The sequence below is a fragment of the Ranitomeya imitator genome, chromosome 1 (genome assembly GCF_032444005.1).
Source record: "Ranitomeya imitator isolate aRanImi1 chromosome 1, aRanImi1.pri, whole genome shotgun sequence".
In the NCBI taxonomy this organism is placed as follows: Eukaryota; Metazoa; Chordata; class Amphibia; order Anura; family Dendrobatidae; genus Ranitomeya; species Ranitomeya imitator.
The window spans coordinates 1,099,799,571-1,099,943,749 of record NC_091282.1 but is presented as its reverse complement, the minus strand read 5'-3'; the positions used below and the strand labels follow the sequence as shown (position 1 = coordinate 1,099,943,749).

General features: G+C 45.4%; 2 protein-coding genes across 2 annotated transcripts; both read left to right on the top strand.

The window, feature by feature from the left end:
* Positions 1–68,354: 68,354 nt before the first annotated feature.
* DCTD (dCMP deaminase) lies at positions 68,355–123,611 on the top strand. The gene is made up of 6 exons (XM_069744272.1): positions 68,355–68,464; positions 97,161–97,272; positions 99,309–99,444; positions 106,234–106,350; positions 122,107–122,203; positions 123,043–123,611. The coding sequence occupies exons 1-6, from the start codon at positions 68,457–68,459 to the stop codon at positions 123,122–123,124; spliced, it is 552 nt and encodes a 183-aa protein (XP_069600373.1). The 5' UTR covers positions 68,355–68,456; the 3' UTR covers positions 123,125–123,611.
* A 4,729-nt stretch (positions 123,612–128,340) lies between these two features.
* LOC138656922 (uncharacterized) lies at positions 128,341–131,246 on the top strand. Its single transcript, XM_069744271.1, has 2 exons — positions 128,341–128,484; positions 128,686–131,246. Exons 1-2 carry the CDS (start codon positions 128,341–128,343, stop codon positions 129,877–129,879), a joined length of 1,338 nt encoding a protein of 445 aa, XP_069600372.1. The 3' UTR covers positions 129,880–131,246.
* Positions 131,247–144,179: the final 12,933 nt, after the last annotated feature.

Sequence of the window (144,179 nt, the reverse complement as noted above, 5' to 3'; positions counted from 1 at the left end):
GGAAGGCTGTTTTAAATAAGCATTGCGCGTCCGAGGGTGATTATATTCTTATTCGGTATCTACTCACCCTTGGACGCGCCATGCTTCTTGATTTGTAATTAATGTTTATTTGCAATGTGCTTTTGACTTACTCAATTAATTTTTTAATTATTGATTTTATTAAATTAATAGTTTAACATCTTATTGGAAATAATTTAAAGGAGACGCGACAGGACAACACTCGGTGGATGCCATATCTGTGTTAACAACTCCAAAAAACTTTCAGTTAACTTCTTGCAGGAGAAAGAAATTGTAGCTGTTGGACCTTTGTAGTACAGTTCCAGATATTTGTTGTGTGTTTGTTTTGATTGTTAAAATGTCTGCATTTGAGATCTCAACACGATCTTATTTTTTATAATCAAATTAATTTTTAAAATATTTTATTAGGTTGGTTCAAGGGGTACACGGGCCGCAGTAGACAGGTCAGAGGAGGCCTAGTGGAAGGAGGGACCGCAGATGCGCCACTGTTTCACCCATACACAATTAGTAGGCCTAATGCAGCGTAGTTTCCAACAGCTACTAAACGAGAGCCGGAAGATCGAAGCTCAGGAAAGGCAACCTGGGGAACACCTTGGAGTGTAACACAACCTCTCTCTACACCACGGAAGGGCTGATTCTTAGGAAGGAAGGCTGTTTTAAATAAGCATTGCGCGTCCGAGGGTGATTATATTCTTATTCGGTATCTACTCACCCTTGGACGCGCCATGCTTCTTGATTTGTAATTAATGTTTATTTGCAATGTGCTTTTGACTTACTCAATTAATTTTTTAATTATTGATTTTATTAAATTAATAGTTTAACATCTTATTGGAAATAATTTAAAGGAGACGCGACAGGACAACACTCGGTGGATGCCATATCTGTGTTAACAACTCCAAAAAACTTTCAGTTAACTTCTTGCAGGAGAAAGAAATTGTAGCTGTTGGACCTTTGTAGTACAGTTCCAGATATTTGTTGTGTGTTTGTTTTGATTGTTAAAATGTCTGCATTTGAGATCTCAACACGATCTTATTTTTTATAATCAAATTAATTTTTAAAATATTTTATTAGGTTGGTTCAAGGGGTACACGGGCCGCAGTAGACAGGTCAGAGGAGGCCTAGTGGAAGGAGGGACCGCAGATGCGCCACTGTTTCACCCATACACAATTAGTAGGCCTAATGCAGCGTAGTTTCCAACAGCTACTAAACGAGAGCCGGAAGATCGAAGCTCAGGAAAGGCAACCTGGGGAACACCTTGGAGTGTAACACAACCTCTCTCTACACCACGGAAGGGCTGATTCTTAGGAAGGAAGGCTGTTTTAAATAAGCATTGCGCGTCCGAGGGTGATTATATTCTTATTCGGTATCTACTCACCCTTGGACGCGCCATGCTTCTTGATTTGTAATTAATGTTTATTTGCAATGTGCTTTTGACTTACTCAATTAATTTTTTAATTATTGATTTTATTAAATTAATAGTTTAACATCTTATTGGAAATAATTTAAAGGAGACGCGACAGGACAACACTCGGTGGATGCCATATCTGTGTTAACAACTCCAAAAAACTTTCAGTTAACTTCTTGCAGGAGAAAGAAATTGTAGCTGTTGGACCTTTGTAGTACAGTTCCAGATATTTGTTGTGTGTTTGTTTTGACTGTTAAAATGTCTGCATTTGAAATCTCAACACGATCTTATTTTTTATAATCAAATTAATTTTTAAAATATTTTATTAGGTTGGTTCAAGGGGTACACGGGCAGCAATAGACAGGTCAGTGGAGGCCTAGTGGAAGGAGTGACGGCAGACAGGCATCAAAGGCCTAACATTGGGCTGGCTGTAGGCAAGTTAAAATTGGTTCCAGGGGAACACGGCCATCAGTGGCCTGGTCAGTGTAGTTGTAGTTGAAAGAACGGGACGCAGACAGGCTTCGAAGGCCTAACATAATAACATAGGGCTGGCTGTAGGCAAGTTAAAATTGGTTCCAGGGGAACACGGCCATCAGTGGCCTGGTCAGTGTAGTTGTAGTTGAAAGAACGGGACGCAGACAGGCTTCGAAGGCCTAACATAACAAACTTGGTCTGGCTGTAGGCACTTTTAAATTTGTTCCAGGGGTACATGGGCAGCAGTGTATGGTCAGTGGAAGTCTAGTGGAAGGAGTGACCGCAGACAGGCTTCCAAGGCCTAACATAACAAACTTGGGCTGGCTGTAGGCACTTTTAAATTGGTTCCAGGGGTACATGGGCAGCAGTGGTCTGGTCAGTGGAAGTCTAGTGGAAGGAGTGACCGCAGACAGGCTTCCAAGGCCTAACATAACAAACTTGGGCTGGCTGTAGGCACTTTTAAATTGGTTCCAGGGGTACATGGGCAGCAGTGGTCTGGTCAGTGGAAGTCTAGTGGAAGGAGTGACCGCAGACAGGCTTCCAAGGCCTAACATAACAAACTTGGGCTGGCTGTAGGCACTTTTAAATTGGTTCCAGGGGTACACGGGCAGCAGTGGTCTGGTCAGTGGAAGTCTAGTGGAAGGAGTGACCGCAGACAGGCTTCCAAGGCCTAACATAACAAACTTGGGCTGGCTGTAGGCACTTTTAAATTGGTTCCAGGGGTACATGGGCAGCAGTGGTCTGGTCAGTGGAAGTCTAGTGGAAGGAGTGACCGCAGACAGGCTTCCAAGGCCTAACATAACAAACTTGGGCTGGCTGTAGGCACTTTTAAATTGGTTCCAGGGGTACATGGGCAGCAGTGGTCTGGTCAGTGGAAGTCTAGTGGAAGGAGTGACCGCAGACAGGCTTCCAAGGCCTAACATAACAAAATTGGGCTGACTGTAGGCACTTTTAAATTGGTTCCAGGGTAACACGGCCAGCAGTGGCCTGGTCAGTGTAGTAGTTGTAGAAAGAAGGGACCGCAGACAGGCTTCGAAGGCCTAACATAACAAACTTGGGCTGGCTGTAGGCACTTTTAAATTTGTTCCAGGGGTACATGGGCAGCAGTGTATGGTCAGTGGAAGTCTAGTGGAAGGAGTGACCGCAGACAGGCTTCCAAGGCCTAACATAACAAACTTGGGCTGGCTGTAGGCACTTTTAAATTGGTTCCAGGGGTACATGGGCAGCAGTGGTCTGGTCAGTGGAAGTCTAGTGGAAGGAGTGACCGCAGACAGGCTTCCAAGGCCTAACATAACAAACTTGGGCTGGCTGTAGGCACTTTTAAATTGGTTCCAGGGGTACACGGGCAGCAGTGGTCTGGTCAGTGGAAGTCTAGTGGAAGGAGTGACCGCAGACAGGCTTCGAAGGCCTAACATAACAAACTTGGGCTGGCTGTAGGCACTTTTAAATTTGTTCCAGGGGTACATGGGCAGCAGTGTATGGTCAGTGGAAGTCTAGTGGAAGGAGTGACCGCAGACAGGCTTCCAAGGCCTAACATAACAAACTTGGGCTGGCTGTAGGCACTTTTAAATTGGTTCCAGGGGTACATGGGCAGCAGTGGTCTGGTCAGTGGAAGTCTAGTGGAAGGAGTGACCGCAGACAGGCTTCCAAGGCCTAACATAACAAACTTGGGCTGGCTGTAGGCACTTTTAAATTGGTTCCAGGGGTACACGGGCAGCAGTGGTCTGGTCAGTGGAAGTCTAGTGGAAGGAGTGACCGCAGACAGGCTTCCAAGGCCTAACATAACAAAATTGGGCTGACTGTAGGCACTTTTAAATTGGTTCCAGGGTAACACGGCCAGCAGTGGCCTGGTCAGTGTAGTAGTTGTAGAAAGAAGGGACCGCAGACAGGCTTCGAAGGCCTAACATAACAAAAATGTCAAAACAATGGTATTGTCAGTGCCAGGCATTGAAGGATGTCAGCGCCTAGACTACACATTGGTGAAGCTGTGAGAGATAATTTTGCTAGTGGTAGAGCACTGTTTGAGCTGGGGGGGGGGAACTGTCTTGTGGCCGGCGGTACAGGCACAGGGCCCCTCATATTACAACGGTGTGTCTGACGTTGGGTGCGCACCACCACCGCCAGAGACACTTTATTGTACTATGAGGGACCCAGTGGCAGTGCCGTCGACCAAAAGCGGCCACACCCACCTCTTCAGACAAACAGCACTCTCAAGGGTCCAAGCGCAAAGTGTCGATAGCACGGCCCCGTGTGGGGAGTTTGGCCATTTCGTGAGGTGGAAACATGTCGTATGCTGGACAATCAGGTGAAGAAAATTACGAGATTGGAAAAGTCATTCAGAATAGTCCACAGGCAAGACCTTTTCATAGGAAAGCTAGGTGTCAGCCGGGCAGGGTGGGGCAAAAGATTTTGAAATCCAGTTGTGGTTCATTTTAATGAAGGTTAGATCATCTACATTTTGGGTAGCCAGACGAGTCCTTTTTTCGGTTAGTATTGAACCTGCAGCACTGAATACTCTTTCTGATAGGACACTAGCTGCCGGGCAAGCAAGCTCCTGCAATGCATATTCTGCCAATTCTGGCCAGGTGTCTAATTTGGATGCCCAGTAATCAAATGGGAATGACGGTTGAGGGAGAACGTCGATAAGGGATGAAAAATAGTTTGTAACCATACTGGACAAATGTTGTCTCCTGTCACTTTGAATTGATGCTGCAGTACCTGTCCTGTCTGCGGTCATAGAAAAATCACTCCACAACCTGGTCAGAAAACCCCTCTGGCCAACGCCACTTCTGATTTCTGCCCCTCTAACACCTCTGGTCTGCTGGCCCCTGGAGCTCGTGTGAGAACGATCACGGGCGCTGTGTGCAGGGAATGCCAGAAGCAAACGGTCAACAAGAGTTGATTGTTTTGTTGCTAATATTAGTTCCAAGTTCTCATGTGGCATAATATTTTGCAATTTGCCTTTATAGCGAGGATCAAGGAGGCAGGCCAACCAGTAATCGTCATCGTTCATCATTTTTGTAATGCGTGTGTCCCTTTTGAGGATACGCAAGGCATAATCCGCCATGTGGGCCAAAGTTCCCGTTGTCAAATCTGCGGTTGTGCTTGGTTGAGGGGCAGTTGCAGGCAAATCTACGTCACTTGTGTCCCTCAAAAAACCAGAACCCGGCCTTGCCACGCCACCAATTTCCCGTGCCCCCGGGAAAGCTTCCTCATTAAAAATATACTCATCCCCATCATCCTCCTCATCCTCCACCTCCTCTTCGCCCGGTACCTCGTCATGTACACTGCCCTGACCAGACAATCGCTGACTGTCATCAAGGCTTTCCTCTTCCTCTGGTGCAGACGCCTGATCCTTTATGTGCGTCAAACTTTGCATCAGCAGACGCATTAGGGGGATGCTCATGCTTATTATGGCGTTGTCTGCACTAACCAGCCGTGTGCATTCCTCAAAACACTGAAGGACTTGACACATGTCTTGAATCTTCGACCACTGCACACCTGACAACTCCATGTCTGCCATCCTACTGCCTGCCCGTGTATGTGTATCCTCCCACAAAAACATAACAGCCCGCCTCTGTTCGCACAGTCTCTGAAGCATGTGCAGTGTTGAGTTCCACCTTGTTGCAACGTCTATGATTAGGCGATGCTGGGGAAGGTTCAAAGAACGCTGATAGGTCTGCATACGGCTGGAGTGTACAGGCGAACGGCGGATATGTGCGCAAAGTCCACGCACTTTGAGGAGCAGGTCGGATAACCCCGGATAACTTTTCAGGAAGCACTGCACCACCAGGTTTAAGGTGTGAGCCAGGCAAGGAATGTGTTTCAGTTGGGAAAGGGAGATGGCAGCCATGAAATTCCTTCCGTTATCACTCACTACCTTGCCTGCCTCAAGATCTACAGTGCCCAGCCACGACTGCGTTTCTTGCTGCAAGAACTCGGACAGAACTTCCGCGGTGTGTCTATTGTCGCCCAAACACTTCATAGCCAATACAGCCTGCTGACGTATGCCAGTAGCTGCCCCATAATGGGAGACCTGGTGTGCAACTGTGGCAGGTGCGGATGGAGTGTTTGTGCGACTGCGGTCTGTGGACGAGCTCTTGCTTCTGCAGGAGGACGAGGAGGAGGAGGAGGAGGAGGGGGTGCGAACGGCTACAGACAACTGTTTACTAGACCGTGGGCTAGGCAGAACTGTCCCAAACTTGCTGTCCCCTGTGGACCCTGAATCCACCACATTTACCCAGTGTGCCGTGATGGACACGTAACGTCCCTGGCCATGCCTACTGGTCCATGCATCTGTTGTCAGGTGCACCTTTGTGCTCACAGATTGCCTGAGTGCATGGACGATGCGCTCTTTAACATGCTGGTGGAGGGCTGGGATGGCTTTTCTGGAAAAAAAGTGTCGACTGGGTAGCTCGTAGCGTGGTACAGCGTAGTCCATCAGGTCTTTGAAAGCTTCGCTTTCAACTAACCGGTAGGGCATCATCTCTAACGAGATTAGTCTAGCTATGTGGGCGTTCAAACCCTGTGTACGCGGATGCGAGGCTAAGTATTTCCTTTTTCTAACCATAGTCTCATGTAGGGTGAGCTGGACTGGAGAGCTGGAGATCGTGGAACTAGCGGGGGTGCCGGTGGACATGGCAGACTGAGAGACGGTGGGAGATGGTATTGTTGCCGCCGGTGCCCTAGATGCAGTGTTTCCTACTACGAAACTCGTGATTCCCTGACCCTGACTGCTTTGGCCTGGCAAAGATACCTGCACAGATACAGCAGGTGGTGCGCTAAATGGTGGTCCTACACTGCCGGAAGGGATGTTGCGTTGATGACTAGCTTCATTGGCCGAGGGTGCAACAACCTTAAGGGACGTTTGGTAGTTAGTCCAAGCTTTCAAATGCATGGTGGTTAAATGTCTATGCATGCAACTAGTATTGAGACTTTTCAGATTCTGACCTCTGCTTAAGGAAGTAGAACATTTTTGACAGATGACTTTGCGCTGATCAATTGGATGTTGTTTAAAAAAATGCCAGACTGCACTCTTTCTAGCATCGGATACCTTTTCAGGCATTGCAGACTGAGCTTTAACCGGATGGCCACGCTGTCCTCCACCAGGTTTTGGCTTTGCCACGCGTTTTGGGCAAGATACGGGCCCGGCAGATGGAACCTGTGGCGATGTTGATGCCTGCTGCGGCCCCTCCTCCTCCTCTGCTTCAGAACTGCTGCCGCCTGCACCCTGTTCCCCCAATGGCTGCCAATCGGGGTCAAGAACTGGGTCATCTAATAACTCTTCTTGTACCTCCTGCGCAACTTCGTCTGTGTCACCGTGTCGTTCGGTGGTATAGCGTTCGTGATGGGGCAACATAGTCTCATCAGGGTCTGATTCTTGATCACCACCCTGCGAGGGCAATGTTGTGGTCTGAGTCAAAGGACCAGCATAGTAGTCTGGCTGTGGCTGTGCGTCAGTGCACTCCATGTCAGATTCAATTTGTAATGGGCATGGACTGTTAACTGCTTCACTTTCTAAGCCAGGGACGGTATGTGTAAAGAGCTCCATGGAGTAACCCGTTGTGTCGCCTGCTGCATTCTTCTCTGTTGTTGTTTTTGCTGAAGAGGACAAGGAAGTGACTTGTCCCTGACCGTGAACATCCACTAACGACGCGCTGCTTTTACTTTTACCAGTTTCACGAGAGGAGGCAAAAGAGCTAGAGGCTGAGTCAGCAAGATAAGCCAAAACTTGTTCTTGCTGCTCCGGCTTTAAAAGCGGTTTTCCTAATCCCAGAAAAGGGAGCGTTCGAGGCCTTGTGTAGCTGGACGACGAACCTGGCTCCACAGCTCCAGACTTAGGTGCAATATTTTTTTCCCCACGACCACCTGATGCTCCACCACTACCACTACCCTCATTACCAGCTGACAATGAACGCCCCCGGCCACGACCTCTTCCACTAGACTTCCTCATTGTTTTAAAAACGTAACCAAACTAACGTTATTTGTTGCAGTCACACAACTTACACGGTGAGCTATAACTTCAGTATGATTTAGCTACCCCTTTACAGGTTGGTGAGACCACAGCGAAAATCAGGGCCAATGTTACACACTCTTTTTTTGGTGGCTGCAAATTAGAGAGATGCCCCACACGCAGGACTGTCACTGAAGCACAAATGTTAATATTAATGTCACACTATTATTTTTTTTTTATTTTTATTTTTTTCAGGAACACTTTAGAAACCGCAAAAAAAAAAAAAAATAGATTTTTGCAGGGAGAATTTAGAAAACAAATGTAACAAACTATATGCTTTCTATGGGCCACTGAGTGAGAGATGACGCACACAGGAATCAGGAGTGGCACACAAGCCCAGAGGCCAATATTTTTCTACCAATGATTGATGGAGTTATTTTCTCTGGTAGATTTTTGAACCCAAATCAAGGAAAAAAAATATAGGCTTTCTATGGACCACAATTGGAGAGAGAGAGAGAGAGAGAGAGAGAGAGAGAGAGAGAGAGATGGCACACCCAGGAGTCAAGACTGGCACACAAGCAGAAAGGCCAATATTAATCTCCCAATTTTTTTTGGGGTTTGTTTTTTTTTTTTTTTTTTCAGGGAGACTTTAGAAAAAAAAATAAAAAAAATATGATTTTATCAGGAAGAATTTAGAAACCAAATAAAATAAAATGATTTTTTCAGGGAGAATTTATAAAACAAATAAAAACAAAAATAGGCGTTCTATGGCCCACTGACTGAGAGATGACGCACACAGGAGTCAGGAGTGGCACACAAGCCCAGAGGCCAATATTTTTCTACCAATGATTGATGTAGTTATTTTCTCTGGTAGATTTTTGAACCCAAATCAAGGAAAAAAAATATAGGCTTTCTATGGACCACAATTGGAGAGAGAGAGAGAGAGAGAGAGAGAGACAGATGGCACACCCAGGAGTCAAGACTGGCACACAAGCAGAAAGGCCAATATTAATCTCCCACTGTTTTTTTTGGTTGTTTTTTTTTTTTTTTTTTCAGGGAGACTTTAGAAAAAAAAATAATAAAAAAAATATGATTTTATCAGGAAGAATTTAGAAACCAAATAAAATAAAATGATTTTTTCAGGGAGAATTTATAAAACAAATAAAAACAAAAATAGGCGTTCTATGGCCCACTGACTGAGAGATGACGCACACAGGAGTCAGGAGTGGCACACAAGCCCAGAGGCCAATATTTTTCTACCAATGATTGATGTAGTTATTTTCTCTGGTAGATTTTTGAACCCAAATCAAGGAAAAAAAATATAGGCTTTCTATGGACCACAATTGGAGAGAGAGAGAGAGAGAGAGAGAGAGAGACAGATGGCACACCCAGGAGTCAAGACTGGCACACAAGCAGAAAGGCCAATATTAATCTCCCACTGTTTTTTTTGGTTGTTTTTTTTTTTTTTTTTTCAGGGAGACTTTAGAAAAAAAAATAATAAAAAAAATATGATTTTATCAGGAAGAATTTAGAAACCAAATAAAATAAAATGATTTTTTCAGGGAGAATTTAGAAAACAAATAAAACCAAAAATAGGCGTTCTATGGCCCACTGACTGAGAGAGAGAGAGAGATGGAACGCTTAGTACTGGCACACAAGCCCAAAGGGCAATATTAATCTCCCTTTTTTTTTCAGGGAGAATTTCTAAAACCCAAAAAAAAAAAAAAATAGGCTTTCTATGGCCCACTATTTGTGAGAGAGATGGGACGCTCAGGACTGGCACAGATGGCACGCTCAGGACTGGCACAGAAGCCCAGAGGCCAATATTAATCTCCCTTTTTTTCTGGGAGAATTTATAAAACCAAAAAAATATTTAAATAGGCTTTCTATGGCCCACTATTTGTGAGAGAGATGGCACGCTCAGGACTGGCACAGATGGCACGCTCACAACTGGCACACAAGCCCAGAGGCCAATATTAATCTCCCTTTTTTCAGGGAAAATTTATAAAACCAAAAAAAAAATTAAATAGGCTTTCTATGGCCCACTATTTGTGAGAGAGATGGCACGCTCAGGACTGGCACAGATGGCACGCTCACAACTGGCACACAAGCCCAGAGGCCAATATTAATCTCCCTTTTTTCAGGGAAAATTTATAAAACCAAAAAAAAAATTAAATAGGCTTTCTATGGCCCACTATTTGTGAGAGAGATGGCACGCTCAGGACTGGCACAGATGGCACGCTCACAACTGGCACACAACCCCAGAGGCCAATATTAATCTCCCTTTTTATCAGGGAGAATTTATAAAACCCCAAAAAAAAATTAAATAGGCTTTCTATGGCCCACTATTTGTGAGAGAGATGGCACGCTCAGGGCTGGCACAGATGGCACGCTCACAACTGTCACACAAGCCCAGAGGCCAATATTAATCTCCCTTTTTTCAGGGAAAATTTATAAAACCAAAAAAAAAATTAAATAGGCTTTCTATGGCCCACTATTTGTGAGAGAGATGGCACGCTCAGGACTGGCACAGATGGCACGCTCACAACTGGCACACAAGCCCAGAGGCCAATATTAATCTCCCTTTTTTCAGGGAAAATTTATAAAACCAAAAAAAAAATTAAATAGGCTTTCTATGGCCCACTATTTGTGAGAGAGATGGCACGCTCAGGACTGGCACAGATGGCACGCTTACAACTGGCACACAACCCCAGAAGCCAATATTAATCTCCCTTTTTTTCAGGGAGAATTTATAAAACCAAAAAAAAAAATTAAATAGGCTTTCTATGGCCCACTATTTGTGAGAGAGATGGCACGCTCAGGGCTGGCACAGATGGCACGCTCACAACTGGCACACAAGCCCAGAGGCCAATATTAATCTCCCTTTTTTCAGGGAAAATTTATAAAACCAAAAAAAAAATTAAATAGGCTTTCTATGGCCCACTATTTGTGAGAGAGATGGCACGCTCACAACTGGCACACAAGCCCAGAGGCCAATATTAATCTCCCTTTTTTCAGGGAGAATTTATAAAACCCAAAAAAAAATAAAATAGGCTTTCTATGGCCCACTATTTGTGAGAGAGATGGCACACTCAGGACTGGCACACAAGCCCAAAGGCCAATATTAATCTCCCACTGTATTTTTATCAGGGAGAATTTATACACCCCACAAAAAAAAATACAGAAAAATGAAAAGGCTTTCTATGGCCCACTATGTGAGAGAGATGGCACACACAGGGATGGCACTCTAGCAGAAATGCCAAATTGCCAATCTTAATCTCCCACCAAAAAAAAAAAAAAAAAAAAAACAGGGAATGTCCTACAATTACTATCTCCCTGCCTGCAGTAATCTCAGCCAGGTATGGCAGGCAGCTACTATCTCCCTGCCTGCAGTAATCTCAGCCAGGTATGGCAGGCAGCAATAAGGAGTGGACTGATGCACAAATGAAATAAAAAGTGTGGACAAACAAAAAAGATAGCTGTGCAGAAAGGAAGGAACAAGAGGATTTGTGCTTTGAAAAAAGCAGTTGGTTTGCACAGCGGCGTACACACAGCAATGCAGCTATCAGGGAGCCTTCTAGGGCAGCCCAATGAGCTACAGCGCTGAGGGGAAAAAAAAAACAAAAAACTTCCACTGTCCCTGCACACCGAGGGTGGTGTTGGACAGTGCAAATCGCTGCAGCACAAGCGGTTTTGTGGTTAATGGACCCTGCCTAACGCTATCCCTGCTTCTGACAAAGCGGCAGCAACCTCTCCCTAAGCTCAGATCAGCAGCAGTAAGATGGCGGTCGGCGGGAACGCCTCTTTATAGCCCCTGTGACGTCGCAGACAGCAAGCCAATCACTGCAATGCCCTTCTCTAAGATGGTGGGGACCAGGACCTATGTCATCATGCTGCCCACACTCTGCGTTTACCTTCATTGGCTGAGAAATGGCGCTTTTCGCGTCATTGAAACGCGACTTTGGCGCGAAAGTCGCGTACCGCATGGCCGACCCCGCACAGGGGTCGGATCGGGTTTCATGAAACCCCGACTTAGCCAAAAGTCGGCGACTTTTGAAAATGTTCGACCCGTTTCGCTCAACCCTAGAGCCAGCATTGAGAGGGAGAATTCAGGCTGAAAATATGAACTTGTGCAGTACTGAAACTGCCATGGATTGTTTGTTATCAAGTAAAGTTAAACTGTTAAAGTAGAATAGTGTCTGTTCCTGAGTGTGTGATATTATCTGGAGACTATGAAATCAGCAGGATCTGGAAACGTAAACCTGAGTTTTATGCAATACTCCCACACCCCACATCAGAGAGAACATTATATTTTCTTTGTGGGGTGCCAGGGTGTGGGAAAACAACAGCCCCTCGTCATGACTACCACCCTGGCCACCTCACATTTCAGGAGACGAAGAACGGTGTTGAGGCGGCAGGCTGGTGTCCAGGTCTCTCACCGCATGTAAGTTACATGATTTACATATGCATCTTATATTTATAATATGTAGCTTCGCCCTCTGCATAAGTGTCCAGGCACTTGCACTTTATTTTTCATGGATAACTAGTGCAATAGCAGTTTTTTTACCCTATTAGTTTTAATGGGATAATTGATTATGTATACAGCTGTACTGCAGTAAATTCCCGTGCACTTGCACTTTAGATATATCTATTGGGATTAATTATGCAATGAGCTGAAAATGTTATATTTTATTTCTGATTAGCTGTATTTTGTGCAATATTGGACTTAGTGTGCACAATTTACTTTTGTTATATACAGTGATTGAGTACCTCTCCCATCTTGCTTGGTTAGCTTAAACTCTGATTAATTGTTATTCTATAGTAAAGATATTAATTTTTTCTAAAAAGATACTCTGGATTTGACCTCTGTTTGCATTTTGAAGTCTTTTTTTCTTGTGATATATGTGCTGTATAGTTGGATTTACTCTTCATGATCCATAAAGGGCTTTTTTTGTATTTCTAATATTTAAATTTGTTTATTGATCTGAAACATTTTAGTGTGACAAACATGCAAAAGAATAGGAAATCAGGAAGGGGCAAACACTTTTTCACACCACTGTATATACTCGGTCATTGAGACAGGAAGTGAGGTCATCTGATTGGCAAATACAGTAAGAAGGACTTAATTTGGAGAAGACCATAGTGTCAAACAGATAAATTAAGGCATTGTATGGTGTATTTGCTACATCCGTTATGTTATTTTAACACCGAACTGAAGTTTTAAAAGGGTTTGCTTATTCTGGTTTAAGCTAAAAAATGCTCTCAAAAGCTATGTTCTGAGTCTGGCAGGTAAAAATACGTACACTATGGCTATATTTCAAGGAACACTGCTATTCCTGAATTGGCTTTGTATACTGTGAAAAACTCTTTAAGAGCAAGAAGATCTACAGTTTTACGGGACCAGTTAAAAGAGTTGTCGACTGCCATCCGCCTTGATTACATATACGTATGGAAGCAGAGACGTAACAACCTGATGTGAGGCCCGGGAATGTGAGTGCAGACTCTGCTGGAATGGCGCCATAGTCGGGAGATGAGTACAAGCTTTTTTATTTTAGCAGGGGAAAACATTCAGATTGAGAACAGGATGTCCTAGTGGTCGACAACCCTTTTAATGAAATCTATTTATGTTAGTAAGTTCTCTATCATATTTTAGCCTCCTTCCAAAGAGCAGAAAAGTTTTTAGTACGTGTCAAAGACATTGGGAAACCTATAGTAAAATGGAAAATGTTTATTGAACCAAATACTAACAACAGTTTCTCCATTTCTATACATTGTGAAAACAGAGGTGAGTGGCAGGCCTTCCTGTATGATGAAAGCTTATGATGATTTATGTTATTATGAATAGAAGCAGGTGGCATTGTTACTACGGTATTTCATTTTATTGGCTGCAGGCAAAATATTTTGCAAGAAAAACTACAAAAACATACATTTATAGATAAATGATTGGATATACAAATGTTATTTACTCCAGCTCTGATAATGATACATTGCATGTTTCTTCATTATGGCAAACACATATGACCCCCGGTGCTTAACTGTACACAGTAATAGTTACAGCCTCATTAGAACTACAGCAGATGGCCTATTAAGTAATTGCTGACATTTTCATCCATTTTGGCTTACGGAGTAAAACTGTCACCTTTACCCATATTGTAAAATATCAAAGGAGTTATCTACATTTCATTGAAATCTACCATCATCTAGATATTTCTTTGTTCTATGTGGCACTTTTGATATTGCCCCTAGTTTTTATGTTTGATGGTATGAAAACAGTGAGACAAATACCACTGAGAATTCCAATTACAACCGCAAGTAAACATGTTTTTTTTTATAGAAAATTTTAAAACATTTCCGTTTCATTAGTGTTCTTGAAGAAGACCTCTTATCTCCGAAATGAAATCACACCTTCATGTGTATTTATAGGGTTTGTTTGTAAAAGGAGCTGACGCTGGCACCAAACTAAAGAAGACGATGGAGTCTGCAAACATTGGGACATATTTAGCAAAACTGTCTAATTAATATAACCTAGAACAAAAACATAATGCATAGGCACACTGCTGTAAAAAATATAGGGTACTTAGTTTACATTTCTTTGTATCAAATAAGCGTAAAAGCCATCCCACTGCAACAAGGTATACCCAAAAATGTAGTACTTCCTAACTACACTACACAGTCTTAAAATACCTTCCGTTCATCATGGTTTGCAACACTCAGGCAACACTGAGGCAACACTGTGAGGCAACATTGCAAAGATGGATCAAATTGAGCGCGTTGCTGCACGTAGAGAAGCGAATCACATATGGATGCGTAACCTGCGTCTTAATGAAACAGAAGATGAACGAAATTGTCAAACAACTTCTGATGCAGCCTGACAGAGGGCAGCCAGAGCAAGAGAAACGAATGAAGTAACTGAATCACGTAGAGCATCTAATGCTGTACGACAATGAGCAACACACAGTGCACAAAGTGATACACATATTTCACAAAAAAGAAAACAAGATAGAATATGTGTCCAAAATGCAAGAGCCACTCGATGACGGCAAGTTACATTTGCCGCTAGAGGACTTCCCAATCAAATTGATGAGACACGTATTGAAGAGCACTATGCTGGCAAACTGACATTTTGATGTAAGTTCTGCCAATCTAAAATTTCAAAGACGAAATGGCGCAGGACAAAACATTCCCTTTTTGCTGCAAGAGAGGGCGCATCCAATTATGTCCCATTCGTATGGATGATCAATTAGTCAAGTTGATGAAAGGAGAGCATCAGCACTCCAAAAACTTTATGACTAATATAAGGCAATACAATAACTCGCTTACTTTGGCATCAATGGGAGCACAAGAAGTGCCACCTCCTGGGCATGGTTCATATTGTTTTCGAATTCATGGACAAATTTACCACAGAATTGCCCCATTGCATCCTGCTGTGGGTAGTACTCCCAAGTTTGCCCAGATTTATATCTTGGACATTGAAGAAGCATTAAGTAGAAGAAGTCAAGCAAATAAAAAGTGCCTCCCAGCATTGCTATCATCTCTTGCAGAGAAAATGAAAGCAATTAACTCACTCGCAAGATCCTTCACAATGATGAGGGAATTTGAAATAGAGGAAGAGAGGATTGCTGAATTAGAAAATCGCGATCCTGGGTGAGTTTGGGCATTATATACCATCTGGAGATAATTTTATACGAATTTTCCTGAATCCGCACACATGTAGATGGACCATGCGAGTTTCTATATATATATTTAGTTTGTGTTTCAGAGAAGGAGGTACCTATGTCTTTTTCCCATCTAGCCAAATAAGCACGTTTCAATGGTGTATCAATACTAATTAATGATTGATGGCATTGCAATATAAATACCAACTGTTGGAAATGTGAAGTAGCGGATGGTTCCTACATACACATGTGGTGGTCCTGCTCGCAACTTACTCCAATTTGGAGTGAGATTAACTCTATTATATATAAGGTTTTGGGAAAACAGACAACTCTGAAACCGGAAAATGTCCTTTTAAATCTTCCTCTTTGGCCAAATGAAAAGAACGTCTCCAAAATGGCTCAATTCATCATAGCGGCTGGGAAATCTTTAATTCCGTCATATTGGAATACTAAGAACATACCCACCTCCAGCCAGTTTTACTCCAAAATTGAGCAATTGTTCCACATAGAAGAATTAGCTGCAAGAGTGAATCATACCACTCATAAGTTCTATAACACTTGGAATTCATGGATCCAATTCAGAACCCAAAATACTTTTTACTTTGCAATAGCATAATAAACCATTCAATCCTCAAGATGTCATCCTAATCCTCCCCCCCACCTCCTCCCCCCCTATCTTACCTCTATCTCTCTCTGTTCCCCCTTATACCTTCTCATCTCTCTAAATCTATAAAGTTACTCCCGTATTAACAATTTTGAACGAGTTGTTAGACTCATTTTCTTTAAAAGTATATGGACTTATTAGTGTCAGTTGGCCTGAGTTTATATCGCTAACTTGTCACATGTTCTTTTGCACTTTGATATGCTCATTTGTAGTTCTTGATGTTCCACTTGTCTGTAATTATTAAAACTTCAATAAAAAGAAAATTGAAAGAAAGAAAGAAAATCGCGATCCACTCGAAATAACAATGTCAATTATAAATGACTACAATGATGACCAGAGGCGCTGCAATGCACCAAAGTGCAATGAAGTAGCTATAATTTATCAAAATGCAATGGGTGAACAACCATTTAATAGTGACATCAGAATTCACCTCAAAAGTGAAAACCAAACTGTTCAAATCGGTTTTCTTCACAGAAAGTGTGATGCAATGACATATCCACTTCTATTCCCATATGGGGACAGTGGATGGACAATAAATTTGACAACTACAATTGCCCTAAGTGTGCAAGGAATTGGTGAAATTCATCTACCATCCATACCAATGTCAAGAATGACAAGAAAAAAATCGCCCTGTTGCAGTACTATGCATACAGGCTTACCATTCGTGACAAATTCAATCCCCTTTCAAATGCTGGGAAGTTGATGCAACAATTTATCGTTGACAGTTACATCAAAATTGAATCCGACAGGATCGAATATATAAAACAAAAAAAATCAAAAGGCATTACGTGCCGACAGCTATGCTGGTGTTATGGATCACATCCATAATGCTGCACTACACCAAGGGCTAAAAGCTGGGACACCAGTAATTTTACAGTCCACTTTCACTGGAAGCCAATTAATGATGAGATATGTGCTTCAATAAAAAGTGTTAAATATGTTTTCAAATATGTATACAAAGGACATGACTGTGCCAATATCAAGTTTGATACATTAAACTGGAATGAAGCAGCCATGTACCTAGATTCTCGGTATGTAAGCGCCACTGAGGGCATGTGGAGAATCAGAAAAAATAAAATGCATGATGCTTCACATACCATTAAGACTTGCTGTTCACCTTGAAAACATGCAGCAAGTGTTTTTCCAAGATGGTAATGTGGATATGGTTATTTTGAACTCAAAAGCCTCTACTCTGCAGGCTTATTTTGAGCTAAACAGAGTTGACGATTCCGCCTGTCAGTATTTATACAGTGAAATCCCTGAACACTATGTCTGGGATAGAAAAGCTGTACCAGAAGGATGTAAAAAACGATGGGCTCAATTTGAGAAAACAATTGACCGAATGTATACAATCTTTTTAACAGATGGTGAGCTGTATTACCTCAGACTCCTTTTACTTCACGCAAGAGGAGCAAAGTCTTATGCTGACTTAAGGACTGTCAATGGAGTCATACATGACACGTATAAAAATGCGTACATTGATTTTCATCTTTTGGATGACGATTCACAATGGGAAGACAGTATAATGGATGCAATCACTTTCCAAATGCCCTACCAACTTTGCAAATTATTTGCTATAATTTGTGTATACTGTATGGGGAACCAGCTAAACCATTGGCATTATGGCAAAAATATGAAACCAAAGTTATGGAGAATTACACCAGGCGGTATACTCAAGAAATTACTGAGCAACTGGCTGTTTGTGATATTAATGGAGTGCTCTTAAGCAATAAAAAGTCCTGTGCTGACTACAGATTGCCACCTCCAGTAAATGTACCAGATGAAATACTGGACCAACTGAATTATGCTGCAATAAAGCAGGAGGCTGAGCAATTGAAAGCTAATCTTAATGAAGCTCAGAAATCCGCTTTCGATGCAATTATGCAAGCAGTCAATGCTGCATCACAGCCAGACGACACTAGCTTACACTGTTTTTTTTCTGGATGGCCCAGGAGGCAGTGGGAAGACATTTTTGTACAACTGCTTGCACAAGACACTACAAGCAGAAAAAAAGTCTATTTGCTCAGTAGCCTCCACTGGACTGGCGACTACATTACTACAAAATGGTAGTACCTACCATTCCAAGTTTGGCCTTGGACTTACAACAAACGAGATCTCAGTGTCAAAAATTAAGCCAACCTCACTTCAAGCAAAGGAGCTTAGGGAGTCATCGGTCGTTATTTGGGACAAAGTAACAATGACTTCCTGTTTTAATATGAACGCTGTGGATAATTTGTTCCAAGACATATGTGGAAAAAAAAGACCATTTGGTGGAAAAATTTTCATAAACGGTGGTGACTTTCATCAAACCCTACCAATAGTGGAAGGTGGAAAAAGAGCCCAAATTATACCGTCCACCATTAAATACTCAAAATCCTGGAATCAGTTTTCACGGTTCCAGTTATAACAGAATATGAGAACGTCTCATGAAGAAGTTGAGTACAACTCATGGTTCCTGAAACTTGGCAATGGAGAGTTGTCAAATGTATATGGTCTACCAGAAGACACAATTGAAATCTCGAATTCTTTTATTGAAGAGGGTGATTTAATTACGGCTATTTTTGGCGACTCAATTGAGATTATCGATGCAACGGTAGAAGCAATTGCCAATAAAGCAATTCTTATGCAATTGAATGATAACGTTCATGCCTTCAACAACAAAATTCTTAGTCAAGCTCAAAGTGAACACTAAACATATCGCTCCGTGGACACAATTGCGGAAGAGGATGGTGTGGTTCTCACAAATTATCCTGTAGAGTTTCTTAACTCTTTGAATCCCACTGGGATGCCTCCTCATGAACTAAAGCTTAACGGCGGCCGCTAAGGGTACTTAAACTGTTATGACCTAGTGGTCAGGACAACAATGGACCTAGTGGTTAAGAGCACACGGAATGACCTGATAGTTTCTGATAATAAGGACGAGCTCTGGGACGTGGGAACTCTGCTGACCGCAATCCCTAATCCTATCAAACACACTAGAAATAGCCGTGGATTGCGCCTAACGCTCCCTATGCAACTCGGCACAGCCTAAGAAACTAGCTAGCCCTGAAGATAGAAAAATAAAGCCTACCTTGCCTCAGAGAAATTCCCCAAAGGAAAAGGCAGCCCCCCACATATAATGACTGTGAGTAAAGATGAAAATACAAATATAGAGATGAAATAGATTTAGCAAAGTGAGGCCTGACTTACTGAACAGACCGAGGATAGGAAAGGTTACTTTGCGGTCAGCACAAAAACCTACAAAAAGACCACGCAGAGGGCGCAAAAAGACCCTCCGCACCGACTCACGGTGCGGAGGCGCTCCCTCTGCGTCCCAGAGCTTCCAGCAAGCAAGACAACAATAAAAATAGCAAGCTGGACAGAAAAATAGCAAACCAAAGAAATACAAGCTGGAACTTAGCTTCTGCTGGGAAGACAGGTCACAAGAACGATCCAGGAGAGAACTAGACCAATACTGGAACATTGACAGGTGGCATGGAACAAAGATCTAAGTGGAGTTAAATAGAGCAGCAGCTAACGAATTAACCTTGTCACCTGTAGAAGGAAACTCAGAAACTCCCACCAGAGGAAGTCCATGGACAGAACCAGCCGAAGTACCATTCACGACCACAGGAGGGAGCCCGACAACAGAATTCACAACATTAAACCACAGCGCCGTTAATTAACGGCGCTGTGGAAAAAGTGAATAGCGCCCCCCAGAGTCGGACTTTCTCCGGGGTCTCGACTGCCGGGGGTAGCCGAGACCCCAGAGAACATGATTCGGGGGGTTTTGTACCGACCCCGCATTTGCGATCGCCGGTAATTAACCGTTTACCGGCGATCACAAAAAAAACCCAAAATGCGATTTCTTTTTCATTTCTCTGTCCTCCGATGTGATCGCACATCAGAGGACAGAGAAAAGGGGTCCCCGATCGCCCCCCGATACTCACCTGTCTCCCCCGGTGCTCCTCGTGGCTCCCGATGGGCGCTGCCATCTTCAAAATGGCGGGCGCATGCGCCGGCCCCGGGAGACTCTTTGGGGTCTCGGCTACCGGGGGTACCGACCCCGGTTTTGCGATTGCCGGTAATTAACTGTTTACCGGCGACCGCAAAAAAAAAAAAAAAAGCAAAGTGTAATTCTCTGTCCTCTGATGTGATCGCACATCAGAGGACAGAGAAATAGGGGGATTCGGGGACCCTATCATACTCACCGGTGTCCCTGGGTCCTCCTGCTGCTCCTCCTGACCGCCGGGGAAAAGGAAATGGCGGGCGCATGCGCAGTGCGCCCGCCATCTGTCTCCATCTGCCGGCCGGCAGGAGAAGAGCAGTTGGGGCTAAAATTAGGGTTAGGGCTAGGGTTAGGGATAGGGTTAGGGATAGGGCTAGGGTTAGGGTTAGGGCTAGGGCTAGGATTAGGGCTAGGGCTAAATTTAGGGTTAGGGTTGGGGCTAAATTTAGGGTTAGGGTTGGGGCTAAATTTAGGGTTAGGGTTGGCGCTAAATTTAGGGTTAGGCTTCTTTCACACTTACGTCGGTACGGGGCTGTCACAATGCATCGGCCCGACATACCGACGCACGTTGTGAAAATTGTGCACAACGTGGGCAGCGGATGTAGTTTTTCAACGCATCCGCTGCCCAATCTATGTCCTGGGGAGGAGGGGGCGGAGTTATGGCCACGCATGTGCGGTCAGAAATGGTGGATGCGACGTACAAAAAAACGTTACATTGAACGTTTTTTTGTGCTGACGGTCCGCCAAAACACTGATCCAGTGCACGACGGACGCGACGTGTGGCCATCCGTCACGATCCGTCGGCAATACAAGTCTATGGGCAAAAAATGCATCCTGCGGGTACATTTGCAGGATCCGTTTCTTGTCCAAAACGACGGATTGCGACGGATGCCAAACGACGCAAGTGTGAAAGTAGCCTTAGGGCTAGGATTAGAGTTGGGGCTAAAGTTAGGGCTAGGGTTGGGGCTAAAGTTAGGGTTAGAGTTGGGATTAGGGTTAGGGTTTGGATTAGGGTTAGGGTTGGCATTAGGGTTACGCTTGGGATTAGGGTTAGGTTTGGGATTAGGGTTAAGGTTAGGGTTGTGATTAGGGGTGTATTGGGATTAGGGTTAGGTTTGAGGTTAGGGTTGAGATTAGGATTAGGGGTGTGTTGGATTTAGGGTTTTGATTAGGGTTATGGTTAGGGTTGACATTAGGGTTGTTTTGGGGTAAGGGTTGTGATTATCGTTAGGGTTAGTGATTAGGATTATGGATTGGGTTGGGATTAGGGTTAGGGGTGTGTTGGGGTTAGGGTTGGAGCTAGAATTTGGGGGTTTCCACTGTTTAGGTACATCAGGGGGTCTCCAAACACGACAGCCAATTTTGCGCTCAAAAAGTCAAATGGTGCTCCCTCCCTTCTGAGCTCTGCCGTGTGCCCAAACAGTGGGTTACCCCCACATATGGGGCATCAGCGTACTCGGGATAAATTGGACAAAAACTTCTGGGGTCCAATTTCTCCTGTTACCTTTGTGAAAATAAAAACTTGGGGGCTACAAAATCTTTTTTGTGGAAAAATTTTTATTTTTTATTTTTATGACTCTGCATTATAAACTTCTGTGAAGCCCTTGGGCATTCAAGGTTCTCACCACACATCTATATAAGTTCCTTGGGGGGTCTAGTTTCCAAAACGGGGTCACTTGTGGGGGGTTACTACTGCTTAGGTACATCAGGGGCTCTGCAAACGCAACATAACGCCCACAGGCCATTCTATCTAAGTCTGCATTCCAAAACGGCGCTCCTTCCCTTCCGAGCTCTGCCGTGCGCCCAAACAGTGGTTTACCCCCACATATGGGGCATCAGCGTACTCAGGATAAATTGAACAACAACTTTAGTGGTCCGATTTCTCCTGTTACCCTTGTGAAAATAAAAACTTGGGGGCTACAATATCTTTTTTGTGGAAAAAAAAATATTTTTTATTTTCACGACTCTGCATTCTAAACTTCTGTGAAGCACTTGGGCATTCAAAGTTCTCACCATACATCTAGATAAGTTCCTTGGGGGGTCTAGTTTCCAAAATGGGGTCATTTGTGGGGGGTTACTACTGTTTAGGTACATCAGGTTCTCTGCAATCGCAACATAACGCCCACAGACCATTCTATCAAAGTATGCATTCCAAAACGGCGCTCCTTCCCTTCCGAGCTCTGCCGTGCGACCAAACAGTGGTTTACCCCCACATATTGCGCATCAGCGTACTCGGGATAAATTGGACAACAACTATTGCAGTCCAATTTCTCCTGTTACCCTTGTGAAAATAAAGACTTGGGGGCTACAATATCTTTTTTGTGGAAAAAAAAATATTTTTTATTTTCACGACTCTGCATTCTAAACTTCTGTGAAGCACTTGGGCATTCAAATTTCTCACCACACATCTAGATAAGTTCCTTGGGGGGTCTAGTTTCCAAAATGGGGTCACTTGTGGAGGGTTTCTACTGGTTAGGTACATCAGGGGCTCTGCAAACGCAACATAACGCCCACAGACCATTCTATCAAAGTCTGCATTCCAAAACGGAGCTCCTTCCTTCCGAGCTCTGCCGTGCGCCCAAACAGTGGTTTACCCCCACATATGGGGTACCAGCATACTCGGGACAAATTGGACAACAACTTTTGGGGTCCAATTTCTCTTGTTACCCTTGTGAAAATAAAAACTTGGGGGCTACAATATCTTTTTTGTGGAAAATTTTTTTTTTTTATTTTCACGACTCTGCATTCTAAACTTCTGTGAAGCACTTGGGCATTCAAAGTTCTCACCACACATCTAGATAAGTTCCATGGGGGGTCTAGTTTCCAAAATGGGGTCACTTATGGGGGATTTCTACTGTTTAGGCACATCAGGGGCTGTCCAAACGCGACATGGCGTCCGATCTCAATTCCAGACAATTCTACATTGAAAAAGTAAAACGGCACTCCTTCTCTTCCAAGCTCTGCGGTGCGCCCAAACAGTGGTTTACCCCCACATATTGGGTATCAACGTACTCAGGAGAAATCGCACAACAACTTTTGTGGTCTAATTTCTCCTGTTACCCTTGTGAAAATTAAAATTTGGGGGCAAAAATATCATTTTTGTAGAAAAAATGCGATTTATTTTTTCACGGCTCTACGTTATAAACGTCTGTGAAGCACATGGGGGTTCAAAGTGCTCACCAGTCACCACACATCTAGATAAGTTCCTTAAGGGGTCTAGTTTCCAAAATGGTTTTACATTTCAAAAACCTGACCTGCACATCCAAACATAGACTAAGTGTGAACAGGTGCTGAACCTAGAGTCGCCAACTCGTATATAGTTAAATAAATAAGGCAGCACACTGCAGCGCTAGAACATGCAAACTTGAAATACGAAATTTGAACTGCATTACTGCACTAGAAATATGAAAAATGAGAGCGTTTAGCGCATAAAAATGGCAAATTTTATGTGTACCTGGTAGCCACTTTACGGCATCTCTCTTATACCAGGTCCTACGCTTGCCTTACCTCGCTGAGAATAAACGTCTCCATCTGAATGGGTACATGTGAAACCTCTTCCTAGACTAAAATTCTCTCTCTCTATGGAGGGGTATTGGACCTGCTGTAATTAAAACACCTGTGGCTAGAAGGCGGAGTGCACGATCAGAAGGCTAGAGAATACATTTCAAAAACCTGACCTGCACATCCAAACATAGACTAAGTGTGAACAGGTGCTGAACCTAGAGTCGCCAACTCGTATATAGTTAAATAAATAAGGCAGCACACTGCAGCGCTAGAACATACAAACTTGAAATACGAAATTTGAACTGCATTACTGCACTAGAAATATGAAAAATGAGAGCGTTTAGCGCATAAAAATGGCCAATTTTATGTGTACCTGGTAGCCACTTTACGGCATCTCTCTTATACCAGGTCCTATGCTTGCCTTACCTCGCTGAGAATAAATGTCTCCATCTGAATGGGTACATGTGAAACCTCTTCCTAGACTAAAATTCTCTCTCTCTATGGAGGGGTATTGGACCTGCTGTAATTAAAACACCTGTGGCTAGAAGGCGGAGTGCACGATCAGAAGGCTAGAGAATACATTTCAAAAACCTGACCTGCACATCCAAACATAGACTAAGTGTGAACAGGTGCTGAACCTAGAGTCGCCAACTCGTATATAGTTAAATAAATAAGGCAGCACACTGCAGCGCTAGAACATACAAACTTGAAATACGAAATTTGAACTGCATTACTGCACTAGAAATATGAAAAATGAGAGCGTTTAGCGCATAAAAATGGCCAATTTTATGTGTACCTGGTAGCCACTTTACGGCATCTCTCTCATACCAGGTCCTACGCTTGCCTTACCTCACTGAGAATAAACGTCTCCATCTGAATGGGTACATGTGAAACCTCTTCCTAGTCTAAAATTCTCTCTCTCTATGGAGGGGTATTGGACCTGCTGTAACTAAAACATGGGGGGTCTAGTTTCCAAAATGGTGTCACTTGTGGGGGGTTTCCACTGTTTAGGCACATCAGGGGCTCTCCAAACGCGACATGGCGTCCAATCTCAATTCCAGCCAGTTTTACATTGAAAAAGTAAAACGGCACTCCTTCTCTTCTAAGCTCTGCGGTGCGCCCAAACAGTAGTTTACCCCCACATATTGGGTATCGACGTACTCAGGAGAAATTGCACAACAACTTTTGTGGTCTAATTTCTCCTGTTACCCTTGTGAAAATAAAAATTTGGGGGCAAAAAGATCATTTTTGTAGAAAAAATGCGATTTTTGATTTTCACGGCTCTACGTTATAAACTTCTGTGAAGCACATGGGGGTTCAAAGTGCTCACCACACATCTATATAAGTTCCTTAAGGGGTCTAGTTTCCAAAATGGTGTCACTTGTGGGGGGTTTCCACTGTTTAGGCACACCAGGGGCTCTGCAAACGCGACATGGCGTCCGATCTCAATTCCAGACAATTCTACATTGAAAAAGTAAAACGGCACTCCTTCCCTTCCAAGCTCTGCGGTGCGCCCAAACAGTGGTTTACCCTTACATATGGGGTATCAACGTATTCAGGAGAAATCGCACAACAACTTTTGTGGTCTAATTTCTCCTGTTACCCTTGTGAAACTAAGAATTTGTGGGTGAAAAGATCATTTTTGTGTAAACAAAAGCGATTTTTTATTTTCACGGCTCTACGTTATAAACTTCCGTGAAGCACTTGGGGGTTCGAAGTGCTCACCACACATCTAGATAAGTTCCTTAAGGGAACAGGAACACATGGGCTACTTGCACAGTGAACAAGTCTGTATGATCATGTTCACACACCACCAAGAAACCTGAAGACACAAAAGAGAATAGTAAAACCAAAAACACTCAGTTTGAAAAAATGTTGCAGTAATCCGCAAGTGCTAGTAAAAGATGTAAAAAACAGGGTATTTGGTTGATACGTTTTTTGCAAAAAATGTATACTAAGCTGCTCTACCAATCTTCACGGTATACCCTTATCAGAGCAGTCCTAACTAATGTATGCAATCCCTATCTGATGTATTTAAAAACCTGATCATCTGTATATAACCTGTGTGAACAGGGTTCAGAGAGGAAAAATCCATGTGTGCATACAGGGTAGAACAGCTTTTGTGCAGATAGCCCAAGAGGAGTGGTGGAACTCCCCAGTCTTGTAGACACAAGAGAACAATTATGGAAACAGGAACACATGGGCTACTTGCACAGTGAACAAGTCTGTATGATCATGTTCACACACCACCAAGAAACCTGAAGACACAAAAGAGAATAGTAAAACCAAAAACACTCAGTTTGAAAAAATGTTGCAGTAATCCGCAAGTGCTAGTAAAAGATGTAAAAAACAGGGTATTTGGTTGATACGTTTTTTGCAAAAAATGTATACTAAGCTGCTCTACCAATCTTCACGGTATACCCTTATCAGAGCAGTCCTAACTAATGTATGCAATCCCTATCTGATGTATTTAAAAACCTGATCATCTGTATATAACCTGTGTGAACAGGGTTCAGAGAGGAAAAATCCATGTGTGCATACAGGGTAGAACAGCTTTTGTGCAGATAGCCCAAGAGGAGTGGTGGAACTCCCCAGTCTTGTAGACACAAGAGAACAATTATGGAAACAGGAACACATGGGCTACTTGCACAGTGAACAAGTCTGTATGATCATGTTCACACACCACCAAGAAACCTGAAGACACAAAAGAGAATAGTAAAACCAAAAACACTCAGTTTGAAAAAATGTTGCAGTAATCCGCAAGTGCTAGTAAAAGATGTAAAAAACAGGGTATTTGGTTGATACGTTTTTTGCAAAAAACAAGACTGGGGAGTTCCACCACTCCTCTTGGGCTATCTGCACAAAAGCTGTTCTACCCTGTATGCACACATGGATTTTTCCTCTCTGAACCCTGTTCACACAGGTTATATACAGATGATCAGGTTTTTAAATACATCAGATAGGGATTGCATACATTAGTTAGGACTGCTCTGATAAGGGTATACCGTGAAGATTGGTAGAGCAGCTTAGTATACATTTTTTGCAAAAAACGTATCAACCAAATACCCTGTTTTTTACATCTTTTACTAGCACTTGCGGATTACTGCAACATTTTTTCAAACTGAGTGTTTTTGGTTTTACTATTCTCTTTTGTGTCTTCAGGTTTCTTGGTGGTGTGTGAACATGATCATACAGACTTGTTCACTGTGCAAGTAGCCCATGTGTTCCTGTTTCCATAATTGTTCTCTTGTGTCTACAAGACTGGGGAGTTCCACCACTCCTCTTGGGCTATCTGCACAAAAGCTGTTCTACCCTGTATGCACACATGGATTTTTCCTCTCTGAACCCTGTTCACACAGGTTATATACAGATGATCAGGTTTTTAAATACATCAGATAGGGATTGCATACATTAGTTAGGACTGCTCTGATAAGGGTATACCGTGAAGATTGGTAGAGCAGCTTAGTATACATTTTTTGCAAAAAACGTATCAACCAAATACCCTGTTTTTTACATCTTTTACTAGCACTTGCGGATTACTGCAACATTTTTTCAAACTGAGTGTTTTTGGTTTTACTATTCTCTTTTGTGTCTTCAAGTTCCTTAAGGGGTCTAGTTTCCAAAATGGTGTCACTTGTGGGGAGTTTCCACTGTTTAGGTACATTAGGGGCTCTCTAAACGTGACATGGCGTCCGATCTCAATTCCAGCCAATTCTCCATTGAAAAAGTCAAATGGCGCTCCTTCACTTCCAAGCTCTGCGGTGCACCCAAACAGTGGTTTACCCCCACATATGGGGTATTGGCGTATTCAGGAGAAATTGCATAACAAAATTTATGGTTACATTTCTGTTTTTACACATGTGAAAATAAAAAAATGGTTCTGAATTAAGATGTTTGCAAAAAAAAGTTAAATGTTCATTTTTTCCTTCCACATTGTTTCAGTTCCTGTGAAGCACATAGAGGGTTAATAAACTTCTTGAATGTGGTTTTGAGAACCTTGAGGGGTGTAGTTTTTAGAATGGTGTCACACTTCATTATTTTCTATCATATAGACCCCTCAAAATGACTTCAAATGTGATGTGGTCCCTAAAAAAAAAATGGTGTTGTAAAAATGAGAAATTGCTGGTCAACTTTTAACCCTTATAACTCCCTAACAAAAAAAAATTTTGTTTCCAAAATTATGCTGATGTAAAGTAGGCATGTGGGAAATGTTATTTATTAACTATTTTTCGTGACATATCTCTCTGATTTAAGGGCATAAAAATACACATTTTGAAAATTGCAAAATTTTAAAAATTTTCGCCATATTTCCGTTTTTTTCATAAATATTCGCAAGTATTATCGAAGAAATGTTACCATTAACATGAAGTACAATATGTCACGAAAAAACAATCTCAGAATCAGTGGGATCCGTTAAAGCGTTCCAGAGTTATAACCTCAATGTGACAGTGGTCAGAATTGTAAAAATTGGCTCGGTCATTAAGTACCAAATTGGCTCTGTCACTAAGGGGTTAAGTGAAAAGCTTAAAAGCAAACGTTATTCATGCCATTGCTTTAAATGGAAAAGCAAAAAGTCAGACAGTTCTTACTCCAAGAATTGATCTGATTTCCAAAGATAAAAACTTGCTAGTTACAGTTATTGTGAGCAGTTAAGTTTAAGATGAAACGGCCTCTAAAAGGCCTAAAGTTCAACATGTATTTTAGGCAAAAAATACATATACCGTATTTTTTGGATTATAACACGCACTTTCAACCTCCCAAGTTTGGAAGGAAAATAGGGTTGTGTCTTATAATCTGAATTGTAGCTGCAGTGGAGCTTACCGGCTAAGGTGGAGCGGGGTCGCAGGGTCGCTTCTGGGGGAGGCAGGAGAGAGTTGATGTCTGAAGGCCCCAGGCTGGTATGATGTGTTTCGCGATGACGGAGCTCCACCAACTTTTTGTGACAGCCAAGAGCTCCGCACTTTCCATATTCTTCTATGCGGTGGACTTTGCGAAAATGGCCGTCGTAGATGGCGGATACGCAAATTGAGATCTCAGCACCGAGACCTCTGTTGCCAAGATCTCAATTGCACATGAGCCGCCTCCAGCAGCCATTTTCCCAGAGTCTACCTCATTCGAAAGGAAGGAAGGTGCGAGGCTCTGGGCTGTCACAAAATGTCGGTGGAGCCCCGAACCCCCGAGCACATCATTGTACCAGCCTGGAGCCTTCAGCCATGGCACGACCCCTGCTGCCGCCAAGCACCCCATCCTACCAGCCTAAAACCCATAGCATCTCCTGCCTCATCCAGCAGCAACCCTACAACCTGGGAATCCAATTCACCACCCCTGCCACCCAGGTAACCTACCGCAAACGCGGATTATAAAACGCATCATTTTATTAAAAAAAAACAACACATTTTTTTCCTATTTTCCATCCCAAAATTTGGAGTGCACCTTATAAACTGATGCGTCTTATAATCCGGTATACAGTGGGCCCGAAAAGTATTCACACACCTTTATATTTGTCACTCTTTGTTTTACTGCAGCCATTTGTTAAATACAACAAAGTTCATTTTTTTTCTCATTAACGTACACTCTGCACCCCATCTTGACTGAAAAAAAACAAATGTAGTAATTTTGGAAACTGGATTAAAAAAGAAAAACTGAAATATCACATGGTCATAAGTATTCGGACCCTTTCCTCTGTATTGAGTAGAAGCACCCTTTTGAGCTAGTACAGCCATGAGTCTTCTAGGCAATGATGCAACAAGTTTTTCACACCTGGATTTGGGGATCCTCTGCCATTCTTTCTTGCAGATCCTCTCAAGTTCCATCAGGTTGGATGGTGAACGTTAGTGGACAGCCATTTTCAGGTCTCTACAGAGGTGCTCAATTGGGTTTAGGTCAGGGCTCTGGCTGGGCCAGTCAAGAATGGTCACAGAGTTGTTCTCAAGCCACTCGTTTGTTAATTTAGCTGTGTGCTTAAGGCAACTGTCTTGTTGGAAGGTGAACCTTTGGCCAAGTCTGAGGTCTAGAGCAATCTGGAAGAGGTTTTCATCCAGAATATCTCTGTACTTGGCCGCATTCATGTTTCCTTCAAGGGCAACTAGTCGTCCTGTCCCTGCAGCTGAAGAACACCCCCATAGCATGATGCTGCCACCACCATGTTTCGCTGTTGGGATTGTATTGGGCAGGTGATGAGCAGTGCCTGGTTTTCTCCACACATATCGCTTACAATTGTCACCAAAAAGGTCTATCTTCGTCTCATCAGACCAGACAATCTTATTTCTCATAGTCTGGGAGTCCGTCAGGTGTTTTTTTTTTTTTTTTTTAGCAAACTCTATGTGGGCTTTCATATGTCTTGCACTGAGGAGAGGCTTCCGTCGGGCCACTCTGCCATAAAGGCCCAACTGGTGGAGGGCTGCAGTGATAGCTGACTTTGTGGAACTTTCTCCCATCTCCCTACTGCATCTCTGGAGCCCAGCCACAGTGATCTTGGGGTTCTTCTTTACCTCTCTCACCAAGGCTCTTCTCCCACGATTGCTCAGTTTGGCTGGACGGCCAGGTCTAGGAGGACTTCTCATGCTCCCAAACTTCTTCCATTTAAGGATTATGGAGGCCACTGTGTTCTTAGGAACCTTGAGTACTGCAGAAATTCTGTTATAACCTTGGCCAGATCTGTGCCTTGCCACAATTCTGTCTCTGAGCTCCTTGGCCAGTTCCTTTGACCTCATGATTCTCATTTGGTCTGACATGCACTGTGAGCTGTGAGGTCTTATATAGACAGGTTAAACACAGCTGGACTCCAATGAAGAAGTTGAACCATCTTAAGGAGGATCATAAGGAAATGGACAGCATGTGACTTAAATATGAGTGTCTGAGCAAAGGGTCTGAATACTTATGACTGTGATATTTCAGTTTTTCTTTTTTATTAAATTTGCAAAAATTACTACATTTCTGTTTTTTACCAGTTAAGATGGGGTGCAGAGTGTACATTAATGTGAAAAAAGAACTTTTTTGAATTTACCAAATGGCTGCAATGAAACAAAGAGTGAAAAATTTAAAGGGGTCTGAATAATTCCTGTACCCACAGTATTGTCCTTGGTGGGATTTGAACCCAGGACACCAGCGCTGCAAGGCTTCACTGAGCCACCATGCTGCCCATGCTACCATTGGCGGATTATAATGAGGTCAATCTGGTCTTTAGCCCAGGGCTGCCATCAGGGCATTACTGCCCTAACTGGCGTATGGGGCCCGGTGGGCAGAGGGAGGCCACATCGGGCCCCTTCTCATCTGCTCACCGAGCCCCTACCGGCAGGTTAAACCGGGCCCTTAGCGGCGCTGCGGAAGTTTAACGCTATTGACGTGAGGGTGCGGGCCTGCACCCGCACGTCATTGGTTAACAATCGGAGGCTGGCAGCTGACGTCAGCCACAGTGTGCACGTCACCAGCGTCTAACATCATTGTCAGTCGCCGGCGAGTGCACGCTTCAGCTGCGTGGAGGGAGCTTTGGCACAGGAGCACGGCTAGGTAAGAACTGGACACGGGGGCAGAATGCTGGACACGGGGGCAGAATGCTGGACACGGGGGCAGAATGCTGGACATGGGGGCAAAATGCTGGACATGGGGGCAGAATGCTGGACACGGGTGCAGAATGCTGGACAAGGGGGAAGAATGCTGGACACGGAGGTCAGAATGCTGGACACGGGGGGCAGAATGCTGGACACGGGGGGGCAGAATGCAGGACACGGGGGGCAGAATGCTGGACATGGGGGGGGCAGAATGCTGGACACGGGGCAGAATGCTGGACACGGGGCAGAATGCTGGACACGGGGGCCGAATGCTGGACATGGGGGCAGAATGCTGGACATGGGGGCAGAATGCTGGACACTGGGGACAGAATGCTGGACACGGCGGCAGATTGCTGGACATGGGGACAGAATGCTGTACCTGAGGGACAGGATGCTGGAAACGGGGGCAGAATGCTGGACACGGGGGCAGAATGCTGGACACGGGGGCAGAATGCTGGACACGGGGGACAGAATGCTGGACACGGGGGACAGAATGCTGGACACGGGGGACAGAATGCTGGACACAGGGGTAGAATGCTAGGCACGGGGGACAGAATGCTGGACACTGGGGACAAAATCCTGGACACAGGGGGCAGACTGTGAGACACGGGGCAGAATGCTGGACACAGTGGCAGAATGCTGGACATGGGGGCAGAATGCTGGACACGGGGGCAGAATGCTGGACACGGGGCAGAATGCTGGACACGGGGGACAGAATGCTGGACACGGGGGACAGAATGCTGGACACGGGGGACAGAATGCTGGACACGGGGGACAGAATGCAGGACACAGGGGGCAGAATGCTGGACATGGGGACTGAATGCTGGACATGGGGGGCAGAATGCTGGACACGGGGGCAGAATGCTGGACATTGGGGCAGAATTATTATTATTATTTATTTATATAGCGCCATTAATTCCATGGTGCTGTACATGAGAAAGGGGTTACATATAGAGTTATAGATATCATTTACAGTAAACAAATTTACAGTGACAGACTGGTACAGAGGGGAGAGGAGCCTGTCCTTGCGGACTTACATTCTATGGGATAGTGGGGAAGAGACAGAAGGTAGGGGCGAGGCGGCGGCTCTGGCGATGGTGAGGCGGCGGCTCTGGCAATGTGGCAGGATGGTTATTGCAGGCTGTAGGCTTTCTTGAAGAGATGGGTTTTCAGGTTTCGTCTGAAGGAGCCGAGTGTGTTGGATAGCCGGACGTGTTGAGGCATGGAATTCCAGAGGATGGGGGATATTCGGGAGAAATCTTGGAGGTGGTTGTGTGAGGAACAAATAAGTGTGGAGGAGAGTAGGAGGTCTTGGGAGGATCAGAGATTACGTGAGGGAAGATATTGGGAGATTAGTTCAGAGATATAGGGAGGGGACAGGTTGTGGATGGCTTTGTAGATCAGTGTTAGTAGTTTGAACTGGATTCGTTGGGGAATTGGGAGCCAGTGGAGGGATTTGCAGAGGGGAGAAGTAGGGGAGTAGCGAGGAGAGAGGTGGATTAGCCGGGCAGCAGAGTTGAGGACAGACTGGAGTGGTGCAAGAGAGTTAGCGGGGAGGCCACAGAGGAGGGTGTTGCAGTAGTCGAGGCGGGAGATGATGAGGGCATGCACAAGAGTTTTGGTAGATTGTGGGCTGAGGAAGGAACGGATTCTGGCAATATTTTTGAGTTGGAGGCGACAGGAGGTGGCAAGAGTTTGGATGTGCGGTTTGAAGGACAGGGCAGAGTCGAGAGTTACCCCGAGGCAGCGGATTTCAGGTGCGGGAGAGAGCGTGATGCCGTTTACCATAATAGATAGGTCGGGTAGGGGGGATACGTGAGATGGGGGAAAGATGATGAGTTCGGTTTTGTCTACATTGAGTTTTAGAAAGCGAGAGGTGAAGAAGGAGGATATGGCTGACATACACTTCGGGATTCTGGACAGCAGAGAGGTGACATCTGGGCCAGAGAGATAGATCTGAGTGTCATCCGCATACAGGTGGTACTGGAAGCTGTGGGACTTTATGAGTTGTCCTAGGCCAAGAGTATAGATGGAAAAAAGTAGGGGCCCTAGGACAGAGCCCTGAGGGACTCCAACAGAGAGAGGGTGGGATGAGGAGGTGGTGTGGGAGTGGCAGGGCCGGCTCCAGGTTTTTGAGGGCCCCGGGCGAAAGAGTCTCAGTGGGCCCCCCCTTTAACACATACCCCGATTCATAATCGCATATAAGCACAGCCATGTAGTATATAACACTGCCCACGTAGTATATAGCAGCCCATGTAGTATATAGCAGCCCACGTAGCATATAGCAGCCCATGTAGTATATAGCACAGCCCACGTAGTATATAGCAGCGCAGCCCACGTAGTATATAGCAGCGCAGCCCACGTAGTATATAGCAGCGCAGCCCACGTAGTATATAGCAGCGCAGCCCACGTAGTATATAGCAGCGCAGCCGAGCCTACGTAGTATATAGCAGCGCAGCCCACGTAGTATATAGCAGCGCAGCCCACGTAGTATATAGCAGCGCAGCCCACGTAGTATATAGCAGCGCAGCCCACGTAGTATATAGCAGCGCCACTCACTCAGGCACTGGTAGGACTAGGAGCTCCTCCTGAATCTGCCTCATAACTTCAGCAGCACGGCAGCCAGCCAGGGGCGGAGAGCAGAGCAGAGAACGTGCTCTCTCCGCCCACAAACAATGTCACACTGGCTGCCTTTTCTTAACCCCTATGTGTGCCTGCCTGGCTGCACTCACTGAGTGAGAAGATGCTTGTGTCAGAGCTGGCACATAGGGGTTAAGAGAACGCAGCCAGCAGTGACTTTGTGGGCGGAGAGAGCATGTTATCTCCTGCTCTGCTCTCCCAGCTGTATCTATGACAGCGTGAGTGGGCCCCCCTCTCTCCCCAGGGCCCCGGCAGTTGCTAAATGTGCGGTCGGAAAGGTATGAGGCAATCCAGGACAGGGCAAGGTCTTTGATGCCAAGGGAAGAAATAATCTGTAGGAGTAGGCAGTGATCGACTGTGTCGAAAGCAGAGGACAGGTCAAGAAGGAGGAGGATGGAGAACTGTCTGCTAGCTTTGGCTGTGAGTAAGAATACTGGACATTGGGCAGAATGCGAGACACAGGGGGCAGAATGGAGATACGGGGCATGATTGGAGACACAGGGGGCAGGATGAAAGACATGGGGGCATGACTGGAGACACTGAGGGCATGACTGGAGACACTGAGGGCAAGACTGGAGACACTGAGGGCAGGATTGGAGACACTGGGGGCAGGATTGGAGGCAGATGAGGCAGGATTAGAGACAGATGGGGCAGAATGGAGACACAGGGGCATGATTGAAGACATGGCAGGATTGCAGACATGGGGGCAAAATTGGAGACATAGGGGGCAGAATGGAGATACGGGCATGAATGGAGACATGGGGCAGGATGAAAGACATGGGGGCATGATTGGAGACACTGGAGGCAGGATTGGAGACAGAGCGGGCAGGGTTGGAGACAGATTGTGCAGGACCATGGGGCAGGATGGATACGATGGAGACAGATGGGGCAGGATGGGGAGAACATATGGGGCAGAATGGATACTCATGAGGGCAGGATGGGAGAACATATGGCTGAAGCCAGGAATGAGACACACGGGGGCTAGGATGGGGAATATTATTACCATAGGGGCTAATTAAGGGATATTATTACTGCAGTAATGTATTTATTTTATTTTTTTAGTATACTGTTTTAAATGGGGGCGGTCATGTTACTGTGTAGAGTGATACTATGTTGCCTTTTTTTCTTCATGTGGTGTAATGTAGAAGTTGGGAAAAATTAAGTAATGTGTTCTGCAAGCGGAGCTCGAGATTACTGTATTATTTCCTGCAGAGACAAGCCCTGGCTGGAAGAAGTGATGGTGATCTGTACTAGATGAAAAACAAAGATGAAGGACTTCACCTAGAGATGTCACTGGTGAGTCAGTGTTACCTATACGCTGACACTATACACTGTATACTATATACAGAGGTCCTGTGTATAATGTTACCAGTGATCACTGTATTAACTATATATTATTTGTCCCTTGTATGTGCTATTTGGTCACTTTGTGGTGGTAATATGTGGTCTGGTTATGGTGTTGTGGTATTTGTTCCTTGTATGTGATATTATTCGATCACTGTGGTGGTAATATGTGGCCTGGACATGGTGTAGCGGTATTTGTTCCTTGTATGTGGTATTATTGGTCATTTTAAAAATTGAAAAATAAATAAAAATATACCTAAATTGTATTGCATATTTTAACAAATATTTAATAGGTTACAGTAGAGTAGGGCCCAGCCAAAAGTGTCTACCGTGTTATGGTGGCGGCTAAAAAAATCTGTTGGCCAAAACAAAAGCTGCCGGCTATATGTGTGATCTGGTGATGGGAACTGTTAATGTGTGATTGTGTGTGGTTCAGGTATATAATGACCCCGTCGCATGATCCCATCACATGACCAGGGGGCCCACAGAGTCTGAACAGCCCGAGGCCCTTTCTACCCTTAATCCACCCCTGCATGGTACAAAGATATATTTTTTCTATGTTCTACATAGCATGACAATTTGTACAATCTAAATTTGTGGAACTAACTTTGGGGATGTGTTTTTTTCTGTCACAGCATGACTTGCCTTGTTCTCCAAGCAAGGTCTATAAAGGCCCAGTTGGGTAAGTTTGGTGTGGAAGAACTTGACTGGTTCACACATAGCCCTGAGCTCAACACTATTGAACACCATTGGGAAGAACTAGAATGGAGAATGCATGTCAGGTCCTCTAGTTTAACATCAGTGTTTAATCCCTCAAATATTCTTAATGAATAGCCTATGCATAGTTTATTGTCGTAGCTTACATCATTTGGCTTATTTTACTATTAAATTTCTTGTAAAAAAATTTGTAAAAACGACAAGTAAGTTTGAGGAATAATTACAGAATCACACAGTTGCAGACTTTACCTATGCTGACTGAACCCTTGTGATAATAAAGCGATCTCCTTCAACCCAAATGACATTGTACTTGACATAAAGATCTTAAATAGTACATTTTAGAGAAGCACGGATGACTCACCCCAACACCCTGAGAGTTGAAATGGTCCATGTCACACAGAGGTATCTTGCGTTTAACATGCCTCATTTCTTATGCTTTTTGAAGGTAGCTTAAGTGATTTTCGAGTAGATAAGAAAGATCACTATGGGTATGCTGGCTATATATAAAATAACATTGTGCTGTGATGCTGAGAGTCAAATACGGATCACCAAGGTAATGTACCTAATGGATGATCTAAGGGAAGACTCGAGCAACAAAGCGCTGCTGTGCTATACCATTTGAAAATATTTTCATGCAACCGAAAGCACTTTGTTGGCAGCGCTTACATGTGATGAGAAATAGCTTCCTAGGGTTTGTATAATCTTCTGAGATATACCATGTGGTTATAATGGCTAATAAAGACAGAACCGGAGGTTTTTAAACAATAACACATGGAGAGCATTTACTACCAAGATAATGACTTCAACAGAGTTCTATGCCAGAATCGTGCACAACAAAAAAGAATTCCCAAGGTCACTTTTCATCTTTTCGCCTACACATCAAGAAACCTGTGTAAGGCTGAATTACTGTACACCGAAGGGAAAATAGCAAAGACAAAACACAGTAGTTTTCTTACATATGGGGCCTGACAGTAGGAGCGATTGTTTGCAACTTTCTTCCGAATGGTAAAGTTATCCCTTGGGTTTAGAGAGTTTATTTTGCAGTCAGCAAGGCAAAAAAATGACACAGATAGGCTCTGAAATTTCTCTAGATTTTTTGGTTTAGGATGAATGCAATTTGTAGGGCCTACATTGGATTGGTGGTCAGTACTGTTCGCATGCAACAATTGAGTTCCTGGTTTTTACGCCTTAATGACATATAATTTTACTGCAGACATGAATAGGTCTTATTCTACAGAGCTGCCTATTTACGGCACTGGGATCCAAGAAGTATCGTTTCTCCTTGCGCAGAGTGACATGGTAAGCATGTCGAGGTGAGGAGACTTAAAGCCGCAATGCTCCTCTGGGAAATATGCAAATTGTCTCTTCAGAGAGGAAAAGGACTAGAACTCTAGGTGGCACTAGAGTTCTAGTCCTCTTCCTCTCTGAAGAGACAATTTGCATATTTACAGCACTGACTGAGGAATAAACATGCAGCTCTCCTTTGCTGGCGGTAGCTGAGGGAGTATCAGCTGTATACTATAGATGATACCTTGCTGCAATGGCCATGGATCGTTCTAGCTACGATCAGTCATTTAAGGCCTCTTTCACATTTCCGTCGGTACGGGGCCGTCGCAAACCATCGGCCCGACGTACGTTGTGCAAAATTGTGCACAACGTGGGCAGCGGATGCATTTTCCGACGCATCTGCTGCCCATTCTGAAGTCCGGGGAGGAGGGGGCGGAGTTGCGGCCGCACATGCGCGGTCGGAAATGGCGGATCCGACGGATGAAAAAACGTTCCCTTGAACGTTTTTTTGTCACGGTGGTCCGCCAAAGCACGACGCATCCGTTGCACGACGTATGCGACGTGTGACCATCCGTCGCAATCCGTCGTCAATAAAAGTCTATGGCAAAAAAACGGATCCTGCGGGCACATTTGCAGGATCCGTTTTTTTTACCAAAATGATGGATTGCGACGGATGGCAAAAAATGGAAGTGTGAAAGAGGCCTAACCCTTTTGGTACCGCTGTGAATAGTGACAGCAGTATGCAGATGGTTAACAGAGGAAGGGAGCACTCTGGTTAACCCTACGAACACCCTGAGGTCACAGAATACCGAAGATTGCCATGGCAACCACAGGCCAAATAGTGGGCTCCAGGTCTGCCAGCCACAACAAGCAGACAGGCAAAGTGTCAGTGTTAGGTTCCATCAGATCAGGTGTTATGTTGAATTCTAATTGTATATGTTTTTCTCTTCCTTTTTTTGTTCTTCACTGAACAGGTATTCTTGCTAGGAAGCCTATGAAAAATGTTCTTGGTCAGACCTGGGCAAAGTGTGGCCTAGACAGCCGTGGGGCTGGAAACCAGAGGTCCATGGACCGCACTGTGCCTGCCCACTCACTGTCTCCATCTGCGCTGACTGCATTGGTGGAGTAGGGGCCTCTGGCCACTTCCTCCACCAATCAGGGTGCGAAACAGCTGACGAAATGATGACATTTCATCGCGTCAGCTGTGTACTACAGAGAGTCAGCACAACGGAGACGGGAACAGAAGCAGAGCGCCAGGGAACGGGACCGAGGCGAGTATGTGGTGGTATGTTTGGGTGTGCATGAGGAGGCTATGGCGGTGTCGTGCTGCACATGGGGAGGCTATGGGGATGTCGTGCTGTACATGGGGAGGCTATGTGGGTGACATGCTGCACAAGGGGATGTTATGGGGGTGACATATATATGGGGCTGTGAGGTGCTCATATGATATACAGAAGGGGCTGTACTCTGATTCAAACGGTATATAGGGGTGTCAACATTCTTAATTCTGCTCATTATAAAGTTATACAATTAATATTAATATAAATATCAATAATATAATAATTATATTTCTATATTAATATTGAGTAGAATTAATTTCAGCCTATTGGATCGACCCTCCACAACAGTCACGGTCGCTTATGTGGCCCCTCGTGAAAATGAATTGCTCACCCCTGTTCTATATGGTTTGGTCAGCAACTGGATATGTTGGTTGAAGATGTGAAAAAGAGGTGGTTTTGGATTTATCCTATAGTCTCCAAATATGTCCGCAAATGGCAATTTCATGACTGCTCCTGTGATATTAGGATGGGTGTTGTGGTGAAACGCTACCTGAGTGGGTTGGGGAACACTCGCTTGGCATGGGATTTAAGCACTCAGGCACGGTTTCTCCATGTAAACAGTCTTATTCGGTTTACTAGACATCATAAACCATAACATAAACAGTTCATTATACACATCAACGAAACATATTAACCATCGACAGTCTGTTCCAATGGCAGATCCGTGTCTGCCCGTAACCCATAGTTATCTGGAGTTATTTACAGGAGCTCCGGCTCCACACACTGACTCCTGCCACTGCTGGTTCACAGGGGAAAGCTGCCACACTTGGATCACCGTCCTTGTGACCAGGGCACCTCGGATAGTCCAGACCCACAGTAGGAACTGTAGCTTCCCAAACACAAAACACAATCTCAGGCTCTGTAGATGCAGCCTCTCAATGCGCTTCCAGGAAGTCCAATCACAGGCACTTCCAACACACAGGCCATCAGTCCACGGTCTCACCAGGTGCTTGCAGGACTCCAGTCCATCCCAGGACAATCCAACACCCTGAGCGTTCAGGACTCACACTCTCACCAGGTGCTTGCAAGACTCCAGTCCATCCCAGGACAATCCAACACCCTGAGCATTCAGGTCCGCAGTCTCTCTAGGTGCTTCCAGGAAGACTCCACTCACAGGGAGCCTCCAACACCGACCGTCCAGGACCTTGCACATGGACCAAACAGATCCATACACTTTGACCCATGTGACCAGACCTCAGTCACATTATGTAGTTGTAACCACTCCCCTAGATGGGAGTATGTGTGGTAAGCCTTTCCCACCCAGCTCACCAGCTAACCCTATAAGCTCGCCCTTATAAGTAAACACATGTTGTGAATTCCGCTCTTGGGCTCCCTCCGGTGGTTGTAAGTGGCACTTTTGTGAGTTCTGCTCTTGGGCTCCCTCCGGTGGTTTTAAGTGGTATGGCTGCTCCTTGGATTTAGCAGCCTGCAGCTGCTTCCACTGATTGTCTTTCTACTCGGCTATTTTTGCCTGGCTCTTCCCTTCAGCAAGTGCCACTTGTCAATGGTTCCTGGTTGGATTCACATCTCTCTTGGATTTCCCTGATATCCTGACCAGTTCAGCAAAGATAAGTCCTGTTATGATCTGGTGGTTTAGGAACAACATGAGACAAGCTCTGAAGGAGGTGGTATCTGTACTGACCGCAAACCCTGAACCTAGCAGCGCAACTAAAAATAGCCGTGGGGGGTACCTGACGCTCCCTAGACCCCTCGGCACAGCCTAAGATCTAACTTCCCCTAAAGATGGAAACAGGAAACCTATCTTGCCTCAGAGAAAATCCCCAAAGGAACGATAGCCCCCCACAAATATTGACGGTGAGAGGAGGGGAAAATAACATACGCAGAAATGAAATCAGATTTTAGCATAGGAGGCCAGTCTAGCTTGATAGATAGAACAGGAAAGGATACTGTGCGGTCAGTATAAAAACTACAAAACAATCCACACAGAGTTTACAAAATCTCCACACCTGACTAAAGGTGTGGAGGGTAAATCTGCTTCCCAGAGCTTCCAGCTAACAGAAATAATCCATACTGACAAGCTGGACAAATATAGAATGCACAGAACAATAAGTCCACAACATGTGGACTGAAATGAGCAAAGCCAGAACTTATCTTTGCAGAACTGGTCAGGAAACCAGGAGAATCCAAGCAGAGATGTGAATCCAGCCAGAAAACATTGACAAGTGGCACAGGCTGAAGAAAGAGCCAGACATAAATAGCGGAGCAGAAGAGACGATAAGTGGAGGCAGCTGATGACAGCTAACTCCAAGGAGCAGCCATACCACTAGAAACCACAAGAGGGAGCCCAAGAGCAGAACTCACAAAAATGCCACTTACAACCACCGGAGGGAGCCCAAGAGCGGAATTCACAACAGTACCCCCCCTTGAGGAGTGGTCACCGAACCCTCACCAGAGCCCCCAGGCCGATCAGGACGAGCAAAAGTGAAAAGCACGAACCAAATCGGTAGCATGGACATCGGAGGCAACAACCCAAGAATTATCCTCCTGGCCATAACCCTTCCACTTGACAAGATACTGAAGCCTCCGCCTCGAAAAATGAGAATCCAAAATCTTCTCAACCTCATATTCCAACTCTCCCTCAACCAACACCGGGGCAGGAGGGTCAACCGAGGGAACAACGGGCACCACATATCTCCGCAACAAAGATCTATGGAAAACATCATGAATGGCAAAAGAGGCAGGAAGAGCCAAACGAAACGACACCGGATTAATAATTTCAGAAATTTTATAAGGACCAATAAACCGAGGCTTAAACTTAGGAGAAGAAACCTTCATAGGAACATGACGAGAAGACAACCAAACCAAATCCCCCACACGAAGCCGGGGACCAACACGCCGACGGCGGTTAGCAAAACGTTGAGCCCTTTCCTGAGACAACGTCAAATTGTCCACCACATGAGTCCAAATCTGCTGCAGCCTGTCCACCACAGAATTAACACCAGGACAATCAGAAGGCTCAACCTGCCCAGAAGAAAAACGAGGATGAAAACCAAAATTACAAAAGAAAGGTGAAACCAAAGTAGCCGAACTAGCCCGATTATTAAGGGCAAACTCGGCCAACGGCAAGAAAGACATCCAATCATCCTGATCAGCAGACACAAAGCATCTCAAATAGGTCTCCAAGGTCTGATTAGTTCGCTCAGTTTGGCCATTAGTCTGAGGATGAAACGCCGAAGAAAAAGATAAATCAATGCCCATCCTAGCACAAAAGGCCCGCCAAAATCTAGAGACAAACTGAGAACCTCTGTCAGAAACAATATTCTCCGGAATCCCATGCAAACGAACCACATGCTGAAAAAACAATGGAACCAGATCTGAGGAGGAAGGCAACTTAGGCAAAGGTACCAGATGGACCATTTTAGAGAACCGATCACGAACAACCCAGATAACAGACATCTTCTGGGAAACAGGAAGATCCGAAATAAAATCTATGGAATTATGCGTCCAGGGCCTCTCAGGGAGCGGCAAAGGCAAAAGCAACCCACTAGCGCGGGAACAGCAAGGCTTGGCCCAGGCGCAAGTCCCACAGGACTGCACAAAAGCACGAACATCGCGAGACAAGGAAGGCCACCAAAAGGACCCAGCAACCAAATCTCTGGTACCAAAAATCCCAGGATGACCAGCCAACACTGAACAATGAACCTCAGAAATTACCTTACCTGTCCATCTATCAGGAACAAACAGCTTCCCCACTGGACAGCGGTCAGGCCTATCAGCCTGAAATTCATGAAGCACCCGCCGCAAATCAGGGGAGATAGCAGAAAGAATCACCCCCTCCTTAAGATTGCCAACCGGCTCCAGGACTCCAGGAGAATCAGGTGAAAAACTCCTAGAGAGGGCATCAGCCTTAACATTCTTAGATACCGGAAGATACGAGACCACAAAATGAAAACGGGAGAAAAACAGGGACTATCGAGCCTGTCTAGGATTCAGCCGCTTGGCTGACTCGAGGTAAATCAGATTCTTATGATCGGTCAGGACCACAACACGGTGTTTAGCTCCCTCAAGCCAATGTCGCCACTCCTCAAACGCCCACTTCATAGCCAACAACTCCCGATTGCCGACATCATAATTGCGTTCCGCAGGTGAAAACTTTCTGGAAAAAAAAAGCACACGGTTTCATCAAAGAACCATCAGACTCCCTCTGAGACAAAACGGCCCCTGCCCCAATCTCAGAAGCGTCGACCTCAACCTGAAAAGGAAGAGTAACATCCGGTTGACGCAACACAGGGGCAGAAGTAAATCGGCGTTTAAGCTCCTGAAAGGCCTCAACAGCCTCAGAGGACCAATTCGTCACATCAGTGCCTTTCTTCGTCAAATCAGTAAGGGGCATAACCACACTGGAAAAGTTGGCAATGAAACGGCGATAGAAATTAGCAAAGCCCAAAATTTTTGAAGACCCTTCACAGATGTGGGTTGGATCCAGTCATGAATAGCTTGGACCTTAACAGGATCCATTTCTATAGACGAGGGAAAAAAAATAAAACCCAAAAAAGAGACCTTCTGAACTCCGAATAGGCACTTAGACCCCTTCACAAATAAAGCATTATCACGAAGGATCTGGAACACCATCCTGACCTGCTTCACATGAGACTCCCAATCATTGGAAAAAATCAAAATATCATCCAAATATACGACCATGAATTTATCAAGATAATTGCGGAAAATATCATGCATGAAAGACTGGAACACAGATGGAGCATTAGAGAGCCCAAATGGCATCACAAGGTATTCAAAATGGCCTTCGGGCATATTAAATGCAGTTTTCCATTCGTCACCCTGTTTAATACGAACAAGATTATATGCCCCTCGGAGGTCAATCTTAGTAAACCAACTAGCCCCCTTAATCTGAGCAAACAAATCAGTAAGCAAAGGCAAGGGGTATTGGAATTTGACCGTGATCTTATTAAGAAGACGTTAATCAATACAGGGTCTCAAGAAGCCATCCTTCTTAGCAACAAAAAAGAAACCCGCTCCCAATGGTGACGAAGAGGGCCGAATATGCCCTTTCTCCAAAGATTCCTTAACATAGCTCCGCATGGCGGCATGCTCTGGCACAGACAGATTGAAAAGTCGGCCCTTAGGGAGCTTACAACCAGGAATCAAGTTAATAGCACAATCACAGTCCCTATGTGGAGGAAGGGAACTGGACTTGGGCTCATCAAATACATCCTGGAGAATCCGACAAAAACTCAGGGACCTCAGAAGAGGGGGAAGAGGAAATTGACATCAAAGGAACTTCACTATGTACTCCTCGACAACCCCAACTAGTCACCGACATAGTTTTCCAATCCAGCACCGGATTATGTTCCTGTAACCATGGAAATCCCAGTACAACAACATCATGCAGGTTATGCAACACCAGAAAATGGCAATCTTCCTGATGTGCAGGAGCCACGTACATAGTCATCTGTGTCCAGTACTGAGGTTTATCCTTGGCCTTGGCCCTTAAAGATGTTTTGGTGGACTTCCCTACGCCTGCTGGTTTGAGCGAGTCTATGTCTCTGGCCATTCAGATTGATCGGCGTCTGCGCGAGCGCAAAGCTGTGCACCATATGGCAGTGTCCTCTGAGCAGAGTCCTGAGCCTATGCAATGTGATAGGATTTTGACTAGAACAGAACGGCAGGAATTCAGATGTCAGAATAGGCTGTGTTTTTACTGTGGTGATTCTGCTCATGTTATTTCCGATTGCCCTAAGCGTACTAGGAGGGTCGCTAGATCTGTTACCATCAGTACTGTACAGCCTAAATTTCTTTTATCTGTGACCCTGATTTGCTCATTGTCGTCCTTTTCTGTCATGGCATTTGTGGATTCAGGCGCTGCCCTGAACTTAATGGACTTGGAATTCGCCAGGCGCTGTGGTTTTTCCTTGCAGCCTTTGCAGAGCCCTATTCCTTTGAGGGGCATTGATGCTACACCATTGGCCAAGGATAAACCTCAGTACTGGACGCAGACGACCATGTACATGGCTCCAGCACATCAGGAAGATTGCCGTTTTCTGGTGTTGCATAACCTGCATGATGTTGTGGTACTGGGTTTTCCATGGTTACAGGAACATAATCCGGTGCTGGATTGGAAAACTATGTCTGTGACTAGTTGGGGTTGTCGAGGAGTACATAGTGACGTTCCTTTGATGTCAATTTCCTCTTCCCCCTCTTCTGAGGTCCCTGAGTTTTTGTCGGATTCTCCAGGATGTATTTGATGAGCACAAGTCCAGTTCCCTTCCTCCACATAGGGACTGTGATTGTGCTATTAACTTGATTCCAGGTTGTAAGTTCCCTAAGGGCCGACTTTTCAATCTGTCTGTGCCAGAGCATGCCGACATGCGGAGTTATGTTAAGGAATCTTTGGAGAAGGGGCATATTCGGCCGTCTTTGTCACCATTGGGAGCGGGTTTCTTTTTTGTTGCTAAGAAGGATGGCTCCTTGAGACCCTGTATTGATTATCGTCTTCTTAATAAGATCACGGTCAAATTCCAATACCCCTTTCCTTTGCTTTCTGATTTGTTTGCTCAGATTAAGGGGGCTAGTTGGTTTACTAAGATTGACCTTCGAGGGGCATATAGTCTTGTTCGTATTAAACAGGGTGACGAATGGAAAACTGCATTTAATACACCCGAAGGCCATTTTGAATACCTCGTGATGCCATTCGGGCTCTCTAATACTCCATCTGTGTTCCAATCTTTCATGCATGATATTTTCCGCAATTATCTTGATAAATTCATGGTTGTATATTTGGATGATATTTTGATTTTTTCCGATGATTGGGAGTCTCATGTGAAGCAGGTCAGGATGGTATTCCAGATCCTTCGTGATAATGCTTTATTTGTGAAGGGGTCTAAGTGCCTATTCGGATTTCAGAAGGTCTCTTTTTTGGGTTTTATTTTTTCTCCCTCGTCTATGGAAATGGATCCTGTTAACCCCTTAATCCCATATTACGTACTATCCCGTCGAGGTGCCCTGGGACTTAGTTCCCAGTGACGGGATAGTACGTTATATGCGATTGGCCGCGCTCACGGGGGGAGCGCGGCCGATCGCGGCCAGGTGTCAGCTGCCTATCGCAGCTGACATCCGGCATTATGTGCCAGGAGCGGTCACGGACCGCTCCCGGCACAATAACCCCCGGCACACCGCGATCAAAGATGATCGCGGTGTGCCGGCGGTGCAGGGAAGCATCGTGCAGGGAGGGGGCTCCCTGCGGGCTTCCCTGAGATGATTGGTACACGGTGATGTACTCACCGTGTACCGAGCGTCTTCTCCCTGCAGTCCCCGGATCCAAAATGACCGCGGGGCTGCATCCGGGTCCTGCAGGGAGCACTTCCGGGTCAGGAGCAGGCTGCAGCTGCAGCTCTAATCCTGCCCGGCTGTTTGTCAGATCACCGATCTGACATAGTGCTGTGCACATTGTCAGATCAGTGATCTGTGATGTCCCCCCCTGGGACAAAGTGATAGAGTAAAAAAAAAAAAATTTCCACACATGTTAAAAAAAAAAAAAAAAATTCCTAAATAAAGAAGAAAAAAAAAAAATATTATTCCCATAAATACATTTCTTTATCTAAAAAAACCCCCCAAAAAATAAAAGTACACATATTTAGTATTGCCGCGTCCGTAACGACCCAACCTATAAAACTGTCCCACTAGTTAACCCCTTCAGTGAACACCGTAAGGAAAAAAAAAAAAACGAGCCAAAAAAACAACGCTTTATTATCATACCGCCGAACAAAAAGTGGAATAACACACGATCAAAAAGACGGATATAAATAACCATGGTACAGCTGAAAACGTCATCTTGTCCCGCAAAAAACGAGCCACGATATAGCATCATAACCAAAAAAATAAAAAAGTTATAGTCCTCAGAATAAAGCAATGCCAAAATAATTATTTTTTCTATAAAATAGCTTTTATCGTATAAAAGCGCCAAAACATAAAAAAATGATATAAATGAGATATCGCTGTAATCGTACTGACCCGAAGAATAAAACTGCTTTATCAATTTTACCAAACGTAGAACGGTATAAACGCCTACCCCAAAAGAAATTCATGAATAGCTGGTTTTTGGTCATTCTGCCTCACAAAAAATCGGAATAAAAAGCGATCAAAAACTGTCACATGTCCGAAAATGTTACCAATAAAAATGTCAACTCGTCCCGCAAAAAACAAGACCTCACATGACTCTGTGGGCCAAAATAAGGAAAAATTATAGGTCTCAAACTGTGGAGACGCAAAAACTTTTTTGCTATAAAAAGCGTCTTTTAGTGTGTGACGGCTGCCAATCATAAAAATCCGATATAAAAAACGCTATAAAAGTAAATCAAACCCCCCTTCATCACCCCCTTAGTTAGGCTAGGTTCACATTGCATTAATGGGTTAACGCTAACGGACAGCGTTGCACGGCGAAAATGTCGCAATTATCGCCGTGCAACGGGTCCGTTAGTGCACCCATTGACAGCAATGTGATTTTCGGGTGTAGCGCATCGCTAGAGCGTGCCATTTTCGGCTTGCGCTAGCAAGGTGCCGTTCTTTTGTGGCGCGCCTCGGACGCTGCTTGCTGCGTCCGTGGCGCGCCCGAGGTCCGATCCCCGATCTTCCAGAGCGGGAACGTTAACGCGACCACTAAACGCGACACCTAAAAAGACATTGCGTTAGTGCAATCCGCTAGCGCTAAACGGATTGCCCTAACGCAATGTGAACCTAGCCTTAGGGAAAAATAATAAAATTTTAAAAAATGTATTTATTTCCATTTTCCCATTAGGGTTAGGGCTAGGGTTTGGATTACATTTACGGTTGGGATTAGAATTAGGGGTGTGTCAGGGTTAGGTGTGTGGTTAGGGTTACCGTTGGGATAAGGGTTAGGGGTGCGTTTGGATTAGGGTTTCAGGTAGAATTGGGGAGTTTCCACTGTTCAGGCACATCAGGGGCTCTCCAAACGCGACATGGCGTCTGATCTCAATTCCAGCCAATTCTGCATTGAAAAAGTAAAACAGTGCTCCTCCACTTCCGAGCTCTCCCGTGCGCCCAAACAGGGGTTTACCCCAACATATGGGGTATCAGCGTACTCGAGACAAATTGGACAACAACTTTTTGGGTCCAAGTTCTCTTGTTATCCTTGGGAAAATAAAAATTTAGGGGGCTAAAAATCGTTTTTGTGGGAAAAAAAGGATTTTTTATTTTCACGGCTCTGCGTTATAAACTGTAGTGAAACACTTGGGGGTTCAAAGTTTTCACAACACATCTAGATAAGTTCCTTGGGAGGTCTAGTTTCCAATATGAGGTCACTTGCAGGGGGTTTGTACTGTTTGGGTACATCAGGGGCTCTGCAAATGCAACGTGACGCCTGCAGACCAATCCATCTAAGTCTGCATTCCAAATGGCGCTCCTTCCCTTCCGAGCTCTGCCATGCGCGCAAACAGTGGTTCCCCCCCACATATGGGGTATCAACGTACTCAGGACAAATTGGACAACAACTTTGGGGTCCAATTTATCCTGTTACCCTTGTAAAAATACAAAACGGGGCTAAAAATCATTTTTGTGAAGAAAAAAAAAAGGAATTTTTATTTTCACGGCTCTGCGTTATAAACTGTAGTGAAACACTTGGGGGTTTAAAGTTCTCACAACACATCTAGATAAGTTCCTTGGGAGGTCTAGTTTCCAATATGGGGTCACTTGTGGGGGGTTTGTACTGTTTGGGTACATCAGGGGCTCTGCAAATGCAACGTGACACCTGCAGACCAATCCATCTAAGTCTGCATTCCAAATGGCGCTCCTTCCCTTCCGAGCTCTGCCATGCGCCCAAACAGTGGTTTCCCCCCACATATTGGGTATCAGCATACTCAGGACAAATTGGACAACAACTTTTGGGGTCCAATTTATTCTGTTACCCTTGTGAAAATACAAAACTAGGGGCTAAAAAACAATTTTTGCGAAAAAAAAAAAATTATTTTCACGGCTCTGCGTTATAAACTGTAGTGAAACACTTTGGGGTTCAAAGCTCTCAAAACACATCTAGATAAGTTCATTAGGGGGCCTAGTTTCCAAAATGGTGTCACTTGTGGGGGGTTTTAATGTTTAGGCACATCAGGGGCACTCCAAACCAACATGGCGTCCAATCTTAATTCCAGTCAATTTTGCATTGAAAACTCAAATGGCGCTCCTTCCCTTCCGAGCTCTGCTATGCGCCCAAAAAGTGGTTTACCCCCACATATGGGGTATTGTCGCACTCAGGACAAATTGCACAACAACTTTTTGTGGTCTAATTTCTTCTGTTACCCTTGGGAAAATAAAAAATTAGGGGCGAAAAGATCATTTTTGTGAAAAAATATGATTTTTTGTTTTTACGGCTCTGCATTATAAACTTCTGTGAAGCACTTGTTGGGTCAAAGTGCTCACCACACATCTAGATAAGTTCCTTAAGGGGTCTACTTTCCAAAATGGTGTCACTTGTGGGGGTTTCAATGTTTAGGCACATCAGGGGCTCTCCAAACGCAACATGGCATCCCATCTCAATTCCAGTCAATTTTGCATTGAAAAGTCAAATGGCGCTCCTTGTCTTCCGAGCTCTGACATGCGCCCAAACAGTGGTTTACCCCCACATATGGGGTATCGTCGCACTCAGGACAAATTGCACAACAACTGTTGTGGTCTAATTTCTTCTCTTACCCTTGGTAAAATAAAAAATTGGGGGCGAAAAGATCATTTTTGTGAAAAAATATGATTTTTTATTTTTACGGCTCTGCATTATAAACTTCTGTGAAGCACTTGTTGGGTCAAAGTGCTCACCACACATCTAGATAAGTTCCTTAAGGGGTCTACTTTCCAAAATGGTGTCACTTGTGGAGGTTTCAATGTTTAGGCACATCAGGGGCTCTCCAAACGCAACATGGCATCCCATCTCAATTCCAGTCAATTTTGCATTGAAAAGTCAAATGGCGCTCCTTTCCTTCCGAGCTCTGCCATGCGCCCAAACAGTGGTTTACCCCCACATATGGGGTATCGTTGCACTCAGGACAAATTGCACAACAACTTTTGTGGTCTAATTTCTTCTTTTACCCTTGGGAAAATAAAAAATTGGGGCCGAAAAGATCATTTTTGTAAAAAAATATGATTTTTTATTTTTACGGCTCTGCATTATAAACTTCTGTGAAGCACTTGGTGGGTCAAAGTGGTCACCACACATCTAGATGAGTTCCTTAGGGTGTCTACTTTCCAAAATGGTGTCACTTGTGGGGGGTTTCAATGTTTAGGCACATGAGGGGTGTCACGCCCTACAGACGTGTCTATCAGGTGGACCCACTGGACCGCAAATACAGCGGTTACTGATACCAGGAAGGGAGAACCAGACCAGGAAAGCAGGTTCAAACGCTTTATTGTATAGTAATACAAACACTAGGGGAGACACCCCAAAGGAAGGCCACAGGGCCACAACACCAGAAAGCCTCTAAGGAGACCAAGGCTTGGAGTGACCCCTATACAGGGATTTCCCCTAGACCACCAATAGAGGGTCCGATGAGGCAGACACATGTGTTAAACCGACCTAGGAGGTAGGAAGAAATGAATAAACAAAACAGGGCTGAATGTGGAACTTGGAAGCAGGAAGAAGACTGCAGGGAACCACACAGGATACTGGACTCCGGATGCTGTGGAGACCAGACTCGATCCTAGGGAAAAAGGAACACAGAGTAAGACAGGCAAATTGGACTGATAAGCCTAGCAGGATAAGACCTGGAGCAGCAACTTCAGGATAATAAAAGTTGCCCAGGCGGCGTCCAGGAGTGACTGAGATCCTTATATACCTCCAGCCTCCAGGTGATAGGCCGGGAGGAGGGGCAGTGAGTAGGGAGGGGCTGACCCTTTAAGAAGCCAGAGAGCTCACCTGCCCGCCCCCTATGCACTCCCTAGGAGAGGGAGAGAAAGGAGGAAGTGCAGCAGACATGGGAGCAAGGACCCGGGCAGCATGTCTGCAGGGACGGACCCCGGAGCGCCGGCAGACGACCGGAGCGTGACCCTGCTGGCTAAGGACAGGACCAGAAGAGGTAAGAGCAGGCGGGGAAGAGAAAGAAGGCGCCCCGGACTGCGAGGTGGTGACAGTACCCCCCCTCCAGGCCCCCCGGGCGGTGACTGGCAAAGAACCGCCGTAGGAGAAGAGGAGCATGGACGTTGCCCTCCAGCTCCCAGGACCTCTCCTCAGGACCAAACCCCTTCCAGTCGACCAGGTACCATGTGGCACGCCCTCTCTTCTTCACGTCCAGGATGGCACTGACCTCATACTCATCATTGGCCGAAATCGGAGGACGCTCTCCCGGATCCTGGGAGAAGCGGTTGAGGATCACAGGTTTGAGGAGGGAACGGTGGAAAGAATTATGTATTCGCAAAGAAGGAGGCAGTAGTAGCCGATAGCACACATCGTTGAGTCTCCGGGACACCTCGAACGGTCCGATGTACCGAGGTCCGAGCTTGAAGGAGGGCACCTTAAGGCGGATGTACTTGGCTGATAACCATACCTTGTCTCCCGGTTGAAACATCTGGGCATCAAGTCTTCTCTTGTCGGCATGGTCCTTCATGCGCTGGGATGCTTTCACAAGAGCCTCACAAGTCTTGTTCCAGATCTTGGTGAAGTCGCGAGCCACGGCCTCTGCTGCAGGATTGGGAGTCGCGATGTCCAAGGGAGTCGGGATCCTCGGGTGTTGCCCATATACAATAAAAAATGGAGTGTTACGAGAGGACTCACCAACATGATTATTGTACGAGAACTCCGCCCCAGGCAGTAGGGACGTCCAGTTGTGGTGGTGTGCGTTGACAAAGTGTCGTAGAAAACCTGCCAACACCTGGTTTACCCGTTCCACCTGTCCGTTAGACTGTGGATGATAAGCCGAAGAGAAGTCCAAGGCAATATCGAGTTTCCTGCAGAGAGACCGCCAGAATCGGGACCCGAATTGTACTCCCCTATCGGAAACAATGTTGGAGGGTAACCCATGCAACCGGAGGATATGTTGAACAAACAACTCGGCCAGCTTGGGTGCCGAAGGAAGACCAGGCAGAGAAACGAAGTGACTCATCTTGGAAAATCTGTCCACCACGACCCAGATGACAGTATTCCCGGAGGATGTAGGGAGATCCGTGATGAAGTCCATCGCAATGTGTTGCCATGGTTTTGATGGTATAGGCAAGGGCAAGAGTTGACCGGTGGGAAGCCGTTTGGGGGGTCTTGTTGCGGGCACAGGAAGAACAGGCTGAGACGTAGTCTGACACCTCTTGACGCATCCCAGGCCACCAGTAGTGCCGACCGATCAACTGTAGAGTCTTTGTCAGACCCGCGTGGCCGGCTAGTAAGGAGGAATGTCCCCAGCGAAGGATGCGTTCTCGACTCAGTTTGGGCACCAGCGTCTTACCAGGAGGTACCTGCGACAGTCGAAGCGGAGCAACCATGATCACCTTGGATGGATCGATGATGGGACGAGGTTTCTCCTCCTGATCGTTGGTAAGAAAAGACCGGGAGAGGGCATCAGCCTTGATATTCTTATCTGCGGGTCAAAAATGAAGACGGTAGTCAAACCGAGCAAAGAATAAAGACCAACGGGCCTGACGAGGATTGAGCCTCTGGGCAGACTGGAGATAGGCCAAGTTCTTGTGGTCGGTGTAGATCACCACCGGGTGCACCGCTCCCTCTAGGAGGTAACGCCACTCCTCCAAGGCCATCTTGATGGCAAGCAACTCACGGTCACCAATGGAGTAATTCCGCTCACAGGAGGTAAAGGCCTTCGAAAAGAAGACGCAAGAGAGCATGCGTCCGGAGGCGGCTTTCTGTGTGAGGACGGCCCCGGCACCTGTGGAGGATGCGTCCACCTCCAGAAAGAACTGCTTCTCAGCGACGGGCCTGTGCAGGGCTGGCTGGTGCGGAGGAGAAGGCCCGTTTGAGTGCCTGGAAGGAACACTCGGCCTCAGGAGTCCATCCATTAGCAGGTATTCCCTTGCGTGTGAGTGCTGTGAGAGGCTTGACCAGATCCGAGAAGTGCTGGATAAACTGCCGGTAGTAGTTGGCGAATCCTACGAACCACTGGATGGCTTTGATCCCGACCGGCCGAGGCCAGTTCATGATGGCCGACACCTTGTTAGGATCCATCTACAGCCCAGAGTCAGAGACGATGTATCAAAGGAACGGCAGAGAAGACCGCTCGAAGAGGCATTTCTCATACTTGGCATACAAGCGGTTCTCCCGTAATCGAAGGAGAACTCGTCGGACATCTCTTCTGTGTGTGGGTAGGTCTGGGGAGAAAACCAAGATGTCATCCAGGTATTCCACTACACATACGTACAGCATGTCACGGAAGAAGTCGTTCACGAACTCCTGGAAAACGGCTGGTGCGTTGCACAGTCCGAAGGGCATCACCCGGTACTCGAAGTGACCATCACGGGTGTTGAAGGCGGTTTTCCACTCGTCACCGGCCCGGATGCGGACAAGGTTGTAAGCCCCTCGCAGGTCCAGCTTGGTGAAGATCCGGGCTCCCCGGAGTCGATCGAAGAGTTCTGGAATAAGAGGCAGTGGGTACTTATTCTTTACTGTGATAGTGTTTAATCCGCGGTAGTCAATGCAAGGACGCAAGGACCCGTCCTTCTTTTTCACGAGGAACCCGGCTCCCACAGGGGATGTGGACCTCTGGATGAATCCCCGGGCCAAGCTGTCTGTGACGTATTCTGACATCACCTGAGCCTCAGCAGGGGACAGAGGGTAGATTCGTCCTGTAGGAAAAGAAGCACCTGGAACCAAATCGATGGGACAATCATAAGGCCTGTGCGGGGGCAAGACCTCTGCTTCTCGTTTATCGAAGACATCCGCAAATGCCCAGTAGGCCTCCGGAAGTCCGGGCAAGGACGTAGGTGAGGGAGGCAAACGGATAGGCCAGACAGACAGCAGGCAACGGCTATGGCAGGCCGAACCCCAACGCTGGACCTCCCCTCTTCGCCAGTCTATGACTGGCTCATGCGTACGCAGCCATGGCAGACCGAGCATGAAAGGCGGAGAGAGAGTGGGTAGCACGTAAAAGGCAATCCTCTCAGCATGGAGAGCTCCGATCTGAAGCTCTACCTCACTGGTAATGCCCTCAACGGAATCTAGTAAGGGTCTCCCGTCTATGGTGGTGATGATGCGGGGATGCTGCAGGGGGTGTTTAGGAATGCCGAGGCGGAGAGCCATGTCTCGCTGAATAAAGTTACCTGCAGATCCCGAGTCCAAATACGCCAACTCTGAGAATCGCCTGTCACCGACTTTCACCTGTATGGAAATAGTTAACGGTAGAGAGGTATCACTCTCACCTAGGATGGCCTCTCTTACCTGTCCTAGGTGGAGGAGTTTTCCGGTCTTCTGGGACATTGCCGGCGGAAATGGTTGGAGCCACCACAATAGAGACACAACCTCCGGGCGACTCTCTCCTCACGCTCCCGGGGACTCAGCCGGAGACGATCCACCTCCATGGGTTCGGGTGCTTCAGCAGAAGCGTTACCTGGTAACAGGGGCCTCTGAAAAGAGGGTGCCAATCGAGGTGGTCTTTTCTCCTGGGTTCTCTCCTTGGTGCGTTCTTGTAGGCGGCGATCTATCCGGACGGCAAGGGAGATGTATTCATCCAGGGTACCGGGAAGATCTCGTACGGCGAGCTCGTCCTTCAGGCGACTGGATAACCCTCTCCGGAAGACACCGATCAGGGGCTCGTCAGACCAGCGAAGCTCAGAAGCCAAAGTGCGAAACTGTATGGCGTATTGGCGAACCGACAGAGTACCTTGCTGTAAGTTGAACACCTCCTCCGTGGCAGAAGCCACCCGACCTGGCTCATCAAAGATCTTCCGGAAGGTGTCCAAGAAGGCCCGCAAATCGGATACAATGGGGTCCTCTTTCTCCAGTAGTGGGTTGAACCAGGCCAAGGCCTCGCCCTCCAGGTGTGATGCCAGAAAGGCCATGTTCGCCACATCCGTAGCGTATTGATGAGGGAGAAGCCTGAAATACAGCTGGCATTGGTTGATGAAACCCCTGAACATCTTTGGATCCCCAGAGTACCTGGTGGGTTTGCAGAGGCGAGGGGAAGAGTAGACGCCTCCTACGGCACTGGGATCCAACACGGGTGCGGCAACCGGAGCAGAAGGAGATCACTGCAGATTCGAAAGCCGCTCATCCACAGACGTCATGTAACTCAGCATCTGGGTCTGCATCCGTCCTTGTTGATCCAACTCCTGATGGAGATCTGCAAGATGAGAGGAGAAAGATGCATCCACCCCCTGAGGGGAAGCTAGACGGGCCTCAAGGGTACGCATGAACGCAACTACCTGTTCCTGGCTCTAGCGGAGACTAGCGAGCTCCCTCTGAGCATCGAAACTGGCATCAGCGGGGTCCATGGCCCGGGAGAAAATCTGTCACGCCCTACAGCCGTGTCTATCAGGTGGACCCACTGGACCGCAAATACAGCGGTTACTGATACCAGGAAGGGAGAACCAGACCAGGAAAGCAGGTTCAAACGCTTTATTGTATAGTAATACAAACACTAGGGGAGACACCCCAAAGGAAGGCCACAGGGCCACAACACCAGAAAGCCTCTAAGGAGACCAAGGCTTGGAGTGACCCCTATACAGGGATTTCCCCTAGACCACCAATAGAGGGTCCGATGAGGCAGACACCTGTGTTAAACCGACCTAGGAGGTAGGAAGAAATGAATAAACAAAACAGGGCTCAATGTGGAACTTGGAAGCAGGAAGAAGACTGCAGGGAACCACACAGGATACTGGACTCCGGATGCTGTGGAGACCAGACTCGATCCTAGGGAAAAAGGAACACAGAGTAAGACAGGCAAATTGGACTGATAAGCCTAGCAGGATAAGACCTGGAGCAGCAACTTCAGCATAATAGAAGTTGCCCAGGCGGCGTCCAGGAGTGACTGAGATCCTTATATACCTCCAGCCTCCAGGTGATAGGCCGGGAGGAGGGGCAGTGAGTAGGGAGGGGCTGACCCTTTAGGAAGCCAGAGAGCTCACCTGCCCGCCCCCTATGCACTCCCTAGGAGAGGGAGAGAAAGGAGGAAGTGCAGCAGACATGGGAGCAAGGACCCGGGCAGCATGTCTGCAGGGACGGACCCCGGAGCGCCGGCGGACGACCGAGGCGTGACCCTGCTGGCTAAGGACAGGACCAGAAGAGGTAAGAGCAGGCGGGGAAGAGAAAGAAGGCGCCCTGGACTGTGAGGTGGTGACAAGGGGCTCTCCAAACGCAACATGGCGTCCCATCTCAATTCCTGTCAATTTTGTATTGAAAAGTCAAATGGCGCTCCTTTCCTTCTGAGCTCTGCCATGCGCCCAAACAGTGGTTTACCCCCACATATGGGGTATCAGCGTACTCAGGACAGATTGTACAACAACTTTTGGCATCCATTTTATCCTGTTACCCTTGGTAAAATAAAACAAATTGGAGCTGAAATAAATTTTGCGTGAAAAAAAGTTAAATATTCAATTTTATTTAAACATTCCAAAAATTCCTGTGAAACCCCTGAAGGGTTAATAAACTTCTTGAATGTGGTTTTGAGCACCTTGAGGGGTGGTTTTTAGAATGGTGTCACACTTGGGTATTTTCTATCATATAGACCCCTCAAAATGACTTCAAATGAGATGTGGTCCCTAAAAAAAAAATGGTGTTGTAAAAATGAGAAATTGCTGGTCAACTTTTAACCCTTATAACTCCCTAACAAAAAAAAATTTTGGTTCCAAAATTGTGTTGATGTAAAGTAGACATGTGGGAAATGTTACTTATTAAGTATTTTGCATGACATATCTCTGTGATTAAAGGGCATAAAAATTTAAATTTGGAAAATTGCGAAATTTTCAAACTTTTCGCCAAATTTCCATTTTTTCACAAATAAACGCAAGATATATCGAATAAATTTTACCACTACCATGAAGTACAATATGTCACGAGAAAACAGTGTCAGAATCGCCAAGATCCGTTAAAGCGTTCCAGAGTTATAACCTCATAAAGGGACAGTGGTCAGAATTGTAAAAATTGGCCCGGTCATTAACGTGCAAACCACCCTCGGGGCTTAAGGGGTTAAGGTCCAAGCTATTCATGACTGGATTCAACCCACATCTGTGAAGAGCCTTCAAAAATTTTTGGGCTTTGCTAATTTCTATCGCCGTTTCATTGCCAACTTTTCCAGTGTGGTTAAGCCCCTTACTGATTTGACGAAGAAAGGCGCTGATGTGACGAATTGGTCCTCTGCGGCTGTTGAGGCCTTTCGGGAGCTTAAACGCCGATTTACTTCTGCCCCTGTGATGCGTCAGCCGGATGTTTCTCTTCCTTTTCAGGTTGAGGTTGACGCTTCTGAGATTAGGGCAGGGGCCGTTTTGTCTCAGAGGGATTCTGATGGTTCTTTGATGAAACCGTGTGCTTTTTTTTCCAGAAAGTTTTCGCCTGCGGAACGCAATTATGATGTCGGCAATCGGGAGTTGTTGGCTATGATGTGGGCGTTTGAGGAGTGGCGACATTGGCTTGAGGGAGCTAAGCACCGCGTTGTGGTCTTGACTGATCATAAGAATCTGATTTACCTCGAATCGGCCAAGCGGCTGAATCCTAGACAGTCTCGATGGTCCCTGTTTTTCTCCCGCTTTGATTTTGTGGTCTCGTATCTTCCGGGACTAAGAATGTTAAGGCTGATGCCCTCTAGGAGTTTTTTGCCTGATTCTCCTGGATTCCTTGAGCCGGTTGGCATTCTTAAGGAAGGGGAGATTCTTTCTGCCATCTCCCCTGATTTGCGGCGGGTGCTTTGGGAATTTCAGGCTGATAAGTCTGACCGCTGTCCAGTGGGGAAGCTGTTTGTTCCTGATAGATGGACAAGTAAGGTAATTTCTGAGGCTCATTGTTCAGTGTTGGCTGGTCATCCTGGGATTTTTGGTACCAGAGATTTGGTTGCTAGGTCCTTTTGGTGGCCTTCTTTGTCGCGGGATGTGCGTGCTTTTGTGCAGTCCTGTGGGACTTGCGCCCGGGCCAAGCCTTGCTGTTCCCGCGCTAGTGGGTTGCTTTTGCGTTTGCCGGTCCCTGAGAGGCCCTGAACGCATATTTCCATGGATTTTATTTCGGATCTTCCTGTTTCCTAGAAGATGTCTGTTATCTGGGTTGTTTGTGACCGGTTCTCTAAAATGGTCCATCTGGTACCTTTGCCTAAGTTGCCTTCCTCCTCAGATTTGGTTCCATTGTTTTTTCAGCATGTGGTTCGTTTGCATGGCATTCCGGAGAATATTGTGTCTGACAGAGGTTCTCAGTTTGTCTCTAGGTTTTGGCGGGCCTTTTGTGCTAGGATGGGCATTGATTTGTCTTTTTCTTCGGCGTTTCATCCTCAGACTAATGGCCAAACTGAGCGAACTAATCAGACCTTGGAAACCTATTTGAGATGCTTTGTGTCTGCTGATCAGGATGATTGGGTGGCTTTCTTGCCGTTGGCCGAGTTTGTCCTTAATAATAGGGCTAGTTCGGTTACTTTGGTTTCACCTTTCTTTTGTAATTTTGGTTTTCATCCTCGTTTTTCTTCGGGGCAGGTTGAGCCTTCTGATTGTCCTGGTGTGGATTCTGTTGTGGACAGGCTGCAGCAGATTTGGACTCATGTGGTGGACAATTTGACGTTGTCTCAGGAAAAGGCTCAACGTTTTGCTAACCGCCGTTGGTGTATTGGTCCCCGGCTTCGTGTGGGGGATTTGGTTTGGTTGTTTTCTCGTCATGTTCCTATGAAGGTTTCTTCCCCTAAGTTTAAGCCTTGGTTTATTGGTCCTTATAAGATTTCTGAAATTATCAATCCGGTGTCTTTTCGTTTGGCTCTTCCAGCCTCTTTTGCCATTCATAACGTTTTCCATAGATCTTTGTTGCGGAGATATGTGGTGCCCGTTGTTCCCTCGGTTGATCCTCCTGCCCCGGTGTTGGTTGAGGGAGAGTTGGAATATGAGGTTGAGAAAATTTTGGATTCTGATTTTTCGAGGCGGAGGCTTCAGTATCTTGTCAAGTGGAGGTGGAAGGGTTATGGCCAGGAGGATAATTCTTGGGTTGTTGCCTCCGATGTCCATGCCGCCGATTTGGTTCGTGCTTTTCACTTGGCTCGTCCAGATCGGCCTGGGGGCTCTAGTGAGGGTTCGGTGACCCCTCCTCAAGGGGGGGGGTACTGTTGTGAATTCCGCTCTTGGGCTCACTCCGGTGGTTATAAGTGGCACTTTTGTGAGTTCGGCCCTTGGGCTCCCTCCGGTGGTTTTAAGTGGTATGGCTGCTCCTTGGATTTCGCAGCCTGCAGCTGCTTCCACTGATTGTCTTTCTGCTCGGCTATTTTTGCCTGGCTCTTCCCTTCAGCAAGTGCCACTTGTCAATGGTTCCTGGTTGGATTCACATCTCTCTTGGATTTCCCTGATATCCTGACCAGTTCAGCAAAGATAAGTCCTTTCTTTGCTCCTTTCTGTCCACATGTTGTGGACTTATTCGTTCTGTGCATTCTGTTTTGTCCAGCTTGTCAGTATGGATTAATTCAGTTAAGCTGGAAGCTCTGGGAAGCAGATTTACCCTCCACACCTTTAGTCAGGTGTGGAGATTTTTGTAAACTCTGTGTGTATTTTTGTAGTTTTTAATACTGACCTCACAGTATTCCGTCCTGTCCTAGCTAGACTGGCCTCCTGTGCTAAATCCTGGTTTCATTCTACGGATGTCTTTTCCCTCTCCACTCACAGTCATTACTTGTGGGGGGCTATCTATCCTTTGGGGATTTTCTCTGAGGCAAGATAGTTTTCCTGTTTCTATCTTTAGGGGTAGTTAGTTCTCAGGCTGTGACAAGGTGCCTAGGGAGTGACAGGGGCATCCCACGGCTACTTCTAGTGTTGTGTTGAGCTTAGGGACTGCGGTCAGTACAGGTACCACCTCCTTCAGAGCTCGTCCCATGTTGCTCCTAAACCACCAGTTCATAACAACACAACAAACTCTTGTGGAACTATAAGTCCCAGCATAACCATATCATTTTGGGCTTACGGCGCAGAGCACCTCTGCGACACATATCGGCCATTTACAATCCTGACGGACTTTGTCTCATCACCATAATTATGCCCCCAAGCGCATCCTGAAGTACACACACAGCGCCCCCTGGCTGTAACATGGGTTACCGCACCACAGTGTGAAGAATATTAGAGATATGATTTCATATCAATCATTTGTATCCTATTTGGCCTGGGATTATAAAACCCCCTTCAGCGTGCAGCTGTATGAGAACACATAGCTCAGCAGGGGGGAGTCAAGCCTCAAAAGGCTGTGTTTAACAGATCTCACACAATGAGCCAGCCAGCTCAGAGCAGGACAAAAGGTTGCTTGTAATATACAGTCTTGCTGAAGCTGCCAAAGAACATCATAGAAACATAATTCTATAAGAAGTTATGGAGATTCTATACATCTTAGGCTAGGTTCACATTTGCGGTTGAGTCCGCAGCGTACCATCCGCAACCGCATGTGTTATGGACCTGGTGGTTAAGAGCACCTGGAATGACCTGATGGTTAAACTAACACAGAACAAGCTCTGGGAAGTGGGAGCTCTGCTGACGGCAACCCCTAATCCTATCACACACACTAGAAATAGCCGTGGAGCGTACCTAACTCGGCCTAGACGCCTCTTCACAGCCTAAGAGCTAACTAGCCCTAGAGATAGAAAATAAAGCCTACCTTGCCTCAGAGAAATTCCCCAAAGGAAAAGGCAGCCCCCCACATATATTGACTGTGAGTTAAGATGAAAGTCACAAACACAGGAATGAAACAAGTTTCAGCAAAGGGAGGCCAGACTAACTAAACAGACTGAGGATAGGAAAGGTATCTTTGCGGTCAGCACAAAAAACTACAAAAGACCACGCAAAGTGTGCAAAAAGACCTCTGCACGACTCACGGTGCGGAGGTGCCACTCTGCATCCCAGAGCTTCCAGCTAGCAAGGCAAAATCATGATAGCAAGCTGGACACGAAAACAAAGAACAAATAATAAACTAGCAGGGACTTAGCTTCTGCTGGAGTAGACAGGTCACCCGAAAGATCCAAGAGCGAACTGAACCAGTACAAGAACATTGACAGCTGGCATGGAGTAACGATCTGAGTGGAGTTAAATAGAGCAGCCAGCCAAAGAATAAACTACGTCACCTGTGGAAGGAACCTCAGAAGCAGCAGCTCCACTCACAGCCACCAGAGGGAGTCCATGGACAGAACTCGCCGAAGTACCATTCATGACCACAGGAGGGAGTTCGATAACAGAATTCACAACACGCATGGCAAAACGCATGATAACGTTGTATTTTTTATCCGCATCAACTTATGCATGACGGGAAAAAACGTAACGTTTGCATGCGTTTGCGTTTTTATGCCCGTGCGTTTGATAGGAAAACATTTTTTCAGGAGAATTTCCTTGACACAAGCCACGCCAAATGGGCGTGTCTCATGGGATTTCTGTATATGAACCCTTGTACAGATGAAATCCTCAGATTTTGCTCCTGTATCCTGCTTCAAGATGTATCTTCGTATGGAGAGTTTCTATCGGAATCTGGATTTGTATGTCAACTTGTTTCTTTCCTTTGCATTTGCTTGCGAGCAAGAACAGAAAAGAGAAAAACAGAGAAGACGGCATCAGCACTTTTGGCAGCACCCGATTGTTGAACTCTGCCATAGCCGTGGAGCCTACCACTCCTTTTTCAGTGAGCTCCGTGAAAACCGGAGAAATATTTTGAGTACACAAGGATGTCTCAAGACCGCTTCATGGAGTTGCTGGATCGTGTACAAGGAGCCATCAGCAGGAAGGACACCCAGCTCCATAAAGCCATTCCTGCTGAGGAACATCTGCTGGTGACATTAAGGTACGTAACATATAAACATTAAAGCCTATCATAATTCTTATTGTTCTGCAATGTACTTAATATTTTTTCCCTTTTTTTTTTTGCAAAAAAACTGTCCTAAATATTATTGTTCTAAAAGCCATGTCCTTTTCTTTTTTTTTCTTTTTTTCTTTCTCTGTTTTGCAAAACCACTGTCATAAATATTATTGTTCTGAATTTTTTTTTTCTTTCTCTGTCCGGCAGATTCCTGGCTACCGGAGAGAGCTTATCATCACTTCATTTCCAGTTCCGGATAGCTATTTCCACACTATCTGGGATTGTCGCAGACACCTGCCGGGCTTTGTGGGATATTCTCCGTGAGGAATTTATCCTCCTACCCACCATGGAAATCTGGCAGGAAACTGCTGAAAACATTTTTGAAGTTTGTAATTTCCCCAACTGTTTGGGAGCAGTGGATGGAAAACATATCCGGATTAGCAAACCGGCTGGAACGGGATCCGAGTACTTTAATTATAAAAAATATTTTTCCATAGTGCTCATGGCAATTGCAGCTGCGGACTGTAGTTTTGTCGCCGCGGACATTGGATCATTCGGCCATGGTAATGACTCCCAGACATTTAAAAACTCAGACATGGGCCAACGGTTCTATGGCAATCATTTCATTTTCCCCCTGCCACGACCTCTTCCCAACACTCAAGGCCCGCCAGCGCCATTTGTTGTGGTTGGGGATGAGGCCTTTCAGATGTGTGGAAACCTCCTTAACCCCTTAACAACCGCCGATAATGCCTTTTAACGGCGGCAGTTAAGGGTACTTAAACCACAGCGTCGTTAATTAACGGCGCTGTGGAAAAAGTAAATAGCGCCCCCCAGCGTCCGATTTTCTCCGGGGGTCTCGGCTGCCGGGGGTAGCTGAGACCCCAGAGAACATGATTCGGGAGGTTTTTTACCGACCCCGCTTTTGCGATCGCCGGTAATTAACCGTTTACCGGCAATCGCAAAAAAACACAAAAACGCGATTTCCCTTTTAATTTCTCTGTCCTCCGATGTGATCGCACATCAGAGGACAGAGAAATGGGGTCCCAGATAGCCCCCCAATACTCACCTGTCTCCCCCGGTGCTCCTCGTGGCTCCTGATGGGCGCCGCCATCTTTTTCCGGCAAAAAAATGGCGGGCGCATGCGCAGTGCGCCCGCCGGCATCGGGAGGATCTTTGGGGTCTCGGCTGCCGGGGGTAGCCGAGACCCCAAAGAACATGATCGGGGTCGGTTATACCGACCCCTGTTTTGCAATCGCCGGTAATTAACTGTTTATCGGCGATCGCAAAAAAAAAAAAAGTGTGTAATTCTGTCCTCTGATGTGATCGCACATAAGAGGACAGAAAAACAGGGGGATTCGGGGACCCTATTATACTTATCGGTGTCCCTGGGTCCTCCTGCGTCCTCTCCTGCCCGCCGGCGTCTTCTTTGGGAATCAAAATGGCGGGCGAATGCGCAGTGCGCCCGCCATCTGTCGCCATCTGCCGGCTGGCAGGAGACAGCAGTTGGGGCTAAAATTAGGGTTAGGGCTAAATTTGGGGTTAGGTTTGGGGCTAAATTTAGGGTTAGGCTTCTTTCACACTTGCGTCGGTACAGGGCCGTCGCAATGCGTCGGCCCAACATACCGATGCACGTTGTGAAAATTGTGCACGTGGGCAGCGGATGCAGTTTTTCAACGCATCCGCTGCCCAATCTATGTCCTGGGGAGGAGGGGGTGGAGTTACGGCCACGCATGCGCGGTCGGAAATGGCGGACGCGACGTACAAAAAAAGTTACATTGAATGATTTTTTGTGCCGACGGTCCGCCAAAACACAACTGATCCAGTGCACATCGCGATCCGTCGGCAATACAAGTCTATGGGCAAAAAACGCATCCTGCGGGCATATTTGCAGGATCCGTTTTTTTGTCCAAAACGACGGATTGCGACGGATGCCAAACGACGCAAGTGTGAAAGTAGCCTTAGGGCTAGGGTTAGGGTTGGGGCTAAAGTTAGGGTTGGAGCTAAAGTTAGGGTTGGGGCTAAATTTAGGGTTAGGGCTAGGGTTAGGGCTAAAGTTAGGGCTAGGGTTGCGGCTAAAGTTAGGGTTAGAGTTGGGATTAGGGTTTGGATTAGGGTTGGCATTAGGGCTACGCTTGGGATTAGGGATAGGTTTGGGATTAGGGTTAAGGTTGGGATTAGGGGTGTATTGGGATTAGGGTTAGGTTTGAGGTTAGGGTTGAGATTAGGATTAGGGGTGTGTTGGATTTAGGGTTTTGATTAGGGTTATGGTTAGGGTTGACATTAGGGTTGTTTTGGGGTAAAGGTTGTGATTATCGTTAGGGTTGTGATTAGGATTATGGATTGGGTTGGGATTAGGGTTAGGGGTGTGTTGGGGTTAGGGTTGGAGTTAGAATTGGGGGGTTTCCACTGTTTAGGTACATCAGGGGGTCTCCAAACACGACAGCCAATTTTGCGCTCAAAAAGTCAAATGGCGCTCCCTCCCTTCTGAGCTCTGCCGTGTGCCCAAACAGTGGGTTACCCCCACATATGGGGCATCAGCGTACTCGGGATAAATTGGACAACAACTTTTGGGGTCCAATTTCTCCTGTTACCCTTGTAAAAATAAACACTTGGGGGCTACAAAATCTTTTTTGTGGAAAAAAAAATATTTTTTATTTTCACGACTCTGCATTATAAACTTCTGTTTAGGTACATCAGGGGCTCTGCAAACGCAACATAACGCCCACAGACCATTCTATCTAAGTCTGCATTCCAAAACGTGCTCCTTCCTTTCCGAGCTCTGCCGTGCGCCCAAACAGTGGTTTACCCCCACATATTGGGCATCAGCGTACTCGGGATAAATTGGACAACAACTGTAGTGGTCCAATTTCTCCTGTTACCCTTGTGAAAATAAAAACTTGGGGGCTACAAAATCTTTTTTGTGGAAAAAAATATATTTTTTATTTTCACGACTCTGCATTCTAAACTTCTGTGAAGCACTTGGGCATTCAAAGTTCTCACCACACATCTAGATAAGTTCCATGGGGGGTCTAGTTTCCAAAATGGGGTCACTTGTGGGGGATTTCTACTGTTTAGGCACACCAGGGGCTCTCCAAACGCGACATGGCGTCCGATCTCAATTCCAGCCAATTCTACATTGAAAAAGTAAAACGGCACTCCTTCTCTTCCAAGCTCTGCGGTGCGCCCAAACAGTGGTTTACCCCCACATATGGGGTATCGACGTACTCAGGAGAAATTGCACAACAACTTTTGTGGTCTAATTTCTCCTGTTACTCTTGTAAAAATAAAAATTTGGGGGCAAAAAGATCATTTTTGTAGAAAAAATTTGTTTTTTTATTTTCACGGCTCTACGTTATAAACTTCTGTGAAGCACTTGGGGGTTCAAAGTGCTCACCACACATCTAGATAAGTTCCTTAAGGGGTCTAGTTTCCAAAATGGTGTCACTTGTGCAGGGTTTCCACTATTTAGGCACATCAGGGGCTCTCTAAACGTGACGTGGCGTCCGATCTCAATTCCAGCCAATTCTGCATTGAAAAAGTCAAACGGCGCTCCTTCACTTCCAAGCTCTGCGGTGCGCCCAAAAAGTGGTTTACCCCCACATATGGGGTATTGGCGTGTTCAGGAGAAATTGCATAACACAATTTATGGTTACATTTCTGTTTTTACACATGTGAAAATAAAAAAAAAAGGTTCTGAATTAAAATGTTTGCAAAAAAAGTGAAATGTTCATTTATTCCTTCCACATTGTTTCAGTCCCTGTGAAGCACGTAAAGGGTTAATAAACTTCTTGAATGTGGTTTTGAGCACCTTGAGGGGTGCAGTTTTTAGAATGGTGTCACACTTGGTTATTTTCTATCATATAGACCCCTCAAAATGACTTCAAATGTGATGTGGTCCCTAAAAAAAAATGGTGTTGTAAAAATGAGAAATTGCTGGTCAACTTTTAACCCTTATAACTCCCTAACAAAAAAAAAATTGTTTTCAATATTGTGCTGATGTAAAGTAGACATGTGGGAAATGTTATTTATTAACTATTTTTCGTGACATATCTCTCTGATTTAAGGACATAAAAATACAAAGTTTGAAAATTGCAAAATTTTAAAAATTTTCGCCTTATTTCCGTTTTTTTCATAAATAATCGCAAGTAATATCGAAGAAATGTTAACACTATCGTGAAGTACAATATGTCACAAAAAACAATCTCAGAATCAGCGGGATCCGTTAAAGCGTTCCAGAGTTATAACTTCATAAAGGGACAGTGGTCAGAATTGTAAAAATTGGCTCGGTCATTAAGTACCAAATTGGCTCTGTCACTAAGGGGTTAAACCATATTCCAGTCGGGACTTGACACACAAAAATGATTTTTAATTACAGACTGACCAGGGCATGAAGAAAAGTTCAGTGTGCCTTTGGTCTGCTTGTCTCGAAACGGCGCATTTTAGTTGTTGTAGAGATGTGTCTGCTGCTAGAACTCTGTGTGGCATTGACCTGGTCTCTAATCTGAGCTGCTGTTAACCTGCGATTTCTGAGGCTGGTGACTCGGATAAACTTATCCTCAGAAGCAGAGGTGACTCTTGGTCTTCCTTTCCTGGGGCGGTCCTCATGTGAGCCAGTTTCTTTGTAGCGCTTGATGGTTTTTGCAACTGCACTTGGGGACACTTTCAAAATTTTCCCAATTTTTCGGACTGACTGACCTTCATTTCTAAAAGTAATGATGGCCACTCATTTTTCTTTACTTAGCTGCTTTTTTCTTGCCATAATACAAATTATAACAGTCTATTCAGTAGGACTATCAGCTGTGTATCCACCAGACTTGTGCACAATACAACTGAAGGTCCCAACCCCATTTATATGGCAAGAAATCCCACTTATTAAACCTGACAGGGCACACCTGTGAAGTGAAAACCATTCCCGGTGACTACCTCTTGAAGCTCATCAAGAGAATGCCAAGAGTGCGCAAAGCAGTCATCAAAGCAAAAGGTGGCTACTTTGAAGAACCTAGAATATAAGACATAGTTTCAGTTGTTTCACACTTTTTTGTTAAGTATATAATTCCACATGTGATAATTCATAGTTTTGATGCCTTCAGTGTGAATGTACAACTTTCATACTCATCAAAATACAGAAAAATCTTTAAATGAGAGGGTGTGTCCAAACTTTTGGTCTGTACTGTATATTTATATATATATATATATATATATATATATATACAGTACAAAAGACTAGACGCACGTGATGCTGCGCCATATCACGTGTCACTGAGCTCCCAGCAAGGTCCAATTCATAGATTACATTTTCTTCTAGGACTAATTTCCAGTGTTGGGAGAGCGCACAGGACTGCACAGTATAAAGAGCAGAGCACGGGCCGAATCCGACGCTAGTGTGAAAGTAGCCTTACTCCCGTCTGTGTACCTGCACCCTGTCACTACACGCTGTTACTCCAGCAAAGCATAGTACACAGCAGAGCATAGCACACAGTACTGCACAGTACACAGCACAGTACAGTACACAGCAGAGCACAGTACAGCACAATACACAGCAGAGCACAGTACACAGCAGAGCACAGTACACAGCAGAGCACAGCACACAGCAAAGCATAGTACACAGCAGAACACAGCACACAGTACTGCACAGCACACAGCATAGTACACAGCAGAGCATAGTACAGTACACAGCAGAGCACAGTACAGCACAATACACAGCAGAGCACAGTACACAGCAGAGCACAGCACACAGCAAAGCATAGTACACAGCAGAGCACAGCACACAGTACTGCACAGCACACAGCATAATACACAGCAGAGCATAGTACAGTACACAGCAGAGCACAGTACAGCACAATACACAGCAGAGCACAGTACACAGCAGAGCACAGCACACAGGATTGCACAGTATACAGCACAGCACACAGAAGAGCACAGTATACAGCACAGCACACAGCAGAGCACAGCATAGTACACAGCAGAGCATAGTACACAGCAGAGCACAGCACACAGCAGAGTATAGTACACAGCAGAGCACAGCACACAGCAGAGCATAGTACACAGCAGAGCACAGCACACAGCAAAGCATAGTACACAGCAGAGCACAGCACACAGTACTGCACAGTACACAGCATAGTACAGTACACAGCAGAGCACAGTACAGCACAATACACAGCAGAGCACAGTACACAGCAGAGCACAGCACACAGGATTGCACAGTATACAGCACAGCACACAGAAGAGCACAGTATACAACACAGCAGAGCACAGCATAGTACACAGCAGAGCACAGCACACAGCAGAGCATAGTACACAGCAGAGCACAGCACACAGCAAAGCATAGTACACAGCAGAGCACAGCACACAGTACTGCACAGTACACAGCATAGTACAGTACACAGCAGAGCACAGTACAGCACAATACACAGGAGGGCACAGTACAGCACAATACACAGGAGGGCACAGTACAGCACAATACACAGCAGAGCACAGTACACAGCAGAGCACAGCACACAGTACTGCACAGTACACAGCAGAACACAGCACAGTATAGTGCACAGTAGAGCATAGAATACAGCACAGTATAGTACAGTACACAGCATAGTACACAGTAGAGCATTCTACACAGCACATTGTAGTACACAGCACAGTACAATACACAGCAGAGCACAGTATAGCACACAGCATAGTATTGTCTCTGCGCTACATAATACAGGTTACAGAACCACAGCTGCACGCAAGGTGATCGCCCTGGAGAGCGCGGACAGCCGTATACACACATTCTGCGCAGTGCCACCTGGGTCATTCCTGGAAAAATCCTGACAGTCAGGGCAGAAAAACTCCAGAGCGCATGCGCATAATACTCTAGTGTATACGTCACATCTTGCGCAGAAGCAGCGATCATGGGCGTGGCTAACGACGTAGAGACGCGTGAAGTAGTGCAGCCAATGAGACAGGACAGACCGGGATATAGTTCTGTACGTGTGACGTCATTACTTACACGCGGGAGATCTGAGTCGCGCCGTAACCATGAGCGGGTATGTAGTGTGTGCGGCACTCACTGGTTTGGTTCTCAGCTGGGCGCCGCTCTGTGCTGTGCGCGCTCCTTGTCTCTATTGTCCTGTATGCTACATGATGACAGGTCCACACATGGCGATTTTGGTGCGGTTTCCTGAGGGCAGTACACATCGCCCTGTAGCGTTACACTGGTTTTGTGGGCAGATCAGATATGGAGAAGGCAGTGACGTGATGTGTGGCTGCTGTGTAATCCTAAGCAGTGCAGGCGGCCTGTGCGCCATCACTGTACAAGTGTACAATGTTCCTCAGCTACTGCTGCGCCTGCGCCTTGGCTCTGTCACTACACGCACTCCCGTCTGTACCTGCGCCCCGTCACTACACGGTTAGGCTACTTTCACACTGGTGTTTTTTTTAATACGTCGTTTAGGGGAAAAAACGCATCCTGCAAAGTTGTCTGCAGGATGCGTTTTTGCCCCATAGACTAACATTAGCGACGCATTGACACATGTCACAACCGTTGTGCAACGATTGCGCTGTGTTGTGGCGGACCGCCGGGAGCAAAAAAAAGTTAAATGTAATGTTTTTTGCTGCCGACGGTCCGCCATTTCTGACCGCGCATGCGCGGCCGGAACTCCGCCCCTACCTCCCCGCACCTCACAATGGGGCAGGGATGCGCTGGAAAAATGCATCCGCTGCCCCTGTTGTGCGGCGCATTCACTGCTAGCGTCGGTACGACGCACTGAGACGGGCCAAGTCCGACACTAGTGTGGAAGTAGACTCACTCCCGTCTGTGTACCTGTGCCCCGTCACTACACGGTGCTACTCCCGTCTGTGTACCTGCGCCCCGTCGCTACACGATGTTACTCCCGTCTGTGTACCTGTGCCCTGTTGCTACACGATGTTACTCCCGTCTGTGTACCTGTGCCCCGTCACTACACGATATTACTCCCGTCTGTGTACCTGCGCCCCGTCGCTACACGATGTTACTCCCGTCTGTGTACTTGCGCCCCGTCGCTACACGATGTTACTCCTGTCTGTGTACCTGCGCCCCGTCACTACATGATGCAGTCTCTGTACCTGCGCCCCGTCACTACACGATGTTACTGCCGTCTGTGTACCTGCGCCCCGTCACTACATGATGTCACTGCCGTCTGTGTACCTGCGCCCTGTCACTACACGATGTCACTGCCGTCTGTGTACCTGCGCCCCGTCACTACATGATGCAGTCTCTGTACCTGCGCCCCGTCACTACACGATGTTACTGCCGTCTGTGTACCTGCGCCCCGTCACTACATGATGCAGTCTCTGTACCTGCGCCCCGTCACTACACGATGTCACTGCCGTCTCTGTACCTGCGCCCCGTCACTACACGATGTCACTGCCGTCTGTGTACCTGCGCCCTGTCACTACACGATGTCACTCCTGTCTGTGTACCTGCGCCCCGTCACTACATGATGCAGTCTCTGTACCTGCGCCCCGTCACTACACGATGTTACTGCCGTCTGTGTACCTGCGCCCCGTCACTACATGATGTCACTGCCGTCTGTGTACCTGCGCCCTGTCACTACACGATGTCACTGCCGTCTGTGTACCTGCGCCCCGTCACTACATGATGCAGTCTCTGTACCTGCGCCCCGTCACTACACGATGTTACTGCCGTCTGTGTACCTGCGCCCCATCACTACATGATGCAGTCTCTGTACCTGCGCCCCGTCACTACACGATGTTACTGCCGTCTGTGTACCTGCGCCCCGTCACTACATGATGCAGTCTCTGTACCTGCGCCCCGTCACTACACGATATTACTCCCGTCTGTGTACCTGCGCCCCGTCGCTACACGATGTTACTCCCGTCTGTGTACTTGCGCCCCGTCGCTACACGATGTTACTCCTGTCTGTGTACCTGCGCCCCGTCACTACATGATGCAGTCTCTGTACCTGCGCCCCGTCACTACACGATGTTACTGCCGTCTCTGTACCTGCGCCCCGTCACTACACGATGTCACTGCCGTCTGTGTACCTGCGCCCTGTCACTACACGATGTCACTCCTGTCTGTGTACCTGCGCCCCGTCACTACATGATGCAGTCTCTGTACCTGCGCCCCGTCACTACACGATGTTACTGCCGTCTGTGTACCTGCGCCCCGTCACTACATGATGTCACTGCCGTCTGTGTACCTGCGCCCTGTCACTACACGATGTCACTGCCGTCTGTGTACCTGCGCCCCGTCACTACATGATGCAGTCTCTGTACCTGCGCCCCGTCACTACACGATGTTACTGCCGTCTGTGTACCTGCGCCCCATCACTACATGATGCAGTCTCTGTACCTGCGCCCCGTCACTACACGATGTTACTGCCGTCTGTGTACCTGCGCCCCGTCACTACATGATGCAGTCTCTGTACCTGTGCCCCGTCACTACACGATGTGCTAACTGAGTGTCTTTGATGTGCTCGAATATGTTCCAGTCGTCTTGGCTGCATGTCTCGCAACTGTTAGGCAATTTCTGCATGTGTTGCTGCTGGAACATAATATTCGAGCATGCCGAAGATACTCACCATTAGTGAAGAGAAGAAAAGAGGAGTTGGAACATTTTGGATTTCAGACCTAAATTCTTCCAGGTGCAATTGTATTGTGGCCACAGTGTATCATTAAAGGGAACCCCTCACATTAAAAAAAAAAAAAAACACAACCTGCATATGAGGTAAATTGTGTTGTGAACATTTGTAAGACATTTTATAACTTTTCCAAATTATGAAAGGAATATCCGACCAATGAGGTGTATGTGTATACGTCATGGTGATCGTCACCGGGTGTTCAGCAAACATCACATCTGATGCCGGTCTTGCTGCCAGGAGCGATGCCTGAAACACTCCTGGCAGTTTAACCCCCTAAATGCTGTGATATCAATCACCGCGTTTAAAAGGCAACGAGAACTGGGGGCTGCCTCTCCCCTCCGATCAACGTCATCGTGAGAGCTCAATGGTTAGTTGGCAGTGGGGTCCCAAGATTGTCATGACTACATTTGAATCACCAGGTTACTGCAAGCATATTAGACCATGCACAGAACTATTGCGCAGTACTTAATAAGTGATCGGACTGCTGAAAATGAATCTCTTAGGCCGGCTTCACACTCAGCGTATGAAAATACGGTCTGTATATTACGGCCGTAATACGCTGAAATGTCCCGAAAATAGTGGTCCGTAGCTCCTCCGTAGGCAGGGTGTGTCAGCGTTTTTTGCGCATGGCATCCTCCGTATGTAATCCGTATGGCATCCGTACTGCGTGGTTTTCTCGCAGGCTTGCAAAACCAACATACCGCTATAGAAATGATCCATGTGTCCCAAAAAGAAAAAAAAAAAAATATATATATATATATCTCTCTCTATCAGTAGACACATATATGTATATATATTACTATTTTTTCCAGCGCTAGACAGCTTGAAAGCCGGTAATTCAATTACCGGCTTTTTCTTTCTCCTTCCTAAAACCCGACATTATTTGAGACATGGTTTACATACAGTAAACCATGTCTTCTCTCCATTTTTTTTTGCAGATTCCACACTACTAATGTCAGTAGTGTGTATCTGCAAAATTTGGCCGTTCTAGCTCTTAAAATAAAGGGTTAAATGGCGGAAAAAATTGGCGTGGGCTCCCGCGCAATGAAGGCTGGGAGCTTTCTAGGTAAGTTCCCACGATCTATGAACATCCAGCAGAGGGCGCCTCACCACAAATGAAGCTAAATATAGCTCATTGATCTATATTTAGACTCATTCCCCGGGGTTTTGCAGCGAGGAGTAGCATTGCATTAGCAAAGCTCCTTGCTGCAAAAGGTTTTAACCCCTTCAGAAGGATTTACATCGTTGGACGTTACAGATCTGCGGAGGGTAAGTATATTGTTGGTTTATTATGTTTTTTCTTTCACAGAACGAGGGCCTTCAGTGATTGGATTGGGCGTAGAATAAAATACTCCAACAACCATTGTTTTTATTTCATTAAAATAATTTTAAATAATGTGTTTGTGTTTTATTTAACCCTTTACTACAATTGGATTAATAATGAATAGGTGTCATAATTGACGCCTCTCCATTATTAATTAGGCTTAATGTCACCTTACAATAGCAAGGTGGCATTAACCCTTCATTACCCCATATCCCACCGCTACACGGGAATGGGAAGAGAGTGGCCAAGTGCCAGAAGAGGCGCATCTTCCAGATGTGCCTTTTCTGGGGTGGCTGGGGGCAGATATTTTTAGCCAGGGGGGGGCCAATAACCATGGACCCTCTCCAGGCTATTAATATCTGCCCTCAGTCACTGGCTTTCCTACTCTGGCGGAGAAAATTGCGCGGGAGCCCACGCCAATTTTTTCCGCCATTTAACCCTTTATTTTAAGAGCTAGAACGGCCAAATTTTGCAGATACACACTACTGACATTAGTAGTGTGGAATCTGCAAAAAAAATGGAGAGAAGACATGGTTTACTGTATGTAAACCATGTCTCAAATCATGTCGGGTTTTAGGAAGGAGAAAGAAAAAGCCGGTAATTGAATTACCGGCTTTCAAGCTGTATAGCGCTGGAATAAATATTAATATATATACATATATGTGTCTCACTGACATATATATATATATATATATATATATATATATATATATATATATATATATATATATACCTATTCTATGTGTACACATTTATTCTACCTATTCTACTGTAAGCTGTCAGTGTGATTTTACTGTACACCGCACTGAATTGCCGGCTTTTCTCTCTAACACCGCTGCATATTTCTCGCAAGTCACACTGCTTGTCCGTGTGTAATCCGTATTTTTCACGCTTCCATAGACTTTCATTGGCGTATTTCTTGCGCAGTACGGTGACAAACGCAGCATGCTGCGATTTTGTACGGCCGTAGAAAGCCGTAAAATACGGCAGATAGGAGCAGGGGCATAGAGAATAATTGTGCCGTATTTTTTGCGAGTTTTACGGACGTAGTTTCTGCGCTCTTACGTCCGTAAAACTCGCAAGTGTGAAGCCGGCCTTAGAGGGACGTATAAAGTCAATTTTTTTTTTTTTTTTTTTAAATGGCACTAAATAATTAACAAAAAATATATTGTACCCATAAATCAGTATTTTTAAGTTTAAAAAACATATCGCTGTTTATCACTGGTATCGCTTACTTTGGAACGACCTGACCCATGATACTGTCACACTTGTTAACCCCTTCAGTGATCACCGTAAAAAAATAAAAACAAGGCAAAAAACTATGCTTTTTCATCATACCGCCGAACAAAGGTGGGATAAAACATGATTAAAAAAAGGAATGTAACTACAAATGTTATAGCTGAAAACGTCATCTTGTCCCGCAAATAAACAAGCCACCATACAGCTCCATCAGTGGAAAAATAAAAAGATTATATCTCTCAGAATAAAGTGATGCAAAAATGAATCTTTTTTCCATAAAATAGTTTAAAAGCTGCAAAACAAAAAAGAGAAATGTGGTATCGCTGCAATCTTACCGACCCAAAGAATAAAGCTTCCTTATTGCTTCTACCATGCGATGAACGGCATAAACCCAAATCCCTCCCCCCCCCCCCCCCCCCCAGAACAATTCGTGAATTACTGTTTCTTTTTTTTTTCCCTGCCTCCCAAAAAAAAAAGTGTCACCGAAAATGGTGCCAATAAAAACATCTGCTTGTCTCCCAAACAACAAATCTAACATAACTGTCCGCAAAACTATGGAAAAATTATGCTTTCAAAATATGGCGATCAATGAAAAGCATCTTGGTGTGCAAAAGTAGCCAAACAAAAAAAAAATTATATAAATCTGGTATCTCTGTAATCGTACTCACTCGAAGAATAAAGTCATCTAATCACTTATACCGCATGAGGAACGGCGTAAAAATAAAACCAGTTGTTCACCTGCTGATGTTTTGTTAATTCTGCCTCCCAAAGATCGCAGTATGCCTTGGCTCACATTTATTCTGTGCTGTGCGCTGAGCGCGTACACTGAGGTTTCCGTGTAAATCTCTGAAATACGTGATTCAGATGGAACCACCAGTGGAAGATTCCCTATAATGAGGCAGATGGAGTCACTTTGGTTGTCTGGCCTGTGATCCGGCGGTGTCCGTCTTTAGGAGTGCATAAAAGCATGTTTCACCACAATTTTGTAAACTCTTAAAAGGACACCGCTGGCCAGACGATGTCCAGAGTAACTCTGCTGCCGCATTATACAGTGCCTTGCGAAATTATCCGGCCCCCTGGAAATTTTCAACCTTTTCCCACATATCACGCTTCAAACATAAAGATACCAAATGTAAATTTTTGGTGAAGAATCAACAAGTGGAACACAATTGTGAAGTTGAATGAAATTTATTGGTTATTTTAACTTTTAGTGGAAATTCAAAAACTGAAAAGTGGGGCGTGCAATATTATTTGGACCCTTTAATACTTTGTTGCACCACCTTTTGCTGCGATTACAGCTGCAAGTCACTTGGGGTATGTCTCTGTCACGATATTGTATGAAATATAATATGATGTTGTAGCTTTGCCCTTCAGCCCATGCAGGGGGCTAAACCCCCCCCCCCCTTCTCTCTCTGGCTCTTTGCTTCTTTGTGTCGGAATGTATGGTAGAAGAGGGTTTTATTGCCCTGGCCATAAATTCCAGGCTAGGAGCAACTTACTTGCCCCTCCCATCTGTACTAGCTGAAACTGGTATAGAAGTTCTTTTAAAACATAGGCTCTTTGTTCTAGTATGATAAGATTCTGGGCCAACGACTTGGGCTAAGAGAATAATAAATACATATTGCTAACGTCCATCGGCGCATCTATCCATCATTGTAAGCAGGAGTCTCCAAGTCCAACAGGGACAGAGTACAGATTTCTCAGGAATGGAGTGTCCCTACTAGCCTGAATTTAGTATCTATAGAGGGCAAATCCTAATACAAGATGAATGTTGGGTGTGTTATGATTCTGACATGTTCTGGACCGAATATACACAAATTATAAGAATTGTTGGAGAAAACTAGAAGGCTGAAGATAGAGGAGGGTCTGGGTAAGCCATCCCTGTTGGTGATGTCACGGGCTGCGGTTTATACATTTTTGACCCCCAGCAGTGAGTTTTCACCTGAGGAGCCTGACTGCCAGTCCTAAGGCATTGGGACATATGGGAACTAGCCTGGTCGCCTGCAGTGCTCTGAACACATGTAATTGTTGATTTCTTCTTTAACCCCTGTTATTTTTATAATTACCTTGTACATATTTTCAATTGTCTCATCTTTATATAACATCTTTATATAACTGTTTATAAACACTGCCTGAAACCTTTGATGGAGTATAATATTTAATACTAGATTCGTTCTTCCTGCTCTAAAACGTACCCGAAGTCTTCTGAAGGGAATTGCGCTACTGTTTTGGGTTAGCTTCGGACCCGTTTAATCGAAGCTGGTGGCAGCATACCGTGTGCGGGCCTTTGGGTGTCATTGTAGCGACTGCGGCGTTGATTATTATTGTTCCTGCCTGAGTGGGAGTAGTTTATCGCGTCGCTGCAGCGTGCCTAATAGCCAGTACATAGCAGGCAGCCTTTCTGGCGACTAATTACCCTAGGTGCAGTACCTAATTTGACCTGAGAGTAAGGGGGCGCCAGAGAGCTGCAAGTTTCAAGTGGAACTGTAAGCGGCATATGCATAAATCCCTGCAGTTCGTGGTATATTGAAGAGTAGTGGGATACCTAAAATAAGCCCCTGCTGTAAACTAGGAGGTCAATATCCTTGTGTGTTTTGTCATCACATTGTGGAGTGGAGGGATAACTAAGATAAGCCCCTCTGCACATGTGATAGCCGTCTGTTGGCCTAAAGTCACCCCGACCCGTGACTTTGGGGGTGACGTCACGGTGTGAATCGTGACAGTCTATCAGTTTTGTACATCGAGAGACTGAAATTCTTGCCCATTCTTCCTTGGCAAACAGCTCGAGCTCAGTGAGGTTTGATGGAGATCGTTTGTGAACAGCAGTTTTCAGCTGTTTCCACAGATTCTCGATTGGATTGAGGTCTGGACTCTGACTTGGCCATTCTAACACCTGGATACGTTTATTTGTGAATAGTGATGAGCGAGTATACTCTTGTGTGGTCTCCTGAGTATTTGTGACTGCTTGGGAGGTTTTGATTTTTTTTGTTGTTGACCCATCTGCATGATTTACAGCCTCTAGCCAGCCTGAGTACATGTGGGGGTTGCCTGGTTGCTAGAGAATCCCCACATGTAATCAAGCTGTCAAGTAGCCGCAAATCATGCAGTTGAGTCAACAAAAACTAAATTTCTCTGTCGCCCATGACGGCACCACGGAGAGAGGGGATCCGCCCACCAAGGACAGGAAACCTACAGATAAAAAGGCGGTACCACTCTCCCGCATCAGTTGGTTTCCTGTCCTTGATGGGAGACCTACGGACTTACCAGATCGACGTGGGAATTCCGGGGCCAACCAGTCCGACTCGGGCAGCTGGGGTCCCTCTGCCTCGGCTGGGGTGGTGACCCGAAGCGCCACCGCTGGGGGCTAGTGGGCCTCTAGGGTGTGCAGGGGAGGTGACAAGGAGTGTCGCGGTCACCTCCCCAGGTAAGATGCAGCAGCGGCAACATCCAGGGGGGTCCCTCTGTGGTTGCGGGAGGTGCGGCGCGGCCCTCCCCAGGAAGCGTCAGTCTGCACACTGTACCGCCATCCGGCGTGCAGAGCCGCGCATTAGGGGACTGCATAGGACCGGGGGCTCTGGTCAGCAGCGCCATATCTGCACTCCTGGGCGCCATCTTGAAAGTACGGCGCATGCCCGGGAATGCGCTGGTCTCGCGATGCGGCAGGATCTTCCGCGCAGGTGCCGGCGGTGTATTGCCGCTCGGGCGCCCAGAATTGTTCTGCGCAGGCGCCGCAGAAGCTCGTCTGCGCAGGCGCCGGCGTTTGGCGCTCCTTGCCGCCGCTAGGAGCTACTGCGCAGGCGCCGGAAGAAGAAAAAAAAAAAGAGGCGGGAAATCTTTAAATGGGAGTAGTTACAATCTCCTAGTGGCTCTGCAGTATTATCAGCAGGAGCCTCAGGAGCTACTAGTCGCCGCAGCGCGCATTATTAGGGCAGCGACCGCAGACCAGCAGCAGTATGAGCGACCCGGCATCACCTTTGCCAGAATCACCTCCACCTATAGCAGCAGCAGCAAAAACGGCGACAACAGAAAGGATACCAGGACACCAGCAGCAAAGAACGCCAAAGGTCCCAACACAGTAAGAAGTCCAGTACGGCGTCGGGGAAAAAGCCAGAGGCAGAGAAACCCCAACCGGTATTTATGGGTCCTGGAGGTGGTAAGTGATCTTCGTGAAAGTCAGAGACAGTAAGATTATTATTTGTCTCTTTTAGGGGAGGAAAAGCTTAGGTAAAACCAAGCATAAAATCTGTGCCATCTGTAGAGAAGATCTTCCACCCACCTGGGAGAAGAGACTATGTAATACTTGCATTCAGCAAACAGTATCCGAAAGTCTTCCCGGGTTTGCAGCTGATCTAAAAAAATCTAATTAAGGAGCAAGTGGAAGACACCTTTTAATCACTAAAAAGTGAAAAAAAAATGGAGGAAGACCAGATATAGGTCCCCGTCTCCGGCATAAAAAACTGACAGCGATAGTGCGAGTTCAGTATCCTCCTCCTCCTCCTCCTCCTCTTCATCTTCATCATCCTCTTCTTCCGGGGGGGGGGGGGGGCACAACTGTTTCCCACTAGAAGACACCGATGGTCTCATAAAAGCAGTGAGAAGTACTATGGGGTTAGTAGACTCCCACCCCAAAAAATCGGTGCAGGACATCATGTTTGGGGGTCCAGAACAAAAAAAGAGAAGGGCTTTTCCACTTAATGACGCAATAGCGGCTTTAATTAAAAAAGAATGGAAAAAACCCATGAAAAAGACTTAACTCCAAAAAGGAAATACCCCTTCGAGGATGAATCCTGCTCCTTTTGGGAGAAAGCCCCCAAGTTAGATGTAGCCATAGCTAAGGCTTCAAAGAAATTCGCTCTCCCGTTCGAAGATATGGGGGTCCTAAAAGACCCTATGGACAAGAAGGCGGACGCCTTCCTCAAAGGCTCCTGGGAGGCAGCGGGAGGAGGTCTAAAACCAGCAGTAGCAGCTGCATGTACATCCTGCTCCCTAATGATTTGGTTGAATCAACTAGAGGGTCAATTAAAAGGGAAAACTTCCCGGGACTCAATACTGAACACCTTACCAGTAATGAGGGGGGCTGCGGCTTTTCTGGCTGACACCTCGGCTGACTCCATCAGATTAGCCGCCAGGTCAGCAGTGTTTGCTAATGCGGCCAGGCGCGCCCTCTGGCTTAAGAACTGGCCAGGCGACTTGCAAACAAAAACGAAATTGTGTACCATCCCCTGCGAAGGAGAATTTTTGTTCGGATCTACCTTAGACGACATCCTGGAAAAAGCAGGGGACAGCAAAAAGTCCTTTCCCTCTCTGGGTCTCCCCTCTTATCGGAAGCCCTTTCGGAACAAGAGGTTTTTCCGTAAGAACCCGGGGAGAGGCCAGGGAAAATGGGAGGATAAGAGGAACAAAAATAAGGGATTCATCTTCAACAAAAACCCCAACGATAGCAAGAAACCTTCACAATGAAGGTTCGCTCCAGGTGGGAGGGAGACTATCTCTCTTTCTCCCAGCCTGGGAAAGGATTACCTCCAGTCAATGGATACTGAACATAATAGAATCAGGACTGAGGTTAACGTTCAAAAGATGCCCTCGCCCCTCTTTTACGATGACATCTACAAGGTCTTCAGCAGAAGAGCAATTGGCACTAGAAAACGAAGTCATCGGGTTAGTAAAGAAGGGAGTACTCCTGGAGGTTCCCCCACAAGAAAGAGGGCAAGGGTACTATTCCCCTCTATAACTGAGAAAAAAAACAGACGGTTCCTTCAGGACCATTATAAACCTGAAAAACCTAAACGATTACCTAGAGGTTCAAGCATTCAAGATGGAAACAATAAAGTAATCTATCAAAATGCTGTTTCCTCAATGCTTCATGGTGGTCCTAGACCTGAAGGACGCGTATTATCACGTCCCAATACACAAGGATCACCAGAGATTCCTCAGGATGGCGGTTCACATCGGGGGAGTCCTAAGTAACTTCCAGTTCTCAGCTCTACCGTTTGGTCTAGCCATAGCCCCGAGGGTTTTCACAAAACTGATTGCGGAGGTAATGGCTCACCTCAGGGAAGAAAATACCTTGATTGTACCATATCTGGACGATTTTATGGTGATGGGCTCCTCCCCGCAACATTGCAAGAATCAGCTGGCAATAGTGATACATTCCTTAAAGGAATTGGGTTGGCTAATAAACAGAAAAATCCAGATTAATGCCTTCTCAGGTCCAGGAGTACCTAGGTCTCACCCTAGATTCCAAAAAAAATGGAATGTCGGCTCCCGGGGAACAAAATACAGAAACTAAAAAGTTTAGTATCGAGAATTCAATCTCTCCCCTCCATAACACTCCGCCAGGCCATGTCCCTCTTAGGCCCCATGACTTCTTGCATCCCCGCGGTCCAGTGGGCCCAGCTACATTCAAGAGATCTCCAATGGCAGATATTGTCAGAGCAAATCCATCTAGGGGGGGCATTTAGACGGGCAGTTAACACTATCTTCTCGCACCAATCTCTCTCTAACATGGTGAACATCGCAGGAAAATCTTTCCCAGGGAGTCCCATGGGTAATTCAGATCTCAAAGGTCCTGACTACGGACGCAAGTCCCTCAGGGTGGGGGGCTCATCTGGGCGATCTAGTAGCCCAGGGCATTTGGTCTCCGACACTAGCAAACAAATCTTCCAATATGAAGGAACTTCTTGCGGTCAAATTTGCCCTTCAGGAATTCTTGGGGGTCCTTCACTCTCACCATGTAAGGGTGATGTCGGACAACCGGGTGGTGGTATCATGCCTAAATCACCAAGGGGGCACCCGTTCCAAAAATGTAATGGAAGTGACTAAGTCAATCCTACAAATAGCCGAGAGCAACCTTCTATCCCTAACAAGCCTGCACATAAAGGGAGTAGACAATTATAAAGCAGACTTCCTCAGTCGTTCCAGCCTAAAACAGGGAGAATGGGAACTAAATCAGGCGATATTTACCCAGATCACAGAAAAATGGGGTGTACCCAAAATAGATCTCTTTGCAAGCCACCTAAACAAAAAAGTAGTCTCCTTTTGCTCCCTATCTCCCCTGGGGAACCCGGTAGTAGTGGACGCATTTCTGATGCCTTCCCTCCTCTTATTCTGATTCCGGCAGTGCTGAGGAAGATTTGGGAGGACGGGGCGCTTGTCATCTTAATAGCCCCGTTCTGGCTGAAGAGACCTTGGTTCTCTTGGATGAGGAAAATGTTAATATCCGACCCATGGGTATTACCAGACCTCCAAGATCTACTGTCACAGGGCCCAGTCCATCATCCGCAAGTCAAGAATTTGCACTTGACAGCTTGGCTCTTGAAAGGAAACTATTAGAAAGCAGAGGGTTCTCTCCGGGGTTAATCTCAACTTTGTTACAAAGTAGGAAGCCGGTTACAACGAAACAGTATGGAAAGATATGGAAAAAGTTTCTTTCATCATCAGGTGCGAAAATAGGGAAAGAAATTCCCCTTAATTCCATATTGGAGTTCCTACAAAATGGGTTGGAGATGGGTTTAGCCACTAGTACCCTAAAAGTTCACGTGGCAGCATTGGGAGCCCTATTTAATTTTGATTTAGCTTCAAACAGGTGGGTCTCTAGATTCATCAGAGCAGCTGGGAGATCGAGGCCTCTTCCAGTAAAAGTTGTTCCTCAATGGGACTTAAACTTGGTCCTTAAAGCCCTAACTAGTCCACCCTTTGAACCATTACACGAAACTTCAATAAAAAACCTGTCTCTCAAAACCGCCCTGTTAGTCGCCCTCACATCTTCCCGTAGAGTTAGTGACTTACAGGCTCTTTCAGCTAACCCCCCTTACACACAATTTTTAGAGGATAGGGTCATTTTAAAAATAGACCCAGCATATCTCCCGAAAGTGGCTTCGAAGTTTCACAGGTCTCAAGAGATCTCTCCCCTCCTTCTGTCCCAACCCTAAAAATGAGGAACAAATATTACATACACTAGATGTAAGAAGATGTCTCTTACAATACCTAGAAGTCACTAGAGAGAGTAGGGAGGATCCCTCTCTGTTTGTGTGTTTCCAGGGTCCCCGGAAGGGGAAAAAAGCATCCAAAGCCACCATAGCAAGATGGATCACAGACGCCATCAGCCTTTCATACTCGGCAAGTGGAATGTCCGTTGCCGGGGAGGTCAAGGCTCACTCGACAAGGGCAGTGGCAACTTCTTGGGCGTAGAAGGCCGGAGCTTCTATTGACCAGATATGTAGAGCTGCTACCTGGTCCTCACCATCCACATTCTATAGGCACTATAGATTGGACCTAATCTCCTCTTCGGACCTTACCTTCGGTAAAAGGGTTCTGGAAGCGGTGGTCCCTCCCTGAATGTACTGTCTATGCAAATCTCTCCGTGGTGCCGTCATGGGCGACAGAGAAAAATATAGTTCTTACCGATAACGGTATTTCTCTGAGCCCATGACGGCACCCGTACATTCCCTCCCTTCACTTGTGGGTGCACACATCAACATAGTGCCATAGTCTATTCATAGTTTTTAAAGTCACGCGGTATCTCGTTATGCTAAACAGTTAAAACTAACAAATGTTTTAGTAGTCTCCCATCGTTCTCTATGTAAAACAACTGATGCGGGAGAGTGGTACCGCCTTTTTTATCTGTAGGTTTCCTGTCCTTGGTGGGCGGATCCCCTCTCTCCGTGGTGCTGTCATGGGCTCAGAGAAATACCGTTATCGGTAAGAACTATATTTTTCCAAGCAGTCACAAATACTTGGAGACCACCCGAGCAACGAGTATACCCGCTCATCACTATCTGTGAACCATTCCATTGTAGATTTAGCTTTGTTTGGGATCATTGTCTTGTTGGAAGACTAATCTCCATCCCAGTCTCAGGTCTTTTGCAGAATCCCAACAGGTTTTCTTCAAGAATGGTCCTGCCACCACTATGTTTGACAGTGGAGATGGTGTGTTCAGTGTGATGAGCTGTGTTGCCTTTATGCCAAACATATCATTTGGCATTGTTGCCAAAAAGTTTTGATTTTGGTTTCATCTGACCAGAGCACCTTCTTCCACATGTTTGGTGTGTGGCTTGTTGCAAACTTAAACGACACTTTTTATGGATATCTTTGGGAAATGGCTTTCTTCTTGCCACTCTTCCATAAAGGCCAGATTTGTGCAGTGTATGACTGATTGTTGTCCTATGGATATCACAGAGCAGGTGCATTTATACGGAGACTTGATTATAAACAAGTGGATTATATTTATCATCATTCGGCATTTAGGACAACATTGGATTATTCAGAGATCCACAATGAACTTCTGGAGTGAGTTTGCTGCACTGAAAGTAAAGGGGCCAAATAATATTGCACGCCCCACTTTTCAGTTTTTGACTTTCCACAAAAATTTAAAATAGCGTGTATACTAAAGTATAAGCCGAGATTTTCAGCCCCACAAAAATGGTCTGAAAGTGCCCCTCTTGGCTTATACTCGAGTCATGGTCGGCGGGTGAGTGACGACTGTCAAATACTCACCTGCTCCCGGCGCTCCTGACGAGGTCCCAGCATGTCCCACAGTCTTCGGGCGCCGCAGCTTCTTCCCCTGTTCAGCTGTCACTGGTACCGCTCATTAAAGTAATGAATATGGACTCCACTCCCATAGGGGTGGAGCCGCATATTCATTACTGTAATGAGTGGTACCATGTGACCGCTCACTACAGGAAGAAGCTGCCGCGCCCGGAGACCGTGGGACATGCAGGGACCTCGTCGGGGGCATGTGAGTATTTCATATTCACCTTTCCGCGTTCCACCTACGCTCCGTCTTCCCCGTCCTCTGCACTGACTGTAAAGGTCAGAGGGCGCGATGACGTATTGGTGTGCGCACCGCTCTCTGCCTTAACAGTCAGTGCGGAGAGACTGGATGCTGAGGAGCAGCGACAAGAGGGGAGTATGTAAAAAAAAAAAAAAAAATTTTAATTTTTCTTTTGTGCAGCAGCATTACACGTGGCACAATGTTATATGGAGCATCTATGGGGCCATAATGAACTGTATGGAGCATTATATGGGGCTCCTGATTCAATATGGATATTCAAAAACACTTAGGCTATGTGCACACGTTGTGGATTAGGCTTAGGAATTTCTGGTGTGGATTTTGCCTCTCCTGGCAGAAAACGCACCTGCGGTTCCGCAGCATTTTTTTTGTGCGTTTTTGCTGCGGTTCTCTTGCGGTTTTACCCCTGCGGTTTTCTATAATGGAATGGGTACAAAAACGCTGCAGCTTCACAAAAAATAAGTGACATGCTACTTCTTTTAAACTGCAGCGTTTCCGCAGTGGATTTTCCGCAAAGTGTGCACAACATTTTTTTTTTTTTTCTCATTGATTTACATTGCACTGTAAATCAATTGCGGATCTGCAGCGTTTCTGCACCTCAAAAAAACGCTGTGGATCCGCAGAGAATCTGCAACGTGTACACATACCCTAAACCTACTGATGTCTCAATTAATTTTACTTTTATTGGTATCTATTTTTATTTTTGACATTTACCGGTAGATGCTGCATTTCCCACCCTAGGCTTATACTCTAGTCAATAAGTTTTCCTAGTTTTTTGTTGCAAAATTAGGGGGGTCGGCTTGTACTCGAGTATATACAGTAACCAATAAATTTCGCTCAACTTCACAATTGTGTTCCACTTGCTGTTGATTTTTCACCAAAAATTTACATTTGATATCTTTGTTTGAAGCATGTAATGTTCCAGGGAGCAGAATACTTTTGCAAGACACTGTAGTGACTGGATCCCTTTGGGGTTTCATCTGAATTGCATCATTCAGATATTTAAATGGAAACCCCAACATAAGAGCTCGGCGTAGAGTGCCGGATAACTGTGATCCCAATGTTAAGTAAAATGTGCCCGTTTAAAAGCTTCAACTCAATCCATTAAAAAGAATGTCCCCACTCGGGGTTTGTCAATGAAAATTTAGGAGGCTTCCACGTTACTGGTAGCACAAAGGCTTTGGATAAGCTCATTGCCCTCAAAAGAAATTCAGCAAGTTCTCCGCTTCCCAATCCAAATCCCCCCCCCCCCCCCCCCCCTTTTTTCTGAGCCCCAGTGTGCCTAACCCACATTTAGCACCCACATGTTTGGCACTTCCGTAGCGATGACAGCCCGCCTAACTTACAGGTGCGTGTCTCCAGAAGAAGGAGCCGGGCAGTACGATAGCAGATTTGCAATTTTCACTCGGCAACATCTATTGCTGCTTGTGTCTGGAAAACACTTATGAAGTCAAATCGTCACGACACCTGTAGATAAATTCCCAAAGGGGTGTAATTTCCAAAATGGTGTCACTTGAGTGGGGGATTTTGCTCTTCTAGCAAACTATTCTAGGAAAATCTGTGCTCCAGGAGACAGTGCACCGTCTCTCCTGAGTCTCGCCATGTGGCTAAGCAGTACTGTACAGCCATGAATTCATTGAGAGATGTACTTTGTAAAATGGCATCATTATGGGGGGATTCTGATGTTCTGACACCTCAGGAGCTCTTCCAGTGGGTCATGGCACCCGCACACCATAACAGTCAAATCTGCATTATAATGACGCAGAAAAAGTATTTCCTTATTACATGTAGGGCATTGGTGAAATCAAGAGAAATTGCACAACAAACTGTGGTAAATTTTTTTTTTTCCTATTGGCCTATAAATTAAAACATTTCGGTGGTAAAAATGTAATTATTCTTTCTCCACTGCCAAATGGTATAAAATTCAGTGAGGCACATGTGGTGTCACCATGGTCACTGCACCCCTAGATGAACTCGTTGGGGGTATAGTTTGTAAAATCTCACTTATGGGGTGTTTGAAGAAAAATTGTACAACAAATTTGAGTTAATTTTCTCCTGCTGTTCTTGTGAAGAGAGAAGAAGAAGAAAAAAAAAATTGCCCCATTTTGTTACTTTATTAGCTATTTTGTGAAATATAACTCTAGTTTAACCCCTTTCTGACCTCGGACGGGATAGTACGTCCGAGGTCAGATCCCCTGCTTTGATGCAGGGCTCCGCGGTGAGCCCGCATCAAAGCCGGGACATGTCAGCTGTTTTGAACAGCTGACATGTGCCCGTAATAGGCGCGGGCAGAATCGCGATCTGCCCGCACCTATTAACTAGTTAAATGCCGCTGTCAATCGCAGACAGCGGCATTTAACTACCATTTCAGGCCGGGCGGCCGGAAATGACATCATCGCCGACCCCCGTCACATGATCGGGGGTCGGCGATGCTTCACCCTGTGGTCGGCGCTCACAGCACACCTCCATTTCTGCTACATAGCAGCGATCAGCAGATCGCTGCTATGTAGCAGAGGCGATCGGGTTGTGCCTGCTTCTAGCCATGGAGGCTATTGAAGCATGGCAAAAGTAAAAAAAAAAAATTGCCCCCCTTTCGCCCCAATCAAAATAAATGAATTAAAAAAAATAAAATCTACACATATTTGGTATCGCCGCGCTCAGAATCGCCCGATCTATCAATTAAAAAAAAAGCATTAACCTGATCACTAAATGGCGTAGCGAGAAAAAAATGCGAAACGCCAGAATTACGTTTTTTTGGTCGCCACGACATTGCATTAAAATGCAATAACGGGGGATCATTAGAACGTATCAGCACCAAAATGCTATCATTAAAAACGTCATCTCGGCACGCAAAAAATAAGCCCTCAACCGACCCCAGATCATGAAAAAAGGAGACACTACGGGTATCGAAAAAAAGCGCAATTTTTTTTTTTTTTTTAGCAAAGTTTGGAATTTTATTTTCACCACTTAGGTAAAAAATAACCTAGTCATGTTAGGTGTCTATGAACTCGTAATGACCTGGAGAATCATAATGTCAGGTCAGTTTTAGCATTTAGTGAACCTAGCAAAAAAAGCCAAACAAAAAACAAGTGTGGGATTGCACTTTTTTTGCAATTTCACCGCACTTGGATTTTTCTTCCCGTTTTCTAGTACACGACATGCTAAAACCAATGATGTCGTTCAAAAGTACAACTCGTCCCGCAAAAAATAAGCCCTCACATGACCATATTGACAGAAAAATTAAAAAGTTATGGCTCTGGGAAGGAGGGAAGTGAAAAACGAACACGGAAAAACGAAAAATCCCAAGGTCATGAAGGGGTTAAAGGCATGAGAATTTAAAGTTTGAGATTTGTGATTTTTTTCAAAATTTGCCAAACTTCCGATATTTTCACAAATAACCACAAGTCATATCGAATGAATTTTACCACTATCATGAAGTACCATATGCCAGCAGAAAACCGTCTCCGAATCGGAGATCTGCTGAAGCGTTCCAGAGTTATTACCACATAAAGTGCCACTGGTCCGATATGTAAAATTTGGCCTGGTCATGAAGGTGAAAACGGGCTCTAGCTGAAGGGGTTAAAACGGTAGTGGAATAGGGTTCAGCACTGCATGGATTGTGTACCAAGGCTGGTAATTCCACAAATGTTTTTTTTTTTTTTTACTTGTGTAACACCACTTTAAGCCACTTCCATGGGCAGGATGTTTGGTAGTTCTCACCTCAATATTGCGCAGTGCCACTGCCCGAATCTTGCTGCGAACTGTAGTGAGATGCATGAGGGTCTTTCTCTTTTCCCAAGGGTCGACTAGGGAAACCAGTGTCCATACTCCGTATACACTCACAAAAGATGAGTTTGGAGCAACTAAGTTTTATTTATAAATTGCATAAATGGGGGATATCAAGTAACAATAAAACATAGTATTACACAGTCTACAAGAACAAATGAAATAGAAGGCTTAGCTGTTAACCTGAATGTTAGGGATGACTCTTCCCCCATTAAATGGCAACAAGCACACTCCTAACAAATACTGTTTAAACTATAAATGGCTGCAGCAATGGAAACCCTGTTCAATGTTGCAGCCTTGTTGCTGTGGGTGATGGCGCCTTGGCAGAGTCTGTCGGTGCACGTAATGCCATAGAACTAGCTGTGGAGTGGATCTTGTTATAACTCCAGTGTGTTGAACCACAAGTCCCAGCAATGCTGCCTAAAAATGGCTCTTAAATAATTTTCCCCAGTGGAGCCACAAGTTCCAGCGAGCTACTTGCTCCTTGATGTGGCAGTTTTGCAGTCGCACGGGGTTCCAGCCTGGGGCTTCTGGATGTAAGGCAGCGTTCTTCTCCATGACAGGGAGAAGGTGGGCAACCCGCCCGGTCTGTAGTTGTGGTGCAGCTCCTTGTGAGAGAACAATCAGTCTGCACACTTTGCTCTCCTTCTGGATCACTGACTGTCTCCTCTGTGATGGCTTACAACCCTCATGTTTGGTACTGTCTTCTCCTCCCTTCTTCTCCAGCTTGCTCAGCCAATCAGTTCTGTCCTCTGCTGCTGCTGCTGCTCCTCTTCCAGGCTGCCAAGGCCCTGCAGCGAAGCAATGTCTCTTGCACGGTGTGCTCAGATCAGACTGTTTCTGTACTGCAGCCTCACCAGGATTACACTTAACAAATTCCCTTTAAGTAATTTTTGTTTTTTTGTCTTTTTGTCTTGTGATATTAGTAGCTTTTTTTTTTTTGCGTTAAATTCATTAAATGGCGCACTCAGATCATGAATTTTGCACAAAGAAACCCTTTTTCCTCTATTGAACTCTTTTTGGACCCATAAAAAGCATGCTGGCATCAATAGTCTTATAAATTGAAGTTACACTTAAAGTGGTATTCCCATCACAAAGATCCTATCCCAATATGTAATGGGGTAGTAAGACATATTATCAAATACCTCCTATTAGAAATGTAATTAAATCAACCAAATTTATGACCCCATTATTATCATTGTGTTACACTAACCATATCCTAATCAAAAACGAGTCCATAATTACCATTGAAGAGGAAAAAGACCTATTCACACGATGTACACCAGTAAATCCATATAATGATATTTATTAAATAATTTACATAACAAAACACACAGTTAAATTAAACAGAATACCTCCAATGTAAAGGAACAGAAATAACACGGAATATCATCTAATAAACACTAGTATGAATCATAAGCCTCACTATCAGACCTACCCATCAAGCTTATAACATTAAGCAGGGCGGTATTTGTCAGCTTAAACAATCTGGTAAAACAATTGCTCCCCAGTACTGTGGCACCTAACGTATCTACTACTATGCCTTCATATGTAATTATGAAGTCAATGCTCCATATAAACTGGCACCACAAAGGCTCAAATACCAGTCAGTATAATGAGCATTAGATCACTTACATAGTGTATGATGTCCGTGAATCCGTTCCTTCACCCCGACGTGCGTTTCATCAACACTTCCTCAGGGGGTGTGTTGGGGTAGAGGGACGCCAGACCTTTATACAAATCAACCAATCAATAGCAATGTAGCACTAGCATCAGTGTAGCCATAGGAACCTATAGTGGGCTGACACTATCCGCCGCGTACCGGAAGTGATATCTCCGCACGGTGGACCGCAAACACCCAGGCGCTCAGTTATGAGCACTATGCGTGTCAGCTAAGTCCCTATTGCCGGAGATAGATGAAGTCTGTATGCCGCCGGACCAGTGACAGCGCGCATCCTAGAGACCACATCTGAACAAGGCAGCGGCTCAAAATGACCATGGTAAATATCGCGCCGCATAGCCACATAATGAAAATGACGACTTATGACCCTCCAAAAATCAATTAAAATATACAATAATATCAACCCAATGTGTAGGATGTACTAAATACAATAAATATTTATCAATCTACGGTACAATTTATACAAACAGCCAAAAATACAAAATACTACAAGTGACACCTAAACCAAGTGTAATAGCATTATACGCGATGACATTAATTGCGAGTAATATGCAGCAACATTACTGAAAAAAGTGATAACAGTGCAACTAAAGTGCTGAAATTGTGCATAAATAAAGTGCTACATATTTCATAGATCTGAACACATGATCAAGAACAATATATTAAATAACACACGACTAAGGTGACAGCAAATAAACAAAGTAGGAAAAAAAATTGTAATACAAAATAATAAAAAACGTCTGCAATGATAATTTTTTTTTATATATATTAAATATCTACTATATAAATGTCTAAGTGTCACTTCCGTCTGTCCTGTCTGTCACGGATATTTATTGGTCACGGCCTCTGGTCGTGGCAAAAGGCCCACGACCAATCATCGACTTGGATTCCATGACAATCAGCAACGGCCACAGTCCGGCGGCAATATGGCCGCTCTTTCCTCCCCGCAGTCAGTGCCCGCTCCATACTCCCCTCCAGTCATCCAGTCAGCCCTCACACAGGGTTAATGCCAGCATTATCGGAGCGCGGTGTAACGCACTTAGGTTGCGCAACTATTAACCCTGTGTGACCAACTTTTTGCTATTGATGCTGCGTATGTTCATATGATCTAATGTTACTAATAATAATAATAATAATAATAATAAACAAACAAAAAAAGTTATTCTCACCCTCCGACGTCGCGCTGTCCTCTGCAGTGTAAGCGGCAGGTTCCAGTGCTAAGGATGCTATGCGAGAAGGACCTGCCATGATGTCACGGTCATGTGACCGCGATGTCATCACAGGTCCTGCGCTCATACCAGCCCTGGGACCGGAAGCTGCCGCGTGCACCGCACACAGGTGACAGGACTACAAGGGGCCTTCGGAGGGCGAGTATATGTTTATTTTTTAACCTGTTACATACGTGGCTGGGCAGTATACTACGTGTCTGTGCTTTATACTACGTGGCTCTCTGCTGTATACTACGTGGCTGGGCAATATACTATGTGGACATGCATATTCTAGAATACCCAATGCGTTAGAATCGGGCCACCATCTAGTACATCATAATGTCCCACTACCAATAACTAATACTACGTTGAACATTCACTCGACATGATCAGTGATGTTTTCAGGTATCTTCAAATATCCTGAGCAGGCTTGGATGCTCACACTTGCAGTGTATACTTGGTGCTACATCTTGCTGTACCCTGTCTACACCTGCATTTCTGGAGAAAGTACTGTATTACCAGTTATCGGCTGTATGTCCAGATTTCCAAATAAACAAGTCTGGATTGCACAATCCCTGGTGTGCATCATCTCTTCGGACGCTGAGCAGCATTGGTCCTGTCTGCCTCATATCGAGGAAATACGAAGGTACGATTCTCTCTCAACGCTTATTAATCAACCACACCTCCATTCGCCTCATGTGGGGACAAAACGGTTAGATATTTCTTTTGCAATATCCGGACATTATCAGAATTGTTTTTCCATCCAAGCCTGCTCAGAATATTTGAAGATACCTGAAAACATCACTGATCATGTCGAGTGAATGTTCAACGTAGTATTAGTTGTTATTGGGACATTATGATGTATAATTAATATATAAAAATAATTTTTTTTATCATTGCAGACGTTTGTTTATTTATTCTTTGTATTAATTTTTTTTTTGTTTAACACCGTAGTCTTGTGTTATTTAATATATTTTTCTTGATCATGTGTTCAGATCTATGAAATATGTAGCACTTTATTTATGCACAATTTCAGCACTTTAGTTGCACTGTTATCACTTTTTTCAGTAATGTTGCTGCATATTACTCGCAATTAATGTCATCGCGTATAATGCGATTACACTTGGTTTAGGTGTCACTTGTAGTATTTTTGTCTGTTTGTATAAATTGTACAGTAGATTGATAAATATTTATTGTATTTAGAAAATGAACTTTAACCCCCAAAACACATTTCAACATCATTGCAGTCCTGCCTTAGGGCAGTCTCGAACGTCAAGATAATTCCGGTACCGGATAAATCAGTACCGGATTTATCCGTGTCCGTGTGCCGGTGCGTTTCTGTGGCACATCAGTGTGGCACACGTGCGGCACTCGTGTGCCCACTGGGTACCACACGCACCGTGCAGGAGACAGCGCTAAAGTTTAGCGTTGTCCCCTGCATCTGGTGCTGAAGCTGCGATTCATATCTTCCCTGCAGCAGCGTTTGCTGTAGAGAAGATATGAATAATCGTGTTTAAAATAAAGATCCATGATCCCACCCCCTGTGCGCCCGCCCGCTGTTATTAAAATACTCACCCGGCTCGCTCCCTCGCTGGCGCTGCTTCCTGTCCTGGCCGCACCTTCTACTGTATGAGCGGTCATGTGGGGCCACTCATTTACAGTAATGAATATGCGGCTCCACCCCTATTGGAGGTGGAGCCGTATATTCATGACTGTAGTGGGCGGCCCCACGTGACCGCTCATACAGTAGAAGGTGCGGCCAGGACAGGAAGCAGCGCCAGCGAGGGAGCGAGCCGGGTGAGTATTTTAATAACAGCGGGCGGGCGCACAGGGGGTGGGATCATGGATCTTTATTTTAAACACGATTATTCATATCTTCTCTACAGCAAACACTGCTGCAGGGAAGATATGAATTGCGGCTTCAGCACCAGTGGGGGGACAGCGCTTACAGTAGCGCTGTCTCCTGCACGGCACATGGACTGCACACGGACAACGTCCGTGTGCGGTATGTGTTTTAAACGGACCCATTGACTTTAATGGGTCCGTGTAATCCGTGCGCTCCCACAAACACTGACATGTCTCCGTGTTTGGCACACGGAGACACGGTCCGCAAAAAATCAATGACATCTGCACAGATGCATTGATTTCACTGTGTCTACGTGTGTCAGTGGCTCCGGTATGTGAGGAAACTGTCACCTCACGTACCGGAGACACTGACGTGTGAAACTGGCCTTAAAAAGAGCAGCTAACATCGTTTTAGTGATTGATCCATTAACACAGGTGTGGGTGTTGATGAGGACAGGGCTGGCGATCAGTCATGATTAAGTAAGAATGACATCACTGGACACTTTAAAAGGAGGCTGGTGCTTGGTATCATTGTTTCTCTTCAGTTAACCATGGTTATCTCTAAAGAAACACGTGCAGCCATCATTGCACTGCACAAAAATGGCCTAACAGGGAAGAGTATCGCAGCTACAAAGATTGCACCTCAGTCAACAATCTATCGCATCATCAAGAACTTCAAGGAGAGCGCTTCCATTGTTGTCAAAAAGGCTCCAGGGCGCCCAGGAAAGACCAGCAAGCGCCAGGACCGTATCTTAAAACTGTTTCAGCTGCGGGATCGGACTACCAGCAGTGCCGAGCTTGCTCAGGAATGGCAGCAGGCTGGTGTGAGTGCTTCTGCATGCACTGTGAGGCGGAGACTCTTTGAGCAAGGCCTGGTTTCAAGGAGGGCAGCAAAGAAGCCACTTCTCTCCAGAAAAAACATCAGGGACCGACTGATATTCTGCAAAAGGTACAGGGAGTGGACTGCTGAGGACGGGGGCAAAGTCATTTTCTCTGATGAATCCCCTTTTCGATTGTTTGGGACATCTGGAAAACAGCTTATTCGGAGAAGAGGTGAGCGCTACCAGTCTTGTCTCATGCCAACTGTAAAGCATCCTGAAACCATTCATGTGTGGGGTTGCTTCTCAGCCAAGGGAATCGCTCACTCACAGTCTTGCCTAAAAACACAGCCATGAATAAAGAATGGTACCAGAATGTCCTCCAAGAGCAACCTCTCCCAACCGTCCAAGAGCAGTTTGGTGCCCAACAATGCCTTTTCCAGCATGATGGAGCACCTTGTCATAAAGCAAAGGTGATAACTATATGGCTCATGGAACAAAACATGGAGATTTTGGGTCCATGGCCTGGAAACTCCCCAGATCTTAATCCCATTGAGAACTTGTGGTCAATCATCAATAGACGGGTGGACAAACAAAAACCAACAAATTCTGGCAAAATGCAAGCATTGATTATGCAAGAATGGACTGCTATCAGTCAGGATTTGGTCCAGAAGTTGATTGAGAGCATGTCAGGGAGAATTGCAGAGGTCTTGAAGAAGGGTCAACACTGCAAATATTGACTTGCTGCATTAACTCATTCTAACTGTCAATATAACCTATTGGTACTCATAATATGATTGCAATTATATTTCTGTCTGTGATATAAACATCAGACAAACACTAATAAAAACCAGAGGGCAGCAGATCATGTGAAAATATAATTTTGGTGTCATTCTCAAAAATTTTGGCCATGACTGTACATTTCTCGTATATTGCTGCTGCTTAGCGTCTGGGTCAGGACGAAGCTCCGTGTCTGATGGTCTGGTTGGTGAGCTGGCTACGGCTTTTTAGCCTTTTTTTTTTTTTTTTTTTTCTCGTTTGCTTATAACTGAACGCCTGGGTGTTTGCGGTCCACTGTCCAGAGATGTCACTTCCGGTACGCGGCGAATAGTGTCAGCACACTATAGGTTCCTATGGCTATACTGATGCTAGTGCTACATTGCTATTGATTGATTGGCTGATAATTTGTATAAAGGTCTGGCGTCCCTCTACTCCGACATGCCCCCTGAGGAAGTGTTGACGAAACGCACGTCGGGGTGAAGGAACGGATTCACGGACATCATACACTATGTAAGTGATCTAAGGGTACCGTCACACTATACGATTTACCTACGATCACGACCAGCGATATGACCTGGCCGTGATCGTAGGTAAATCGTAGTGTGGTCGCTGGGGAGCTGTCACACAGACCGCTCTCCAGCGACCAAGATGCCGAGGTCCCTGGGTAACCAGGGTAAACATCGGGTAACTAAGCGCAGGACCGCGCTTAGTTACCCGATGTTTACCCTGGTTACAAGCGTTAAACTAAAAAAAAAAACAAACAGCACATACTTACATTCTGGTGTCCGTCAGGTCCCTTGCAGTCTGCTTCCCGCACTCAGTGACTGCCGGCCGTAAAGTGAAAGTGAAAGCACAGCCGCTGTGCTCTGCTTTCACTTTACGGCCGGCAGTCACAGTGCGGGAAGCAGACGGCAAGGGACCTGACGGACACCAGAATGTAAGTATGTGCTGTTTTTTTTTTTTTTTAGTTTAACGCTTGTAACCAGGGTAAACATCGGGTAACTAAGCGCGGTCCTGCGCTTAGTTACCCGATGTTTACCCTGGTTACAAGCGAACGCATCGCTGGATCGCATCGCTAGATCGCTAGATCGGTGTCACACACACCGATCTAGCGATGACAGCGGGAGATCCAGCGATGAAAGAAAGTTCTAAACGATCTGCTACGACGTACGATTCTCAGCAGGATCCCTGATCGCTGCTGCGTGTCAGACACAGCGATATCGTAACGATATCGCTGGAACGTCACGAATCGTACCGTCGTAGCGATCGAAATGTTATAGTGTGACGGTACCCTAATTCTCATTATATTGACTGGTATTTGAGCCTTTTGTGGTGCCAGTTTATGGGGCATTGACTTCATAATTACATATGAAGGCATAGTAGTAGATATGTTAATTGCTCCCCAGTACTGTGGCACCTGTTTTACCAGATTGTTTAGGCTAGCAAATACCGCCCTGCTTAATGTTATAAGCCTGATGGGTAGGTCTGATAGTGAGGATTATGATTCATACTAGTGTTTATTAGATGATATTCCGTGTTATTTCTGTTCCTTTACATTGGAGGTATTCTCTGTTTAATTTAACTGTGTGTTTTGTTATGTAAATTATTTAATAAATATCATTATATGGATTTACTGGTGTACATCGTGTGAATAGGTCTTTTTCCTCTTCAATGGCAATTATGGACTACTATTAGAAATGTAGTATAGTTTTTCTGATTCGCTATGTCTTTCCTCATGTGCAGGCATTGCAGGACCTTATGTATCCATGGTTATGATCACTGATATAGTGACAACTAGTTGCTAGTGGTCGTAACCATGAATACCTAAGGTCCTACAAGGCCTGCACATGAGGGAAAAGGCATAATGAATCAGAAAAACTGTTGTTATTATTATTGTTGCTGTTTTCAGCCTACAGTATAACCTAATATGATCTAGAGGAAGACAAAAACTCCATAGGGAGGACACTAGAGTGGTCAAAACTTGCAAAAAATGTGTATTAAAAAAAAAAAAAAAAAAAATACACCAATGTGAGGACAGAAGTAGAGGTGCCCCAGATTTTGAAACTTTTTAAATTGATGAATCGGGCTAAAAGATTGGGAATTGCTAAATGCCATCTACAAAGAAACTGCAAAAACAGGCGAGCACATAAAAGATGCAAATCTAGGATATTGAATTGTGTGCAAGCAAAAAAAGCACAAAAATCGTCTAAATTTATGCACCAATGATATAATGAAATGGGGTCATAGTTCTTGAAAGGGCTCAGTCGGGAGGTTGTTCCAAACATCTTGGAGAACTGACCACAGATCTGTGGATGTTGCATGTGCATATCCTTCTGTCTCCATGTAGTCCCTCACTGACGGGCTTTGTGGGGTGTGTAGCGTCACTTCTAGTACTCCCTGGACAGTTCATATTGACATGTGTGCTGTATCTGTGGTAGTTGTTCTGCTGCAGGATAAATTTGGAGCCAATCGGACGCCTCCCCATGATCTGTCCGGTATAAATGGTTACGGATACACCAGACTGTGATCCTACCAAACCCTGACTGTGTCAGTGAACCTAGAAGGATTGCTGCTGGTTTGAAGGTTCAGGTCGGCACAGCAACTTTTGATTTAGATTTCTCTTTAGTTCATTCACTTTGCTACTTTTGAAAGCCTTCTTGCCTTGTGAAAGTTTTGGGGAGATGTGGGAATATTGCTGCACAGTGTATCTTCTAATCTCCCATGCCGTGTAACCTGGCTCCTGCATGGTGCTGTAGATGATAGATTAGGACTTGTGTGGGTGAGATGGCAGCTGTGGGACTGTTGTTTAGGTCAGGGGATCCGCAGACCTGGCATCCGCGCTCAGACCATGAATCTGATGTGTGAAGGATGAGATCTGCCATGAGCAGGACATTTGCCTTGCGGATGGCACAGATCCCGTTTTTCTCATCTCCGCTAGCTGTCGGGTCCATGACTACTTAAGGCTACGTTCACATTTACGTTGTGCGACGCAACGCACAACGTAAATAAAATTGCACCAAAACGCACGCAAAAAGCGCTGCGTTTTGCGACGCATGCGTCGTTTTTTGCCGAAATTTCGGCGCAAAAAAAATGCAACTTGTTGCGTTTTCTTTGCCTGACGCTTGCGGCAAAAGAAACGCATGCGTCACACAACGCAGCACAACGCATGTCCATGCGTCCCCCATGTTAAATATAGGGGCGCATGACGCATGCGTCGCCGCTGCGTTTCCTGACGCTGCGTCGGGAAACGCTAATGTGAACGTAGCCTAATAGAAGTGTGTAAAACAATAGATAAACCCTAATAGTCAATATTTGTGGCTTTGATCGTACTAACCCTGGTGTAAATGACGGAACGTGCCAGCTCTGGCGCCTGCCCGTGTCATGGCCTGGTACCCTCTCCCTGCAGGGCTGCAGTCACCAGTGCTGCATCTCTTCCCAGAATCCCTCCCGGCATAATTATGGAAATCTGTTCATTAGTGCTATTTACAGTAGCTCTGGGATCTGATGGAGTGTCATGGGAGCCGGCCGCTGACCCGGGGAGAATTGACAGCTATCAATATTTGCATTGTTTGCTATGCTGATTTCTGCGGCTCACTGCACTCTCCGCATTTCCATGTTGCTTTCTAGGCAGCCAGTTGATACGATGTGTAAGAAGCGCGAAGATTACTTGGAGTGGTGTGAATATTTTATGGCTGTTGCCTTTTTATCTGCTCAGAGAAGTAAAGATCCAAGTTCCCAAGTAAGTGCCCCGCATCGCTTGACGTTGGTAACGTGGAGGCGCCTTTTCTCCTCGTCACATAGGAGCGCTGCATACGGGAGAACGATTTCTTGGGAATTATGCAATTGGTTTCATCACTGTAAGAAATTACACGTGCAGTTTTGAAAGTTTTGTGATCTGCCTTGAAAAATGGGAGCAGATTAAGGGAATCTGTCAGCAGGTTTTGATTCCAGTGATGTACCACTTACTGGGCTGCTTGCTGCAGTCTTGATAAAATGCCGTTTTTTTTGCTCCTCTGCAGCTCTCTGAATGCTCAGCTTTATATTCCCCCCCCCCCACCCATGCACATGATTGTTAGTTTTCTGCCTATGCACTGTGTACACAGAGCTGTCACAGTGCTGGGGTGAGGTTATACCGAGCAGGAGGACTAACGTGTACATGACAACTAGTGATAATATCCTTCTTCTGGAACATTGATTTTTTTATGGAAACGCATATCCCAGTGTGACACATTGCTGGAATTGGGGTCTCTGCCCCTACATCAAATGGCAAAAACCTGCTGACAGATTCTCTTTAAAGGGATAGTCCCATCTTGTCGGATAGTGTTTGTGGTTTACTGTATCTTAAAATTTCCAGTTACTTTTTAAATCTTTACAGTTTGTTGCCTAGGAGACCGACCACTGCTGATGGCTACTTTATAAGCGCTGCGTTTCAGCTGGCTGGAATTGGGATATAACAGCACATTTTAGCGATCCTTGCCGGTATCGGAACAGGTCTTAAAAGCTGAATACTAAGAGCTTGTAGGCATTTGGCATGTTCTGCTGTCTCGCAGCGGTGGTTGGTCTCCATGGCAAAGAGCTGTAAACAAAGAAAAATATTAATATTTCAAGAACTGTTGACATCTTTAAGTTGTAACTTGCAAAACTGCTTGTATTATCCAACAATACCCATTTATGAACATGTGGCCTTGGAGGAAGGTTGGACACTTTAAAGTAGTTTTATAAATGTACATTGTAGGTTTTTTTTCTATCTAATTGGTCACCTAATATGAACTTGAGGTGTCCAGAGAAGAAATGGTTAATGAGGCGTCTCAGCAGTGATCGTGGCCAAAAAACCAAAGTGTGCACACAGTCTAAAGGGAATGTGTCATCAGAGAATGGCCTATTGTTATCTCCATTCCTCCCCACTGGCCATGTAGCCCAGCATTCGGCCATATTTCCTGTTCTTCTCAGCAGCCACATGTAGGTAAGCTGCTCTAGACTGGCGGTGATGGTATACATTATATCTGCCTATCCTCTGCTCTGGGCAGATGCCATTGTTGGAGGAGGAGGTGAGACATCACCTATCATGTATGGTGGATCCTGCTCATCTGCTCTGTATAGGTGTTACCTGTCTGAATTTGGCCTAAGGACAGGATTATGATGACATCCGTGTATCAGTCGGAGTACGGCCTGGCCACGGGACTCCTGACCTGAACTTGATGGCTGGATATATGGCTGACCAGGTACATTTGTCATTCACAAGAGTCAAATGTACCCAGTCAAAACCGCACTAAAAAAAACAAACACAAAACGCTGCTAACACTCTGCAAAACCTTCTTTTTTAACATTGCTTCTTTACTGCCAAGAGATCAGGTTTTGCCTGCAGAAAAAAAAGCTGCAAAAAATGCAATGTGAACATACGATAGCTTTAAAAGGTAGATGATTTGTAATGACACCCAATGTCACCACTAGGAGGTGCTCTGTGCAAATGTTTCCTTACTGATGAGCGACGCTTGAAAACGATCTGGCTCCCTCTGGTGGCAGCTTCTGGGAATAATGTTGCGACTGTGGAATTGGGGAGTTTGGCTCAAAGGGTCCACACTGCTGCTATGCTGTCTTTAAAACTGCTTTATTCCTAAATGCTGTGATGGGATTTATGTTCTGACTAAATTTTTAGCAGCATTTACAATGAGAAGGTGATTATTGCTATTTGTACCTCAGCTTTAATTGTCCTAGCGATCATTGATATCTACAGTCTAATTTGTAGATACTGATTGCTGTTTTCTTCCATTTTAGGTTGGAGCCTGTATTGTAAACCCAGAGAATAAGATAGTCGGCATTGGGTATAATGGCATGCCCAATGGCTGTCACGATGATGTCCTTCCGTGGGCTAGAACAGCAAGTGATCGGCTGGACACTAAATATCCATATGGTATGTGCACACCAGCACCGGCTTTCAGATATGTGATTCATACAGATGGAAACATTAGAGGTGAAATAATTGTAGTAAATGAAACTTCAGGTGTTCATCAGACATGTGAGTTCTGCTCCAGATTTCCGAGGGTTTTCCATCTATCCCCTGTGTGACGGCTGGGCAGCTATTACAGGAATTATGCAGAACAATGAGACTTTAAGATCTCTTCTTGCAGCTTTGCCATCTGACGTAGCCCCTTCATTACAGGGGGATTTTATATTTTTTTTCCGTTCTTCCTAGAACTGTAACCTTTTTTATTTTCTGTTAACATGAGCCATATTGTCTGATCGCTTGTACTGTATACTGCAATAGCTTTGTATGGTAGAATATAGCGTAAACCAGTCTCCTAGGCTGAGCTCCACAGGGATACCTAAGCTACTGCACTGCCCCCGCACATGGGGTAGAGGACATGGCGAATCTGAAGAACTACGGTACCGTATATTAGATTTCTAATTGGAGATATTTGCTAATGCTGTATTTTTTATACCTACTACATATTGAGATGGGAATAACCCCTTAAGTGGTTGAAAACAGTAATCGGATCACTGCTGTTATAGGCTGGTGTAAGCAATGGAGATGTAGTTTAATGGCTTTAAAGGGTTAATCACACTGAGGGCTCGTGCACCCGACCTTAAAAATTGGACAAGTGCGCAGAGCCGTGGACTCGGTAAGCCAAACCTCAGACTCCTCAATTTCCATGACTCTGACTCTACCAAAATGGGCTCTGACTCTGCAGCCCTGCGTGCTGTCTAAGGCCGGTTTCACACGTCCAGATAATTCCGGTACCGGAAAAATCGGTACCGGAATTATCCGTGTCCGTGTGCCCCTACGTTTCTGTGGCACCCATGTGCCGCCCGTGTGCCCACGTGGGTACCACATGCACCGTGCTGGGTACCACACGTACCAGCATCTGGTGCTGAAGCCGCGATTCATATCTTCCCTGCAGCAGCGTTTGCTGCAGAGAAGATATGAATAATAGTGTTTAAAATAAAGATCTATGTGCCCTATGGGAGGTGGAGCCGCATATTCATTACTGTAAATGAGCGGCCCCACGTGACCGCATACAGGAGAAGATGCGGCCAGAACAGGAAGTAGCGACAGCCAACGAGGGAGCTGGGTGAGTATTTTCAGAACAGTGGGGGGGGGGGGGGGCGCACAGGGGGTGGGTGGGCGCACGGGGGGACGGGTGGCACATAGATCTTTATTTTAAACACTATTATTCATATCTTCTCTGCAGCAAACGCTGCTGCAGGGAAGATATGAATCACGGCTTCAGCACCAGTGGGGGGGACAGCACTTAATGTAGCGCTGTCTCCTGCACGGCACACGGACTGCACACGGACAACGTCCGTGTGCGGTACCTGTTTTACACGGACCCATTGACTTTAATGGGTCCGTGTAATACATGCGTTCCCACGAACACTGATATGTCTCCGTGTTTGGCACACAGAGACACGGTCTGCAAAAAATCAATGACCTCTGCACAGATGCATTGATTTTAATGTGTCTACGTGTGTCAGTGGCTCCGGTACGTGAGGAAACTGTCACCTCACGTACCGGAGCCACTGACGTGTGAAACCGGCCTAACGGATAGCACTCATCCCCATGTCATTCTATAAGGCTGTATGTATGTTATAGAGATAGATGTTTTTCTTCTCCTCTCCACATCCTAGAAATAAAACTGCTTTTCTTAGATGAGAACATCCGTCGTGTGACCCTAGCCCAATAATGAATTTATCCGACTTTAACATGCAGTCCTTTTGAATGAGCATTTGGAATATTTCTGTCCAGACTGCCAGTGTTCTCCAAGCCTTTAATCTGCCATACCGCACTATAAGGCTGGACACCAGTACACCCGATTTAAATGAATGTGCAGATAGAATTTGTCTTATTCTTGTACAGTACATTTTGGAGACTGTAACAGACTGTTCACGAGGGGGAGAAATCCCACATGGGGTGCAGTAGAATACGTTTGCTCAGAATTTGAGCAGTGCTAGTGCACGAGAGTTAGTAAAGGCCCAACATCCTGAACACAGAGCTCACATCCAGCATTTATTATGGGTGGAGAATAACCACATGGGACAAATCTGCAGACTGCATATTGTGGGGGCTGCAACTGTATCAAGATTGCTCAATGTCCCCACCAAATATGTAATTTTTGTTTCTATGTCAAGCCTTTTTCCACCTCTTGGACTCCATTCTGAATCGGTGGTCTGAGCGTCTAGGCCAGTCTGGCAAGCGAAAGCCACAATGGCAATGTGAACATGGCCTCAGTCTTACTACTTGTGTAGATGATCCCTTGAGGTCGCTCGGGGAAAGAATAACTTCTTGCTCTTAATAAGCTGTTATCATTTATTCTGCCTCCAAATTGCTGAAATGGAATTTGTGCTCTAGTAAAAAGCTTGGATGTGGCAATGTAATATTTCACTCGGCACATTCATAAGGCGCCACAGCTGGGGTCTGTGTAGATGGAATGGGGATTGCGACTTTCCCGCTCCAGTATATATATTTTTATTTCTGGAACTCCTTTATATGTTAAATTGCGTTTGTCAGTGGGAATTGGTCACAAAGGCTTTGTGAGCATAATGAAATGTCCTCTGCATAAGCTGATGAGGACCGCCGCGCTTGTATAGCAAAAACAGATGATACCTTTAGGCATTTGCAACTTTAAAGGCAATCTTTCATTAGAATTGTATGCGAGTGGGGAAAATGTGTGGTGGCACAGTCGTCGTGATTACATGATACAATCTGATGTGAAATCTCTCCCGTCTAGAATACAAAGTTTATATACAACGCTCCTTTTTCCTTCCCTGTGTAACCTATGATAAGTTGTGGCTTTGGCTGTAACTGGCTTCGATCTTTGACAGCGGCCAGTGATTGAGAGAATCGAGCAGTGTGCCATGTCAGACTGCCCATCAAAAGAAAAGAAGTAGCGGAAGTGTGAAGTAGCTTTTTTTTTTTTTTTTTTTTTTGGGTGGTGGTGTTCTGTGTACACTGTGCATAGGCAGAAAGCTATCAGTGAGTGGGCTTACAAAGAACCGCTAGATCTGCAACATTGGAAACAGTGATTTTTTATTAGATCTGTGACTAACAAAGTTGCGCTGTAGCATGAGAACATGAAATTTATGGAATCTGAATTGCATGAGTGTTCTATAAAGTAATACATACAGCAGGGAGAGGGCCTATGCCACTGTAAATAAAATATAACTTTTAATGATATCGCTGAAATAACCCCCCAAAAAAACACTTAGAATTAAAATCCATGTGATGACCAACAATTCATATGGCAATGTGATAACTTGCTGATGTTCAAGATAAATCAGTGCTCAAAAATAGAAATGGTCATTGTCATGTCAGCTGTTGGTCATCATATGGCTTTAATTCTATAAGTTTAAGTGATATCATTAAAAGTTCTATTTTATCTAGATTGGCATAGGCTCTCCGTCTCCCTGCTGGATATTTGACTATTGTCCCTAAGAGGTTATATAGGTCTGTTTAAAAATTGCAATACCGTTGCTGATTTTCTGCCCTAGAATGTAGGGAACATTGAGAGTATTTGGTGCATAAATTGGCTAATTCATGTGTACCTGGCAGCTGCGATAAGTCGATTATCTGCGCTGGGAACTTCTCCTAATGTGAATCCTCTCCTCGGCTGAAGCCTACATTTATATGGGTAGATGGGATCCTGCTGTGATTAAAGGTTGTGCTGCAGCTATTGAGCAGCCACGACACATGCAACCACGGGGACTGTAACATATTTGAGCATGCTCAGATAACATCTTATCCCAGCACGTTCACTCATCACTATTGGTTCTATATGGAGATGGCTGCTCTTACTATGCACCTGTACACACGTTTTCTGTTTGGAAGTGACTGTCAGTCTTCTGTTTCATCAAATCTGCAGCCATGAGCTCAGTAAGTGACACATCGCTGCAATCCTTGTCTCTGACACTGTCATGCTGCTCAGACGAGGTAGCAAAAATCTGGTGACAGATCGCCTTTAACCAAATTCAGTTAACTGGCTTCAGTTTCACTAGCCAGACCTGTTCAATCTAAACCTCACTTAAAGGGAACCTGTTAGTAGGATTCTGCTATGTAATAAGTGTGTGGACTATTATCTGCAATTGGAGACATGGCAAATATGGTCTCCGTAGTAGAGCTGCGGGGTGAATTCCACTGCTGACCAAAATGGGGAGAAAAAAAAGAGGTGCATCTCCTATTTAGGGGGGAAATGAAAACCAAACATCTAGACCCTGAAGACTTTGGGGATAAATCGCTACCAGGTTTAGAGGACAATTCCTTTATCACATAAGGGATTAAGGGTTTTGAATAAAATTGTCTTTAATAAGTGGAAGATCTGAATTTTTTTTGTGGAGTTAAATAAAGACTGTTATTAAAATTAAGATCATGAGACATTTTAAATGTGACAAATTTGCAAAAATTCGGGTGAGGGGGTAAATGTTAGTTCAGACCTCTGTAGGGCTTCCTTCATGTTGTCCTTTCAGTGACACCCCAGCCTTCCCCTCCGATCCTTCCACAGAGGGCCTGTTTGCAATCCGCTTTTCAATCTCCAATATCAATACTGAATGGAGTCTTCTGCAGCCACTGTTCTCAGAGTTGTACTAATCTCTGCGCCATGTATTTGGCACTCTAAGACCTCACTCTTCAGCGGTCATTGTCCCGAGTACTGACCACAATATATACAGACTTGGCCACCGGTCTCCTGACCTAAACTTATCAGCCTCCTAGCCTTATAGTAGTCGGTGCATTAAAATCCTTGCCTAACGCCATCTTCCCTGGTTTCACGTGCCGCTCCGGTCATCCTCTGATTGGTGTAACTTCAATTCCGCCTCACCGGATCACACTGGGGTATGTGAGCCGGAAGTTACTTTTACTGTGTAAGCCTATGGAGCTTCTTTCTGAGGCTCGAGTGTGTGGTTTTTTTTTTTTTTTGTTTTTTTTTTTATATATAGAGTATGTTTACATATACAGTATACATATGTTTAATGACCGCCAATACGTCTTTTAACTGACCTGAGATATAAGAGAATAGCCTCCCCATACAGGTGACAATCCTGTAGCTGTCAGCTGTACACTATAGCTGACAACTTGCTGTATCAGCCACGATCAGTGTTGGCACCGTACATATCTGTTTAACCCCTTAGATGCTGCTGTCAATAGTGACTACATCATTATAAACGGTTAACAGAGTGTGGGGGCTTCCTCTTTACCCCAATTGGTGCCCTCAGATCATGATTGTGTCATCCTGATGTTTGTGATGGCAATTCATGACCAAATAGCGGCCTTAGAGTCTGACAGCTGTTGTAACCTGTTCAGAAGTTAGAGGCATTTAGGTGGTAAAAATGCACATTTTCATTTCTGTCATGCCACTCTGCATTAATTCCTGTAAAGCACCTGAAGGGTTAATAAACTACCTGACAGCAGTTTTCAATGTGTCAGGGGGTGCTGTTTTTAAAATGGTATCACGTTTGGGGGTTTCCCAATATATGAGACCCCTAAAGTCAATTCAAACATGGATAGTTCCCTAAAAAAATAAATTTTGTAAATTTCCTTGAAAAAATGAAAAATTGCTGCTACATTTTAAACCTCCTAAAATGCTAACAAAATAAAATAACATTTTACAAATGGTGCTGTTGTAAAGCCGACATGTGGGAAATGTTATTTATTCATGTTTTGCTGTGGTATGACTATCGGGATTAAAGGGATAATCATTCAAACTTTGAAAATTGCAAATTTTTTAACATTTTTCTCACATTTTTGATATTTTCTATAAATAAACACAAAACATATTGACCTAAATTTACCATTATCATAAAGTATAATGTGTCACGAAAAAACAATCTCAAAATCACTGGGATTTGTTGAAGCGTTGCAGAGTTATTACCACATAAATTGGCACTGGTCAGATTTCAAAAATTTGGCTCCGTCACTAAGGGGGTTAAGTTATAACGTGTAGTGACTGGGATGTACCATAACTATGGTAGGTGTCTGGTTTTTGGAAACCTCTCCAAGCCATTGTGTTGGCGCTGTATCCCCTGCACTCGGGAACTCCCAGCCACCCAGAGAACACTTTTATAAGGGGTGAAGTGCTACACCCCCCTACAATGCTGTGGACTCCTGAGTCTCGGGATTGGTAGGTGTCTTTAGAATTCCAATAGCCACCAATCTTTGAACTTGTGACCTAGGAAAAGCTGCCCCTTTTAAGATAAAGCCAATTGATAAAAAATATATTATATTATATATATATATATATATATATATATATATATATATATATATATATATATATATATATATATTATATATAATTTTTTTTTTTTTTCTTTTCTTTTCTTTTTCTCTTGTGTTAACCCTGCCTTGAAGTCTCTGAAGAGCAGTCTTGAGTCAGTCTGTGCAACTGCCGACTACAATTGTGACACTGTATGATAGTCACACTCACGACTCCCCTGTATTCCCTGTGTAGGTGTGTTTACATGACTTTATGGAATTTACATACTTGCAATCGCATGCCAACTAGATTCCTGCGTTTCCCCAAATTTTCCCAAATTTTCTAATATTGAAAAAACCAAGAGTCAGATGGCACATACATGCAGTAACTGACCTTGCATGGAGAATACAGGGGAATCCTGACACTGTGCTTATTACTGTCATGATTCTGGTCTCATAGTGACTGCAAACTTTTGAGCCCAGACAAGTCCTTTTAACTGTTTGCTTTCTTCTTTTAAGTATGTCATGCGGAACTGAATGCCATTATGAACAAAAACTCTGCTGACGTTAAAGGCTGCATCATGTATGTGGCTCTCTTCCCATGTAATGAATGTGCTAAGCTGATCATTCAGGCAGGTAAGTCATGCTATGGGTTCATTTTTACTTTTTTTTTTTTTTTTTTTTCCCCTACTTTTATGCTGTATATGATTGCTTACTTTAAAACAAAGTTGCTGCCTTCCAAGGGCAACACCTTTGCTAAGGCTACTTTCACACTTGCGTCGGTATGGGTCCGTCGCTAAGCGTTGGCGCGACGTACCGACACATGTTGTGAAAATTATGCACAACGTGGGCAGCGGATGCGGTTTTTCGACGCATCTGCTGCCCATTCTAAATTCCGGGGAGGAGGGGGCGGAGTTCCGGCCGCGCATGCGTGGTAGAAAATGGTGGACGCGGCGTACGAAAACGATATACTGAACGTTTTTTCGTGCCGATGGTCCGCCAAAACACGACCCAGCCAGTACACGACGGACGAGACGTGTGGCCATACGTCATGATCCGTCGGCAATACAAGTCTATGGGGAAGAAAACGCATCCTGCGGGCATATTTGCAGGATCCCTTTTTTTCCCCAAAACGACAGATTGTGACGTACGTCACACGACGCAAGTGTGAAAAAAGCCTTAAGGTACCTTCACACATAACGATTTCGTTAACGATATCGTTGCAACGTCACGCTTTTTTGTGACGTAGCAACGATCCCGCTAACGATATCTGTGTGACAACGACCAACGATCAGGCCCCTGCTGGGAGATCGTTGGTCGTGGGGCATGATCAGGACTTTTTTTTTTTTTTTTTGGTCGCTGATCACCCCGCTGTCATCGCTAGATCGGCGTGTGTGACGCCGATCTAGCGATGTGTTCACCTGTAACCAGGGTAAACATCGGGTTACTAAGTGCAGGGACGCGCTTAGTAACCCGATATTTACCCTGGTTACCATTGTAAAAGAAAAAAAAACTACATGCTTACATTCTGATGTCTGTCACGTCCCCCGGTGTCAGCTTCCCTCCCTGCACTGTCAGCGCCGGCCGGCCGTAAAGCAGTGACGTCACCGCTCTGCTTTACTGCCGGCGCTTACACAGTGCAGGGAAGCTGACGCCGGGGGACGTGACAGACATCAGAATGTAAGCATGTAGTTTTTTTTTCTTTTACAATGGTAACCAGGGTAAATATGGGGTTACTAAGCCCGGCCCTGCTCTTAGTAACCCGATGTTTACCCTGGTTACCTGGGGACTTCGGCATCATTGTAGACAGTTTCAACGATGCCGAAGTCTTTCCCCTGATCGTTGGTCGCTGGAGAGAGCTGTCTGTGTGACAGCTCCCCAGCGACCACACAACGACTTACCAACGATCACGGCCAGGTCGTATCGCTGGTCGTGATCGTTGGTAAGTCGTTTAGTGTAACGGTACCTTTAGGCTATGTGCGCACATTGCAGATTAGGCATAGGAATTTCTGGTGCGGATTCTGCCTCTCCTGGCAGAAAACGCACCTGCGGATTTGTCACGTTTTGCTGCGGATTTGCTGTGTTTTTTACCCCTGCGGTTTTCTATAACGGGTGTCAAACTGCATTCCTCGAGGGCTGCAAACCATGCGTGTTTTCAAGATTCCCTTAGCATTGCACAAGGTGCTGGAATCATTATGTGTGTAGGTGATTAAATTATCACCTGTGCAGTACAAGGAAATCCTGAAAACATAACCTGTTTGCAGCCCTCGAGGAATGCAGTTTGACACCCCTGTTCTATAATGTAATGGGTACAAAAACGCTGCAGATTCACAAAAAAGTGACATGCTACTTCTTTTAAACCGCGGCGTTTCCGCAGCGGATTTTCCAGTGTGCACAGCATTTTTTATTTCTCATTGATTTACATTGTACTGTAAATCAATTGTGGATTGCATGGCAAAAAATGCTGCGGATCAATCCGCAACGTGTGCACATACCCTAAGGGCCGTGGAAATCCTCTATTTATGTGGAAATTAAGCGTATTTACTGGGATTGTATGTGAATAAAATGTAGTTCTTGTATACAGAAAAGTTATAATATTTACTAATATACACTGAGTTTATAGATTAAAACAAATGAGTCTTGTTTCTCATTGTAACCACTGGTCATGCAACTATCAGTTTTCCAGAGCAGCTTAATCAAGCACTGACCTGGAAACACCCCTCTATCAACTGGGGTTTCCTTGATATGATATTTAAAAAAAAAAAATGTATTTTCTGACTAGACAATCCATGTTTAAATTACTTCTGAAATTTTTTTTGGGGGGGAGAAAATCTGGTGTGGGCACTCATTACCTTCAAAACAGTGTGAAAGCATCAACTTTTTTTTTTTTTTTTTTTTAAGGAACTCTGCAGGGAGATTGTTTAAAATATCTTGGAAAACTAACCACAGATCTTCCTTGGATGTCGCTTGCACAAATCTCTCTCTTCATGCTATCCCAGACAGAGTCTGAAATCAGGTCTCTGGGGGGCATATCATAATTTCCAAGACTCCATAGTTTTCAATGACATTTGTTTTTGTATATACTCAAGTATAAGCTGAGGCCCCTAATTTTGCTACAAAAAACTGGGAAAACCTATTGACTCGCTTATAAGCCTAGTGTGGGAAATGCAGCAGCTACTGGTAAATTTCAAAAATAAAAATAGATGATCAATAAAAGTAAAATTGAGACATCAGTAGGTTAAATGTTTTTGAATATCCATATTGAATCAGGAGCCCCATATAATGCTCCATACAGTTCATGATGACCCCATAAGATGCTCCATACAAAATACTTCCCGTTTAATGCTGCACAAAGGATAATGATGGCCCCGTAAGATGCTCCATATTAAAATATGCCCCATATAATGCTCCATAAAGGTTGATGGCCCCATAAGATGCTCAGTAGAATAATATGCCCCATATGCTGCGATTAAAAAAATAAATAAATAAAAAAATAAAGACATACACTCCTCTCGTCACTGGGGGAGAGGTGCCAGTGTCCTGAGCAGGCGAGAACACCGGCATGCTATCGGGTGAGGTAACTATGTCGCTGCTGGCTCAGGCCCCGGGCACTTGCGATATACACCTGTCCCCATTCCACCGCCGTGCGTCGCTGTGACTTCCGTCTCTCTGCAGTGACTGTTCAGGCAGAGGGCATGCACTAGCCATGTCATTGCGCCCTCTGACCTGAACGTCACAGCCAGAGGACGCAGAAGACAGAGTGCGGCGGTGGAATGGGGACAAGTGAATATCGCATGGCTCACCCTCCCACTGTCATACTCGCCCCCTCCTGGCACGGCCCTGCTTCTCCATCATCCCGGGCCGGCATCTCCTTCCAGTGCCGAGCAGTCACATGGTATCGCTCATTAAAGTAATGAATATGCGCTCCACGCCTATGGGAGTGGAGACCCTTCCACATTCATTACTTTAATGAGCGGTACCATGTGACCGCTGAACTCGGGAAGAGCTGCTGCGCCGGGACAACAGTGATGCAGGGAAGACTTGCAGCAATCGCACGAGGAGTGGGTGAGTATGATGTGACAGCCGCTGGCTCCTGCTGCTCCCCCTCCCCTGCCGACCCCCTGGGATGACTCGAGTATCAGCTGAGAGGTGCACTTTCAGCCTAAAAAAATTTGGCTGAAATTCTCTGCTTATAATCGAGTATATACGGTACCTAAAGTTTTCCACAGTACATTTTTATTATAAGGAAATCATTAGGACATGGCTTAGGCCATGTTCACACGTTCCCTGCTGTTTTTTCTGCACTAAAAACCGCAGCTCTTGGCGGAAAACGCAGGTGCGTTTTTTGGTGCGTTTTTGATGCAGTTTTTAGTGCAGTTTCTGTGTGTTTTCTAGGAAGTTTTTTTTAGGGTTAAAAAGGCTGAAAATACCCTAACCCTACCCCTAGTTCTAACTCTGGTGGGGGAATAAAAAAAAATTCTTTTTATTTTATTATTGTTGCTACCTATGGGGGTGATAAGGGGGGGGGGGGAGATGGGCATTTACTATTTTTTTATTTTTTTATTTTGATCACTGAGATAGGTTATATCTCAGTGATCAAAATGCACTTTGGAACGAATCTGCCGGCCGGCAGATTCGGCGGGCGCACTGCGTATGCGCCCGCCATTTTGGAAGATGGCGGCGCCCAGGGAGAAGACGGCCGGACGGACACCGGGAGGCCGGGTAAGTATAAGGGGGGGAGATGAGGGCACGGGGGGGGGGGGCGTCGGAGCACGGGGGGGTGGCATCGGAGCATGGGGGGGTGGGATTGGGGCACGGGGGGACAGCCACACTGCAGCGGTTCTGCACCACAAACCGCAGAAAACCCGCAGATATTTTTTTCATCTGCGGGTTTTACTGCGGGTTTGACCTCACAATGGAGGCCTATGGGTGCAGAACCGCTGCAGTTCCGCAAAAAGAAGTGACATGGTACTTCTTTTTTACCGCAGCTATTCAGCGCGGCTTTTTTTGGGATTTTCCGCAATGTGGGCACAGCAGTTCCTGTTTTCCATAGGGTACATTGTAATGTACCCTGCATGGAAAACAGCTGTGGACCCGCAGCGGGAAAATCGCAGCTGTTCCGCATTAAAAAAAGGATGGTGTGAACATGGCCTTACTCTAGCTGAGTTGGTGGCATGGTTGCTAGCTAGGCAGTAGAACATGAGTAAAGGGCGATAAGCCATGCTTATATCTTTTCTGTGGAACCATAAGCTTTGTGAAGGATGAATCCCACCTCGCCACCCAGCCGGACGTCAATATTACATAAGACGGGTCACTTACTACAATCTCCCCACTTTCACCAATATGGCTTTCCAAACCCCCTGGGGACACATAAGGTCAGCTTGGTACAGTTTTACGCAAATGCTCCCTGTCCACACGGGCCCAGGGAGGCACAGGGAGTGAGAGGATGTGGCCCACGCAGTCACTGACACTGCACCACAATCGCTCACAACCCCGAGAGGTTGAGAGGCCTCTTTCACAAACGCCAGTGAAGCAGAGTGTTGCCAGCCCAGTAGGACTGCCCCAGTTCCTTATTAGATACAAGTCCGGTCCGTTAACGGGATTATATCAGGCCAGAAACCAGCCCCGATAGCATGAAACTTAAGCCGAGAAACGTCCTTGTGGATCGAGAAGAGCAGCCCAAGGTTAAATTATATATTTAATCGCCTTGAGGGCACACTAGGCAATACACTATATACACTGTTTACACATATACAATGGTCAGATATGCAAATACAGATGGTGGTGGACAAAAGATAAGTGGAATGTCAATTACTGGGTTGATGTTCGACTGTGTTTGCTGGCCGCAATGGGCATGAGCTGACAGCTGTTTCCTTGGTCCCTTATAAGCACGCTGTTCGACGTGGCTCCCACTTTAAAAGTGACCAGCAAGCGCATCGGAGAGCCCACATTCCCTTACACTAGCCTTTATCCCCTTTGGGTCACTCCCCTCCTGCTCTCTGGGCTGAACCTTAATCCCCTCCCCTTGTCTCTGCAGCTAAAAATTCCAAAACCTAAGATGGGACTTAATTCCTTACAGTCCTAGGGAGGTGGTTTTATTCGGACTCCCATGACAGCACTACGAGAGAGAGGATCCGCCCTTCAGGAACAGGAAACCTACAGATACAAAAGGGCGGCACCTCTCCCCATGCATCAGTTGGTTTCCTGTTCCTGGAGGGACTGGATCCTACAAGAAGATTGCTAGCAGATTCCAGGCCGGCCGGACCGATTCGGGTAGCGAGGGGGTCTCTTACCTCGGCCGGTGCGGGGTACCTGAAGCAGACACGGTGGCTCTGGCAGGGCTGCACGGCAGTGTCTGATCAGCGTGGAGCGGTCGCCAGGGGGTGTCCTGTCTCCGGAAGCCGCGCGTGGTATGTATAAAGGTCCTCCTCCTTTGAGGCGCTGGGGGGGCTCTGGGGGGTCGGCGGCATTGTGGGGGCGCCCTCGGAGTCTCCCGGTATGGTCTCGGCGTCCCACGCTGTTCACAGCGCTGACAGGAAGCGCTGTGGACTAGGGGTGACGTCGGGGGGCGGAGCCGGCGGTGACTTCTGGGTCGCGGAGCTTCTGCGCATGCGCAGGGGCTCCAAGATGGCGGCGCCCACCGGTAAATGTGCGCCGATCACCCTCAGGTGTCGGCTGATCCCCTGCAGCTGCGGGGGGGGGGGGGGAGGGGGCGGTGGAAAGTGGCTACAAGCGCGGCATAATTACGCTGGCCGAAGGAGGGGCTATATATCGGCTCCAGGTGCGCGATCCTTGCTCCTGGTCTCCAACCTGAAGATGGAGTCTGATCAGGATCAGCAGCCTCTGCTGCTGGATGAAGTGCCTCAGAAATCCATGGAGAAGGATCGTGAGAAAAAGAGCGATGGGTCTGGCCGCAGAAGCTCCTCCAGACAGGGGTCTGGAGCGTCAGCCAGAAAAGATCCCCCTCGTACTTCGGTATCTTCTGGGTGTGGGGCAGCCACTGGTAAGTGACCTTCGAGAAAGTTCACTTAGTGACTAGTGTCCCCTCATGTTTTGTGCAGGGAAAGAAAAGCGTCAGTAAGGCGAAGCATAGGGAGTGTGCCATCTGCGGGGTCCCCTTGCCTGACTCACACCCTAAAAAACTATGTGACCCCTGTATCCAGCAGACGGTGAGGTCTTGGAAGGAGGGGAGGGGGTATAGCATGTAGATCTTACATTCTAGTCTACCTTACTTATCCCCTTAGGTAGCAGAAGAGTCCTCTTCTATTGCGGCCAGTCTAAAGGAAATGGTTAGAATGGAGGTCAAGCAGTCCATTAAGAACCTTTCACAGACAGGAGGCTCTAAGCAAAAAACTCAGTGGGCATCTGATTCGTCTGTGGATAAGGACAGGAGCGAGGAATCGGACGATTCAGCAGCTTCATCCTCCTCTTCGGAAGAAGACGCTGCTCGGTTTTGCCTACCCATAGAGAGGATAGACAAATTGATAAAGGCGGTCAGAGGCAGAATGGGTATAACAGAACCCAAGCCTCAACTATCTAAAGAACAAATGATGTTCAGCGGGTTAGAACAGAAAGAGTATTTCCTTTAAATGAGAAAATACAGGAACTTATCAACAGGGAGTGGAGAAAACCAGAGAGAAAAGGCTCCTTACCACCTGCGCAGAAACGTCGGTACCCTTTTGATGACCCAGCAGTGGGTAGCTGGGAGAAGGCCCCAAAGCTGGATGCAGCATTTGCCAAGGTAGCGAAGCGATCCTCTCTCCCGTTTGAGGATATGGGGACGCTTAAAGACCCCCTGGATAGGAAAGTGGATACCTTCCTAAAGGGAACCTGGGAAATGGCAGCCGGCTCCTTAAGACCTGCGGTGGCGTCAACCTGCACGGCAAGGTCAATGATGGTCTGGCTGGACCAGTTGGAGACCCAATTAAAACAGGGGGCCTCTAGAGATTCCATACTCTCAGCGTTACCAATAATCCAGGAGGGGGCGGCTTTTTTATCGGACGCCTCAATTGACTCCGTAAAGTTGGCAGCTAGAGCAGCAGGACTTTCTAATGCTGCAAGGAGAGCCCTATGGCTGAAATGCTGGCCGGGGGATATGTAGGCGAAAGCAAAGCTCTGCGCTATCCCTTGTAAAGGCGAGTATCTATTTGGGCCTACCCTGGATGAGCTCCTGGAGAAGGCAGGGGATGATAAGAAAGTTTCCCAGTCTTTTCACTCCATATCGCCGTCCCTTCAACAAAAGAAGGTTCAATCGGGGAGGAAGGCGCACCTTCTCACCGGGTAGGGATTGTTCCAGATGGGATAAGCGAAAAAGAGGCACAGGTCTCATGTTTCGCCGTAACCTGACGGAAAACAAAAAACAAGACCAATGACTGGCAATCCCGGTGGGAGGGAGACTGTCGCATTTCTCGGCAGAGTGGTCAAAAATCACAAACAGTGTTTGGATAAAAGACACTGTTTCCCATGGTCTCAGACTTGAGTTTGTCCATACCCCACGGGACAAATTCCAGTTAACACCCTGGCGTTCATCTCCCACTGAACAATTTGCCTTAGAAGAGGAAGTGAGGACTCTTTGCTCCAAAAATGTTTTGATTGAAGTGCCGTATTCTCAGGCAGGGAAGGGGTTCTACTCTCCCCTTTTCCTAATTCAAAAACCAGATATGTCTTATAGGACCATTATAAACCTTAAGGGTCTCTATAAGTTTTTGGTGAAACATACCTTCAAAATGGAGTCCATCAATTCGACAATAAAAATGCTTTTCAACAATTGTTTTATGGTAGTAGTGGATTTGAAAGATGCCTACTATCATGTACCCATTCACGCTGATTTCCAACAATACCTAAGGGTAGCAGTACTAATGGGGGGTAGGATTCAACATTTTCAGTTCAGGGCACTTCCCTTCGGGATAACTTCTGCTCCTAGAGTGTTCACTAAAATAATCGCTGAAGTCATGGCACATTTAAGAGAATCAAATGTCCTTATAATTCCCTACTTGGATGATTTCCTCATTGTAGGGAACTCAGTAGATCACTGTCTGTCACAATGGGAGGTTACTAAAGCCAAGCTAGAACACCTGGGTTGGATCATAAACTTCGAAAAATCTAAGTTACAGACCCTAAATATTCAAAAGTTCCTGGGTCTAATGTTGGATTCAGTGACACAACAGTGTCTCCTCCCTATAGAAAAAATAGATCTAATTCAAATTTGTGTTAAAAACAATCAATACACCTTCCATGACACTTAGGCAAGCAATGTCTCTACTTGGGGCACTCACATCTTGCATTCCAGCAGTTAAGTGGGCTCAGTTCCACACCAGATCCCTACAGAGAGAAGTCTTGTTCCATGACAGAGCCTTGGGAGGCGCGTTAAATGGGAAAATAACGTTAGGGCCAACCACGCTAGATTCCCTTAGGTGGTGGTCAGATAAAAAGAATTTATCAGCGGGAGTTCCCTGGATAGTAAATGTCTCCCGGGTGATAACCACAGATGCCAGCTCTTCAGGGTGGGGAGCCTACATGGGGGACATGGTGGTCCAGGGACAATGGGAACCCTTCACAACATTCTCATCCAACCAAAGGGAGTTGTTGGCGGTTGAATTGGCTGTTAAAAAATTCCTCATATATCTGCAGGGCCAGCACGTCAGAATTCTGTCGGACAACAGAGTTGCAGTCGCTTACATAAACCGGCAAGGGGGAACTCGTTCCGAGACATTGATGCAAATCACGGATCGATTGTTCCAGGTGGCAGAGCACAATTTTCTATCTTTGACGGCTCTCCACATCAAAGGAAAGGAAAATGTGGCAGCAGATTTCCTCAGCCGAAACGTGTTAAGACAAGGAGAGTGGTCTCTCAACGAAGACATTTTCAATCTGATCGTCTGCAGATGGGGTCAACCAGTGGTAGACCTGTTCGCCACCAGAAACAACAGAAAAGTAAAACTTTTTTGCTCGCTAAATCCCAGGGAGAATCCCTTGGCGGTGGACGCGTTTCTGAACCTGAACCTGATACCTCTAGTGGTGAGGAAAATCGGGGAAGATCGAGCGAAAGTCATCCTTATCGCCCCCTTTTGGCCCAGAAGAACCTGGTTTGCCTGGCTCAAGACAATGTCTGTATCGGTTCCCTGGGTACTACCAGAGATCCCGAACCTGCTTTCTCAGGGACCGATCTCCAATCCACAAGTGGCAGCGCTCCATTTAACGGCGTGGAGTTTGAACGGTCACTATTAGTGGGGAAAGGCTTCTCTCCAAATTTAGTCGAGACACTCCTAAAGAGTAGAAAGCAAATAACTACAAAAATCTACTCTAGAACTTGGAGGAAGTTCTTGTCTTGTTCAAGATTTGACATCCGAGACGGGGTACCAATACAACAAATTTTAGAGTTCCTACAGAGGGGTCTCGAGTTAAAACTCTCTACTAGTACCCTTAGAGTACAGGTCTCAGCTCTGGGTGCCCTGTTTTCATGCAATATAGCTAACAATTATTGGATAGCGAGGTTTATGAAGGCAGTTAGATCTAGACCGGTATATAAGGATAGAACAGTTCCATGGGATTTAAATTTAGTTCTGTCCTCTCTAACAAAACCCCCCTTTGAACCTCTGCAAGAGGCCTCGATCAAAATGTTGACGCTTAAGACAGCCTTCCTGATTGCCATAACCTCAGCTCGCAGGATATGGGATATCCAGGCACTTTCCAGAGCTCCTCCATACACAGAAATCTTATCAGACAGAGTAGTCCTTAGACCAGACCCGGCATATCTGCCGAAGGTAGCGACACGTTTCCATAGATCACAGGAGATAGTTTTGCCATCCTTTATTCCTAATCACTCTAATCCTAAAGAGCAGGAGCTTCATACGTTAGACGTTAGGAGATCTCTCCTTCAGTATATCTCAGCCACTGATAATTGGAAGAAAGATGGAGCACTGTTTCTTTCCTTCCAAGGTCCAAGGAAAGGATTTAGAGTGTCAAAATATTCACTAGCCAAATGGATTAGGGAAACTATCTCTCTAGCTTACACAGCAGGTGGGGGGCCAGCTCCGCAGAATCTAAAGGCACATTCCACCCGGGCCATGGTGTCATCCTGGGCAGAGAGATCTGGAGTGTCAGTGGAGCAAATATGTAAGGCGGCCACTTGGTCATCTCCTTCCACTTTCTTTAAACACTATCGGTTGGATTTGGGGTCCTCCTCTGATCTCTCCTTTGGGTTAAGGGTGCTACAGACTATAGTCCCTCCCTAAGGTAGCTTACATCTCTGTAAATCTCTCGTAGTGCTGTCATGGGAGTCCGAATAAAGCATTAAGCTACTTACTGGTAGCGGCATTTTTCGGAGGCCCATGACAGCACCCTTAGTTCCCTCCCTATTCACGTGGGGGTAGCACTTCCTATAGTGTATATAATGATAGATTTCACGAGTGGTATCTAGTTCGATACAATGGATTGTTTTGTATATAAACTGTATATAATGTATATTTGTGTACCACTAACCGCGGTAGTCCTCTCAAGCTCTGAAATACAACTGATGCATGGGGAGAGGTGCCGCCCTTTTGTATCTGTAGGTTTCCTGTTCCTGAAGGGCGGATCCTCTCTCTCGTAGTGCTGTCATGGGCCTCCGAAAAATGCCGCTACCAGTAAGTAGCTTAATGCTTTTGTGCCATCGGATCCATCTGGGCCCCTGCTACGCATTAAGACCAAACACTGCTTTGCTATCTGGTTTGTCCTAGCTGTTTTATGTATCTCCATGTCCCTGGGTGCTAGAACGGGTCAAGACCCAGGAGGGCGTCCGCCATGTTCTAGGGATTCTGGAAAGAACTTATGTACATTTGGGACAATATATCCATAACTCCTTTATGGATTTATGTTTCTGGAATGTTCTAAGCGTCTGCAGCTTCAGCATGACTCTGTTGCAAGAAGGCCTTTGTCCTGTTGTGACCTGGTCAAGGTGCGAGATCTGTCACTCACAGCCTTTGACCCTCCTCCCTGCTGAGCTAGGTTTTCTCATACAGCTTCACAATGGTGGTGTTTTTTTTTTTTTTTTTTTTTTAATGAAGCCAGATTAAATAAATTATTTTTAGCTTAGAATCCTGCATTTTTTACATTAATTTATTAAAGGTGTCCTTATCCTTTTTAAAGGGGTTGTCCAGTCTTAATCTACAAGTCTGCAGTCACTGACTGCAGACTTGTGAATCCTCGAGCACTGTGCGATTCTCTGGGAGCGATATGCATAACATATTACAACTAGATAGGCATTGCTCAATAAGTGTTTTGAGTGAAGCTGGAAACTGTCTAGTCAGAATGTGTCCAGCAGTATTCATATCTAATATATAATTGCCTAGAATACTACTTCCTGCAATTTGTGCCAACTTCCTGTCCGGAGCTAATGTCCGGAGCTAATGTCCGGAGATAAGTGACGTCAACAGTGTCAAGTGTCTGATTGGTTGCCGCCTGCTGCGAGCGACCAATCAGAAACGTGCCGTACTGTGACACTCCGCCCGCCATTTTGGTGTGATTTTTGAATTTTTACCTCACAGCAAGTTTCTACTGCGTGGAGGCGGGCCCAGTGACGTTGCTCTTCAAGCTCCTGCCGAATTTCGTCAAAAAAATGATAATACCATTTACCAAAACTATATATATTTAGTTGTGAAGTGGTTCAGTGACATTTTCACACCAATTTTGAACTTTTGTTTGGTGTTTTCTCCATATACTGCCTATTATTCACTGACTATTGAATGTTATACTGAGAGACTGCCGTTTATTAACCTCTTCTTTGCCACATTGGGTATATTGCTCTATTATTTGCCACATAAGGACATTGTCCATTATTGCCCAGCAATTTCTTAAATAACAAGAATTGTCAAGAGCTGGTAAGTGCAGCCATTTTTTGTTCTTTCTTACTATTATTTATTAATTGTATTATTCTTACATTTGAATAAATAAAGTATATATGGATTCTAGACTCCCGATTCTTTAGAATCGGGCTGCCATCTAGTCATATATATTTGTGGTCACTTGACTGCCGCTGCCAGCACTGGAGAATCCTCAGTGTGCAGAACTACCTGGACAACCTTTTTCAAATCAGTCCCCTTTGTAAAAATAAATAAATATTCGCCCCTGCATTACTTTCTTTGAAGTAAAACATTGTATAAAAACCTAGGCAGTGAAATGTTTTACCTCACTGTTATAAAAAATATTAACCCCTTTATCCTATGACGTACTATCCCGTCGAGGTGACCTGGGACTTAATTCCCAGTGACAGGATACTACGTCATAGGCGATTGGTCGTGCTCTCGGGGGGAGCGCGGCCGATAGCCACCAGGTGTCAGCTGATTGTTATAGCTGACATTCGGCACTATGTGCCAGGAGCAGTCATGGACCGCTCCTAGCACATTAACCCCTGGCACACTGCGATCAAAGATGATCGCAGCGTTTAGGCGGCACAGGGAAGCATCGCGCAGGGAGGGGGCTCCCTGCATGCTTCCCTGAGACCCACGGAGCAACGCTATGTGATCGTGTTGCTCCAAGGGTCTTCTACCTCCTCCCTGCAGGCCCGGATCCAAAATGGCCGTGGGGGGCCTTCTGGCTCCTGCAGGGAGGTGGCTTGCAAGCGCCTGCTCAGAGCAGGCGCTGGGAAGTCTCCCTACAATGCCTGTGTGATCGCTGATCTGACACAGTGCATTGCAAAGTGTCAGATCAGCGATGTGTCAATATAATGTGAATGCCTCCCCCCCCTCCCCCGTAAAGTAAAAAAAAGTGTTAAAAAATTCTTCCAATAAATACATTTCTTTATCAAAGTAAAAAAAAAAACAATAAAAGTACGCATTTGTTATTGCTGCGTCCGTAACGACCCGACCTATAACTGTCTCACTAGTTAACCCCTTCAGTGAACACTCATACCTCCAAACAAAAAGTGGAATAACACGCGATCAAAAAGACGGATATAAATAACCATTGTACCGCTGAAAACGTCGTCTTGTCCAGCAAAAAATGAGCCGCCATACAGCATCATCAGCGAAAAAATAAGTTAGTCCTCAGAATAAAGCGATGCAAAAATATATTTTTTTTAATATAAAATAGTTTTTATCGTATAAAAGCGTCAAAATATAACAAAATGATATAAATGAGGTGTCGCTGTAATTGTTCTGACTCGAAGAATAAAACTGCTTTATCCATTTTACCAAGCATGGAACTGTATAAGCGCCCCTCCAAAAGAAATTCATGAATAGCTGGTTTTTGTTCATTTTACCTCACAAAAATCGGAATAAAAAGCGATCAAAAAATGTCACGTGCCCGAACATTGTACCAATAAAAACGTCAACTCGTCCCACATAAAACAAGACCTCACATGACTGTGGACCAAAATATGGAAAAATTATAGCTTTCAAAATGTGGAGACGCAACAACTATTTTTTGCTATAAAAAGCGTCTTTCAGTGTGTGACGGCTGCCAATCCTAAAAATCCGCTAAAAAACCCGCTATGAAAGTAAATCAAACCCCCTTAGGGAAAAATAATTTTTTCAAAAGTGTATTTATTTTCATTTTCCCGTTTAAGGTTGGGGCTAAAGTTAGGTTGAGGGCTAAAGTTAGGGTTTGGATTACATTTAGGGTTGGGATTAGGGGTGTGGTTGGGTTAAGGTTTCAGTTAGAATTCGGGGTTTCCACTGTTTAGGCACATCAGGGGCTCTCCAAACACGACATGGCGTCCAATCTCAATTCCAGCCAATTCTGCGTTGAAAAAGTAAAACGGCGCTCCTTCCCTTCCAAGCTCTCCCATGTGCCTAAACAGGGGTTTACCCCAACATATGGGGTATCGGCGTACTCGGGACAAATTGGACAACAAGTTTTGGGGGCTAAAAAATTTTTGTGGAAATAAAAAAATTTATTTTCACAGCTCTGCGTTTATAAACTGTAGTGAAACACTTATTTATTATTATTATTATTATTATTATTATTATTATTATTATTATTATATATATATTTTTTTTAAACATTCCAAAAATTCCTGTGAAACACCTGAAGGGTTTATAAATGTGGTTTTGAGCTCCTTGAGGGGTGCAGTTTTTAGAATGGTGTCACACTTGGGTATTTTCTATCATATAGACCCCCTCAAAATAACTTCAAATGTGATGTGGTCCCTTAAAAAAAAATAAAAAAAAAATGGTGTTCTAAAAATGAGAAATTGCTGGTCAAGTTTTAACCCTTATCTCCCTAACAAAAAAAATGTTGGTTCCCAAATTGTAGACATGTGGGAAATGTTACTACTTAAGTATTTTGTGTGACAGTTCTCTGATTTAAGGGCATAAAAATTCAAAGTTGGAAAATTGCAAAAAATGTTGCCAAATTTTTGTTTTTTTTAACGAATAAATGCAGGTAATATCAAAGAAACTTTACCACTATCATTAAGTACAATGTCATGAGAAAACTGTGTCAGAATCAGTGGGATCTGTTGAAGCATTCCAGAGGTATAACCTTATAAAGGGACAGTGGTCAGAATTGTAAAAATTGGCCCGTCATTAACGTGCAAACCACCCATTTGGGTTAAGGGGTTAAAATCTCTGGGTTTTCACCTCCTTCCTTTTCACACAGATTTCCAGTAAGGAATCCAATGGCTGACAGTATGAGTCCCTTAAAGGTGGACTGGTACAATGGTCATAACTCATTGTGAGCAGCGCATGATGTCCCTGCCATGCGCTGCTTACAAGCTTTAAGCAGCTGCTGGCACTGGAGCAGGACGCTACGACTGCGAGGGAGCAGAGGAAGGTAAGAATAAAATTTGTATTTATTTTTTTTTTTTTTCTTAAATCTTTTCTGATGGGGCCATGGATACCAGGACTCGGATGGGGCCAGTCACTCATACCAGCAAGGGGATGGGGCCAATCATACCAGAATAAGGATGGGGCCATGCATTCCAGGAAAGGTGATCTCAAGTACAAAATTGACCACATTTTTGCTTCAGGTTCTTCCAATCACCCCTTCCCCCTCTCCTAATTTCCTCCTCTAAAACCTAGGTGCGTCCTATGGTCTGGTGCATCTTATAGTCTGAAAAATACGGTAAACATATTTTTTTAATAAACTCTGCCTTTCCTTTTGAATTAAATATAACATTTTAATAGTTCTGTTCCTTTTTGTTCTGTAACCCGTACCCCCAAAGCCAAACACTGCCCAAACCAGGCCTCTGCCTGGTGAAAAATATCTGGTGACACGCTCTTGGGCTTGACTTAAATTAGAACTAAACAAGTTATCTCTGTATTGGAGAAGATAAATGAAAAAAAAACAAACATTTTATTCAGGTCAGCAGCAACTGTTCTATTATATGGCCAATCTCTTTTCTTAAACGGGCCCATTGAATGACAAACAAAATGTTTTGGTTTTGAATTCATAAATATATGTATATTTTTCTAGGTATTAAAGAAGTCATATTCATGTCGGACAAGTATCATGATACACCAGAAATGAAGGCTGCAAGACACATGTTTGATCTAACCGGGATCAAATATACGTAAGACCACCATGTTTTGTTATGCTTTTTAAAATGGTAAAAAGTTTGGTATACTGTATAATATATACTCTAATGGGAAATGGCTTAAACACCTAAACACATGGAAATTTAGAGTATATAGCACAACACACCCACTGTAAGCCAATGCTGAGTAGTTATAGCACGTTTTTATGCTTATTTTTGTTATTTTGCCTACACCATATGGATGGTTCGGCTGGCCATGCACAGTGTCAGCCTCCTATCTGATATCCACAAGGGTCTGATTGGAGCATGCTAATGTATGGGGGGGGGGGGGGGGGGCAGATGAGTCGACCAACAGGTATCTAAAGTGTATGACCAGCTTTACTTCTAGCTTGACTGAATTGTAAAGGGGATCTCTGAATACAAACCCTAAATCCAGACCATCTCATTGTATTGCACTATTATGGGCGCCTCCCCGATACAGAAGACGAGTGTTATCTTTAACACAAGTAATACTACAAGTTTTTAAATTAACTTCAACAAAGAGAATAAGAACGGGGCAGTACATTTTGCACAAAGGGAAAAAACTTTAGCAATGAAACCAACTCCTGGAGCTCAGTTGTTAGAAATGTTTTCTTTTCCTGATAATTTATGATCTGTTAGCTGAAAAACACACAGCCTCAGCAACCCCATGTGTCTTTTTGTTTCAGTCTATCCCTTCTAAGGATTCTCTCTGCATGGGGCACTATAATTGGCTTCTCCGGAGAGAGCATGAGGGCTAAGCAATGTTTTCCTCCCTCCTCCTACTCCTTTCTCTTCTTCTACTGATAGAAAGTGAGTTTCAGCACATAACTAACCTATATATTTTCTTTTTTAAGGAAATTTGTACCCAAGCGGAAAACTATAGTCATTGACTTTGATTCGATCAATAACGCCAAGAGAGGTCCTCCCGTATTGTGAAGACTTGATGGCTACCTCGTGATCCATGAGCCATCTTTGCTTTATAAGACATCACCTGCTGCCATAAGGGAGGGGATAGACAAGCCTGTTCTATACTTTTCGCTTTAGGAGTCTTTAGTCTCATCACCTCAATGGCAATCAATGAAAAGTGTTTTGTTTTTTTATTTTTTATTTTTTTTAATAATGCGCTGAAGAAATGGCTCCCGAGAGCAGTGAACACTATTGCTTAACTGTTATGTTTCATATACTGTACCTGCAAGGCCTGCACACGTGGAATGGATTGTTACATGGTTGTAGTAATTTTACTTCTGTACCTTTTTTATTGCTTGCAAACTTCAGGAATCTGATCTGTAGGCTGCACTTCTTCTTTCATAGTATATCCTGTTTGAAAATGTTTTCTTTCATTTCTCTGGTAGGTTTTACTATTTTGTACTTTTTTTTTTTTTTTTCTTTTTATGCTGCTATTAAACTTTTATGATGTGCCTTATGGATTTTCTTTTGTAATTTTTCATTTGTCAGTAAGCACTAGAACTTTACAATATGTTAGGGCTCGCCTGCTGAGGTGGATCCACTGACCAGAAAGCACCAAGGGTGATGGCACAGTGGCAAGGACCAGGATCGTGGACCAGGCTACAATGAAGGCATGCAGCGTAGGACGTGCCGGAAGCAACAAAGCCAGGAGTGTAGACTATCACAGGAGAGAATATGAAGGTTTAAAGGACAGGTCTGAACTAGGCTGTAGATGAAGGTTGTGGAAACCACAGCAGTCTTGGAACTTAACCATCCACCCAACTGTTGAGACCTGGCTCCCTGTAATTATTTTCTAATTCGGAATCTGAAGAAATATCTGCGTAGGCAATGATTTCCTAATGATGATGCAGTCGGAGAGGCAGTAACAGGGTTCCCCAGTACTGAAAAAACTGAGTCGAAAAGGTCTTTAATAAAAGGATATCTTGTATAATATTTCAAGTATCGTATAATATTTAGTAACAATCAATAAAACATGAGATCATAAAGAACAAAATAAATCATTATGGATTCTGGTAAAAGAAGTCTGGATACTAAATAGTATATAGATCAGGGGAATTATGTTCCTAAAAAGTATAACATTTATATCCAAAGTTGCAGATATGGACAGATGTCATTAGAAGGTCCAGAAAAATGACCATACCAGGACAAGTGTCAAGTTGAGTGTAGCTATAGGTATATAGTAAAAAAACAAAACAAAAAAAACCCTTACAGTTTGAACCCACAAAATGGCAACTCAACAATCCAAGATGTAAAGTATTGATTTTTACCTCTGTGGATCTTGGTAAGATGACAGACAGCCCCAACGCACGTTTAGCATGGGCTTCCTCAGCTGCTACTGAGCAGACAGCACCATCTTGAAGGAGGAATTTTTTTTTCTACTCCAGAAAGATTGCGCCCCCATGGCTTGCGTAATATCTATGGAATCACCTATGTACACCAATGGCTACCACTGAGCAGGCTCCATTTTAAAATGTATTTTTCCTATCTGAATAACCTTTATTGGGACAATAAACGTGCGATTTATGCTGCAGCTCAGGTGCCTCGGCCAGCACCTGCCTGCAGATTTTTTTTTTTTTTTTCTTCAGTATGTACAGATATTCATTATGCAAACTAGGGGCAGGTCAGTGAGGGATCTGTGAGCAGTCTGTATTAAGAATACCTAATCAGAGCACCGCATAAAGACCACCCCCCCAGGCCACCCTAGAGCACGGGCATATCATTAACAGAAAATAAAGATTATATAACCACCACAAGCAGGAACCAAGGTATCATTTTAATCAGATGATAATGTGTGCAAAACTGTAAAGCGCTGCGGAATTTATTTGTTAAAAATAAAGATTATTATTATTAATCAGAATAACGGCGCTGACCTGACACTGTGTGTAGGTTACTGTGCACAATCCTCCTGACAGGTTCTCTTTAAATCAGTTATTTCACACAAAATAGTTAATACATAACATTTCCCACATGTCTACTTTAAAAAATATTTTGTTTACATCTGTACAATTTTTTTAAAGTTTTAGTAGGTGTCACGATTCACACTGTGACAGTCACCCCCACGTCACGGGTCGGGGTGACTTTAGGCCAACAGATGGCTATCACATGTGCAGGGGGGCTTATCTTGGTTATCCCTCCACTCCACAATGTGATGAAAAAACACACACAAGGCTATTGACCTCTTAGTTTACAGCAGGGGCTTATTTTAGGTATCCCACTGCTCTTCAATATACCACGAACTGCAGGGATTTATGTATATCCCACTTACAGTTCCACTTGAAACTTGCAGCTCTCTGACACCCCCCTTACTCTCAGGTCAGATTAGGTACTGAACCTAGGGTAATTAGTTGCCAGAAAGGCTGCCTGCTATGTGCTGGCTATTGGGCACGCTGCAGTGACGCTATTAAACTACTCCCACTCAGGCAGGAACAATAATTATCAACGCTGCAGTCGCTACAATGACTCCCAAAGGCACTGTACAAAGGTATGCTGCCACCAGCTTCAATAAACGGGTCCGAAGCTAACCCAAAACGGTAGCGTATTTCCCTTCAGAAGACTTAGGGTACGCTTTAGAGCAGGAAGAACGAATCTAGTATTAAATATTATACTCCATCAAAGGTTTAAGGCAGTGTTTATAAACAGTTATATAAAGATGTTACAATATGAGACGATTCAAAATATGTACAAGGTAATTATAAAAATAACGGGTTAAATGAGAAAACAACACTTACATGTGTTCAGAGCATTGCAGGCAACCAGGCTAGTTTCCATATGTCCCAATGCATCAGGACTGGCAGTCAGGGCTTCCCAGGTAAAAACGAACTGCTGGGGGTCTGTCAGAAACTTATAAACCGCAGCCCGTGACATCACCAACAGGGCTGGCTTACCCAGACCCTCCTTTTACCCTTCGCCACGACAGCACCCCACATGAGAGAGAGAGGGATCCGCCCATAGGAACAGGAAACCTACAGAATAAAAGGAGGCGGTCCCCTCTCCTCCTCAGTTTAGGTTTCCTGTTCCTACAGGGACCCGGCTTACCTACAGATGAAGAGGATCCCTGGGCCATGCACCCGCCTGCGCCGGTTTCTGTGGGAACGGCAGGGGCTGCGGTACCAGAAGCAGCGGCGGGGGAGCCCCTGCTTGCAGCCTCCCCCCTCGTCTGGTCAAACATCCACGGTCCGGGTCCGGTCACCGTAGGTCCGGCCGGCACTGTGAGGACGCGCGCGCTGCAGCGGCCGGCTTAATAGCCTCTGGCGGCCGCATGGTGAGTGAGAGCGGCGCGTCTAACCCGGAAGTCGCGGGAGCACTTCCGGGTTGGTCCGGGGAGGCAGGAGAATGGGCGGCAAGTTTAAAAATGCAGCGCTAGCGTCGGGCCGGTGTGTGTGAAATGGCTTCACCGGCCGACGAAGCGCACCTGCCCGCAGTGCAACAGCGCTCTCCCAGCAGGGAGAGAAGCACGAGGAGCAGCACAAAGAGTGGTGGCCGACCTCCAGAGAAGAGTTCTACCACCAAACGAATTCCGCCTCCAGAACCGGTACCTATCAGCTTCACTGGGTGAGTTTTTGAAAGAGTCTCTTCCTATATGCTGATATATGTTCCTCCTGTATCCTTCCTCTAGACTAAGAAAAGGACACACAAATCTAAGCATAAAGAGTGTGCTTTATGTACGCAGCCCCTCCCGGATGATTATGCCAAAAAACTGTGTGCAGAGTGTATCATGCAAACTCTACGGCAGGAAAATATCATGACTCCCTCAGATGTCAGAGCTATTATCCGAGAAGAGATGCAGGGTTTGGCGCAGACAAGTAGCGCCAGTACCCGTCAGCCTAGCAGGTCCCGGTCTCCGGTTAGTTCGGAGTCAGAGGGTGTATGTATTTCTTCAGACGAAGAGGGATCTCAGCCGAGCTCATCCGAGACTGAAGGGGGACTTTGTCTTCCCAACAGTAATGTGGACAATTTAATAAAATCTGTCAGGAGCACGATGGGGTGCCCAGATGGGAAAGAAAAGAAATCAGCACAGGACATAATGTTTGCGGGGTTAGGACAGAAGAAACGTAGGTCCTTCCCCGTCATACAAACCATCAAAGATATTGTTAAAAAGGAGTGGGACAAGCAGAATAGAGGGTTTTTACCATCATCCTCTAAAAGGCGCTATCCCTTCAGCGATGAAGACCTAAACACCTGGTCAAAGGTGCCAAAAGTTGATGCTGCGGTAGCCTCCACAACCAAACAGTCGGTCCTACCAGTGGAGGATTCAGGGGTCCTGACAGACCCGCTGGACCGTAAAGCAGAAGCTTTACTAAAGAGGTCATGGGAAGTCAATACGGGGGCGTTCAGGCCCGCCATATCTAGTACCTGTACTGCAAGATCTCTACTAGTATGGACGGAGCAATTGGAGGAACAGATTAGAGGCAAAACTTCGAGGGAATCTATCCTGCTGAAATTGCCTCAAATTAAAGAAGCAGTAGCATTCCTAGCTGATGCCTCAGTGGACTCGCTACGTCTTGCAGCCAGGTCAGCCGGCCTAGTCAACACAGCCCGGCGTGCACTCTGGCTAAAGAATTGGAAGGGGGACGCACAAGCTAAAGCGAAACTTTGTGCGATTCACTGTCAGGGTGAGTTCCTTTTTGGGAAGACGCTGGATGAACTCCTGAATAAAGCAGGTGAAAGGAAGAAAGGCTTCCCTAACCAGTATCTTCCATCCTACAGGAGAGCCTTCAGGAGACGCCCCTTTACTAGGAACAAGCCGCTTGAACAAAGAGAGCGATGGGAGTCGAAGGACCCAAAGCAAAAAGGTGCCTTTTTTAGCGGGTCCCATAATCCGAGACGTAAATACCGCTAACCAGGAAGTAGGCGGCAGATTAAAATTTTTTCTTCCCCAATGGGAACAGATAACATCCAGCCAGTGGATTCTGGACATTGTGCAATACGGCCTTAAACTAGAATTTGATCGAATCCCTTGGGATTCCTTCATAATAACATCTCCAAAAGGTCAGGACCAACAGAGGGCTCTAGAAATAGAGATCCTATCTCTTCTATCTAAGAAAGTCCTGATTGAAGTTCCCCAGGATCAAAAAGGGAAAGGGTTCTACTCCCCTTTATTCCTGATTAATAAACCAGATGGTTCATTTAGAACCATCATAAATCTTAAAAAATTAAATTCTTTCCTGCGTAATCATACCTTCAAAATGGAATCCATTAGTTCTACCATAAAACTCTTATTCCCTAGGTGTGTCATGGCCGGAATAGACTTAAAGGACGCCTATTACCATCTTCCCATACATGCCGAACATCAGCAGTACCTAAGGGTAGCAGTCACCCTGGAGGGGAAGGTTCGTCACTTTCAATATGTTGCAATGCCATTTGGGCTTTCTATGGCTCCCCGCGTCTTCACTAAGGTGATACTAGAAGTGATGGCTCATCTACGCCAACGAGATACCTTGATAATACCCTACCTAGATGACTTTCTAGTGGTAGGAAGCTCTGCACTTCAATGTAAAACTCGTTTATCTAATACGATCTCGTCCCTACAGGAGTTAGGTTGGATCGTCAACTTCGAAAAATCTCGGCTGAATCCAGAAACCGTTCAGACATTTCTAGGAATCCAGCTAGACTCCGTAAGTCAGAAATGCTTTCTTCCTCAGTCAAAGAGGTTGACTATACAATCAAAGGTATCAGACGCAATACGCAAACCCTACATGACACTAAGGAAGGCCATGTCCTTACTGGGGTCATTATCATCATGTATCCCTGCTGTACCTTGGGCACAATTCCATACCCGTCAATTGCAGTACGAAGTATTGTCGGCTCAGGGGAAAGACGGTTATCTAGAAAGTAGAATAACTCTTTCCAGTAATGTCTTAGAATCGCTATCCTGGTGGCTAGACATGGACCACCTATCACGGGGTGTGCCATGGATAATAGACCCGTCTAAAATAATTACCACCGACGCCAGCCCTATTGGGTGGGGAGCACATATGGAAGACAATCTGGCCCAAAATACTTGGGATCAGACAGAATTAATATGTTCCTCCAACTGGAAGGAGTTAAAAGCAATAGAATGTGCCTTATATCATTTTCTTCCGCAGATTCATGGAACAAATGTAAGAATTTACTCAGACAATTCCACCGCAGTGGCATACTTGAACCGTCAGGGTGGTACAAAGTCAGGAAGTCTGATGACCATAGCTGCAAACATCTTTCAGCTGGCAGAGGCTCATCTAACATCCTTAACAGCCCTGCACATCAAAGGTGTAGAGAACATCAGGGCAGACTACCTCAGCAGAAACGAGTTGCGTCAAGGAGAATGGACCTTAAACAAATCCATATTCAGAAGGATAACAGAAGCATGGGGGATACCACAAATCGACCTATTTGCCACAAGAGACAACCGGCAAGTACAAAGGTTCGCTTCCCTGAACACCAGGGATCACCCAGATATGTTGGACTCTCTCCACCATCCTTGGCGGTTCAGACTGGCATATGCCTTTCCTCCAATGTCTCTGATTCCTCTAGTGATCAGAAAGATCAGGAGGGAACAGGCAAGAGTAATCCTCATTGCACCATTCTGGCCGAAAAGACCATGGTTCTCTTGTCTCCAGACCATGTGCCTATGCGATCCTTGGATCCTCCCATCAGACAAGGAGCTGCTGTACCAAGGCCCCTTTTTCCACCCGCAAGTGAAAGGTCTTCACTTGACGGCGTGGAATTTGAGAGGCAACTATTAAGTTCCAGAGGGTTCTCAACAGAACTAGTAAACACCCTCTTATTGAGCAGGAAAAGATCTACCACCCTAATATATAGTAGGGTATGGAATAAATTTTTAGACTTCTACACGGTACCGTTCACTAAGCAAGTTCCACTCACACCTATCCTAGAGTTCTTGCAAAAAGGCCGAGAGTTAGGACTATCGGTAAATACCTTAAGAGTTCAGGTCTCGGTATTAGGAGCCCTATATGGATGCAATATAGCAGCTAATAGGTGGATCTCCAGATTCATAAAATCTTGTGAACGTAGTAAACCGGTCCATATTCCCCGTCTACCTCCGTGGGATTTAAATCTAGTATTAGAGGCCTTAACAAGCTCTCCATTTGAACCATTAGATTCAATACCTTTAAAAATCCTAACATATAAAGTAGCCTTACTAGTAGCCCTAACCTCAGCTAGACGGGTTAGTGACATCCAGGCCCTATCAGTAGACCCACCTTTCTTACTGATATTTCATGATCGGATAGTCCTGAAACCAGACCCCTCATACCTCCCTAAGGTAGCGTCCACCTACCACAGGTCACAAGAAATATTTCTCCCTTCCTTTTTTGATTCACCTGTAACTCCAGAACATCATAAGTTCCACACCTTAGATGTCAGAAGAGCCATCCTGACTTATATAGAAAGGTGTCAGACATGGAGGGAGAGTAGGGCTCTGTTTATCTCCTTTCAGGGCCACAAGAAAGGACATGGGGTCACGAGAGCTACCATATCTCGGTGGATCAGAGAGGCTATCTGCTTGGCCTATACGTCAAAAGGCGAGATTCCTCCAGTGGGTATAAAAGCGCACTCAACACGAGCCATGGCTTCCTCCTGGGCGGAACAAGCCGATGTACCGATCCATTTAATATGTAAGGCTGCAACTTGGTCTACACCTTCTACCTTCTACAACCATTATAGACTTGATCTGTCCACGTCTTCTGATCTGACCTTTGGTAGAGCTGTTCTTAATACAGTAATCCCACCCAAATAATGACTCTCTGAAAATCTCTCATGTGGGGTGCTGTCGTGGCGAAGGGTAAAAAGCCGGATTACGTACCGGTAATGCTCTTTTAATGAGTCCACGACAGCACCCATGTATTACCCTCCCTAAATTATGCACAGCTCTTTCCTTTAAGGTCACAAATAATGGTTGTATAGAGTTAAGAAATTTATGTGACTGAATAAGAATGAATACTAACACTTTTGCGGTTCCCCTTTTTATACTCTGTAACTAAACTGAGGAGGAGAGGGGACCGCCTCCTTTTATTCTGTAGGTTTCCTGTTCCTATGGGCGGATCCCTCTCTCTCTCATGTGGGGTGCTGTCGTGGACTCATTAAAAGAGCATTACCGGTACGTAATCCGGCTTATCTCTTCAGTCTTACTAGATTTAACTCAAGTTTGTCTAATGCCTGTATCTCCGCTACAGAACATGTCAGGATCATAACACACCCAGCATTCATCTTGTATTAGGATTTGCTCTCTATAGATACTAAATTCAGGCTAGTAGGACACTCCATTCCCGAGAAATCCGTACTCTGTCCCTGTTGGACTTGGAGACTCCTGCTTACAATGATGGATAGATGTGCCGATGGACGTTTGCAATCTGTATTTATTATTCTCTTAGCCCAAGTCGGTGGCCCAGAATCTTATATTAGAACAAAGACCACCATGGATTTTGGAGACTTCTATACCAGTTCTAGCTAGTACAGATGGGAGGGGGACAAGTAACTTGCTTCGAGCCTGGAATTTATGGCCAGGGCAATAAAACCCTCTTCTACCATAAATTCTGACACAAAGAAGCAAAGAGAGCCAGAGAGAGAAGGGGAGGTTTTAGCCCCCAGCATGGGCTGAAGGGCAAAGCTACAACATCATATTATATTTCATACAATATCGTGACAGAAAGGTTAAAAGTTGATCAAATATCAATTAACGTAGAAGTTGTCTGATGCCCTATTCTTAGGATATGTCATCCATGAAAATGCAGTAATGTCAGATTGGTCCGGGTCAGACTCCCGGCACCCCTGCTGATCAGCTGTTGGCATTTACGTCCGCCGACCCTGATAACTTGTGGAGTTGCTCCATCTTATGATAGCGGCCGCCCCAGGATACTACACTTCTGCCTCCTATTCAAATCAATAGGAGGTGAATTTGTAGTACCCTGTCGCAGCCAGTACCAGAAGACTGCCGCCTCCACAAGTGAGTACTTCCGGTTGGTGTCTGACACCGCCGATAGCAGCTAATCGGCGGGAATGTCGGACCCCCAACTGATCAGAGACTGACCTATTTGAAGGTGATGTCATCAGTGGAAAAAGTAGAGGACAACCTTAAGTGACAATGTAGAGTAACCTTTTTTGAGCGATGGCTATACAATTCAAGCTATTACTGCTAAAGGTTGGCCAACAAAATGGGGTGTACTGTTTTTTGCACATTTCTTTTTATCTTTATAGTAAATACAACCTCGGGTGAACACCACAAAATACACCATGTATATTTACCAAATACTATGAAAAGGCCGTTAAGAATCCTATGTTTACCTGATAAATAAATCCATAGAATTCAAAGTGGGTATACATGGTTTTGCTAATGACCTGTGTATGTATGTGTTTTAACAAATAATATACAATATTTTTTTTTTTGCTTCTAAATAGCTGTGGAAATCTTTTAAAAAATGATATTGTGTGCTCATAAATGAACCAAAGTTGACATCTGTATCGCACCCTATGGTCTGCAGTATGCAGTTAGCAGAGGCTAGCAAAGGCTTCCGAGACTGCTACAACTGTGGCTACTGTTTTTTATTTTATGCTTAGCCTTTTGCTTTTCTGTCATTTCTCAGAAAACAGGGTTTTGTTTTAAAGTAATCACCACGCAAGCATTTGTCATCGATGCTCATAAATATCAAAGAATTTCTTCATTCTGTTGCCCAAAGCAAAATTCTTGGATGTTTTTGAAGAACAGTAAAAAGACGGATCCTGCATACATGTGCATCTCTTGAGAAACGAGCCTTTATTTATACTTAAATTAACTGAAGGCACTTATTGTTATACAGCTATAAACAGAGGCGAAAATGGTAAATGATAACAGGGCAATAAGACTTAAGTGTGATCATAATCAATATCTAGTAGCGCATAAAATGCGTTCCAATGTGTAAACACTCTGCCAATGCAACATGTGTATTGATGGAGATTAAGAGCATTATAAAGTGTTTTCCCATATGTAATATAAGAGTATTAACTCCTTATCGACCTCCGATACGCCTTTTAACAGCTGCAGTTAAAGGTTCTTATTCCTCAGCACCGAGAAATAAGGGTATAGGGCCCCCCAGCGTCGGAAAATCTCTGGGGTCTCGGCTACCGAGGGTAGCGGAGACCGCGAAGAACATGATTCGGGTCTGTTTTTACCATCCCCAGTGTTGCAAATGCCATTATTCACCTGCATCCTCAGACCCTCCGGCTCTGTCCCTGGCCCTCGGCATCTTCCGTGAAGAAAATGGCGGGCACATATGCGATGCGCCCTCCAAGATTTGCCATCCAGCAACAGTAGATTTTTCCTATTGGTTCATTTTGATCACTGTGATAGGGTCTTTCACAGTGATCAAAGTAAAAAAAAAAATAAAAGAAATCAAACCCACTTTATCACCCCATTAGTTAGGGTGAAATATATATTTTTCTGTTAGAGCCCTTAGGGTTGGGGTTAGGGTTGTGTTGGGGTTAAAATTGGGATTAGGGTAAGGGGTAGGGCTGTGTTAGTTAGAATTTCTGGGGGTTTCCACTGTTTAGGTACATCCGGGTCTCCAAATGCGACATGGCGCCCGCCTTTTGATTCCAACCACTTTTGCATTCAAAAAGTAAAACGGTGCTCCCTCTCCTGAGCCCTGCCATGCGCCCAAGCAGTGGCTTTCCCCTACATACGGGATATCGGCGTACTCAGGAGAAATTGCACAACAAATTTTGTGGTCCATGGACTCCTGATACCCTTGTGAAAATAAGTTGGTTCCAAAGTACATTTTTTTTGTGGGAAAAAAAGTGAAATGTGTTTTTTTTTTTTCCCTTCCACTTTGTCTCAGTTCTCGTGGTTTTGATCACCTTGAGGGGTGCAGTTTTTAGAATGGTATCACTTTGGGGTATTTTCTGTCATATTGACCCCCCACCCCCCCAAATTCGCTTCAAATGTGAGGTGGTCCCTAAAAAAATAATTTTGTTGGAGAAATCGCAGGTCAACTTTTAACCCTTACAGCATCCTAACAAAACAAATTGTGCTGATTGTAAAGTAGACATGTGAAGAATGTTATTTATTAACTTTTGTGAGTTATGACTCTGATTTGTGCACAAAAATTAAGTTTGAAAATTCCAAAATTTCTGTTTTTCATAAATAAACACAAGTCATATCAAAGAAATTTTACCACTCACAGGAAAAATCAGTGGAAGCGTCCAGAGCTATAACCTCATAAAGTGACTGGTCAGAATTGGAAACATTGGCTTGGTCATTAAGGACAACATTGGCTTTCACTGAGGAGTTAATGATTGTCTTTCAAAAGCTGGTTTACGTCTTCATTCCACATCAGTTTATTTTGCATCCGGCTACTGTGCATTTTTAAAACGGATAACACACTGACCTGCAGAACTTAGAGGGAAGTGACATCAAAGATCTCAGATTGACAGGGCAAAAAATTGATATTTTCTAAAATACTGTATAGTGCACACTAAAAACAGTATGGTCAGTGGTGTGCTATGTGCAATAAATGGCCAGTGTGAGTAAAGTGTGCATTATATGGAATGTGTCCAGTATACAACCAGTGTGTGAGTGGGGTGTGCAGTACATGGCCAGTGTGAGAGTGGGGTATACAGCTGAAACGCAGGTATTTGGATGCAGCAACACAGGCGCAGAGCAAGGGTTTAATTAATACAGGGAGGGTCCTCCTCACGGGGAGCCAAAGGGGTAAATCAGATTTTAAACTAGAGAATGCAAAAAACAGGGTAACTTAAGGCAACAGTTTATGCATGTATCTTTTTCACATAGCGTGCATCCGATGCTGATCATTTCACAGATGAAAGATGAAAGCCGGCTGATGTTGGTTTTGCGGTCTTCAGGCTTCCCCGCCCAACAAATCTGCTCTGACTCATCTGGCGGCAGCAGGTGGTCACCGATCTGACCCGCTGAGCCCCTAGTCTATTACGCTGCCCTGCGCAGCCGAGAGCCTTTCACAAAAAAATCTCGCGTTCGGCGTTCTCTGCAGTCAGAAGTCCTGTCAGTCTCCTGCTCGATGTGCTTTGTCCTGCGGTGTTCCCCGATCCTTCCTGCATTCCTTGCTACCGCGCGGACTTAAGCTACCCGTGGCGCTCACTAGGTCTCTGCTCTCTGGCAGGAACTTCCTGTCACTTCCCACACAAAACCCCTTTTTACCTTCCTCGATTACCACAACCCCTGTCTGCAGGTCAGGGGTCTTTATCCTCCATTTCCTCCCCCCCCCCCCCCTGCAACAATGGACGCAGCCCCGACAGTTCCGGACCTGGTGCCTTGTTGGTACCCACAGCCCGGTCTTCCTTACACACCTGTTCTTTAACTCGCCATTCCACGGGAGACCAAACGTTTGCATTCTTTAACTCCTTGAATGATTCGTTGCCAGATGAATTTATCTTGCTCATAAAGGGTGGGGGACACTCCAACTGTTTCTCTCTCGGATTGGCGTAATCCAGTTTGACTGACGGAAGGTAGAGAACTACTTTGATCCGACAAGCACACCATGCCTGTACCTTCAAGCATTGGTCCTTCTGTACTCACTTCCTTGGGGTTGGTAGATGGTGAACTGCCGAAGTCTGGGAGCGAGGACGGCATCGCTTCTTCATCAAAGTAAAAAACCGTTGAAGTGTGCGCATTGATGACTTTCGGCGCTTCTTTTTCATCCTCGGCTTCTTTTGACAGGCAGGGCCGCAACATGCTATCGTGAACTACCTGAGTTGGCACCCCCTCTGCTCGCTCAGGCTGGACTTCGTACACTGGCCCATCAGAACCGACTCTGCGTTTCACTCTGCAGGGTCCGCTTCATTGGTGTTCCAGTTTTCCTCGAGGCCGCTTGTTCCGGATCAACACCCGATCTGATTTCAGAACTGTCCCTTGAATAGGCGTTGTTTCATGGTGCTGGAGTCCTCGAAACATCATCTGCACCAGTCGACGGAGAGTCTGTTGATGTTGTCGTTCTTGAAACTAGGAAGACACCCACGTCTGTGAGTAAACCTCTTCTGGGTCTAACTCCAGCTCGGTGATCTCATGTCCCTTTCGCCCGTACAGCAAGGTATATGGGATGTACCCCGTCATACTGTGCACTTGATTATTGCACACCCACACCAGTTCAGCTACGAACTCAGGCCATTGTATCTTTTGATCTTCCTCTAATGTTCAAAGCATCTGGATCAACATCCGTTTAAAGCGTTAACAAGTTCCATTCTCCTAAGAATAAGGAATAGTTTGTGACTTCTCAATCCGGTATAAACGATACAATTCTTCCATTACCAGACCTTGGAAGCAGGTGCCCTGATCAAAGTGGATTCTCTTCGGACAATGGTACACCAAGATGAAGTCTTGACAAATGGCTTGTGCAGCTGATTCAGCAGTCTGGTCTCGGGTCAGAGTCACTACAGAGAACTTGGTGAAATGGTTGGTCATCACCAGACAATGTTCATACCCAAGATGTGCCAGGACTACAGCTAAGTAATCAATCATCAAAATCTCCAAGGGGACAGAAGTCACAATAGTTTGTGTCGAGGACCTCTGTTTTGGAGGTTTGGCTAGCTCACAGCTCTGACATCTTTGACAGGCCTCCTCTACTGCAGCCCCCAACCGTGGGTGATGCACCAGCTTTTGTAACCACTGAAACGTCTTCTCCAGACCATAGTAAGCTCTCCTCTCATAAGCCTCTGTGGCTACCACGCTGATTAACTTTTTTGGGAGCACTACTTGCCAAGTGATCCCCAATTTATATAGTAGCTGTACTCTTCAGTAAAGGAACCCATCTTCCCACTCCCCCTGTCTCAGAATCCGTAGAGTCCCTGGAGACAGAGCATCTCTTGCCGGCTGAGAAGTTGCTTCAGGGCCACCCACTGTATCTGCTGAGCGAGTTCCTTATCTGTCAGTTGAAGTTGCACCCAATCATCCCGGGGTCATCCCAGCATCTATTCTCCAGGCGCCTCACCGATCTGTCTTTGTGTCGCTACCAAAGATCTGGCAAGGTCCCGAAAACCAGGAATCTCTTCTGCCTCCTGCTCTTCATCTCGGTCGTGTTGGGGCCTCTCATGAGTCACTCTCGAGAGGGTGTCAGCATGCGTGTTCTTTGCCCTAGACTATTAAGTGATCTTATTCGATAATTCACTATGCGGACTACCCATCGTTGTTCCAAGACCCCCAATTTTTTGCATTTTCCTGGTGGTCTAGGGGAGTATTATCCATGCGCACCAGGACTTCTGACCCCAACAAGTATTCTGCAAACTTTTTTGTCATTGCCCACACCAACACTAGTAGTTCCAACTTAAAGGAGCTGTAATTGTCCTGGTTCTGCTCCGAGTCGTGAAGCAACCAGCTCGCATAGGCAATCACTCATTCCTTTCCTCCCTGCATTTGTGATAGGACTGCCCCATACCATGTATACTTCCATCAGTATGAAGGATGAAGGGCTGCGAGAAATCCGCATAGGCGAGTATTGGAGCTTCTGTCAAGGCCATTTTCAAGGCTCTGAAGGCTTCTTCCTGGATGTTTCCCCATTAAATAGTTCAGTTCTTTGAACCAGATGGCACTCTTTTTAGCAGTTCCAATAGAGGATTACCTAGGCGAGTGAAATCTTTCACGAATCTTCAGTAGTACCCAGTGAACCCCAAGAAAGCCTGAACATCTTTCACCGTTGTCTGGGTGGGCCACTTTTGTACAGCCGCTATTTTTTCATGCGCAGGCCTCCCTGGTCCAGCCGTCGAAGATGTTCTTCAAAGGTGGCCGAGTAGATGATGATGTCTTCAAGGTAAATGGGTGTTGCTTCAAAATTCAAGTCCCCCAGGCTTCTCTCCATCAACCTCTGGAACGTCCCAGGAGCGTTGGTCAGGCCAAAAGGCATCCTATTAAACTCAAGCAGTCCCATGGGCAATATAAACGCCGTCTTCAGCTGGTCATCTTCAGCTATGGGCACCTGCCAGTACCCTCTGGCCAGATCCAGGGACGAAAAGTACTTTGTCTTTCCCAACGTGAACAGGGACTCCTCAATTCGAGGCAATGGATAGGAGTCCCGCAATGTGCAAGCATTCAGTCATCTGTAATCAATGCAGAAGCACAGGGTTCTGTCCTTTCAAACTAAAATGATGGGCGCCGCCCACGGACTCTGACTTTCCCGTATAACTGCTTTGCAGCATGTGAGCTAGTATCTCCTTCACTTCTTTATACATCTGAGGAGGTATATGCCGATATCTTTCCCGAACTGGTGCAGCACATCCCATGGGAATTTCGTCGGTGATAGGGTGCTCTCAGGCTAAGTCATCTTCAAGGCGGGCAAAGACCTCTTGATATTGCTCTAACACAGCTTCCACATGTTGCACCTGCTGAGGTGAGAGTTCTGTCAATTCAGCCCGCATCTGCTCCAAGATTCGACGACCCTACTTCGCACTTCCAGACGAGTGGTCCGGTGCCATTGTAATGGCTAGGGTCCAGGTGTCTCCTTGCATGACTGACAATTGCACGGCCTCAGGTTCCATCACTTCCGGAATTCCCAGAACCTGAGCCACTTCACTCTTAGACAAGAGGATGAGGCTATCTTCCCTCAGGTTGACGCAAGGCACTACGACATTGCCGTCATGAACTGTGGCCAATGTCCAAGCCATGAGGAGTCCAGGGATACTTGATCCACCAATGTCGGCTCTATCTGCACCTCCACCCCCTCGAGGGGCATACAGGCTCAGACTGGCAATGTGAGCACCATCTAACCAGGCGGTATAATAAGTTTAGCAGCTGTGGGAACCATCACCTTCCCCAGAACTTTCCCTCCAATTGACATTTCCTGAGCATGGGCAGCTCAAATCAGTTGCTGGAATATCATCCTTTGTGGAGTTTGTGGGCTCCACCTGTCCAAAAAGGCCTCTTGTGGCTCACTGATCAGGAGAGATCAAATCTCTTTCAGTACAGTCATTCTGAGAGTCACCACAGGCCCGTTACCGACCTCTCCGGCGACCAAAACGACCCTTTTTCAGCCTACATACTTCCCACACACATTGATCTCCATCCAGACCACTCCTGCGACCGGCATGGGCAACTTGTTGGCTGTCAATCTGATTATTGGGCCCCACTCTGGCCGTAACACTTCCGGAAAATGATGTCTAAAGTAAGCTTCTGGCATGGTGGTCACTTGCGATCTGGTATCAATCAGGCAATGAACTGCTCGCCCATTTACTTCAGCCCAGACAGTAGGGCTCGTAGAGATTAAACCTCTGGGACTCCCATCTCTCTTCCTTGGTTGTTCAGGTTCCGGGCTGTGTCCCCCAGCCACGGAGCCCAGTACTTTAACGGCTGCCGTGGTAGGGACCATCCCTGTCTTGCACAGCATCGTGCATAGTTTCAAACGTTCCTGCACCGACTTGGACTCCGAATTACTTATCTCTTGATGAGGCGCCACACTTGGCGTATCTTGGGCTGAAACATTAGTTAGGACTGCTCTATATGGGTATACCTTGACGATTGGTGGAGCAGCTTAGTATACATTTTTTTGCAAAAAAACATATCGACTAAATACCCTGTTTTTCCATCTTTTGACTAGCACTTGCTTATTCCTGTGAATTTTTTTTACAACAAAGTATTTTTAACCTCACTGTGCTCTTTTGTGTCTTCTAAGGTTGGACCACTCTTCCCACATTTCTCGTATTTCTTTCCGGATTTCCTGGACCCACTCTGGCTCAGCTGTGGGTGTGGTGTGCACCTCATTGCCCCGGACCATCCTAGCCAAGGCTGCCGCCCCCTGTTCCTGCTCTTGCATGGGCTTCTGCCTCTATTTCTAGGAAGTTCATATGTGGCTTAGTACGCAAGCACTCTCACAAAGCCTGTTTAAGCAGCGCGTCCCTGAGACACAATCTGATCCTTCAATATCACATCAGGTGGCCCCGCTCCTTTGCCCCCACATCATCTTGCTTAGTGACTTGCGCAGTCGTCTCCTGCAACGCATTAATACACTGGATCACAGACTCTCCTTCCCTCTGGACACGGTGGAACAGTCGCATCCATAGCTCCTCAATGTTGGTAGGATCCCCATGCATTTCTTCTAGGATCTGCATCACTTTATCCAAAGTGTCCCGCTCATGGGGGGAACAAAACATGACGGAACACTGAGCCTCACCATCCATTGCCATCACAGCAATCTCAGTTTGCAGAGCAGGCGTCAGGGCATCCGCAACATGCTTTTAACCCTCTCGGTCCAGTCCCACAGCATTATATTACTCCCCGTGAATTTTGGGAGATTGCTGAGCATGGCCCCCAATGGCAAGCTAGACCTTGGGGCACTCGTGGTGGATTGGTCTTCTGCGTCTGTGTCCAAAGACTGCATCCTGCCAACTACGTCAAATAAAATGCAGGTATTTGGATGATGCAACACAGAAGTGCAGAGCAAGGGTTAACAGGTGTTTGGTGTAATTAATACAGGGAGGGTCCTCCTTGCAGGGAGCCAAAGAGGTAAATCAGATTTTAAACTAGAGAATGCAAAAAAACAGTGTAACTTAAGCAACAGTTTATGCATGTATCTGTATCACTTAGCATGAGTCCGATGCTGATCACTTCTTCAGAAATGAAAGATGAAAGCCAGCTGATGCCAGTGTTGCGGTCTTCAGGCTTCCCCGCCTATCAAATCTGCTCCGACTCTTATGGCGGCAGCGGGCAGTCACCAGTCTAACCCGCTGAGCCCCTAGTCTATCACGCTGCAGTGCGCAGCTGGGAACCTTTCACAAAAAATCTGTTCGGCGTGCTTAGCAGTCAGAAGTGCCGTACCTCAGTCTCCTGCTCGATGTGCTTTGTCCTGCACGCCCGTCGGCATTTCCAGATCCTTCCTGCACTCCTCGCCTCTTGCTACCCACGGCGCTCACTAGGTATCTGCTCTCGTTGCTCTCTGGCGGGAATTTCCTGTCATTTCCCATGCAAAACCCCTTTTTACCTCCCTCGCTTACCACGCCCCCTCTTGGCAGGTCAAGGGTGCTCTTTACCCCCAATTCCTTTCCCACTGCAACACTGGATGCGGCTCCGCCAGTTCTGGACCCACTGCCTTGTTGGTACCCACAACCCGGTCTTCTTCCTTACACCCCTGTTCTCCCTTAACTCGCCATTCCACGGGAGAGAGCTCTTTCACCAGACGTTCGCATTCTTTTACTCTTTGAATGATACGTTGCCAGTCTTCTTCCTTACACGGCCAGTGTGTGAGTGCGTTGTCCGATATACAGCCGGTGTGTGAGTGGGGTGTGCATTATATAACCAGTGTGTGGGAGGTATACGTCTAGTGTATGAGTGCTGTGTTGCTCCACTAATTTTACTGCTAGCAGATCTTTGGGATACTGACACCTGTTACCCTCACCGATCAGCTGTTCAGTGCTGGCGGCAGCCTGATGTTGGCAGTTAGGGAACAGAACAGCACAGCTCCATAATCTGTGTAGTGACTGAATGAATAGGAGTGAATCTGCTGTACACGGCCATGGCCACTAGACAGATGATGGAGCTTTGCTTTTCTGCTTTGCAACTGCCAACATCCGGCCGCCGCCAACACTGAGAACAGCTGATTGGTGAGGGTGTCAGATGTCAGAACCCCACTGATCTATTTTAGATCATCATTTTAAAAGTAGAGCAGTCAGTAGTGACAGCATCATAAACATCGCGCATGGAGGAGGCTTCCTGCACGCTTCCCTCAGAACAACGCGATGCCATTGCATTGTTCTGATGATATCCATTGAGACCCCCTGGCACCAAGATGGCCGCGGGGTCCTTCAGGGTCCTGCAGGGAGGTGGCCAGCATGCCACCTTCTCTGCCTGTCAGATCCTGATCTGACACTCTGCTGTGCAGTGTCAGATCCTGATCTGACACTCTGTGTTGTGAATTCTGCTTTTGGGCTCCCTCCAGTGGTTGTAGAGGGTAATGCAGTTGTGCCTGGACTGCAGGATTGGACAGGTATATCTGCTAATTGCAAAGCTGACTGGGGTATATAGCTTTGCAGGACTCTTTAGTCCCTGCCAGTTGGCCATTGTTCCTTTGGAAGTGTTGGTCCTGCCTGGCCTCTCCTGCTTGCTGCCAATTCAGCAAAGTTAAGTGTTTGCTTCATTTTGTTTTAGACACACTGCTGTGTGTTTATTTTCTGTGCTATCTTGTTTCTATTATGTTCCTGCTAGACTGTGCCTGATGTTTTTGTCAGTCTAGTTGGATTCGCTGGAGTCGCAGATATACTCTCCACATCTTTAGTTAGGTGGTGGAGTTTTTGTATTTTTCTGCCGTGGATATTTTGTAGTGTTTTATGCTGACCGCATAATATCCTGTACTTTCCTTTCCTTTCTAGGTAGAAGTGGCCTCCTTTGCTTATCCCTGTTTTCAGTCTGCGTGTGTCTTTTCCTCTCCTACTCACAGTCATTATTTGTGGGGGGCTGTCTATCCTTTGGGGGTCTACTCTGAGGCAAGAGAGTTTTCCTATTTCCATCTTTAGGGATATTTAGTTCTCCGGCTGTGTCGAGGTGTCTAGGTCTGGTTAGGCACACTCCACGGCTACTTCTAGTTGCGGTGATAGGATCAGGGTTTGCGGTCAGTATAGTTACCACTGCTCCAGCGAAGGTCATTTCATGCTGCTCCAAGGCCACCTGATCATAACAGTACAACTGGCCAACAATGAGTTAAATGCATCTCAGAAGAAGGGAGGAAAGGTCTTGAGCCATTTTTTTTTCTTCAGTTTGATCTGTCTTCTCCTCCCTCTTAATCTATGGGTGGCTGAGGAACCTAGTACTAACATGAATGTTCAGGAGTTAGCCTCTCGTGTGGATCAGCTTGCTGCTAGGGTACAGGGTATTTCAGATTATATTGTTCAGACTCCTGCATTAGAACCTAAGATTCCCACTCCTGATTTATTTTTTGGTGACAGATCCAAATTTTTGAGTTTCAAAAATAACTGTAAACTGTTTTTTGCATTGAGACCCCGGTCCTCTGGTGATCCCAGTCAGCAGGTTAAAATCATCATATCCCTGCTGCGTGGTGACCCACAGGATTGGGCATTTTCCCTGGAATCTGGCAATCCTGCTTTGCTTAATGTTGATTCTTTCTTTCAAGCATTGGGGTTATTGTATGATGAGCCTAATTCTGTGGATCAAGCTGAGAAAACCTTGTTGGCCCTATCTCAGGGGCAAGAGGCAGCTGAATTGTATTGTCAGAAATTCAGAAAATGGTCTGTGCTGACTAAATGGAATGATGATGCTTTGGCGGCAATTTTCAGAAAGGGTCTTTCTGAATCCGTTAAGGATGTTATGGTGGGGTTTCCCACACCCTCCAATCTGAGTGATTCTATGTCTTTGGCCATTCAGATTGACCGGCGCTTGCGGGAACGCAGAACTGTGCGCGCTATGGCGTTATCCTCAGAGCAAATTCCTGAGCCTATGCAGTGTGATAGGATTCTGTCTAAAACGGAACGACAAGGTTTCAGACGTCTCAACAGGTTGTGTTTTTATTGTGGCGATCGACGATCTGATGTAATATAATAATGTCCCATACTGGGACAATGTAATAATGTAAAAAAAATATATACTATAATGTGTAAAAGTATTTTTTTTAAAATCCCCCCCCCCAAAAAAAAAAAATATATATATATATATATATATTTTACCAATAAATACATTTATCTAAATAAAAGGAAACAATAAAAGTACGGGTATTTGGTATTGCCGCTTGTGTAACGACCCGCTCTATAAAACTGTCCCACTGGTTAAACCCTTCAGTGAACACCGTAAAAAAAAAAAAGGAAAAAAAACAATGCTTTATCATCATACTGCTAAACAAAAAGTGCAATAAAATGCGATAAAAAGACAGATGTAAATAAAAATGGTACAGTTGAAAACGTCATCTTGTCCTGCAAAAAACGAGCCATGATACCGCTCCATCAGCAGAAAAATATAAAAGTTGTAGCTCTCAGAATGTCATGCAAAAATAATTACTTTTTCTGTAAAATAGTTTTTGTGTAAAAGCGACAAAACATAAAAAATGAAAAATAAGGTATCACTGTAATCATACTGACCCAAAGAATAAAGCTG

Bases quoted from the DNA above. Each gene is read 5' to 3' on its own strand.
- LOC138656922 (XM_069744271.1), top strand. From the start codon at position 128,341: ATGGAATCCATTAGTTCTACCATAAAACTCTTATTCCCTAGGTGTGTC. The intron at 128,485-128,685 runs GTTCGTCACTTT...TCGTCCCTACAG, and splicing joins CAGTCACCCTGGAGGGGAAG to GAGTTAGGTTGGATCGTCAA.
- DCTD (XM_069744272.1), top strand. The intron at 106,351-122,106 runs GTAAGTCATGCT...ATATTTTTCTAG, and splicing joins TAAGCTGATCATTCAGGCAG to GTATTAAAGAAGTCATATTC. The intron at 122,204-123,042 runs GTAAGACCACCA...TTCTTTTTTAAG, and splicing joins CTAACCGGGATCAAATATAC to GAAATTTGTACCCAAGCGGA.